Source organism: Salmo salar, chromosome ssa15 (genome assembly GCF_905237065.1).
Source record: "Salmo salar chromosome ssa15, Ssal_v3.1, whole genome shotgun sequence".
In the NCBI taxonomy this organism is placed as follows: domain Eukaryota; kingdom Metazoa; phylum Chordata; class Actinopteri; order Salmoniformes; family Salmonidae; genus Salmo; species Salmo salar.
Genome location: NC_059456.1, coordinates 93043846 through 93188024, shown reverse-complemented (window position 1 = coordinate 93188024; position 144179 = coordinate 93043846). Strand labels below are relative to the sequence as shown.

Here is a 144179-nt window from a genome sequence, read left to right as displayed (position 1 = left end):
GGCATACCTGCATAATTACGCAATGATATGTCCACTGTCGAAAAAAGTATTGTTGATATATTGATATATTTATATCAAAACCATAAACATTGTGAGTATTATATGAACATCGTTAAGTATTTGGGGGTAACATTGTGTACATCAGCAAGGCAAAACATGTTTTTCTCATAAAAATCTGATAAAATACTATACTTACATCCTCTTTTCGATGTATATAAGGAGGTATAAACAATGTATCGACCGCCAAGGCCCATCTCTGTGTCGTTCATATCTTTATTACGGATCAAGATTCTTATATTTTGAAGAAATACAATTTGTCATGCGTACTGAGTGCCTGTAACTCAAAGAAAATATGTTCTAATACCTCATACACCTCGTGCCTAATACCTCATACACCTCGTGCCTAATACCTCATACACCTCGTGCCTAATACCTCATACACCTCGTGCCTAATACCTCATACACCTCGTGCCTAGCTAAATATATATAACAATGTGCTTGATATATGCTTGTATTTGAACATCAAGGAGGAAAGCTTATAGATCAAAACGTATACCACTAAAAAAGTAAATACCAATTGTGCGTCCAAAAATATCGCGCGTAATGTTTAAATTTCGCCCATAGATAATTTATTAGTCTGAATCTAACGTCTATGAGGTATTTTTGACATAAAAGGCATTTCCATAACAATCATATTGATACATGAAATACATTTGAAATAATCAGATTAGTGAATAGTGGTGGGAAATGTGTTTGCGTAATACATATCTCCTTTTCTCTCCAGACGTAGTCCCTTTGCAGCCTGAGGTCAGTAACTACCGTCGTGGACGTAAGAAGCGGGTTCCCTACACCAAGCTCCAGCTGAAGGAGCTGGAGAAAGAGTACGCTGGCAGCAAGTTCATCACCAAAGACAAGAGAAGACGCATCTCCGCAGGGACCAACCTCTCAGAGCGCCAAGTCACAATTTGGTTCCAGAACCGACGGGTGAAAGAGAAGAAATTTGTCAGTAAATCCAAGACTAGTAATCATATGCATACTACTTGATAGATTCCCGGGCCATTCTACACTGCAGCTGATATCCATCCCACCATCTTCCAGTCCATGATTTACCTCTTAGCAACAACCAAGCCAGAAGAACACTTCGGCAGTGTATTTTAATTCAATTCCAATGGTCCACGCTACAAACCCCTTTTTTTCGATTTAGAGAAAGAAATGCTCTAAAAACTGTGAAAATATTGAGAAATCAGTTCAACGTTGTTTTATATGAATGTACATATATAAATATATAATATTTAAAACGATATTTGTATTTCAAAAAGACACAAGGATTGCGTGTTTTTTTTCTCTCAAACCAATCTCACGAGGAATATTGACTTTTCCAAGACTTTTCATCAAAACAAGATATTTTCATCATGTCATCAACAGAAAGTTAACTGAAATATGGACATAAACTTGTCAGGGAGAACGATAACTTCAATTAACTCGAAATTCTACACAAAAAAACAATGAGATGTATTTTCTTCACAGACTGGGTTTTTGCTGGGGCGACGGATGATACAATGGTTCTCTAAAATTGCTCCCGTTCCGGATTTCAGAAGCTATATATGTTGTCTTCCTGTCTTTTCTGTCTTTCTTGTTAATAGGGTAAAAGCAAGGCTGCTATTGTTATACATGTACAGTGCAATGCCTTCATTATTTAATGCAAATTCTCTCGTATGACAGGGCTGTAAATTGGAATGTCTCAAACTCTTTATGTGTTTATCAGTGAAGGGTAATGTCTGTCATGCAACTTGAATGATTGTAAGCAATTAAAGTCAGTGAATATTACACATAAATGCACATTCGTTTTCTTTTGATTCCTGTTTATAGTGGGCTATATATAGTACATTAGAAGCTGTTCAGTCGCTTTGGAAACAGACAGTCTTGTATGTCCTGCAGTAGGCTATGTACACTGTTTTATGGTGTTTTAAACAAACTGGTGACATGTTTCATAAAGACATGTATTTTCACCCCGGTCAAGAAGGTTATTTGTTGAAATATCATGAATGAAATGTTGTGCTTGTTTCCTGTAGTAAGTAATCATATCACTTAGTGGAACTTAGTTTGCAGTGCATTCTGTCTGACATCCTCGTGGCCGGTCCAACAAGTAGGACCGACATTGAACAGCACTGGTATTGACGAACCGTTTGTATAGAAGAGGATAGAAGTGTATACGTGCTTTGGATAGACATGTATGATATTGACATGTACACCTAGGAGATCCATAGGACACAAATGATTCACATTCAACTGTGTATCCTTTGACGCGTTTACTGAGGATAGGTTGTACGGGTAGGAGTAAGTAATAGGCCCACCTAATACAGGCCTGTATAATAAGCCTATATTGCACTGTTGTTTAAGTAGAGAATGAACATTTCCACAAAGTTCAATGTGGAGTCTTGCAATGTGAGATTACGACGTCTTCTTGGATCATTCCGATTCTTCCAATTACTTCCTTCTAACTCAGCTGAATATAATAGAAATGGCTGCTTACCAGATGTATCAGGACACAGCAACAGTATTCGCTAGCCTCGTGTTCGGTATTGAGCAGCAAACGAATAAACGATCAGTGATAGGCTATATTTGGTTTTTCATGCGTAATAGGCCTACATTTATATCAAAGCAATGTAGGCATACAATGTCTTAATGTCTTCTTACCTTCCTAAAGAAACACAATACCCTGAATAACTAAAACATTTCATACACACACACACACACACACACACACACACAATGTTCTTTAAATCCAAGTTCATGCTAAAGTAACGTATTTCAGTTTCACTGAATCCATAGACTTACAGCAGCTTAATGCGTCCACATAAGTTTCCTTACCCTAGAAATAACGAAGCATTCCATAACAGAGGAGACCTTCTCCATGATTTGCCCGCAGTTACTCGTGACTCGTGATATTGACTTGCTTTTTCAGGTTGACTACAAGCCTCCGAAATACCTTTTCGTATACATGCGTAATAGCGTATGTGTCATATATATGTCATAAGTTAGCTATAATTTCTCAAGGAATGTAAAGTAAGTACTTTGTGCCTAAAACTGGATATAAACTTGCGTTTAAATTGATTTAGCGATTTCTACTTAAAGTTGGTTCACACGCTATAGAATTCCGTCCAAAGTCCATAACCTATACGTTCTGCAAATGTATTGAAGCTGGTATAGTATCATCGTCTCCGCCATTGTTAGGCCTATTTTATAGAACCAATATACTGTAGATATTCTTAGATTGTTACCATTCTTATTTCTAGTATTAAAGGACACACCACACACAGAGAGAGATGGGACCACTCACCAAACATCAAGCAAATAACACTATGCCTTTTTCTCCGTTTCTTGAAACCTTTCGCACCATTAGCCACGGGACTACTTGTGGCCATATGCTTCATTGGTCAACCTGATAATGCTTCTTTGAAACTGTAGTAAGCAAATGCAAAACGTATAAAAAGCGGTGTTTGACGTCAGGGGCACCTCTTTACCCTTGACCGTGACTATGCAGCCAGTCACTTTGACCTTGACATCAGAGCAGCGCGTGAATACTAAACAGGGGGCTGGGCGAGCGTAGCAGGGAAGGCCCACGGTTTGTTTACAGGCAAATAAGGTGTTTTGTCCCTGTCTAGACAGCTAGACTTAATAACATGCCATAAATACATAAAAAGGGGAAATGCACCGATATCCTACTGACCTGACCATCTCTGACTGGTGACCAACTCTGAGTGAGCCTTATCGTTAACATTTGGGTTTCTGTGTCATCGTTTGTGTTAAACAGAGCATACCTTACTCCCAAAGTGGGTTATTCTCTTCTCTCCTCTCTCTCTCTCTTCCCCGTGCTACTCAAAACCAACCAATGGTTTCATTCTCTCATCATGAAGTGTGCGTGTGTGTTATTGACCACAAAGGACAGGTAGAACTTTGACGTTTCCCAACGCCGACGCCTATCTGACTGCAGCGAGCAGCCATGACGGCTCGAGACACGGCTCACCTCACGCGCAGCTTCTGTCTGAGAATAAATGAAATATGCCGAAGTGGGACGTCGCCCATGGTATACCGATTTAAGGTAATGGCCATTTTTCTTATTTTATTTATGCATATTTGGTCAAATGACAGCACATTTTAGACAACTGATATTCCTTTTTGTGCTAGAAAGTAAAACTTTGCTTGGTTTAGCTGCTATAGGCATTGTTATTCATGTGCAATAACAATCTTTGAACAACTTTGGAAATGTAACTCTTAGTATGTCAAACTAGACCGACCGGTTTGCATTGTTGTGTTAGGAAATGTAGTTGTATTTGACAAGAGGGGTTTTTAACACATGAAGAATGAATTTGTTCTCTCTGGGAAATGTTTGGGCTATGTTCTATAATGTTTTGGGTAAGATAAATGATGAAAATAAATAAGATGTGATTGTGGTATCAGTTTGCAATTGTTCATCTCAAATTCAAAAAAGGTATAGTTAGAACCTCATGTAGACCTATGTTTTTTACTCTGCATCCATTCTTTGAATACGTGAGATATCGTCATGTACGGACAAGTAAATCACAGTGTTTTATTTAAGGATGTCAATATGCCGCCTTTCTATTCAAGTATTAAAAACACGATTTTATTTAAAACAATATTTTGCAATGAAGGAAAACCAAATGACAAATATCAACCCACCCACCCACACCACCCAACACACGAACTATTTGTTGTAAACTTACTTCATACTTCTACAGATCTTGTATTTCCACTAAATACACTGAAAGTGAATGGACAATTTGAATCATGACAAATCCAGAACAATTATTCAGACGTTTACTTTATGTAATCCAGGATTTCATATTGGCCTAGTTAATTTTCATACATCACGCTCAATCTACAATATCTGAGAACGTTTTACGTTGAGAATTATGAAAATTGGCTCATATCTATGACGTGACAAACTTAGATATTGCGTGTTGACTTAGACAATTTAGTGAAACAATTGCTAATTAAATCAGGCACTGAGGGTGTCGAAATTCTTGAATCATTCACGCAAAGGCTTAAATCTTTTGATTTAAATGTTTATTCACTCAATATTGTCAATCATTTTCGGCATTCTAACTGATCATTTCCGCAAAGAGTGTTTTGTCCAATCAAAAACACAAGACAACTTCACTCCAAATGGAATGGAATAATTTGTCCAGTGAAAATGGCATGTAGTCGTACACTTACTTCCTTTAGATTATAACAAGTAACCAAAAAGTACTTATTTGATACAAGTTTCAAAATGTAAATGAAAGCTTTGGCTAATGTGTAGGCCTAGCCTGGTTAAATGATTAAATAAGGCTATAGAGTGAATAGCTTGTGGTTGCTGCCAGGCCCGGTCCAACCAAATAGATGGCGCTGGTCCCAGCCAGCATGTTGCTGAGCAGGGTTCTAGAGGGCAAAAGCTGAGTTGAGAAGGGGGCTGATAACCTCTGGTGGTGGCAAGGTGAAATACCAGGGTGTAGAAATAAAACTAGAGTTTATTTTTGCATTCATTCAGTCAGTCACATGGACGGGTTGGTTGTTTAGGCTTGGCTTAGATTGTTGACAACATATAAACTATATTTCGTCTCCAATGTTTATTGAAAACATAAATACATTTGCACAATGAGCACTTGTCTCTCAAATACATCGTTACAGTTGTTGGTTATTAAGCTAGCGACTTTTAGCCATATTAGTATAGACATTAGTCAAAACACCTCAAAACAAGTCATGGTATCAAGAACAATATAAAACCAGCTGAAACGAGCCAACTACGATTCCCCACATGGTAGTTATTGTAATTGTTGCTAGCTATATGGCTATCCAGAATCACAACAACAGATTTCTGCCCTGTTGAAACGCACGCATTGTTTTCGTGACATTGTCGTCTAACCCATCTATACAACGAACGATGCTGCATCTTGTAATTATCATTCTTACTATTAGGCTATTACTTTTTAACATCAATAGGCCTATATAGGAGCCTAACACTAAATCCATATTCATATTTTAACATAGTATTGTTATTATTGTTGCTGTTATATTTATACCATGTCTTGTTTTGAGGTGTTTTGACTAATGTCCATGCTAATATGGCTAAAATCCGCTAGCTAGTTAACCGACACTATAACGATGTATTTGAGAGACAACAAGTGCTCATTGTGCAAATGTATTTACGTTTTCAGTAAACATTGGAGACGAAATATAGTTTACATGTTGTCAACAATCTAAGCCAAGCCTAAACAACCAACTCTATGTGACTGACTGAATTTGTTGATCTTATTATTGTTGTTAGTGAAGTTTTAGTTTTGTTGTTGTTATCATTATACAGTACGCTATATTCATTATGCATATTGTTGTTTTGTTGTGGTGATGTTATCCATTTCTTAAATCCCAACACAACGATTATGCTTCATAGCGTTTATACATTTCTTATATCCCAACATAACGACGTCCCATAGCGATTTTGAGTTTTAGCGACTCTTCCCTCTTAGACACGTGAGGAATATTTTCAAGATGATTCATATGAATGGTTTATGTTGTGTTGGTAATGCTATTTGCATCATTTTTTAGCTATAGCTACAGGCTCTTCCAACGCCAAATTATGTAGATGGTAGATTCGTTTGTAGGTATTTATTTAGGCCTACTGATTAGGAATAATAATGTTATGCATAATAGGGCTGTGCGTAAAATGCCTGAGTATATGTCAATTGATTGAAAATAGAGAGATTGTGATTGATTTGTAACTACTAAATATATTAATCAATTCCCTCAGCTGTTCTGAAAGAATTTGATAATTACTTGGCAGAACCACACACGCACGCACACACACACACACACACACACACACACACACACACACACACACACACACACACACACACACACACACACACACACACACACACACACACACACACACACACACACGCACAGGTTTACACTGGCCGAATAGTTATATAACTTTATCATTTATAACATTTTAATTCACAGGCAATTATATGATATTTCGCAATGATCTTCCAAAAACAAATGTTTTGAACAAATGTTTTTTGACGGTCAAGTTCAAAGGGTATGCACCCATAGACTGTTGTTAAAATATCGAATATTGTAACACGAGCAACTTCGTTATAGGTATGATATTAAATCATAATTATTAATAATTTAACGTTTAATATAAGCATATATAACTGTTTACCTTAAGCATTTTAAGTCAATGGTTATGATCTAGTTCACTATTCTTTTTTCTAAATGGAAACTTCTTCCTATATTAAAATAGACAGAATTAAATAGGCTAAAATCTTGCAGTTCTCCCCGCGTTGCTCACAATCAGGGAGGTCTTATCCTTGAGGGGAACTTTAAAAAAGATCCAAGGCCATAACCGTGGCAACCTGTCTGCACAAAATCAAAGTGGAGTAAAAAAGTCCTTTGTTTAGGCTATTTCCCTGTCTGGACAGGCCGAGAGATTCCAAGACAGAAATTCCAATCCCGAGCCTCCAGACAGCGCACGAGACAGTGACCTTGAACTGACAACCAGTATTTCCCAACTGTCGTTTTGTAAAAGAATATAGACTTATAAAAATACTTATTTTCTTAGAATATCTCAGAATATCAGTTGAGTGTTGCTCAATTCCCCTACGCTTCTAATGGTACCGTCTGTATCAAATGTGAATCCAGAAATCGTTGAGTGTGAATGTGAAGTGGGCTTGTTGGAGAGCTGGTCTGGATCGAAGGCGTGGTGGCATTGGGGGGTCTGGTCTGCTGCAGCACAACGACGCTGTTGCCTCTATTCTCTTTGAGGTAAAGTGGAACCATTATATATCATGCAGATTCACTTGTATATATATATATATATATATATATATATATATATATATATATATATATATATATATATATATATATATATATATCGATAATTAAAGCTCTACTTTGAAAATGGTCATGGACTTCTCATTACATGGTTACAGACATTTTCTCGTCTTGTAATTAAGGTTTTTGCATTGGCAACTTTTCCTAGAATGGAATACTATGTCGTAATTAAGAACATGAGAGGTTGTGAACTAAACCGACACCAAGTAATCTCCCATAGTGCTCAGACGGCTGTAGCTAGGCTCATAACATATAATAACATGTAATAACATTTATGTTGTTGTACTGCATTGCAATACTTACTAAGGGTCTGCAATGATTGGAGAAGAAATTCTGAAAGTGCACGAGGCCAAATTAAAACTCAAAGAATTCAAAGCAGCGTCTCCAATTTCAGATGTATATTTTTCGTTCTATTTCGAGGCTGAGGCACGCTGGGTCTCTGTGATATCTGTCACCGCTGTCGGTGGATCAAATAACGTGTGGCTTGCATCAAATCATGGCTGAGTTGAAAATTGTGCAGCGACCAATGTAGCCTATGTAAAACTAATTAGGCTCGTATTCTCAGATAAGGCTTTGCAATTCTTGTCTATGCAGGAATATTCAAATTGCAAGTATAAAATGCCACATTCTTAACATTTACATCTAAAATGTTATATAACTACTACAATTACGTTGTCAATAGGTCTAAGTTATTTTATTTACAGATATTTTATATTTTATATAGTTATGCTGTTATGACGAATAATATGAACATTTGGACAAAGAGTTATAAATCCACGTTATAGCAGACCATTAGTATTACTATACATCAAATAGGATGGCAAGGAGTTATATTCCTTTACCATACCCTCAACACACAGTTATATATGTTGTAATATCCTTATGACGTATAACGGCGCGTGAAAGTTCATTGATATTATGGTAACGCATGCTTCATGAAAATAATGTGAATGGTTAACATGTTTTAAGATCAATAAAGCGCAATTTTGTGCATGCACTTGAGTAGCACTGACATATTCAGAGCAATATGCATTCATTAATACATGTAAGTCTTTATTTAGTAGGCCTTATTTATGCCTATAAGAAGTTAGCCGTAATCGTCACCAGTTCTACAGACATCTGGGAACCTAGGCAATGAGCCTTAACCCATAAGTATACACACGTGCGCATAAGAGACGTTACATAATTACATTTAAAAGGGGTATGCATTTTTGATTACAAATGTGCAGATCTGAGGCGGCAGTTAGCCTAGCGGTTGAGAGTGTTGGCACAGCAATCAACAATTTGCTGGTTCCAATCCCAGAGTAGTCTAGGTGAAAAATCTATCAATGTTCCCTTGAGCAAGGCACTTAAGCCTAATCACTCCTGTAAATCGCTCTGGATAAGAGCGTCTGCTAAATTACGTGTAATGTATGTGTTGATCTATACATTTGTTTTTTGTCGGTCTTGCCCGGTGGCTAAACATTACGTAACTTCAGAAGAATTAATATGTGTCAGTACTAAGCTATATATTAGAAGGATTTATATCGAAGAATGCACTCTGAGTCTAAGCATTTCCAGATACCTTCAATGCAACTGATGAGAGGATCTGTGGACCAGATGGGAGGAGAAGAAAGAGAAAGAATATGGTACCATACCATCCACTGGCATATTATAAGGCTGTTTATGTTGAACAATTTGACAGGCTTAGACCACATTGGAATGTATTCGCTAACTGGAGAAAAATGTTTTTATGAAATGTATGCATTCACTACTGTAAGTCGCTCTGGATAAGAGCGTCTGCTAAATGACTAAAATGTAAATGTAAAATGTACGTGCCTGAATGATATGCATAGGAGTCGTATTTAAAAAAATATATGGTAAAGCGATGTAATTTTTTTGCTGAGACTAAGCATTCATTTTTGCTGTTGTACTATAGCCTATAAGAAAATATTTTTCCTCTAAAATTGTTCTCTAGCGGTGCTTTACTATTATAACAGCTACGCTGTGATGCGTAATAGCGATTCCTACAGAACATCTTCAGAATGATAATATCACAAATCAACTAATTAATGGAATATGGTTCAGTTCGTCTCCACCGATTGAATCAATTATGTTCCCTCTGCTAACTTGTAAAGTTTATATAAAATAATTGTGAGAGGTATAGGCCTATCACCCTCCCCATAGAGTTTGGCTGCTAACGTTTATAGGGGGTATCTGTTAAAGTTGTTCATGGGTGTATGAGAGAATACTATGTGAGATATACACTCTTAAAGTAACCTTACAGAATATCGTCTGACTTTAACAGAGCCGCTAGAGTAGAGAGCAGCAATGAGCAACAGTCTTTTCTTAAAACAAGCTTGTAAAAGACGGACATCACAGCTTTATATGACATTTAATTCAAACATAATTTGCTCGAAAAAAACGATGCACCTTCTCCTTCTAGGAAAATAAATAGTTTTCATAAGAAATAGTATTTTAAAACCTTTGCCAGCTAATAAAGACATTAAACGAGACTAGGGACTGTTACATATATTTGTACAGTAGAGGAGAAAAAATGAGAAGTAGGTTTAGAATCGACTGGGTTCCAGAGAAGAAAAACAACATTATACATATTTAATAAAACATTTATAGTATTTTTTTAAAGCACATAAACTCCGTAATACAGAAGGGAATGTTTTGTTTTGTCTGAGTGGACCAAGTGGGTGGTACCCTTGTGTAGCATAATTTAGTCCTTAGATCACATGACTTGAGGTTGACCAATCAGGTGCACCCCCAGGTTTAACTACGTTAAATGTCAGATTGCAATAAACTAGAAGCTGTTGGTCGGGCCCGCGGAAATGGGCGAGCATAATCTTCTTAATCCCGGGTTTGTGGGACCTTTGGTAAACATCCACACTGGAGACACTTTTTACTTTCCGAATTTCCGAGCCTCGGGGGGACAACTGGCGGGGCTACAGTCTCTCCCCTACCCGAGAAGGGACAATGTTTGCTCCCTCCCGTGGAACCCATCCGAGTCCTGCAATGGATACTCTCAATCCTATTTTAGCAGCCCCGTGCCTATTAACCCTTCTTTCAACCGGTCGTGTGAAATTACTCGGCCGGAGGAGAGTAAATGTTATTATAGCAACGACAGCGTGAGCAGCAGAGAGAGCTGTTCAGGTGGTGGCGGGAGCAGCCTAAAGCGAGAGGATAAAGCGAGGGACACATCATCATTCATAACATCTGAACACGGGATGCACTCTGGCAGGGGCAGCAATAACATTGGTGCATTTTCTAAGTATAATTATGGGACCGAGCAACTCATTCAAGACCCGCCGTCCTGCCAATCTCTGGAATCCGATTCCAGCTCCTCGCTTCTCAACGAGGGCAGCAAAACTTCCTCCAGCGACCCTCAGACCCTTCTGTCCCCAGGAAACCACACCGCCCACTCGGGCAACATAGCTGCATGCGGAGGTGGGTCCCATCCTCATTCATCCAAACACTGTTACATGATATTATAAATCCCCCAAATGCTCGTTTATTATCAAAGGAATTGTGTAGTTCAGCATCGCCAGAGGTTGGTTGTTGGCTCTAGCGATTTGTTATCATGATGCTCATGTTTAGTTTTTTTGCCTGTAGGCGACTTCACTTGCGTGGCAGACAGACGCCGCTAGGGGTTTCCCTAAAATGTTCCATCATGCTTCAAGCGTTTGTGTACAACCAGGAGACTTTAGGCTGCAGATCATTTTAGTCCACGGTCTTAGGTCTTACTGTCACTGCATGCGTCTCAGAGTCAGAGACAAATCATTATGAATACGTTTATCGATGTGAATGTATCAGTTTGGTTTATCTGTATCATTTAGCTTGTTATAACATGTATATTACTAAAATATTAGGCAGAACAAATTAGTGCAATGATTTGAAGAGGTGAGGCGCTGTGGATGACTGCATCAAATAGAGAGGGGTTTCGTTTTAATGACTCGTTAACATAATTAATTTCTGTCGCTGTGTACTTTAAAGGGGGGGAAATGTTGGGGTTTTTGCAAGGAAAGACTTAATTATCGCGTTAATGTAGCTTTAACTGCATCAGTAATAATTCATGTGACACAAACTACTGTAAATTAGTGGTCCCTTTGCCTTTACGTATCAACTCCGAAGAAGGAAACAGAATTTCAGCTGCAGCTTCTGAAAAAACATTCCCCATGTCATCGAATAAGATTCAGACTTAGAAAGGTCTAGATAGACTAGACCAAAACAAGTCAAGTGTAACACAACACATGTTTATGTGCGCAGCACAGGATGTCACATTGAAAGGAGAATAGTCTTGGAGGTGACTGTGAGCTTCATTTGTAGTGCTAACTGGTGTGACTTATCCATATCTTGTATGCCCCCTCCAGGTGCCCCGTGGTACCCGATGCACACCCGGACCCGAAAGAAACGCAAGCCCTACTCCAAGCTCCAACTGTCCGACCTGGAGGGCGAGTTCATGCTGAATGAGTTCATCACCAGACAGCGGCGGAGGGAGCTGTCTAACCGCCTCAACCTCAGCGATCAACAGGTTAAAATCTGGTTCCAGAACCGGCGTATGAAGAAGAAGAGACTGATGATGAGGGAGCAAGCTATGGCCTTCTTTTAGATTTAGTAGAGACGTGGCACCATAAGGATAATCGATTGACAGGCAGTGTTTCTCCTGTCTGCAATTGCTATAAATGCATGCATGCACCCACCTAGCCTACTCTCGCTCCATCTCCATCAGAAGGTGCAAAATGTTCAGGAAAATATTTTTGGTGTAGGCCCTAAGGAAAACGACCAAGTGATACTGCTGCGATAACTTCGAATATGTGCAGAGTTATGCAGGATAGTACTAGCATAGTGTTGTGGTAAAACACCTATAGCCTACAGAGGTTAATCAACTGTAAGATGATATTCTTGCGTCCCGGATAGGCCTAAAGGACGGAATTAGTGCATGATGTCCATGACTGATGTCATTTCCTAAGCCCTAGAAAATGAATCATTTATTTTGAAAAATGACTTGAAAACTAAATTAACTAAATTAAAAGCAATATAATAAACACGAGGGCAGAGTTTGCGATAAACCTATCAGGCGAATTCTTCACCAATGTACCTGAATCCCATTTACGTGCATTCATTGTCACTGGCAATGTAGATTGGTTAAGACGAACGACATTGGTTAAGACGAACCTAATGCCCTTATCTGCTTTCTCTAGTTCCCTGCCATGTGTTTTGGCACGTTCACGGTCACGAGCAAGGAGTCAGACGCCAAGCCGCAAATCAGAGGATCTTAAACCTCCATGCCAACCTCTCTATTGCTGCAGCGCTTTGAAATATTATTTGCCATGAATTCGTTCATGTGCTGACAACTTTCTCAAGATATTTGATATTACCATCCAACAGCCTCTGAATAACTTTGGGGGTTGGATCAGAACAGACCAGGTTGCTGTTTAAACACGGGTTCGTGCTGGCTGCTATCGAAGATCATAGTTCTCGTAGTTGTGCTGACAATTATTCTTCAATTGTTCTTCCACAATAGAGTTGTTGGAGATCCGTATTGCAATAACAAGCGAAGATAGATGTCTTCTTCCTAAATGCACATCCCATAGATAGACTCTCAATAAGCTTTTTCTACCTGATATAGGCCCACGAATAACGGTTACCGCTGGAAAAGTGCACATTTGAAATGGGCATAATTGGAAGTAGAACTTGACTGAAAAATAGGCTCAGTGGAAAGAAATATCGTATTATAAACATATATGACATACAAAAAAATCTAACCGCTGCTGTGTGAACTTTTAACATCTGGGCAGCACAATGTATTATAGTGTTGAATGTATATGGATTAAAACCCAGCAGTGAAAGATACAGTGAAGCATGTTAGTGATTATGTGAAAAATAAACTAATGGATGATAGATAATGATTGCTCGGTACCTTATGACTTTTAACTAGAAACAACTGAAAGATTGAAAGACATATCGTCGCATTTTAAAAACCTTTACGATGTATGCATATTAGAATTAGAATGATTATAATGCATTGGTCGGAGGTGCTGACTGTCGTTTGTAGGCTACTGTATTTGGTATTCGTTATATACTATATGGGGTCTCTTTTTACCTTATAACGTGTAGCAAATTGTAAAAGTATGGAAATAATATGATATTTGGGGATATCGTATCTCAATGTAATAGTGTTTTATGTTAATGTTCCAATATACAATCTCGCATTTCCATTATTTGTGGTTGTAAATGGTTATATGAAATGAAGATTTCATACAGCCATTATGACATGGTTATAAAAAATGATATGATAGCATACTATTTACATGATATTTCAGGATACCCTTTCTCAGTGTGATAGTGTTATGTTATTGTTCCTTATTTCTTTTACAATATTGCGTTCCCTTATTTGCTCTTGTGAGGGTTGCTTAAAACGTTGTATTGTACAAAAGTAAAAATGACATGAATGTATCTATGTATGAATAAGTTTCTAATAAACAGAATCTTTCAAAAATATAAAAGGTTATACCACTATCATTTTACTGTGGTTTCAAGTACTTTATTATGTGATAATGGTACAACAAATGAGTCCCATTCTAGCATTACACACGGTTATTGCGTTGGATTATTGTTTGGATATACATGACATATATCTAAGATAAGCTATACCTTTATTTTGTTTCCGTTTTTCTTCTAAAACAAACATTTTGAAGATCTGTAATAAATGCTACTCGGAGTGTGGCAACATATAAACTGTAAGTTGAGTAGCTTCCTCATCTAAATATTATAAACACGCCTTACAGTTCAAAGGTCAGGTAGTCAATGTCGCTGGAATGCAATAAAACAGTGACTTGAACAGACAATAGCAGTAATAGGACTACATTCCAGTTCTAATACCCTGAACCTCATAGTTGGCTGGATATTCTGATTATATTTAAATGCTGTTTCAATGAACTTTTACTGTGGTCCGTAGTTGTAGTGATGTGTACAAGAACCCAGCGCTCTCATTTGGAATGGTAAAACAATATGATGCACTTGTTATGTGGTAATGACAGGTAAACAGAAAATATGGAGTTTGCGTTACACATATCAGCCAAATAACTCTCAAACATAATTATCATTGAAAATAAAAAGTGTATTGGGTATTAAGGGCTTGTCACAATAAAGTGGCGGCTTGTGTTTTATTCTGAATTGAGATCAGTTATTGGCATTTCAGTGAACTGTGGATGGCCGGATCGGGCGACCGACTCCAGGCACCAGTCAAGTGGTCTGAATTAGTCCCTGTATATCAAAAAATACTTACGTATACATCATACACTGCTGCCACTTGTGCGTTTTGCCTATAGCTTACTAGCCTACCATACCGTGTTGAATATAGCTTACTAGCCTACCATACCGTGTTGAATATAGCTTACTAGCCTACCATACCATGTTGAATATAGCTTACTAGCCTAATACCGTTTAGTACATACCATGTTGAATATAGCTTACTAGCCTACCATACCGTGTTGAATATAGCTTACTAGCCTACCATACCGTGTTGAATATAGCTTACTAGCCTACCATACCATGTTGAATATAGCTTACTAGCCTACCATACCGTGTTGAATATAGCTTACTAGCCTACCATACCGTGTTGAATATAGCTTACTAGCCTACCATACCGTGTTGAATATAGCTTACTAGCCTACCATACCATGTTGAATATAGCTTACTAGCCTACCATACCGTGTTGAATATAGCTTACTAGCCTACCATACCATGTTGAATATAGCTTACTAGCCTACCATACCGTGTTGAATATAGCTTACTAGCCTACCATACCATGTTGAATATAGCTTACTAGCCTACCATACCGTGTTGAATATAGCTTACTAACCTTCTATACTGCACTCTACGAAAAAAAGGCTCTGGAAAGAACCAACAAACGTTCGATTGGTTGCTTCATATATGGCACCACTAAGGGGTTCTATATTGACCACTTTCGGTTCTAAATATAAACTTAAGGGGTGACATCTATGAAGAAAACACAAAACACTTTTTGGTCTATCCAGAAACTTTTTTTCTAAGAGTGTGTATTGAACTAAATACTCACTAGCCTACTATACAGTGTTGAACTATATCTTCCTATCCTACTATACAGTGATGAGCTATATCTTCCTATCCTACTATACAGTGTTGAACTATATCTTCCTATCCTACTATACAGTGTTGAACTATATCTTCCTATCCTACTATACAGTGTTGAACTATATCTTCCTATCCTACTATACAGTGTTGAACTATATCTTCCTATCCTACTATACAGTGTTGAACTATATCTTCCTATCCTACTATACAGTGTTGAGCTATATCTTCCTATCCTACTATACAGTGTTGAACTATATCTTCCTATCCTACTATACAGTGTTGAGCTATATCTTCCTATCCTACTACACAGTGTTGAACTATATCTTCCTATCCTACTATACAGTGTTGAACTATATCTTCCTATCCTACTATACAGTGTTGAACTATATCTTCCTATCCTACTATACAGTGTTGAACTATATCTTCCTATCCTACTATACAGTGTTGAACTATATCTTCCTATCCTACTATAAACTGGCTGACTATCCTGTGTTGAACTTAGTATATCTCACCAATATCTTCAAAATAGACATGAGTTTATTGATAATTTAGAAGGCTGCAAATTTTGATCCATCATCACATTGCGAACATTGAGGTGATACGTTGCCACAGTTACAAGTCCGTCCTTTCAGCTTCCTTTATTTCTTCTGCAATATTCTTATTGTGATTTTGCCATTTTAACTAACCTGTGTTCACAGTTTCTACAGTCAGGATATTGAGAGGTGCATTGAGTCATCAACGGAGAGATGCATTGCACCATAATGCTTTTACCATACGTTAGTTTCTAGCAGCAGCCTATGGATTTGCTTATAGATAAAGTCAACAAATGAGAAAAGAGAGAGAACGTGTTTTGGGTACTAGCCTACTATACACAACTAGCAATCATCTGAATAATAAGTATTTAGTTATGCATCCGTTTAATAATATTTAATCGAGAAAAATTGAAGTTCAGCTGTATTCTACCTGAGACATTAAGGAGAAGGCATGGTGGAAAATGTGTGAAATTTACGCACAAGGCAAAACAATATTGTGGTCCTGATTTTAGGTTGCACATAATAGTCTATAATAGTCTAACATGTTAGATTATGCCGTACTTAATAGAAGTGAATGCATGCAAATTTAAACTCTGAAACCTGGTATTAGAAGACGAAAATATTCGGGTTACATTCTGTGTGCGTCTTCATTGGAGTGGTTTTACGCAGAGATTACACAGAGAATATTCTCGCGGTTTCAATGTCTTTGATGTGCCTTTGATGTGTTAAATTAGAGAGTATATTGTACTTCGAATATTAGCCTAGTACCTCATACAATTTTTTTTAAATCATAATAATACAAGTATTTTGTATGTTATGCAATATATAGCCTACATATTGTCTGGATATGGGCTATATTTCAAAAAGCATTTGCATCTTAGAAATGAGTTCATATAAGAAATCAATCACATCAGGTTTTCATTTTCTCCCCGTGTTTTTTTCCCACTTCGAAAACACATTCGACTTGGAACAGGTTATAGGCCCAGTAAATTGCGTAATGCTACTTCTAGTGTTAAACGTGCTTTTACGCATCGGCCATTGTATCCAGCAATGAAAAAGAGCCACACTTGACCCAAATGTAGCCTACAAAATATGATGGTAATGTCATTGAAGAACCAATCTCTGAGACGATGTTCTTCGTTCTTCCGTAGAATGCAGATACGAGGTTATATGTGGTCTGCATGCACACCGATCGCACTTTTGACTTTGAGACTGGCTAAATCTGTTTATGGTGGCTTGTCTCCCTTCGCGTCCCGTCACAGAGGTCAGTAAGCGGTACGTGCATGCCCTTCACAGAGAACTTCACAGATAGCCACGTGGCCTAGCAGGCGCCCCAGCACGGCCGCTATCTCTCTTTCTCTCTCTCTCTCTCTCTCTCTCTCTCTCTCTCTCTCACTCTCTCTCTCTCACTCTCACTCTCACTCTCTCTCTCTCTCTCTCTCTCTCTCTCTCTCTCTCTCTCTCTCTCTCTCTCTCTCTCTCTCTCTCTCTCTCTCTCTCTCTCTCTCTCTCTCTCTCTCTCTCTCTCTCTCTCTCTCACAATTCAATTCATTCAATTTGAGGGCTTTATTGGCATGGGAAACATATGTTTACATTGCCAAAACCAGAGAAATAGATAATAAACAATAAAACATTTACTGTAAACACTACTCTTACAAAAGTTCGAAAATAATAAAGACATTTCAAATGTCATATTATGTGCATATATACAAATATTGCTGTTGTGATTGGTATGTCACCCAATAGATATGGGAGTTTATCAAAATTGTATTTGTTTTCGAATTATTTGTGTCTCTGTGTAATCTGAGGGAAATATGTGTCTGGTCATTGGGCAGGAGGTTAGGAAGTGCAGTTCAGTTTCCACCTCATTTTGTGGGCAGTGTGCACACAGCCTGTCTTCTCTTGAGAGCCAGGTCTTCCTACGGCGGCCTTTCCTTCTCTCTCGCTCTCTCTCTTCATCTCTCTCTCCATCTTTCTCTGTGTGTGTGTGTGTGTGTGTGTGTGTGTGTGTGTGTGTGTGTGTGTGTGTGTGTGTGTGTGTGTGTGTGTGTGTGTGTGTGTGTGTGTGTGTGTGTGTGTGTGTGTGTGTGTGTGTGTGTGTGTGTGTGTGTGTGTGTGTGTGTGTTGAAGAAAATCAGACAGCATCGTCCAGCATTATCTTTATAATTAGCCTAATAATAATGTCATAATAATAATTATAGCCTTATAATACCAATAATAATTATATAATAACAATAGTGGCATTAATATAAATACTTGTAACGAAACAATTTAGAGGAGGACCTTTGTACCAGAGTCCCCCCCCTCCCCATTCGTTTTTACAAGCATTTATTGGATACCTTTAATTCTTATCTAAATCCTTTAGTCCAGACAAACCGAACTAAACGTGAACTGTGTATTTGCAGTTAATTTCTGAATTTGTTAGCGGATTATTTTTGTCAGCTTCTGTGGCATGATAAGTATCATGGTTTTTCCAAGGGTTACCCTGTTCAATCAAAACTGGATTTTTATCTTCCAAAGCTCCTCAGCTTATATTTCCTATTTGTTTAACATTACGCCTGCGTGACAATCTATTTCTGGGCCTGTCCAAGGTTGTGGGGAGTGCTTTCTATAGGTTCTCCTCACAACCACTCCTTTAACTGATACGTGTGGGCGGGAACAGTGCACAAACTGAAGGTCAAGTTAGTACCTTATATGGATCCCTGGTGTACCAACACACTGACTGACTGACTGACTGACTGACTGACTGACTGACCGACCAACACACTGACTGACTGACTGACTGACTGACTGACTGACTGACTGACTGACTGACTGACTGACTGACTGACTGACCAACACACTGACTGACTGACTGACTGACTGACTGACTGACCAACACACTGACTGACTGACTGACTGACTGACTGACTGACTGACCAACACACTGACTGACTGACTGACTGACTGACTGACTGACTGACTGACTGACTGACTGACTGACCGTTGGACTGACTGACTGACTGACTGACTGACTGACCGACCGTTGGACTGACTGACTGACTGACTGACTGACTGAGTGACTGACCGACCGTTGGACGACTGACTGACTGACTGACTGACTGACTGAGTGCAATAGAAATCTGTGAATTGTCTCCACTGGGAGCACAACAAAAACAAACGTCTCAGTAGTTTCCTTTGTTTGTATTTTGTTTAACTTGCCATTGGTAAAATGCATTGAACACCATGGATAATTTGCTTACTTTGAACTGCGCTGTAAGCCTAATAGCTGTGCAACGGGAAAATTGACTCTGATTGAGTTCTGACTGGTAAATACAGACGATGCGTAAATACAGACTTCTATTTGAAACGTTGTGGTATTGAAATAGAACACTACTCTACTTTAGTGAAAATCCAGTGTAGACTTACTTTACGAAATAATCCTAATTTTAGCAATAGGCTACATTTTACCAGCTACGCCTCTTTAATATGCATGCACATTAGTCCTTCAAGCTTATATCAAGTAATGCATGTGCGTTATTCAGTGTACAACGTCAGTTGTTTCCTAGAATAAAGCGGGACTTGGATGAGGGTGTATAGACCTGCTAGGCTCACTGATCGACACAGCCGCGGCCTCGTTCATTCGTTCAATTCAATCATTTGTCATGCCTAATTGTACCGCAACATTAAGGCCTTTTGAAACGTATCTTTGCCATTGTATCTAATATCTCACTGCATGGGAAATGACGTGTTGACTTTTTTTTAGCTTTATTTAACTACGCAAGTCAGTTAAGAACAAATTCTTATTTACAACGACGGCCCACCGCAGTACAGAGGGTTAACTGCCTTGTTTCGGGTCAGCTCGGGGATTCGATCCAGCAACCTTTCGGTTACTGGCCCAACGCTCTAACAACTAGGCTACCTGCCACCCCGACTTCAAAGGTGAATTAAAAAACGCAGACAGGGAAACCCACACAGCAATTAGGTAGGAATCCATATTTATTGACACACAAAATAACAGGGGTATGCTTTGCTAACTCATCGTTTGAAACAATAGTAACAAATATCGCAGCAAATAAACAAAATAAAGTAGTAGGGCTACGTAAAATAGAATTATAGCAATAACTGAATTTGGGTCAGCAGGCTACATTGGCTACATGAAATAGTTACATTTGGATTGTTTTAGTATAGATTAGACCTGCAGAAATGAAGCTATTTACTTTTTTTTCTTCTCTAATGTATTCCATTTCACACTTAAATGTAACTTCATATAGACACGGTTATTTGGTGAACTGTGACGCACCTGTGCAATATATTTATCTTTACGATTTATGTAATAAGATATTATTCTTTTCGCAATGAAAGCATACTTGTAGTTGATAATATACCCTACAAAAAAAAGTCAAAATATGTATTTTAGTGCGATTTATGTATTTAGAACTTCTGAAAAGGATTGACTTTAAAAACAAGTAACTTTTTAACAGCCGACAAAACCCAGACTCATATGCAAAACAAATTGTGGTAAGGAAAGTAGTTTTTTTATGTAGGTGCAACATAATAGAGGGAGGTTCAATAACTGTTTAAAAAAGTGAAGTTATTCAGGCCTGCAATTATTGATAATTTTTTGTGTGCATTTTTATTAATGAAGTAGGCCAAACACTAGCTGGTTTTGTTTTTAGGATGCCCACTACACTTTGCCGCCATGCAATAAAAAGGATTTGACCAGTCAATAATATGTACCATAGCCTATGATAATACATTCCTCAGAGGAGCAGACGTTTGTTTCTACTTCAACACATCACTGGATAAATATGGATGAAGATAACCATCAAATAAATTGACAATATGTGTGAAATAATTTGACACTTTCACAGAATTGATGACAATATTTCATTGATCATTACTGTAAAAAAACTATTGTAAAACACACCAAATTATTGTCCGCAAAATAATACAAAGCTATTTAAATGTCCAAACACTGTAGTTCCTTTAACTTGAATGTATATCTATGTGATGAGAGGACTAATCAACGGCCTATAATGGTTTGTGAACCTTTGTGCTCCTATAGTCCACAAATAGACTCTGGAGAGCCCTTTTACCGCGTTTATATCATCTGATCTTGTAACCTACTGGTTCCCTGTGCAAATGCTTTCAAGCTAGGTGCATTCACTGAGACCTCAGTAAAAATAAGGGCCTTTCTTGTTGTGCTTGAAACTCTTCGCAGCTCATAGAACCACGTTTAACAGCCCGACGTACATCCAATTAAATGTATCTAGGCCATTGGGGGACAGTAACATGATTACACACGCTTCCCACATTTAGCCCTGGTTCAGACCGCTTTAATATGAGGCGCGCCGGACCGGCTGTGCGACTCTCAACAGGATAACTGTCTTTTCCTTCCATTTTGGTGCGTGGTGGTGACGAGACAAGGTCTGTGTCTGGAGGACAGAAGCAAAAATGTGGATGATTAAATTATTTACAGCATTATCTGTTCCCCAAAAGCTAAGGAATATGAATAGTCCATAATACGTTTAGACTATGAACCAGACCACACAATAGACATGCTATCGATCATAGGCTATACACAGAATAGCCTACGACTTGTGAGTACACATGCAACTTATCCCCATGTACTGTTTTAGTGTTGATTTTTGTCCAGATAGTTATTTGTGTTCTAAAAAACATTTAGGCTACCGTTGTAATAATGGTGCGAGGTAGAAATACATTGCATATATTCCTGACGCAGTCGTAAAAGCTTGTGCTCACGAACAGTGATGTTTAACCAGAGAATGGCAGATATTTACAACACCTTCTTTCCGGAAATTCTCAGGACTCCAAAAGCCATGTGTGGCTACTAAGTTGAAGCCTCTGCCTGTATTTTCGTACATTTTATGATCCAACTCGCTGCGTGTGGTAGACATATTCGTCAGGGACTTTAGTTAGTCAAAAATATTAGTGAAGGAAACCCTTCCCACTGGGCACACACTGGTTCAATCAACGTTGTTTCCACGTCATTTCATTGAAATTACGTTGACTCAACATGAAATAGAAGTTGAATTAACGTCTGTGCCCAGTGGGTTCTTATTTCGAGAAATGGCGCACCAGTCATCCACTTCCAGGGTCCTACTGTGGGTGGAATATTACAGACTAAAATCCATTACTTTAACTGAAATCCAAGAAGAATAAACACATGGTAAACCTTATCCCCCGAATGATGGCCTTAGAGCTTCAGTCCCGCAAGACATTCATCGTTTTAGGTATTCGAAGGAGGATTACGCACGGTGTTCATTTTCCTTACTAGCTTGTGTCCAGATTTTAAAACGGAAGTGTTGTGGGCATGCCATTTATGTAATACCACAGACAATGTGTTGGTATCTCTGTTTGAAATTGTACACGACTGGTACATAGGTAAATCCCTGTTTCAGCGATTGGGCCTTTCGGTTAAGGCCTAGCTTCATTATCCTTCTCAAAATCATTGTGCATATTAATTAGAGCGCATGCAGAAAACGATGTTGTTATAGTGTTCTCTGAGCTGGAGAATATCTGACAATGTTATGGACTACATGAAGGCTATTACATGAAGGCTACTATGCACTTTGTTGTTGTCTTGCTATTGACGATAATGAATTCCACAAAGGGACTAATAATGAATTATTCTGCGTGGAGGCTTCGTTTACAGTAAATGTTGTTATTGGCTTTGGAGAATTAGCGCCATTTTAGAACTCTTTATTGAAATGAAACAACAGCACAACGACACTACATTTTCTGCAACCTGTCAATATGAATGGTTTATTATTATGTTTTCGACTAGTTTACTTTTTGGAATGTATGAAGTTCCCAATTAAACGTATTCTATCAGTTCTTGAGGCGCGCTTCTCCTAAATAATGCAAAGTGCCTTGAGCAAAAATCGCTATTATAATCCAATCATGATTTGTGATATTAATTATCCAAGATATAGAATTCCTTGCAGAATATGAATACTAAGCCTTCCTAAAACTGGATGGTAGCTTTAGGCCTATGCATTTGAGAGTCGAGCTATCGCTTCTTTGTGTGCGTTTATGGATTGTCTAAACCTGAATAATTAAATAGGCCTATATAATGCAATATACTTCTGTCAGGGCCTGAATTATATCCATATAGTTTATGGTCATGCGTCATGATATTCCAATGGTTTCCCAATATGGTATGCAAAGTCTTTGAATGTCATTATAGGATCCAAACTTTCACCATGTTCTATTAGGCTACAATATTAGACGCTACAAGCCCGAACGAGAGGGAATTGACTCACTGCGCTCTAGGCTAAATAGCCAGACTAACTAATGGTAGCTAAGTAACATTTGTCCAACATAAGATATTTTCGAAAATGCTTTCAACTTCTTTTAGCCGTCCCTTGTGGTGTGACGTGGAATTGTCCATTTTGTGTTTTCATATAGAATCCAAAACGACAGTATGACTGCATGGTTAGACTACTTCATATGTGTAGGGTAGAACTTATTAGTGTTCACTCATTTTTAACTCCTTACTCTCCCTCTCACTTTATTGTGTTCTATAGAACAAAGGGATTTAGCTTTTTCTTACAGCCATTGGGCGTTTTATGGTTAGGCACGTAGAGGATTTTAGTGGTCAAATTCAAGTGCTGTGTCTAGGCAGCTGTCTGCTTTCTTTGTACTTGGATGCAGGCATCGTGTACTTCAACCTTTAATCTTCTGAAAGGGGTCTGTAAACAAATATATGTCAATGCCACTGCCACATACCTCTCTCCAAAATACCTGGGCCTATTTATTATAGTAGTATTCTTTCTGATGGTTTAAATGGAACAGCAGACGTGATGTGGGGTTTTCTATAATGTGCTTTAAGGCGACTACCAAAATGCACCTACATGATTACATACTCTCGTAATCTTAAACGTTGAAACTATTGAAACAATAGGGTTTGGGCTATGCAATTATATAATTTGCATACAGATTACCCTTCAGAAAACATATTTTGGAACAGAGGAAGTTAATGATATTTATCATAATCAATATAACGATCATAGTTTTTCTTTGTATTGATGATTGGCCAGTACGGATCACGTGATTCAACAACAGTGAAAGTTTCCACATAAGAGAAATCGCACACGGAGGTATTGTTTGAATAAATGCAATTGCAGGATTTAAATACCATACATCCCTTTACTTGATCACATGGCCTAGCCGAGTTTGTGATGGGGATTCCAGGCGTCATGTATATTTTGAAGGTAATAACCAATGTATGTCCTGTCTGGGAGCACTATTAAAACGAATCAATAACGAGATTTGTTTTCTCTCCGGAAAACAATGCATATTTTATCGGGCATCTATGTACAGAAGTTACACGATGTAGTCCTAAAGATATACATACAGTAAAGTATTTCTTATTTCTCAACAGCTGTCAGAGTGAAAGTATTCCATGACAAATCGATTCATTTGCCCAGTGAGACTGTAGGGCCTAAGCAGAAATAGGTCCTCAAGCCTTATTCAAAACAAAAGAAATGGCCTCCTGTAGACTTTTAGCTTAAATCTAGCTAGGTTACCTCTCGAGTAGACTATCATTTTCTAAAACACTGTTCATTTCTGCAATTCAAAGTTAAGATTATTTTATATTTTACACTCTGCGGTTGGTGGATTACAGCTGTTTTGACAGCCGTCGTCGACCAAGGTTAAATTTCACTTGTGCTCTTCTCTCCTCCACGTTCAGCCTGGAACCTTGGTCTTGAGTTTCTCGGCTATTCTCCTCCAGCTCTAACATGATCCAAGAGAAAGGAAATGAATGAAGAAAATGTGTGATTTTGTCGAACTAAGGTACCCTAAATGGTATGTTGTGTATCCTTGTTTTATTCCCGTTTAGTTCACATTTATTTTGAGACAACACCAAAGATATAGGCTTCCATCAAGGCCATGTCTTGATTAAATAAAATACCATCGGGGGAAAAACTTCAATAGAAAAATGTCCCTCAAACACGTGAATGTAGCCAAATGCGTATTCAAAATGTTTATTTTGAACAGTGAGTTTTAATGTTTTTTTCCTTATAGGGAAATGTTAGTCTGTTAGTGTCTGTTAAAAATGTAAATATAGGCTATAAAAGTGGTTTAGATGAAAAATACCCCACGTTTCAAAACTGCAATATCTTAAGCAAGACAACATCTATATCAATCAAAAACAGTCACAATCATTGCCTTGGTGAGGAGCAGTTTCAGAGAGGTTAGTCATAGATTCACGATAGATATTTACCTATAATCGCATAAAGCCTGCTAGGCTATGTGTGAAAACACACTTTTCAAAACAGGGGCGCTTCGAGTGTGGTGTTGGAATCTTGGTCTCATTGTAAAGCATGGATTTGTTTTAACTTCGCGGTGATCTCGGTACACTTTGTTGGTAGTGTTTAGTCATACATTACAATGTGTGAGAGTAAATGATGGTGTCTACCAGTAGGCTATATGCTATTGTACAATATACAACATGTAGTATACTATGCTATGGTACTAGTAGTAATAATAATCATAATAGTCATAATAATAGTAAGGTCTTACCTGTAGAATTCAAAATCAAATTTAATCTGCTATATCACATGCTAAACTATGCTACCCTAGCCCACTCATACATAAATAGCCTCATACTCAAGCTTATCTTTATAATTGCCATAGCCTAAACCAACAAACAGGATTATGTTACTGGTTTTCTTAGTGCTCCTGTGGTGTTTAAATGAATCGTTTGAACCTCCTAGATCTTAGCTAAGTGAACTACTACACATCCAAGTGGTCCAAATTGATATATGACAATATCTACTTTCGATCACGTGTCTTTGGCGACTTAGACGGATTGCGCGTCATCTTGCCTTCCTAAATTTTCCCCTTCTGCAGTTCGAATCCAAAACATTTATCTATAGTACGGAGTACGGGGGAAAGATGTTTAACTCGGTGAATCTGGGAAACTTCTGCTCCCAGACGCGCAAAGACCGGACATCCGAGTTTGGGGACAGAACGGGCTGCGCCTCAAACATCTACCTCCCGAACTGCACCTACTACGTCCCCGAATTTTCCGCCGTCTCTACGTTTCTTCCACAGGCCTCGTCGCGGCAGATAACCTACCCATATTCCTCAAATCTGCCTCAAGTGCAGCCGGTACGGGAAGTTTCCTATGGATTGGACCCTTCTAGTAAATGGCACAATAGAAGCAATTATGCATCATGCTACTCTGGAGAGGATCTGGTGCACAGGGACTGTCTTCCGTCATCCACCATGACAGAAATGCTTATGAAAACTAACGAGAGTGTGTACAGTCACCACCACCACCACCACCACCATCCCAGCTCCAACCATTCCTCCACAGGGTTCTACCCCGGCGTGGGGAAAAACAACGTCCTCCCTCAAGGTTTCGACCGCTTTTTCGAGACCGCATACTGCGGCGCGGACAATCAGTCAGCAGAGAATTGTTTACATAAGAGCGAGGCTAGTAAACTGGAAACAGAGTCCCAGCAGCCAGCGGCTCTACTGGGCGCCCCAGACCAGGACAAGGACCCAGAGGATGAGGAGGAACATACACATTCGGGCTCGTGTACTTCTTCAGCCACGAAGGACGGCAGTGCCAGCAAGAACAGCCACTCGAGTAGGTACCGAAGCTGTAAATGGGGAAAGGTTAAGGGACTAGCCGAGTGTTTTGTCGGTCAGATTTTATGTGGAGTTTAATAAGCATTCAAAGGATTTTATTATAACCTACAAAGCTCTTTCTTACAACGAGAATACTTTTTACGATGGGAAAGTGCTTTGAAAAAAAAGCATGTTATACACAGACGCTTCTATCTTAGAGTCCGTGAAATTTTAAGAGCGCGCTATTGTGACAAATGCTAACTTTGATCATGAACTTGCGTTGGGCTTTTTAAGGGATTTTCTCCTTGGTCTGTCGTGAGTAAAAACCAATTGGGCAGAACATTGCTTTTGGTATCTTGTTAATTTTCTTTTAGCAGCTTGCATGCAAACTAACCCTACTAAAAGATGCTGGGAGATTATTAGCCCTGTACACTTGGAGGCAAACTAGTATTGTTAATTCAGCTATTGACCATATGACAGGTTCCATAAGTATCCATCTAGGCTATTTATATGTATCTGGAGACAAATGAAATCAGTCGTAGAGACTCGGTTATGTGTTTGTGTCCATATCTGGACCATGCTTGTGTCTGCAGTTCGAGCTCTGTACGGCAGTATGAACAGTGTTGGGGAGTAGTGAACTACATGTAGGTTAGTTCAACTAGTCATTTCATTCAAATTTGCTGTAGCTTGGTCGTTGAAATAAATGAAAGTCTTGGTACTGTTTTCAGTAGTTTATTACTGTTTTACCATGTAGCGGTGTAGCTAACTACTGGAACTACTCACTACTGTTTTACCATGTAGCGGTGTAGCTAACTACTGGAACTACACACTACTGTTTTGGCTAAAATAAATGATGGGTGAAGTAGGCAAGAATTTTCTTTCTTTTTCGGCATCAGACCACCTACCGGATTTTCCCTTGAAACATAGTTTTGGGGTTAAATAAGCTAAATTACACATTATGTTAACATCTAACTTCAGAGTGACCTGTTCTTGTCATTTGTAGTCAGATTAAGGTATGACACTTTTTCACGAAGTAGTTTGCATGAAGTGAACTACTTTTTCAAAGTTACTTCAGTTAAGTTAACTATATGTATCTTAAGGGTAGTTTTAGTGTATCTTAAGTTCTTCCAGTGTGAAGTAGTTGATAGCTTGGTAAACTATATTAGCTTCCCCAACACTGAGTATGAAAACACATTCTGTCCAAATGCAGTCTATATAGCTACATTTGTGTTAGCATCAATGCTACATCTATGTGTATTGCATTTAGTTATGAATTAGGGTATGCGTACATTGTGGTCAGTATGAACTGAGAACCCCTTTCCATTCGGTTAGACCTGAGATATCTATGTCTGAATTTGCAGTGATTTACACGCGCACACACACACACACACACACACACACACACACACACACACACACATTGGCGTCTGTTTGTGTAGCCTAATGTTGCACAATCAGAGCATAACTGTAGAGATGTTTTATGTCGTTGTACTTCGTCTTTTTCATGAGATTTTAACCAGAACTATGATGTATTGCCATTTTCGCTTTACAAGAGGATTAATATCTAATATAAACATGTGCATTTCAAACAACCATGAAGGAGTGTGCAAATGTATAGTTGAATTCCATGGGAATGCCCCGCAAACTGCAGCCGTATACATTTTGTTATTGTATATTTGTAAGTTGATATTCTTTGCACTTTGAGTGCGTGGGATAATTTAACAGTCTTTATGGCTGATTGATTGGATCTATTACGTGCAGTGTTGGATGTTGACAGAATTGGTACCATTAAATGAATGCTTCTAGAAATACCTGAATAGTGTATTCACAGAAAGAGCCTACGTACTTTATGTTGATGTTAATACGTGTTAGCTAGGCTACTTTAACTTCATGTGAATATCCGTGCGTGAATGACAAACTATTCCTTGAAACTTTCGCTGATCATGTCCTTCCTGTTTGATTACCCCAGGTACTCCTCGCACGAGGAAGAAGAGATGTCCATACTCCAAATTTCAGATTCGAGAATTGGAGCGGGAGTTCTTCTTTAATGTTTACATCAATAAAGAGAAACGGCTGCAGCTTTCCCGGATGCTGAACCTCACCGACCGACAGGTTAAAATCTGGTTTCAGAATCGAAGAATGAAAGAAAAGAAATTAAGCAGAGATCGTTTGCAATATTTTTCTGGAAACCCTCTATTGTGAGCATGTGAGGAGTGTTAAAGCATAGGCCTAATGATTATAGTCAAAGGTCAATGACACTCTTTTCTCAGTGAATTCTTATCACCAGTAATAAACAAAGTTCAAGTTACAAAAAGGAGCCCAGATCAGCAGCCATGTTGAGCAACTAAATGTTATGATGAGGTTATTTCTATTTCCAACATATGGGGTTTCTCTATGTATGCGTAATAAGCCGCCATTTTCCTGTAGCCTTCGTGCACAGAATATTTTCTATTTCAGATATAGGCCTACAGGTGATATCATAATCATTGATATGCCGTAGTTCATATGAATTTCCATGTATTTACCACGAATTTTAATTCTGTGTATTTACTTGTGCATTTCACAAGTATATTATTTGTTGAATATTAAATGTTACAACACAATTTGGAAGCAATGATAGGCCTGTATTGGATATTTCAAAATGTCCCTTCCCTCTGGTCGTTGTATAGGTATATGTATTGCCTATGTGTAACCTACCATGAAACCACGATTCTCTTTTCGACTAGACTATTGAACACAAGAGTATTTACAGCCTTCTTTTTTGCCATTGAGAACTGTGACGTGTACAATTTGTGATAATGTTTTCCCTTGTACAGACTATGCAACTATGTGCATTCGTGATTGTAAATATGATTTCATTTTTCATTTCTCACCCCCTTTCCGTGCTGCTATTTTTCTTTACACCGCCCAAGCAAGCGGTGCACTTTAAAAGCTTTAACGTTAACGCTCCTTTAAATTATTTGCTTTATGCTCGGTGTTTGGCTATGGAAGAGGAGGAAAATATGGAGCTGTTCCTGTGTATCATTAATATAAAGATACCTATGAAATAAACAGACATATAGACAACAAACAGACTCTGGAGGATTTTGTCATAGATTTATTATTGACCATGGCTATCTGCTGGTCATTTTTAAAGGTCATTGATTAAGAGTGGTAGGCAATGGTTGAAAAAGTATTGCCAAAACATCTGCCTACCTTTGTGTCTTAGATTTTATTTTGAACCATTAAGTCTATCTGGTGGTATTTTTTAGGGATTTGAGTGGGGGTTTCTATCCTGAATGGTTATTTTGTTAGTGGGGTATTTATCGGGGTATTTATGTATATCAACTATTGTCATCTAGGAATAGGCCTTCCCTTTTTACGCAAACATTTTCTGACAAAAAAGTTGAGGGAGACTGTTGAGGGGTACGTTCATATCGGAGTGCATATTTGAGCTTTTGCAAGCATGCACAGGGTTAGACACAAACAACAACATGCAAGCTAGGCTACATTTCAGAAACGCAGAGAAAGAAAGAGGTACGGGATCCTTCTTTAGTGCCCACTAAATGGAATCGCCACTCTAGCAGTCTAGACACTGCCATAAAGACAAAGGCACTAAATTGACATTTTTTCTCTTAATTGCACCGTCTGTTCGGGGGGAATGATGCTCACTTCCGCAGTAAATAGTAAACAAGTAAGACTGGCTGTCGGAACAAAAATTCTTGACAACTACACTGTTCAACCTGACCTCGGGCCGGTGTTGTGCACATACGACTGCACATATGACACACACACACACACACACACACACACACACACACACACACACACACACACACACACACACACACACACACACACACACACACACACACACACACACTTTAGCCATTTGACAGACAGACATTTCTGATAAAACGGACCCTAAAGTTAGATCTTGGAATTCCAGGTCAATGGTGGTAGGTGTATGTGCACATCTATAAATATCGAGGACATTACTGGTGTGTGACTGATTTGATAGATTTTGTGTGTCTGGGTAGGCCTACGTGCCTGCGCCCGCGTGCTCACAGAGCATATGTCTATGGAAGATTGCACGTGTATGTATTAACTACAATTTATAATTAAAAGTAGTCTTTGAACTTCAATAATGTCAAGGCTTTCACCTCTAACCCGCTGCAATAAAGTGGAATCAAGGAGCCCCTTTTGCCCGGAAATCTGTGCAGGAGGGGTATCGACCAATGGGAGTGAGTGGGAACAGAAAAAGGAATGTGTAGAGAGTCCAACTTTGACCCCTCCCATTAAACTACAGCAGGTAACTTCGCCAGCTTTAGCACGCCCAGTAAATACACTTTATTGTCCCTGTAAAATGTATACGTTTTCACGCATGACAAGTTTTATAACATGTTGGCATGAGCTTTAATACCTATTTTATATTTCCATCGTTTCTTCTGGAAAATAATGTATAGATAATGCATTTGGGTTATGTTCTTCTTTGAGAAGGATGCAGAATTCCATTCAATTTTGTTATCTCTCTCTCTCTCGCTCTCTCTCTCTTTGTGTGTGTGTTTGTTCTATGTAACACACTACCCAGTCACCCTCCAGAATGAAGCCGAGGGCGGAAGAGGGGGAAGTTAGTTGTGACAGAGGATGAGGGGGGAGATGCTAGAAGGCAGAGATCAAGGCTAGAAGACTTGTCACACCCACCAACCTTGGCCCTGGGACGATGACGTCGGTAATTTGTTGGATTTCTTTGCCACACATATTCACCGTCCTCTAAGTGCAGAGGCTCGAGGCTCCTCAAACGGCTGCCTATCAACCACAGGGGGCCAGAATTCACCCCGGAATGTGTTGGTCGCACAATGGGAGAGCAATGTTTTGTTTCCTTTCCTTCAATAGGCTTTATAAAGTTATAGGACACTAGAAACACCGTGTTATTCTTTTGATGGATGCTTTAATTCATACGTCATTAAAATGGAGGCCTACATGGAATCTTCGATATTGAATTACATTTGATTTTGTTTTGGTTGTCTTCTAGTTTTAATGTGGTGATCGTGATTGATCCTGAGAGACGACGAGAGAGAGGATACTATTCATCCGGCGGTTGGTTCAGTTGAGCTGATCCCGTTGGGCGCTTGGCTATTAGGAAGGAAAATGGCGGGTCTGTCACAGACGAATGCAATGAGACGGCCTAAAGAATGACATTTCGTAAGAGCAAATGCATGGCAGGTGATTCAATAAGGTTGAAAATTAACTAACCTAACGAATAGCGAAATCTTTGATGACTCTTTTCGAAGTGATAGTAGCTAATGGTTATTTGAATGGATTGTATTGCATTTTAGGCACCGCTGAAATAATTAGAATGTATGTGTTATTGTTATGTGTTTTGTGAGAACTGAAGGCCTGTTTCATTTCTCTGATGTTTTTAACATTCCTTTATCTTATCCATACATGTTTTCAGTTGGGAAGGATAAATAAACTGTCTAAATTACGTGTCGTTGTAATTAAAGGTAGATTTCTTGAAATTGTGTTTGTGCTTAATCATTTTCTCCACATTTTAGTCAGGTGCTAGGTCAGGACTCTGTGTGTCAGATTAAAGGGGAATGTTCAAGAAATAATGTGTTACCATGATGGGCCTACCTCCACATTACACACGAACCTTTTCTCACACGCGATGCTTATCAAATGTATGATGCTATTGATTTCCACAGACGTTTTATGTAAAAGTCTGTATAATAATAACCGTTGTCTCCCAAATTAGTATTGCTACCATGTTGTTTTTCTACCATGTTGTTGTCCTGTTGTGTTGCTACCATGCTGTGTTGTCATGTGTTACTGCCTTGCTATGTTGTTGTCTTAGCTCTCTCTTTATATATATATATATAATTATTATTATTATTTATTTATTTATTTTTAAACCCAGCCCCCGTCCCATCAGGAGGTATTTTGCCTTTTGGTAGGCCGTCATTGTATTGTTATTAACTGACTTGCCTAGTTAGATAAAGGTTTTAAAAAATGTAATAAAAAACGAACGTGGTTTATAATAGGAGCGCAGTGTTTTGAAAGCACAAGCCCGCGCTATCCGGTTCCTCAGAGAGTAGCTTGTTATAGGCCTAGATTTTGAAAATAATTCTGCAATGACTTCTTACGTGAAGGGAGATAACGCACTCAACAAATATCCTCTTGCACAAACAAATGAACGGGTGCTTACAAACCAAAAAATGTATTACATCAAAAATGAAAAAGGGCCGTTTGGATACAAATTGCAATTTAATATTTGTTTTGCAATGAGTTCTGGCCATAGTGATTTCCAATGTACATGCGCCTATACGTACATAGGTGGCTTACCTTCCCTCTATGTGATGAAAGCACAATGCTGTAGATATACAGGAGCCTACGTCGAAGAAACTAACCTGTGGTCCCTTGTGTGGTCGTAACCATATTGGAATGTAATATAATATCAATGTGTGCTTTCCGATTACCACCTTTGATTTATAATTGTCTTTAAGAAGCTACATGCCTCAACCATTCATTCCCACATTCACAGGGTGTGGACGTCTGCTTGCAAGGAGCTCAACCTCGTTACATCACATTGGAAAGATATATCATGGCGGTCATGGCGGCCTGCAATGCAAACTAGTTTTGGCGTCTCTCCATATGCGCAACATGGCAAGGGGATGGGCGGCCTATGCGTAATCCTGAATGTGGGTAGCCTGTCTGTTTTATTTACTCGGCATGATGGTAAATATATTACTAGACTGAATAAAGTTTAAAGACGTAAAACATAAATGTGCCTGTGCTTATTTTATACTAAATACAAATCAACAGCTATTTAGTAATATAACGAATGGAAAGGACATACCTACGAGCAAATGAAACATTCCCTACGTCTGTGTGTGCGCGCACGCTTAAGTAGGCCTATACATATGTGCGTAAAGATCCATCTGTGCACAAAAGAACAAAACAAACCCACAAAGAAAACATTCACACCTATAGGCATTTCAATCGACACAATTCACCCCCTCAAACACACATAGTAAAAAACTGGGGCAAAGAGGCACACATTGCCTACAAAGCTATAGTGATTCACACGTAGTAACATACAGATCATGACGATACGTTTTATTATTGGGCTTCTAGCTGAATAAATACATTGTTTATTGATCAATTACTATTTTAGAGAAACTATTTATGAGAAATGTTATGATAAGTACAGTTCATACTTATATTATGGAATGACCCAGATTCTAGGTGGGGTTTTAACCTACCGGGAATAATGCAATTGGGTCTGAATCTTCAATGTAGGCCAATTACAGAATTCATCCTTCTCTTCATTTAGATAATATGACTGGTAAGCGGGCAGACACACACAGACACACACAGAGAGATAGCAGGGTAGCTACAAGCTCTCATATTCTCACGTCAGAATTAGACGTTCATCAATGTTCCTCAAACGCCAAATTTCGAAGTAGATAGAGAAAGGTACAACTCACACACACGCATTCTGCATTTTCACTCAAGGTTCTGACATCGGTATTACACACAAGAATGTCATGATTTCAGGATGCTGGTTTCAGTTTGCAAACTTAATAGCCTCCTAAAGGTGACATTAAAGCAGCATTTAACATTATCTCTCTATCACAAAACAATAAAAACCCATTTGAGAATACTTTTTCATTTTATAGAATATAATTTAAAGTCATACCCATAGAGAATGATCGAGGCCTCTAGTGGCCAAAAGGCCATACCAGCATGGGCTCCCTGTTGGAGTCATGTCCAACTGGGTCATCAGGAGGGATAAGAAATAGTAATGAAGAAAATTGACTACTTCTAAATGGAGATGGCACTCATGCTGTCACAGGTGCTTAATGGTACAGATTGAAAGATGAGTCCTCTAGGTCTCTATAGCCATACCCCAGGTTCCATGTATTCTAGGTCTCTATAGCCACACCCCAGGTTCCATGTATTCTAGGTCTCTATAGCCACACCCCAGGTTCCATGTATTCTAGGTCTCTATAGCCACACCCCAGGTTCCATGTATTCTAGGTCTCTATAGCCATACCCCAGGTTCCATGTATTCTAGGTCTCTATAGCCATACCCCAGGTTCCATGTATTCTAGATCTCTATAGCCATACCCCAGGTTCCATGTATTCTAGATCTCTATAGCCATACCCCAGGTTCCATGTATTCTAGATCTCTATAGCCATACCCCAGGTTCCATGTATTCTAGATCTCTATAGCCATACCCCAGGTTCCATGTATGTGAAAACAAGAAAAGTGCTTTTAATGGAAATTGTAAGATCATAAACATAATATCCCTTTTATTCCATACATGTGTAGAATTATACTATGTTGGTGCACTAAACTTACTCTAGAAATTAAACATTGTTTTACATGCAGTTGCTTGTGTGTGGGTAACTTTCAGAACGAAATCAAGACACACAAAAATAGCTTTCAGCCTACAGGCTACATGCCATTGAAGAGCATGCATGGACCAAAAACATAATTTTTATTGTCAATTTCATTGTTAGATATTGTTAACATATTTTGATACAAATTAATACAAAAGATCATATAGGTTTACAGAATGTGTCCTCAAATTGAATTCTAGCTTTAGAATGGAAGTCTGTGACGCCTAGATTCAATCAGATCAAGCGCTAACCAGTGATAGCAGACACCTGCATAGCAGATGTGCTGGTGGTTTTGGAGTGGAGCTGCGTTGGAGCTGTCTAAACAGTGGGCAGCTGCTCTTGTGATCATTGTATCGAAGCCACACCCACCTCACTCGCGTTAGAAGTTCAGAATGAGAAAGTGTAGGCGTTATAGAAATAATGACGCTCAAATTGAAATTCATTAAACGAAATAATGAAGGTTTCTATCATCCTAATGGAGTTGTAGATTACATCTCACATTCCAGGGTTCCAACTTGTAAACAAGGCCGCATGGATTTGCCAGGAGCCGCCTGTGGATGTGATCGCTCTAACGCAGTTCCACCTCGGACAACGCCAAAACAACCCCTATACAGATGTTGGCTAAAGCGGATCTGATTCAACGGAGCCCTGGATTCCATTTCTAACAAGACGATGAAATGATGGACAGGTGAGGAAACCAATCAAAACAGTCTGGTATTACTTGTAGCTTTCAGTGGTTGGTAGAGAAATATCAGCATTCTCCACAGCCTATATGTATTAGCCTAATCTTCCTGTTTGAAATAGGCCACAGCATTTAGCTAATATTATTTATTTTAGCTGAAAATCGCCTTGGCATCACACCATTCAATATACATAAACATGAATAATGTGATGAATTTCTGTTAGGCTATTAGCTAGACTATTTGTTATTTGCTTCGAAATTAAACAAAGCGTCTGTAATTGTCAATATGCTTAAACCTTTTTCATCCGGTTCGTTTGAACTTTTTGCTATGCAACTCAACTTGCTCTGGTGTTATCTGAATTTGCCTTAAGGAACAGAAGAAGTTGTGGGTCTATGGGCTAGACTTAAACAACCTCTAAATTCACGGAGACGTTTCCTTCTATGTTTCAATTCAAATGAGACGTAGGCCTAGTAACCATTCGTACATTTTTGCATCAGTTTAAAATACAAGACGTGCAAAGTCTGATAATCCCTATTTATCATTGCTCGTGATGAAATTAAATGAAAAAAAGAGGTTGGATTGCCCCTTTCATTATAAAGCGTCATAGCCAACACAAGAGCAATAACAACACTCGCCTTATGGGGCCCGGCATTGTTTGGCAGTAGTTGCTAAACCTGGTAGCCTACTGTTTGTCGATGTCACTGTATTACCTTAGTAATGGGAATATCAATCGTGTTGAGGATATATATTCGAGTATAAAACAACAAACACTAGACATACGCCTTATGGATAGCCATTTTCATAGGCCTCCGGTTGAAAAAAATATGCGCATCTTTTTGATTCTGGTGTTGACTCACACTGTGAAGGTGATTCAAAAATAAGGAAACACAATAATCTATTAACACGCTACACCGTCCAGCATATAGGATGTTTTTACTCTCCTCTTACATTTTAACTTCAAAACAATATGTGAATAGGAATACAAAAAACATGAATTCAAAAATAAAATGTTACTTTCGCCTTGGTTTATCAATATCAGAAAATATGAACTAGAGCCCTTACTGGAAAACAAGATTATCGGTATGCAACGTTTTAAATGATAGAACGTTATTTTCATGGGGAAACTATAGAATGTACTGTACACTCTGTGAAAAAAGGTTCTGGGTAGAAGCAAAAAGGTTATATTGCTTGCTTCATATATGGAACCCCTAAAGGTTCTATACAGAACCCTTTTGATATTTATCTTTTTTCTTTTAAAGAACCCCAGGGCTTCTTCTTCACTGAACCAAAACTGGTTCCACATAGAACCTTTGGGTTCCATATAGGGTTCTTTAATGGAATCAATCGATATAGAACCTTTGGGAACCCAATTTCGGTTATATACAGAACCTTAAGGGGTGCCATATATGAAGCAAGCATAGAACCGTTTTTGGTTCTGTCCAGATGTTTTTCTTTCTAAGAATGAATATAAACTATAGTATATATTATATATGTAACAACATATATATTTGCAATGGATTTAAGAATGTCTGAGTCGAAGCTTCAATTAGTACTAAATTAAAAACCTACACATAAATGTCTGCTTAATTGTCTACATGTCTACATGAAATTACACTTGATATTTGTCTAAAAAAGTTATGGTCCTTTGTCTTCAATAAACAATTTACACGTGGCATAAATGTACATTTTTTTCTCCCTCAGTTTGATATCACGCCTGTATTTATATGAATTAAATATTACACACGAATTACAAACGAGTTGAAGTGGAAAAGAAAGGACCAGGAGTATAATTATCCTTGATATCATTTTAAACGTAAAGAAAAAGATTTAGCCACCAACCATTCTTTATAGGCTCATGATGAATTGTAGAAAGATCATAGAGAACATATTTCATTGAATGTTCTAGCTTTTGGTGATAAGAAAAACACCTACACATGCTTCGGCGTTACTGGGACTACAAGGAGTATACATACATACATACATACATACATACATACATACATACATACATACATACATACATACATACATACATACATACATACATACATACATACATACATACATACATACATACATACATACATACATACATACATACATACACACACACACACACACACACACACACACACACACACACACACACACACACACACACACACACACACACACACACACACACACACACACACACACACACACACACACACACACACACACACACACACACACACACACACACACACACACACACACACACACACACACACACACACACACACACACACACACACACACACACACACACATACATACATACATACATACATACATACATACATACAAGGAATAGCACTACCGTAAAATGCTCTAGAAAAATAGGGCTGCTAAAGTAATTAGGCAAAAATACACTTTGGAATACTCACATTGGTTAACATTTTAAATAGATTTTAATCGAACAAACGTTCTTATGCAACTGCTGGTGCAACAACGACTAGCTACAGTTACTTGCAAAGTCCACCTCTTATGAAAATCAATTGGCCTAACAAGTCTAGGCCTACCCGAGAGTGGGGCTGATAATATGTACGTCCATTGGATTATCTCAATGTATTGACGAATACCAGAACGAAGTGACTTCCTATAGTGGCATTTGCAGCGACTTCCAAGAAATAATCATATTTATCGAATTATTTGCGCGGTCTTGTTTTTATGTTAGCCTATCTTAACGATTACTTATTGAACTATATTTCATTTCGGCTATACCCACGTAACAGATTGCAAAAAAAATTCTCCACTCCTTTGTTCCTTCCTCCCGTGGCTTTTCCCCCCTAAATCTCTCCGCTAGGTGGCGCCCTTTCACCGTGCAAAAATCCCTTTGCTTAACAACTTGACCGCGCTGACGTCACCTTAGTCTGGAGCGTCAATGCCACTTCCACGCCGCTATTGGTCTGAAAATCACATGACATGGCGCTCCAAGAATCCATAATTATGTTGCTGATATTTTTGGCTCCAAAAAGTTGTCAGTGTCCTACTGTCCTTATTCTCCTCGAGAAAAACCGTTACCACAGCAACACAAAAGACACCAACAACACCAACAATAAAAAAGAATGTCATGCCAGGATAACATTGCTGCCGGTCATTTCCTGATGGATTCTTTGATGGGAGGATCATCATCTTCCTATAGAGGCGAGGGCTACTCCAGCAGCAACCCAGGAATGTACATCCACTCGGCTGCATCTGAGTATGGATGCTCAATGATGAGACATTTTGGAGTAGTTGGATCGCCCCTTCCCAAAAAAGACGAGGTTCCTCTTGGTAGCCATCCTCTCGGCTCCTACCAAGATGCGCTTTACCTGTCATCCCAACTGGGCACTTGGACCTCAGCTTCTAAAACTGACAGTGACGAGCAACCTGTTGCCCAGTCCAGTTTACAACCGTGTTCGTTTCCAATCGACAACGTCAAAAAGGAGGCGTTCTGTTGTCTGTATCAGGGTGACAGTAGCAGCAGGGCTAATACGGACAATACAGAGTCGGCTTCTTACATTCGGCTTGGGAACAATAGCAGCAGCCAGACGGACCAAACCGCTGTCTCGGAGGTGTCCCAATGTTATGGAGGAGTAAGACGGGTATACACCGGAAAGAGCAGGGAACAGCGAGAGGAGCAGTTCGGGACAGGCTTTGCGTCTTTGTCCCCGGTGACGACATCTGTTGAATCACCAAGAGAATCAACGGTTAACAAATCTACGCAGGAGAAAGTTAGCGAGGAAACGGGCATCGAAGGGGAAGAACAGCGGAAGAAAGAAGAGAGCGCAAAGACTGACAGTTGTTCTGAAAACTCTGACGAATTGAAAGGTAATCCAGAAAGCTTCCCCCCACTCTCTCTCTCTCTCTCTCTCTCTCTCTCTCTCTCTCTCTCTCTCCCCACACACACACACACACACACACACACACACACACACACACACACACACACACACACACACACACACACACACACACACACACACACACACACACACACACACACACACACACACACAGTACAATGTACTTATAATCCTACAATAAAACCTCTGCTAGAGAGCATACTAAAATTTAATCTGCATGCATGAGCTAAGCATGTCATTCCGTGTTTGCGTTTTTATATTGTTGGTTTGCTACTGTATATCTACGCTCTGTATATATCGGAGACATTCTGAACGGGCATTTCACGGTCTAGCCTAGCAGGGGTTACTGTGGCGACGGCATTTATCACCTTTCTATTTAATGTGCGAAGGTGAGTTGAGCAGTTATCATTGAAATAAACAAGCTCACACACTCATAACGCGCGTGCACCGTAAAACAGATAGACCAGACAGACACACATACGCCTCAATTTCCATAATTACTGTTTTTGGTAAAATAGTGTAGCCCTGCGATTTACTTTTTAGACTGAAATAACATTCATAAAGATGGATAGGTAATACTACATGAGAATACTACATGAGATCTTACATGAGATCTTTGATTGAGAAAAAAGCTTAAACGACTTTTTAATTATTATGGTAGCGTATACAAGGAAACAAAAATGGTGAATATATATATATATATATTGTTAACGAATGTTCAATGTATTATTATTATAATGATAATTAATCAACTAAGATTCAACCAAACAACCATTAAGATACAAACATCATTATAGTCCACATAAAATTCCAGTTGAAAGTTGACTTTTAGTTCATTTATGCTGCTGCACTATTTTAAACATATCCATCGTTTGTTTTCTAAACAGTGTCGGCTACATATTTTCCGGTACCGCTATTTGTAGGCTAAATGCGCCACACATAGGTTTATTTTTAACCGCCACAATGTAGCCTTCCATGTGGTATTATCGAACCATTCATTAAGCCTATATTATTCCCTTTGCGTCGTCTTTTAGGAGCGAAATAAGCCCGTTGATAATCCAGAGATGCTCTTCTTATATTCTCCTCTTTTGTTTGAATTCATTTCATCAATCGTTTAAAAAGGTTGGGCATTTTTAAGGCAATCGAAGAGTAGGACTAACCAAACATTTTATCCATGTACCCTGAAATATGGAATTTGCGTAATTAATTATTAAACTATTTCCAATCTAATTTGAGTGTCCGTATAGCCTCAAACCACATAAAGGCTATATGGTGGCAGGGCTGGTATAGTACCCCTATAGCCTCAAACCACATAAAGGCTATATGGTGGCTGGGCTGGTATAGTACCCCTATAGCCTCAAACCACATAAAGGCTATATGGTGGCTGGGCTGGTATAGTACCCCTATAGCCTCAAACCACATAAAGGCTATATGGTGGCTGGGCTGGTATAGTACCCCTATAGCCTCAAACCACATAAAGGCTATATGGTGGCTGGGCTGGTATAGTACCCCTATAGCCTCAAACCACATAAAGGCTATATGGTGGCTGGGCTGGTATAGTACCCCTATAGCCTCAAACCACATAAAGGCTATATGGTGGCTGGGCTGGTATAGTACCCCTATAGCCTCAAACCACATAAAGGCTATATGGTGGCTGGGCTGGTATAGTACCCCTATAGCCTCAAACCACATGAAGACTATATGGTGGCTGGGCTGGTATAGTACCCCTGTAGCCTCAAACCACATAAAGACTATATGGTGGCTGGGCTGGTATAGTACCCCTATAGCCTCAAACCACATAAAGGCTATATGGTGGCTGGGCTGGTATAGTACCCCTATAGCCTCAAACCACATAAAGGCTATATGGTAGCTGGGCTGGTATAGTACCCCTATAGCCTCAAACCACATAAAGACTATATGGTGGCTGGGCTGGTATAGTACCCCTATAGCCTCAAACCACATAAAGATTATATGGTGGCTGGGCTGGTATAGTACCCCTATAGCCTCAAACCACATAAAGGCTATATGGTGGCTGGGCTGGTATAGTACCCCTATAGCCTCAAACCACATAAAGGCTATATGGTGGCTGGGCTGGTATAGTACCCCTATAGCCTCAAACCACATAAAGACTATATGGTGGCTGGGCTGGTATAGTACCCCTATAGCCTCAAACCACATAAAGATTATATGGTGGCTGGGCTGGTATAGTACCCCTATAGCCTCAAACCACATAAAGGCTATATGGTGGCTGGGCTGGTATAGTACCCCTATAGCCTCAAACCACATAAAGACTATATGGTGGCTGGGCTTGTATAGTGTCTGTAGGCCTATAGCACAGGGACAGACACTAGAATCCGGTCAAAAGGAATAGCCCTACATAATGTTTCAATTAAAAGTATTTGCATTTTCGTTCAAAGCGTTCCAAGAAAGTCCAAAAATAGATTATTTTTAAAGCCGTGTATTTAAAGAGCGTGGACATTTGATTCAAGCTCAACAACTTGAATGTGCATTTGCGATAAAGACTGGCAGAGACCGTCCAGACATTGCGGTGCGGCAGTGCAGACCTGACGCAGACCAATTGGAATGCAGTATTTCTGATATAGTCTGTCTTGAACATGGAAGTAGACCTTCAGTAGGCCTATGCTCACCTTTTCCATGTTTTTATGTCTACAGATGATTTTACATTGGAAAATGCTCCAGGAAACTGGTTAAAAGCCAAAAGTGGACGGAAGAAGAGATGCCCGTACACGAAGTATCAGACGCTCGAGCTGGAAAAGGAGTTCTTGTTTAACATGTATCTGTCTCGCGAGCGCCGCCTGGAGATCAGTAAGAGTATCGATCTGACCGATAGACAGGTCAAGATCTGGTTCCAGAACCGAAGGATGAAGCTCAAGAAACTCAATAGTGAAAGTCGGGGTCGGGATCATCTTATGGCGGCCTACAACTTCACCTGAAATTATATGATCTATAAAACCCTTCAATTTACACACACACACACACACACACACACACACACACACACACACACACACACACACACACACACACACACACACACACACACACACACACACACACACACACACACACACACACACACACACACACAATATCTCAACGATACCCAAGAGTACACGACTTTATGAAGGAAGGACTTCAGCACTTGAGTTTGCCTGAACATGAAATAGTGGTGCCGTTGTCCTTGTCATATAAAGCAAAAATAAAACTGAAGGCCTGTAATGAACACCAACACTCAAGCAGCTTAGAACTGCTGGAATGAAAAAATACGTTGTTTAGTTTGTTCTTGAGCAATGTCCTCTTACCGCCTAGCTTCATCGTGTTGTCTTTAGTTTTCTGCTGCTGTGTGTGAGAAGCTATTCGTGCACTGGACTTTTTGCATCCACATTGTTGCTCGCGTCATATTTGTTGATTATTCCTATAGAAAATATAGTTTGTCCTTCCCCTTATTATTCCATTTCCACTATGTTAAGAGAGAGAGAAAAAGAGGGAATGAGAGAGAGGCTGCGGATAAGAGACATTGGGAAGATCATGGCCGTTTTAATAGAAGAGGGAGACCATTACGTTGATTTAAATATTATCCAGGTGAGCACAGTAAGTCAAGGTCATAAAATGCTAACGTCAGGATCGTCTCGTGGTAGAAGCGCTCAGCTAGGGGTGGATTTTATGATCTGCAAATATAATGTGCTATCTGGCTGCTGCAGTTAAGATGCATCGTTTAAAGGTGTGTGGAGGAGAGGAGGGACACGCTACTCTACACAGAGGAGAGGGTCTGCTATGCCTACTGGATAGAACGAATACGCTCGACGGGAAACCTCTGCTATGGGAGGATACTGAGGATACTGCATCTCAGCAAGAAAGGAAACAGATGGATGATTATCAACAACAATAACAAGGACAGCATGGATACATGAGGACCACCACGACAGAGTGTGTGTGAGGAAATGCAAGGTAGGACACAAATAGATATTTATTCTGCTGTGATTTGGAGATGAGTAATCTGCTCTGCCATTGGCGCTTGGTTGACAGCTCTTGGTATTGCTGCTACTGGTCTTGTCTATTATGTCTACATGATTGCGATTTCTGGAGACGTTAGAACAGTTTATCACATATTCTGATGTTCTTCAGCATAATGTCTAACGATCTTTCCCGTTTATTGGTTGAGCTTTTTTATACACCATGTATTATTCTTATATTAATATTTTACACGATAAGCCTATTTAGGATAGCATGACAGAGACAAGAATATAATTCGGGTAAAGCTATACTAATAGTATAGTAATAGCTAGACAGACAATAAAATCCTTACTTGGCTTTGAATATTTTTCTGTTTGTTTTGTTTCCCTTCCGGTTGGAACACCACGTCTAGCGCAGCTGAAGCGTGGTTTAGGTAGTTTCATGTTGTTGGGATTCGCTTCCTGGCTCCGCAACAAGAAACTGCCTTGATTACGTCAGTTCGTCTTCATCAAGGGCGACACTATCCTTTAATTACACCCTAGACTCTGACTGAAGTCATCGCAAATGGCATTGTAAATGAACTGGAGCTTTAATAGCCGGGACGGACACTTTTTCTCCCCGGCTCTCATGTTTGTGGCGGGCTGTAAAAAGTACTTTAGCTTCTCAGATGGAGAATGGGTTGTAAACAACATGGGGTAGACGTTAGACCGCTATTGTTGCCTTATAATTTTGTTACTGGTTTTTGGTTAGGTTTCCCCTGATTTTGGTGTTGGTTACTGGACCATGAAATGATGGGAATGTCCTTTACAGGCTTAGCTTGTTCGGCCACCATCTCAAGATCACGTGGCTATCAGGCCAGCCAGCCAAATGTTAATTAACAGAATTTACTTTTCTTTTCTCTAAAATGTATTTTTTTTATTGATCTTAAAGTTGGAAACAATGTATGGGCTCTTTAATCTTCTTCTGAATATACGTTTTCTTTGGTACACATGGTCCAGTATTGTCCTGATTGTGGCACTGTGTGTGTGTTTGGGTTAACTGAATGGACCGTTGAATATCCCGTAGGTTTTGTTGACCTGTAACGCATTTGTCACCTGTTAAGGGGAAATGACTCCATCGTCATAATATATTTACCATGACATTTTTGTTTTATTTAACTTGGCAAGTCAGTTAAGAACAAATCCTTGTTTTCAATGACGGCCTAGGAGCAGTGGGTTTACTGCCTTGTTCTGGGGCAGCTCGCTGAATCGATCTAGCAACCTTTCGGTTACTAGTCCAACACTAACTACTAGCCTACCTGCCGCTACATGTCCTTTGATTGTTTCCCTTTCCTCAACTTTCTCAAATGACAAAACGTTTTCTGATTCAAGAAACTAATCTAGGTCATCGACTGGATTTAGACTATAATGCGTCCAGAGGACGTGAATTATAAACAATCCAATCATTTACAAAATGTTCATTCAATGGAAAGGAATTGGGTAGATTAGCCTATAGTTGAAATACGCTGGGTATATTACCTAATATTTCTTTATGTATTATGTCCTGTTCCTATTTCATTTGTGCATTTGTGGGCAAATTCTATTTCGCAATTGTTATGTTATTATTCTTTATGAATCATTCATGTAGCTAACTAGGTTATGTCAAGTTATCAGCATTGGAATGTTGGGCCATATAGGTTGATTTCATTTCATTTCATTTGAAATGTTTGTGGTAATAATTTAACTGATTTCATTCACATGACCGAAATGACAAGACGTGGCCGAGAAACATGTATTATCCATTTTAATTTGAATATCAACTGTGTGTCGTATTCATAATACACAACAAAATGATTTCATGTTTAGCCAATAACGTTTTTAAGATGGCACAGTCAAAGTCACCTCTCTGGGAGAGCATGTGTTTATATGTTCATCATCACAGCAGTAAGTGCATCTAGCAGAGACCGTCTGGAATCCAAAGTCAGTTTCATTCAGTTTAGTGAATAGGCGTCTCCCCCTGGAATGCATCACTGACAAAGAGTTTACACCACTCCAAATAGCACCCACAGGAAACACACATTGCTTACACACCGAGACGGTGCGTAATTCGCGCTAGTGTACAATTACGCACTAATGCACAATTACGCACAGCCATTACGCACGTAATGTAGCAACTTTTTTTTATAAAGGTTCTTGTTACATGGATAATACTTTTGCCTCTTCTGTCCACAAGTTATTCTTTCTCAAATTAATAGCAATTTCAATAGTAAATAGCATGCTGTCAGAAACTGCACAGCGGCATTTGAATAACCCATTTAAAATTCTGAAACAGGTGGAGCACGGAAGAAGAAAAAACGGGAATAGCTAGGCTATTGGAGGTATTTGTTATATAAGTCTTTACAGTCCACTAGGTATGTATCTCTGTCTGTGAGCGGCTAGGGAAGTACTCGTTGAGAACTATTAATAAAGGCTAACTCATTGTCACAACCATCCGGGTGTCTGGGTATGTGTAGGCCTAATGCTGGCTGATGTAAGACTGGATCATGCGAGAGCGGCAAGCACTGATTGTTGTGTGATGGCAAAACAAAATGTGTGCATGATTACTGCTATCTGAATAGGCATAATCAGAGGTATCTCGTACCGGATTCAAGCATTTGCGGTGGGCCTATATTCTGAAACGAAATGGTGCATCACAGTGGCAAGTAGCCTAGTGTAACCTTAGTGTGTGTGTGTGTGTGTGTGTGTGTGTATGTATCCATGCGTTGTTAATTTTATGAATTGTCGAATATTATCAGAGTTATGAGGAGATAATACACTATACAGGCACTATAGGCAATCATTTTCATAATTTCATAATTAATAAACATTCTTTTAAAAAGGCGCCAGAATTTTTTTAAAGCCGCCGAAAATCCGTTATTTCTATGTCATACGTTTGTGTTATCTTTAAGTCTTCTGTGATGTATTTAAAGTGTAATATTGGAATGCAAACTCAAAATGTAATACTATATCTGACATGGTACAGGTGTCTTATTTTGTTTAAGTCCATAACCATGTGTGTGATGTGTATACTTGTTTCAAAGTAGATTTGTTTAAGACTGCCAAGAAACACTCTGTGTGACCCTGATATAGCCCACTGCAGTAAAACGTTCAATTAGGCCTATGCCTATACCTGTGTAAAATGTTCAAATGCAACATGGATCAATCAAAACCCCTTCCTTGCTGTGCAAGCACATTGATTACATCAGGATTTGTTTAAATATTGTTAATATTGTTTAGCAGTTTGTAAATGATATAATTAATGAACATTGCAACAATACTTGCATTCAACCGTTTTTTTTTAAATTTAATTAAGGACACATTCTTATTTACAATGAGTTAACTGCCTTGTTCAGGGGCAGAATGACAGATGTTTACCTTGTCAGCTCAGGGATTCGATCCAGCTACCTTTCGGGCCCAACGCTCTAACCACTAGGCTACATGCCGCCCCACCTGCATAACTTTGGGCAGTAAACATAAGCTATCTACACCTCAGTAACCAGCTAAATCTCTCTTCAGAATGTGCTCGTTTGTTATCAAATCACATTTTATTGGTCCATACACATATTTAGCAGATGTTGTTGCGGGTGCAGGGAAATGCTTGTGTTTCTAGCTCCAACAGTGCAGTATATCTAACTATATGCTTGTGTTCCTAGCTCCAACAGTGCAGTAGGATCTAACTATATGCTTGTGTTTCTACCTCCAACAGGGCAGTATATCTAACTATATGCTTGTGTTTCTACCTCCAACAGTGCAGTATATCTAACTATATGCTTGTGTTTCTACCTCCAACAGTGCAGTATATCTAACTATATGCTTGTGTTTCTAGCTCCAACGGTGCAGTATATCTAACTATATGCTTGTGTTTCTACCTCCAACAGTGCAGTATATCTAACTATATGCTTGTGTTTCTACCTCCAACAGTGCAGTATATCTAACTATATGCTTGTGTTTCTACCTCCAACAGTGCAGTATATCTAACTATATGCTTGTGTTTCTACCTCCAACAGTGCAGTATATCTAACTATATGCTTGTGTTTCTACCTCCAACAGTGCAGTATATCTAACTATATGCTTGTGTTCCTAGCTCCAACAGTGCAGTATATCTAACTATATGCTTGTGTTTCTAGCTCCAACAGTGCAGTAGGATCTAACTATATGCTTGTGTTTCTACCTCCAACAGTGCAGTATATCTAACTATATGCTTGTGTTCCTAGCTCCAACAGTGCAGTATATCTAACTATATGCTTGTGTTTCTACCTCCAACAGTGCAGTATATCTAACTATATGCTTGTGTTTCTACCTCCAACAGTGCAGTATATCTAACTATGTGCTTGTGTTTCTACCTCCAACAGTGCAGTATATCTAACTATATGCTTGTGTTTCTACCTCCAACAGTGCAGTATATCTAACTATATGCTTGTGTTCCTAGCTCCAACAGTGCAGTAGGATCTAACTATATGCTTGTGTTCCTAGCTCCAACAGTGCAGTATATCTAACTATATGCTTGTGTTCCTAGCTCCAACAGTGCAGTATATCTAACTATATGCTTGTGTTTCTACCTCCAACAGTGCAGTATATCTAACTATATGCTTGTGTTTCTACCTCCAACAGTGCAGTAGGATCTAACTATATGCTTGTGTTTCTACCTCCAACAGTGCAGTATATCTAACTATATGCTTGTGTTTCTAGCTCCAACAGTGCAGTATATATAACAATTCACAACAATACACATAGATCTAAAAGTAAAATAAAGGCATTAAGAAATATATACATTTTAGGATGAGCAATGTCATTAGGGTATGGCGTAAAGGCCCTTAAAGTTCCAATGCAGACGTTTTTATCTCAATATACAATTATTTCTTTGTAGCAATTTAGTTCCTTACTGTGATTGTTTTCAATGAAAATGGTCAAAAAGAAACAAAAATAGCTTCTTAGCAAAGAGCAATTTCTAAAGCAAGAATCTTTCTAGGACTGTCTGGGAGTGGTCTTTAGTGGGGAGAGGCAAACTGAAAATGTGCTCTTATTGGAAGAGAGGTTTGGAACTATCTTTCTTATTGGTCTATTAACTCATTTACGCATGGTGATGTCACCATGGAAGGCCAAAACTCCATCCCACCAAAAAAAGACTGAAATTCCAGATTGTCTTTTCAAACAGCTCTTACACTAAACGGCCATGAGCATAATTTTCTACATTTCACAGTATTATTCCAACCTCATAGTGTGGAAATATATGTAAAATACATGGAAATCACGTTTTTGAGTGCACTGGATTTTAAACTTTCATTCTGTCTATCTTCTGTGATCTGACACGGAAAGAAGAACTTGGCTGTTCTACTAGTGGTCTGGGTTTATTATTAATTAACCAATTAAATGAAGTGCCGTGTAATAACGCTTTATAACCCTTTAGTCATGAAGGGCTTCATGAAAAGGAAAACCTCTTAAACTTATGACAGATCTTGATGCACTTAATGATTATCGTGCTATATGAAGTATTTGGGGGAACTCATAGACCTACCTCATCCTTCATTCACCTAAATTAGCTGTTGCCTTGAATGGAATTTATTTGGGTAAAAAACATATACAACAGAATGTGCAATGTGTACCCAGAGGATAGCTCATAAAGTATGAATTATAACACTTGTTTTCCAAGTGGCCTTAACCATATACTTACTGTGTTTTTTGACGGTATTACGTTTCTGTTATTTATCAGAATAATAATATGTTCGCTGAATAGTTTCCAAATAGACACATTGGTGATTCAACATAAATGTTTGAGGGTAAGAGTTCAACATGCCAATTCTGAACTGTATATGGCCTATTCATTTGACAATTCAAATGAGCTTTTGACAATACAACAATATGTCCCTTGTTCAAATATATGTATCATATAGGCTATGAAAACAAGTATTTACTTGAGCTTCCTTCACGTAAATACACTGATCACTGTTTGTAATGCGATATTTTCACAATTCATTCAGAATAATCTTAATCGGTTATGCGACATGGATGCAAGGTTCAGATCAAACCTAGAATTTACTAATGGTTAAATGTGGATTTAAATTCTAGTTAGCCAGTATACCATTCTCCTGATTTGTATATTATTTTAGCTCCACACATTTGCCATCATAGTTTCCAAAAATTACTTTGATCCATATAATGTTACATAAGACGTTTAAAACTTTCCAAATGATTTAGGAGTAGGTGTATATCTAATCACATTTCAAATTAAACATGGTTCTATGGATTCTGAGGATTTTTTATTTAAACATATTAGTGCGCAAAGTAGGCCTATTAACAAAGCGGAAGGGGACTTTTTTTACTGTTTCCCTTCATATTTATTGGAAAAGATATCACCAACTTAAGGTCGTTATTATGTAGGCTAGCTAGTAGGCCTATGTATCGTAAACAGTAGCCTTATGTTTTGGACATACTTATGTTTTGGACATGTTTTGGTTATTGATTGACTGAAACATGAATGCGCAAAAAATATGGATTTCTAATAAGCGTCTCTTGTAGCATTTCTGAATGAAGAGTTAGGAATCCGACTGCTAACAATATATTGCAGTCTGACCCCTGCACTGAGACGACAGCACCTTTGGACATTATTGTTGTCTACGGTGACACTCTGCACCCTTTCATCTCCTGCCGCCCTCGCCCTAACTAATTCGCCATATTTGGACAATGATTTCCAATGCCATTGCTCTAAACAGTTGACAGTCAGTGTAAATACATTATTTCAAAGCATTTCCTAATATTGAATGTGCAAGATACATGTACAACATTAGTGGAATTTGATAGAATAACATTGTTAGGGATGATAAAGTAGGCTATGGAGAAAATACAAAATATTTGGCTATTTAGTTCGACTCTTTTGATTTAACCAGAACAAATGATAAATAATAAGGATCATGGTGACGTGCGAAAGAGCGCATTTGGGTCGCAGAGATCTAGCGTATCATATTATGAAATGTACTTGAAGTGAATGAATGAACAGTAATTCTAAACTAGGCTTTCCAATCGGGGGTTGCATTATGGCGTAGTTTATTCTATCAGTAGGCCTACATATAGCATCATAACAACAGCTGTCATGACACAGGCAACACGCTAATAGGCTAGTAGCCTGAAGTTATCAGAGAATTCAAGGTATGGTCAATAACAGAAAGGGAAATAAGCCTAGTGTCCACAAAATATTATGAAAACCAGGATACATACATTGGATATTTTATTTTATTATCAATGATCATTAGGACAATAAATACATTCAAATATAAATAACAAGACAGCAAAGTAATGACAAAAATAATGGATTAACCATGCTCAAATTAGTATTTGTCTCCTGATATAATTACATTTGTCATGTGAATGTTCCATTCAATAGGCAATTCCAAGACTAATATTGGTAGATTCATTTTATATGTGTCTAACAATACTGAACAAGACTCAAACTGCTCTGTGTCTTAGATATAGTCTGTGGGTATCTACTAGCTCTATGGGTATCTACTAGCATGCTAGCAGATACCCATAGAATTCCAGTCATTGCGCTAACGCTAGTTAGCATTGGATTGTGAAACTACCTCTTAACTTCTTTCATACTGGACACAGAGACATAAAAGTGGTGTCCACGAGTTCATCTGACTCTGGGGAAGTAGATAAAGGACCTCATTGCCAAAATCCCGAAGTATCCCTTTAAATAAATTAATGTAATTTCTACCAATAAAATTCTAAATTAAATCACTAAACAATAGCCTACCTTTTTTTTAGGCTGTATGAAGAAGATCTGTTTAGTCAAAACGTGTTGCAAAATGCCGACCAGCTGTAATATAACTGATCTGATCCTAACCACATATATTTATATATATATATATATATATATATATATATATATATATAGTAAATATTATTGTGAATAGTTCATTAGTTTTATTAGAACCGGCTGCCTTTTATGCGTAAAATGATAGAGCGTGCATTACGCATTGGTTTGAAATCCAGTATGACAGAGAGATGTATTTTAGACCTTTAATGAAAGATTACCTTGGCTATAATAGATACGCTATATTTAGGATTTCATGGTTTTGATATCAAGGGAAACCCCTAGGGTTAAAATAGGATTGTGCTCTCATTGGGCCTGAATGTTAACTGTGTATGAGAAAATACTCAACGTTAGTGAGCTCAAGGTTTATGCTTTTTAATTTGAGAAAAATACTTTCTATTTGCCTGTCTTGATATTTAGTTGCATCGTATTGATAATAATATATGGATTACTCGTCACAATATTTAATACATAAGTTATAACACAACCTAAAAATGACATTGCCTAACATTGAGTCAAACAACGCCTTCTTCAGCACCATCCATAATTACCATACTGTACTACACAAACACCTGCTGCAGGTTACAGACTTATTGGGGGTTCATATTTCATGGTTGAATCTGAACCAAACAGCCATGACAGAGAAATACACTTCAAAATGTAAGGATGCTGTACAGCATATACATGTTTTCATTACAGGAAGTTCAAAATATGCAGTAGTTACTGAGATAATTAAATAATCACATTTTGAGATGTCTAAGTTTGCATACATTTATTCAGTTTAAAGCAAAAACGAATGACCTCCCTTGATCTTGTAGGTCACCAACGCAATGACTAGTTACATTTGAGATAATAGGCTATGTCTATTTTGTAATTTTGGACGGCAACATTGTGCATTATTGTCTGTTATTCGTCTAGACTGCAAAAGCTCAAAATGAATATTTTGATATTAAAGTATGTATCTTACCATAGCATGCATACAACGAACTGCATCTTGTATCACCAATGTCAACCCTTATCCACTATCCTTTAGAGTAAAGTCCGTCGTCGTTATCGCAGTTAATCTGAATCAACCTTATATAGTCCTCGTGTCACTATTTAAAAAAACAAATCTTTATCTTTAACTCTGCGTGGTTGGAAAAGGACCCTTAAGTAAGTATTTCACTGTTAGTCTACACCTGTTGTTTACGAAGCATGTGACAAATAACATAGGATTTTGCATTTCATTTTCTTTTTAGATAGGCCTATACATGACTGAGATGAGAAAATACACATTCGGAATACACAAATGCACATTTTGTTTTGTTAAGTATTACTGCACTGTTGGAGAAACAGAAATTTCGCTGCACCTGCTAAAAAAAATGTACTGGACAAATACAAGTTGATTTTATTTGATTAATATGTTCTCTAAGGCATATATGACAACACAAAGGCTTATTCTCGGATCATAGATCAGTGTATGCCATATTAGTCTCACAAAACAAGAAAGTGTATTCGTCTTGTTGCAAGCCTACATCGCTAGCCTGATTATTCCTTGAACCAAATACTCCTCTCCCCTGCAGCACAAAAGTCCCTCAGTCCCTGTCGTTGCTGTCTGTCCTCACTGTTCCAGTGTTGGTTTTATGTTAAGCTAGGAACTCGACTGTAGTTTTATTAACGACACGTTTATGAACAATCAAATGGTCCTCGTAAACATTTATCGAAGGACATAAAAACATGCACTGCCACTTGCCGAATATAGCCGCTGTAGTTGGCCAAGTTTCAAGCATCGTAGTAGTAACTCTTTCCTCTATCTCTCCAGACATCATTTGGGGGGGAAAATATCCCAATTCTGCTTCTTTGTTGTCTGTGCGAACTTTTTTCTTGTACATACATTTTGGTGCAATGGTCGTAGGATATAATGTACAATATTATCTATGCAGGCTGCTCATAAAATAAAATCAAGTAGACTAGATTTTCTCCATATGAAAAGATAAACACCGTTATACAATGAAAAACGCAGAATAATTCAAAGCCTAATGTGTTAGAGAGTGAGTTTAATGATCCATTTTACTACTGAACTATGTCTATACGCGCATAAAACTGGACTACGGAGACATTAGACAGAGATTGATTACATCAGAAAATAGTGCCTACGATTTCATACCTAGCCAACCCCAGCCTGTTTGACGACTAGTTTCACATATTCTACTAATTTTTGCTGCTATTTGATCAACGTCAGAACATAATACTGTGGAATTTACCTCTTATGCATCCAGGGAAAAATCATCTGAATATGATTCTAGAATCCATGTCTAGTGTGCAATGCTATGCCAGGATAACTCGCGCATTGATCCACAGTGCAATTTTTGTGGGGGTAAATATAATCACGTGTTGCTTCGGCAGCCAATAGCAGCCGGGGAAGCTTTGAGAAATAATTACCTGCCTTGATTGTTCTATGGGTAGATAAAAAAAGTACACATACACTCCAAATAATAATCGGATGCATGTAAAATAGACTGGCAGCATCGACATGTCGGCCACGGTTCCCTTAAGTAATTATTATGTAGATTCCTTGATAAACCACGAAAGCGAGGATGTTCTTGCGGCTCGATTCTCGGCTTCTGGTTCGCACCCTACCGGCCCTCGTCCGACGTCCCTCGTATCGGAGTGTGGTGACTATCCCTCCTGCAGCTTTGCCTCTAAACCATCCGTTTTTACTACATCCTGGACCCCTGTTCACTCCCAGTCCTCAGTGGTTTACCATCCATACAGCCATCAACCTCATCTAGGAACGGACTCAAGGTATGTGCGGTCATGGCTGGAGCCGATCTCGGGGGCAATGTCCTTTCCAGGCTACCCGGCTAACGCCAGACACTATGGGCTGAAGCCCGACGCCTTCCAGGAGCATCGACCCAGTGACTGCCTCGCCTCCAATGGACGCACCTACACGGATTATATATATTGCACCACCGCTGACATCCGAGAAAAGACCCAACCAAACATCCCTTCTCCCGAGACCGAGCCTTTGGCTTTCGGGAAGCATAAAGACGAGAAGACAGAATTAGACCCGAGTAAGTTCGAGCCCCTTGTTGAAAACCGGGAATGGGAATAGTTTGGAAGAGATTCTGTCTGTGTTCCTTTGATTTGGTTTAGAGCTAGGCCATAGCGTCTATCTGCCATAATTTCATCCCCCTTTCTTTCCTCGACTGAATCTACTCGGCTAGGGGGCTACCTCGAGGGACCGTAAAGAGACAAACGCTAGTTGGATTGGGCTATAAAACGACGAGCTGGTTATAAACTACTCGAAAAACCTATGGACGTTGTAAATTTGAGGGACTCTGCAACATGCCCGCATCTCAGCAAATCTGTTTTGGTGTTTTAGATGCCAAATACTTTTTACCCAAGATTTGGGACCGCCAATATTAATAATCATTATAAACCATGTTGTATGGCCACTATGGTTTATGCTACTATTTTACGATGCTAGTAGACTATGCCACTATATCCCCCATAGTCTACTAGTAAATAAACTACAATTATATTTTAAAGAGATATTATGTTGCTATGTCAGTAAAACTGGATCCTCCCTAGAAAAAGACCAAAGAGAAACCATGATAAGGAACTACAGTAGCATCGCGGCGTAGCGTACGTGTATGTTGTCTGTTGTCATCCTACATAATCTTTTTCCATTCCAAACCAATTGTCGATATAACCCCAACAGTTGAGGAATGTTTGCAACATATTCGAGGGACTTTCACTGACATGTAAAGGCTTGACATACAGGCCGTTTTTATGGGCCTATAAAGCGAATAGGCATTGAGTATTTTACGATGGCATTTCTCAGAAGTCCCAGAAAGGGAAAAGCTGGAAGAGCATCACTAAATGTTCTAACGTTAAAAGATACATTTGACGGTTGTTTCCTACAGCATTATATTTACTAATACATTTGAGGGACCACCACTACCTCTGAGATCTAGCGTAGCTTTTGGAGACCAAAAAGTACAAGGCCTTATCATGCGTCATAGCTTCACGTTTGATATTATTGCTGACTGATAATGTGTTATCTGTTTTTATGTGTTGATTTTCAGATAACCCAGTTGCAAACTGGATTCACGCGCGTTCAACAAGGAAGAAGCGGTGCCCTTATTCAAAATACCAGACTCTCGAACTTGAAAAGGAGTTTTTGTTCAATATGTATCTAACCAGAGACCGTCGATACGAGGTGGCAAGAGTCCTCAACCTCACGGAGAGGCAGGTCAAAATCTGGTTCCAGAACCGGCGGATGAAGATGAAGAAAATGAACAAGGAAAAAACCGACCGCAACAAAGAACAATAATAAAGGAATGGTTACAATAACGACAAAGGACAAAAACAAGAATCAGACAACAGTAAAATAACCACTATTGCCATGGATAACAACAAAGATAAACCAAAATACATGACGCCCCCTTCTTAATGTTGGATGTTGTTTATTTTTATTTTTTATTAAGCCCACCTTCCATGTTTGATGCTAAATATTTTTTGTTTCACCACATGCACCTTTCCTTGTCCAGGTTTAAAATAACCTTCAAGGAAAGAAAACATTTGCACTTGTGAAGATACCTGTAGGCCTATATGTTTATTTACATAAGGGACATTTGAATTAAACATATTTTGAACAAATGTATAACTGTCCCGACGTATAAGGAATGGAACACTGGGATTATTTTAATTTCTACCCTCCATAATTTATGATGTCCGTGCGAATATTCCTTCCATGTTTGTTTCTTGTGAATGTTATGCAGGTGTTGTAGCATATTTTGTACAGAAAGATAACATCTGCCCTCTTAACAACTGTATGTCTGTCTTGTGTATATGTGGTAACGTATCCGTTCGGTGTACCTGTTTGTGCGTTTCGTATTATTTTGATTGTATAGACACGTGCCATTCATTATAGAACGTGTAGATATAGACCTACTCAAATATAAAAATTATCATGAGGCTCTTGTGTTTTCTGTATTTATTTTCAAGCAATGTCTCTTAACAAAACAGACGTAGATATGCATAAAATCTTACTACCCATGCAAACCAATGTAAAACAGAATATTGCGACATACGTTTGAGGCGCTTCAAATAGACCAAGCCAGTATATTAATGATGTCAACACAAATGCACACAAACCAGATTTCTGTTAATCTGGAGAGAAACAGCTTTAATACCTTAAATATCCCCATTTCCCCGCAAGTGGAATATTGGAAGCAGATGGAACGTTTCCCAGTCTTCTGTTAGCATTTCCAGGCTCTGCAGACTCTTAGGGCCACGACGTGCGCCCGTAAATGGGGGATTATTTCGAGTAGGCCAACACCATAATGACGTAACTAAATATGATTTAACGAAACTTTTGTGTACTCCTTTTATATGGTGTTGTGACACAAATTATATTTGAATGCATTAATATATGTTTACAAATCCACTATGTATGCACAGGCCACCACAAGTATCCACAAACACCCACATTTAAACCACATCTAGGTCTAATTGTAAACATCCAAGACATATAAATCAACATTTAGTAGTCAAATGTTTTATAGAACAAATTAGAAACCGTCATTACTCATAACTTGGAAAAATATATCAATTTATTTCGTGATAAAAATGGCAGACAAACAACGGAAATGTCGTTGTCAACTTCATGTGCAAATTTGACAAATAAACCTGTGTCGTCACAGACCTATCATATCTGTGTCACTCGCAATTCTTTTTCAAAACAGGAACACTAACAGCTGCTGGTTAAGATATTCTTATATCTTTAACCTTTAACAATTTGGCACATTTTCTAAATTGAATAAGGCCCTGTAACGTTACGTGTGTGACAAGCTAAGGGAAAAGTTTAGGGCCTGTAAGAATCGTGCGACTGAGATCCCGGATTAAAGCTATAACCGAAATCTTCTTTCCAGTCAACTTGCTTATAAGAAAAGGAAAAAAGAAATATTTTTACCTCAACTAAATTACAGTTAGAAACACATTTCGAGCCATTGCACCTATTTGAAAGGTAACGAAATTAAAATGTTCTAACGTGAAATAAATTCCCATGTCTGGCATTTGTTTACTGGGTCTTGGCCTAAATTGCCTTTTTGTGGTGTCGAACAATACGGACAGGATGCTGTAATTTCAAAGCCCAATCCAGTGCATTTCCGCACAGGACAAAAATGCTGCGTTTACAGCCCTGCTAGAACTCAGTTGATTGTCTCAAATGCAGACGAACAAAGCAAACCCGACTAACTGGCTAGACGTCTGGGCTAAATTACTTTATGGTTTTAATGGTGGGATGGTGGGTGATGTTGGACTCGTTCAAAGGGGGCTTGCTGCAGCTAGTTTGTCTGTTGGGCCCACCGCAAACATGCCGCTGCCTTTAAAAAAAATGTTTTATTGAACCTTTATTTAACTAGGCAAGTCAGTTAATAAAGAACAAATTATTATTTACAATAACGGCCTATTGGGGAACAGTGGGTTAACTGCCTTGTTCAGGAGCAGAACGACCGTTTTTTACCTTGTCAGCTCGGGAATTCGAGCCAGCAGCCTTTAAGTTACTGGCCCAGCGCGCCCCTAGGCTACATTTGCCAACCTCTAAGGGCAGCCCCCTCTCTGAGCGGGTCAGAGTAGACCTAGGCTATCTGACCGCAAGAAGAAACCAACGTCAAAAGCAGCATATTCGCATTGGACAATGTACATGTAACTATACTGGTTAGAAGACAACCCATAGGACAGTATCATGAAAACCAACATCCTGAGTCTACTGAAATAAAAGCAGACGCTAAACGTAGGAAGACTACTAATATAGTTTATTTGACGGATCGTGAAATACATATTCAACACATTTGTTATGTCGTCCACTGCATTTTCCCCTCGTGTAATATATGTGGGTTTGATAAAACCATGCATGGTGCGGTTGAATGTTGGTGATCGACCGTAACACTAGATGGCGCTGTTGACCGATTGTTTGGGCCTGTGCCGCAAGTGCCTCCGTGCTGTGGATTTGCGTGGTGCATAAACAGGGAGTGGGCTAGGCGTATGCCTGTAGGTTTACTGATGAAACAAATGCTGCTTCGGTCATTCATCACATTTTTATGAAAAAATGTTGTGATATAATTGACACCTGTAGGACTGGGTACAGGAGACATAGATTATGCCTGTTGATCCTTCCATGCGCGTTGTGTGTATAGCATCATAATTCTAGGATAGGTCTATTTTGTATTTGTACATTCCTTTACCTAAATGTCCCATTTCCACATTTTATGACCTTTACATTAGTAGAACATTAGCCTAATATTTGTTAACACACTAAAGCTGATTTGTATACATGTTATGGATTCATTATACATGATTGTAAACTGTTAACAACTGCTAGCAAATCGATTAGGTTGATTCTGCATATGTGCACCAACATTGATGCTCCATTAACATTTGGACTAACATTTGAAAACATCACACTTTTCAAGTTAAGCCAATTTAAATCACTCCTTTGCCACTGTTTTTACGCCAGTGGTGTGGCCTAGTTTTCCCGTGGAGAGCCGTGGACCGTGCACCATACACTTGTATTAGCCACCATATATATACTTAATAGAATATGACACATTTCCGTATCAAACCACTTTAAGAAGAAAACATCTTCAAACAAGTAAAATGAACAAATAAAGAAAGTATTTATTTCAATTTATTGACAAATACCACTAAAGGCTTCAATAATCAATTACCCTAATACAAATTCTAACATTAATACTAGATCCTAATAATAATATGATAATACTAGAAGAATAGTTATTGTAATAATAATGTTATTATTAGAAATGATAGGCCTACATCAGAAGCAGTATTATAACGGTGAGGGTTTTATAGTTATTTCCTGTGTTTTTGTTGTTGATATATGTCTGTAATCGCAGCTTAAATTTCCACGACGGTAAATTGCAACAAAGACCATTAATCAGCATATTTATAGACTGTACGACAAGTCTATACATTTATAGTCTATACACTGTGTGCCTTTCCTATTTTACGATCATGTGTAAAAATCGTCAGTAACACCACAAAACCCACATGAGCGCATTCAGGGAGAGACTTTGCTGCAACTACACTAGACACAACTGAAATAAATATTGTACCAGCAATATGTACGCAGAAATAACGAGACATCTAATGCAAGCGGCATATTTACTACGTCTACTCATAGGTTTAACAGGGTCAGTACCGTGAGTCGGGTATTCACAACAGGTCGTGTTTATATTTGAGCGTTACGGTGTTTCACGGCCTTCTGTAGTTTAAGTGCGCGAGGGACTTGGGAAATCGCTTAGACCTATATATATCTCAAGTATGAGCACGTAGCACGGGCTAATGTTGAGCAACACGGGTTAGACATTTTTATATTTTTGTGATTTTGTTACAGATGTCATTATAGCCTTATTATTGTATGCCATTATCAATAGACTTACCCATATTGTATATGCTAGTCCTGGCCTACTTGTTTTTAAAGTTATATAGGACTATATGTTTTGTTTCACTGTCATAATAGCAGGCAGTATAGCGGGCCCGCAAGCAGTGCTATTGTGTAGGCCAAGTATTTATGATAGGCAAGGCTAACAGCATCCAATTTAAACCATTAGTTGGTATAAGGAATGGCTCAGAAACTGTATAACACGAGGGTACACATGAGGACTTTATGAACAAAGCCTTTTTATTCTATTCGTTAGGCTATATGTGTGTACTTCTATGTATCATGTAAGCACCGTGTAAGAGTAATATGACCACAACGATATTTTGATTTGATAATTTTCACATCTTATGCATCAATTTGAACTCCTTTATCTAATAGAATGGTTAGTGCATGTTGCCTCTTAAGGGGTATGTAGCCTACCCGCTGACAGCTTGTGGAAAAATTAAGGGGGGCTATTGGTGTTGGGAGGGGGAATTGTGGTGGGGGTGGTTGGGTGGGAAGCAAAAGAAAAGAACAAACGCTTGTGACTGTGTCGGCGGAGCAAGCCAGCGTGAACCTCAATGCATCCAAAGCACACACCATGAGCCGGATTTGAGGCTGAAAAAGAGAAGATACTGGAGATAGTGCGAGAGACTCGATGAGAAGAGTGTTGGAGCGCGAGAGAGCTGCCTGAGACTGTCCAAAGGGGCAGCGTTTCTCCATCTAGTTCCGGTTTGTCAGTCTGCGCTGTGTGCGACTGGGAACCTAAACAAAAGGCTGCCACAATCCAAAAGGGGATATTCTACAACGAAGAAACCTCGTCTGTTGTTTAATGCAAACTAAACAATGAGCTCATATTTTGTTAACCCTCTTTTCTCCAAATACAAAGGCTGTGAATCACTGGAGCCAACTTACTACGACTGCAGGTTCCCACAAAGCGTTGCCCGTAGCCACACGCTGGTCTACGGACCCGGGGCAGCTGCATCGGGCTTTCAACAGCCGTCCCATCATGTCCAGGATTTTTTCCACCATGGGACCACGGGGATCTCCAACCCTGCATACCAACAGAACCCCTGCGCACTGGCTTGCCATGGAGACGCAACGAAATTTTATGGATATGAAGCTCTTCCGAGACAACCGCTTTATGGTACCCAGCAAGAGCCAAGCCTCGCGCAATACCCAGACTGTAAATCGTCTAACGGCTCTAACCCCGGAGAAGGACAAGGCCATTTAAATCAGAACTCGTCTCCCACACTTATGTTTCCTTGGATGAGACCCCACGGTTAGAATTATTTTGTGTTCTTTTTTTATATAGCTATAAATGTGTGTATTATGTGTGTGTGTGTGTGTGTGTGTGTGTGTGTGTGTGTGTGTGTGTGTGTGTGTGTGTGTGTGTGTGTGTGTGTGTGTGTGTGTGTGTGTGTGTGTGTGTGTGTGTGTGTGTGTGTGTGTGTGTGTGTGTGTGTGTGTGTGTGTGTGTGTGTGTGTGTGTGTGTGTGTGTGTGTGTGTGTGTGTGTGTGTGTGTGTGTGTGTGTGTAACCTACGTGCGTAAAAGCAAAATATGTCATAAGGAATGGAGGCTGTATCTGTTTATTTATTACATTTTTGTGCAGCAAATATACATTTCACCCAAAGTAAATGGATTAGGCCTATCTATAGCTCTCGCAAGTATACACAACATTCGCACTGTAATATGTAAGGTATAACATAAACATATAACCTTCTTACAACCAACCAAGTTCTCATGTAATAATTCCCAAATCATTAAAAACCAATGCTGGCTAACTTGACGAAGGTTTTGGTGATAAAGATTGTGTTTTGTTGAGAAAATCTGAAATGATAAAAAAAAAATCTGAAATCCAGTTTAAACAATGGTTATTTAAAGTACCTGAAGTATAACTAAGTGCATCCTAAATAAAATAGTAACCTACTAACCAGAATGCAGTAAAAATGTTATGACCAATATGACCAAATTATTACAGTAACAATAAATAACTTTTAAAACAAATATGAGGTACTTTGTAATGCTTCTAACATTACTATTCTACGTGATATTCATTTCGTTTACATTTCCTTACCCTAAACCAAGCTAGTAGGCTAGTGGATGTTAACTAGTTAGAATGAAACCTTATGGACTAGATCGTTTAGATTGTTTTTAACGGGATACCAGATAGATGTTTTTTAGGCCTAAAGATACTTTCCTCCACAATCTGCAGAAGAACGTGTATCCGTTGTGTGTGTGAGGTGTGTGTGTTTTTGTGTGTGGTGTGCGTGCGTGCGTACACAGTTACCTGTTACATCATTGAAAAAGTAAATGTTAGCTTGTACTTTCTAGCTCATGTACCTTTCAATGGAATGTAGCTATAAGCTAAACCGACTCCAAATACAAACCATCATAGCTATTACTGTATGTCCTATTATCTTATTGCACAAAGATGATCTCATTTATTTAAGTAATCGCACTTTGGGCCTATACACTATTTGATTGAGAGTTGTTTTTTCTTTCATCCTGAAATTTTAATGCCACCATCAAATTCATTCTTATTTACTAATCTTATTTACTATTTAATTTAAGCACCAGGGAGGCGAAATGGAAGACAAACCTACAGTCGTTACCAAACTCTGGAACTGGAAAAGGAGTTTCTCTTCAATCCGTACCTGACCCGCAAGCGGCGGATCGAGGTGTCCCATGCCCTGAGTCTCACAGAGAGGCAGGTCAAGATATGGTTTCAAAATCGACGAATGAAGTGGAAAAAAGAAAACAACAAAGACACATTTCCGGGCCAGAGAGGAGAGGCCGAGCCCGAGCCCGAGCCCGAGCCCGAGGAGGGCAACGAGGACGGTGACGGGGAAGAGGGGGAAGAGAAAGAAGTGGAAGAGAAAAAGAAAGTTGATCCCAAGGAGTGATTTTATGGTCATTTATGGTTTAATGGCAGAAAACGAGAAAAAAAGAGGTCCCATATAGTAGATGGGGAGAGGAGAGAAGAAGGCAGAGAGCGTCAACTTTATGACCACGGTTTTATTAGTCAACAAGGGAAAGGGAAAAAACATCTTACAGATATTGCTGGCATAATCATTTATCTATTTCTCCCTCCTAACGATGCTTTAGGGATCCAAATGAGTTATTTTGTAGTTTTGGACGTTTCCTTCCAATATGCATTTGCCAATATTACATCTGGGAAAGGTAATGGTAGCACATAGGTGATCTTTGTATGGGTTAACTTTAAACGCATGTTTAGTTAACAGAGCAGGCTAGGCTACTTTTAGAATATGCTTTGTTTGGTTTATCTGACAACAGCATAACCAAACAAATGCATATAGGAAGACAGCGCAAGGTCCAACTAAACTTGACCAATGCCAATCTAATCTTGTAAATACACAACAAATTCACAATAGACATCATTGCGAAATATGTGATTTAAAATCGTAAGCAAAACGTAACTAAAAACAATGTTCAACGTCGTGACAGCAGTGTGACTTCTGAGGGAAATAACGTTGATTAGCAACAGGCCCATATGTAAAACACATGTTTTAATTGTTTTTATTATACTTCATTGTCATTTGTGGTGAATGGCCAAGACAAGAATATGTGGTTCTTACTTCATATATAGTTTTGTTAAAATTACCAGGGACATGCAATCGTTTAAAATCCTTAAGACGCTACCTAAAACAGGGAAAATTGCAATAGAGATTTCTAAATAGAGATTTCAAATGATATTGTTTTTATAGTGTTATATCAACGTTATATGATTCAATTATATATCATTTGCCCAATATATACCTATGCTTGTTTAAGACAATTTGTGAGTCTTAGGAAGACACAGTTAGCTCAAAGCCAAGTAAACGATTTGTCGTTCGAGATTGTACCACGGCACTACCTACTAAAACAGAGATTTGCCTTTTACTTAATTTGTATTTAATAATAATGGCACTGCTATGTTTAGATGAAAACCTATATTTTCCCCAACAACTAAAACTGCCTATAGAAAACGCACTTGACTGTGTGTGATAATAATACCTGCTACAATTGCAAGGGTTTTAAGAAGTAAGGAGTGTTCTTTTAATGTGCTGGTGATAATAGAGTAGTTTTTTTGCACTGAATATAATCTTTATGTACGTATTGTTATATTCTTGATGTTAATATGCTCGTTTGCTGGTGTTTCCCATGTGAACGACGGAATTGTGTGTCCCCGCCATTGTTGTTGACATAAAAAGATGAATAAACAAGATGGCTCACAATCGTTCCTGTTCTTGGCTGTGAGAACTTGTTGACTGAATGACTAAATGACTGAGCGTGCATGGGCTAGACTACTGCTCCTACTGTCTGTCCTCTACACAACACCGAGCAACCCCTCACTGCAACGGAAAACTCAATGACATGATACTTGTTTTAAATTATGAACAGTAAAATACTCTGAAATGTTTTACTGCTGCAAACTGTAAATTATGGTGCATTGTGGGGAAATGTTGTGTTCAGGAAATAATGGCTGTATTTTGAACTTAAAATGTATAGGGGAAAGATGGGAGCGCAGGAAGTCTTGAACCTTAACATATGCCCTGTAGTCGCTGCCGGTTTATAAGCCTTTGTTAAGGTCTATAAAAGTGCATGTGATATAAAAACCAAATATACATTTTTATAAACTGGGTGGTTCAAGCCCTGAATGCTGATTGGCTGACAGCCGTGGTATATCAGACTATCTACCATAGGCATGACAAAACATTTATTTTTACTGCTCTAAATGCACTGGTAACCAGTTTGTAATAGCAATAAGGCACCTTGGGGGTTTGTGGTATATGGCCAATATACCACAAAGCACAAATAGGGCTGTATCCAGGCACTCCGTGTTGGGTCTTGCATAAGAGCAGCCCTTGGCCGTGGTATATATGGCATATACCACACCACCTCTGGCCCTATTGCTTAAATATGCTGCGATGTTTGTAAACACTTTACTTAGCAGCCAACCTGCTTGCACCAATCCCTTGCAATTACAGTAAAATAATGTGAAATACAAACTCCTCCCCTCAATTTCATTCATTCCGATTATGGTAGGCTTTACTTTTTTACAGTATAATGCAGTCAATTGTATTGTATTGTAGTGTGTGTCGTTACACAGTACTTGCTTTGATACCATATTTATATTACAATAAGTGTAATATGAAATGCAGAATTGTTCTTGCCACCGAGGTGCCTGTAAGCTACTGTCAAAATCACAATAACCCTATTTACAGTGTAGACTACACACAAGACCAGGGCTGCCCAATCCTCTTCCTGGAGATCTACCATCCTGTGGGTTTTCAGTCCAATCCTCTTCCTGGAGATCTACCGTCCTGTATGTTTTCAGTCCAACCCTCTTCCTGGAGATCTACAGTCCTGTGGGTTTTCAGCCCAACCCTCTTCCTGGAGATCTACAGTCCTGTGGGTTTTCAGCCCAACCCTCTTCCTGGAGATCTACCGTCCTGTGGGTTTTCAGTCCAATCCTCTTCCTGGAGATCTACAGTCCTGTGTGTTTTCAGTCCAATCCTCTTCCTGGAGATCTACCGTCCTGTGGGTTTTCAGTCCAACCCTCTTCCTGGAGATCTACTGTCCTGTGGGTTTTCAGTCCAACCCTAATTTAACACACCTGATTCTACTAATTAGCTGCTCAACAAGACCTTAACTACCTGAATCGGATACGCCAAATTAGGGTTGGATTGAAAATCTATAGAACAGTAGATCTCCAGGAAGAGGATTGGACAGCCCTGGACTAGACTATAGCCTCAAAACATTTTAGAGGAAAGGCTCACTGTTTATTATTATTGTGCCAATACCCATTAGACTACACTATAAAAAGTAACTGTCTAACTCATTAAAGAAATTGAGTAGTGGCTACTCAAACATCTCCAACAGTCAGTAGAACTCAAATCATAAAAGTCGTACTAACTCAGATGTCAATAAGATTTCTTATCACTTAATGGGTTTGAGTACAGTTAACAAATATTCGGTTATTGAGTAAGTATAACTTCATTTATTTGTGTTCTGCTAATCTAAAGTGATTGAGATTTTACAAGTTATAATTATTTCATATTTTAAAGTAAATGTAATGTTTATTAAATAAGTTGTTCTTGCTTGATTCTATTATGTTTTGTGTCTTTACTTAAATGAATAAAGTACGAGTCAGACACATTGATATTTCAGTAAAAAACACTTCTGTGTTGTGCTGATATAGAATTATTACGTTTTTGCAAGTTATGAATATACTAGTGCCACGTGGGTAATATATATATATTTTTTACTTTATGATATTTTTACACAATGTTGTATGCATGTTTAAAGAATGAAATGTATATTTCCAAAATAGTATTAGCATATGGTATGCTACAAGTTGTAATTGATCATGATGAATAGATATCAAAACCGTCAGGCAAATTGATGTTGAATAATGAGACAAGTCATTCCCACCATCAACAAGGTGTGTCCCACTCTTAATGATAGAGGCTAATGCAGCTTCCTGTAATGATTACCGTCCTATCTCGTTACTGCTAGAGGAATGAGCACCGTGCTCAACAACGCCTGCTATAAAGTGGGTTAAAATGACAAGTTGTGAAATACATAAAACAATGTTAAACATTAAGACACGACCACTGAAAATTACTAATCAGAATTTAAAAAGATAACCAAAACACTTTATTACTTAAGTATTGAACACTGAAATACTTTCAGTTCAGTGGAGGCTGCTGAGGGGACGACAGCTCATAATAATGGCTGGAATGGAGTAAATGGAATGGTACCAACCACACGGAAACCATGTTTCATGCATTTAATACCTTTCCACTGATTCCGTTCCAGCCATTACTATGAGCCCGTTCTCCCCAATTAAGGTGCCACCACACTCCTGTGTTTGAGTTGGGACGGAAAATTGTTAGCAGAACAAATTACTTTTTACAGTGTAGCTCTGATGCAACTATTGCCACTTAACTTGAAGTTGTACTCGTAGCCTGCATATTTCTCCATAGTCCACTTTGACGACCAGAAGCTTCTCATTGTCACAGGACGTCTGTATTTACAGTGCATTCAGAAAGTAGTCATAGCCCCTTGACTTATTTCACATTTTGTTGTGTTAAATCCGGAATTCAAAATAGATTTTTTTTTTCTCACCCATAACCCCATAATGGAAGTGGAAACCTGTTTTGAGAAATTTTTGCAAATTTATTGAATTTACTGTACCTCCGCCCCTCAGGAACATTCACTGTCTTCTTGGTAAACAACTCCAGTGTAGATTTGGATTTGTGTTTTGGGTTATTGTCCTGCTGGTGGAAAGCAGACTGGTGGAAAGCTCCTTTCCATTTCTTTTTATCCTGAAAAACTCCCCTGTCCTTAACAATTACAAGCATACCCATAACATGTTGCAGCCACCACCATGCTTGAAAATATGGAAGTGGCACTCAGTCATTTGTTGTATTGGATTTGCACAAACATAACACTTTGTATTCAGGACGAAAAGTTAATTGCTTTGTCACATTTTTTTTTACAGTTTTACTTTAGTGGCTTGTTGCAAACCGGATGTGACAAAAAAATATATTTAATCAATTTTAAATTCAGGCTGTAACACAACAAAATGTGGAAAAAATAAATGCGTGTGAGAGAATACTTTCTGAAGGCACTGTACATAGATAGGCCTACACTTGACTTGTTCCAATCTGTAATGTATTAGTTATATCTGCACCATATTAGTTATTTATATAATGACTATGCAGTTACATCTAGTAACACTTTTATCACCATATACATTGAAATGACCAGTAAGTGTAATAAATCATTTCATACAGAGTTAGAAATCCATCCCTCATATTACCAACAGACAAACACTGTGGCTCGACATGTTTTGAGCGATAGTTTTCCAGTACCATGTACAATGACAATTGTTATATCGGTCTATTGGAGACACAGTCAACAATATACCTAGTATCTCAACATAATTGGCCCAATGTATTGATATCAGTTGAAGCTGCAGTAGTTCCTGGTTTCGGGTTTTCATCATTTGGACGAATCAGGATTGGGCGAATGCAGTGCTTAAACTGGATCAGTGATTTTCAAGCCCGTGTGAGGAGGATAAACTGTTTCCACAGCCGCAAAGTCAAAATGGGCTATATTGTAAAAATGAATGAAAACTAAAATGTCCCTTTTGGCCATGATAAACACTGGTGATATTAGGGGAAGAGAGGGGTTTTGAGTTTTTGTTTGCGAGGGAGGAGACTTCGCTTCCTCCGTTTGCACAAAGGTAATACGAATTGTTAACGGCATTACCCCAAGAAGTCAAATAGGAAATGACTAACTTTGGCAAGAGAAGTTTACTTCGGGGTAACCAAGATTACAATTTATTATATTGAGATTGTGTGTCACTGGCCTACACACAATACCCGATAATGTCTAAGTGGAATTATGTTTTAAGACATTTTTACAAATCAATTAAAAATGAAAAGCTGAAATGTCTTGAGTCAATAAGTATTCAACCCCTTTGTTATGGTAAACCTAAGTAAGTTCAGGAGTAAAACTGCTCCTTTGTTATGGTAAACCTAAGTAAGTTCAGGAGTAAAACTGCTCCTTTGTTATGGTAAACCTAAGTAAGTTCAGGAGTAAAACTGCTCCTTTGTTATGGTAAACCTAAATAAGTTCAGGAGTAAAACTGCTCCTTTGTTATGATGGTAAACCTAAATAAGTTCAGGAGTAAAACTGCTCCTTTGTTATGGTAAACCTAAATAAGTTCAGGAGTAAAACTGCTCCTTTGTTATGGTAAACCTAAGTAAGTTCAGGAGTAAAACTGCTCCTTTGTTATGGTAAACCTAAATAAGTTCAGGAGTAAAACTGCTCCTTTGTTATGGTAAACCTAAATAAGTTCAGGAGTAAAACTGCTCCTTTGTTATGGTAAACCTAAATAAGTTCAGGAGTAAAACTGCTCCTTTGTTATGGTAAACCTAAATAAGTTCAGGAGTAAAACTGCTCCTTTGTTATGGTAAACCTAAATAAGTTCAGGAGTAAAACTGCTCCTTTGTTATGGTAAACCTAAATAAGTTCAGGAGTAAAACTGCTCCTTTGTTATGGTAAACCTAAATAAGTTCAGGAGTAAAACTGCTCCTTTGTTATGGTAAACCTAAATAAGTTCAGGAGTAAAACTGTGCTTAACAAGTAACATAAGTTGGATGGGCTCACTCTGTGTGCAATAATAGTGTTTAACATGATTTAGAATGACTACCTTGTCTCTGTAACCCACACACACAATTATCTGTAAGGTCCCTCAGTCGAGCAGTGAGTTGCAAACATAGGTTCAACCACAAAAACCATGGATGTTATCCAATGCCTTGCAAAGAAGAGCACCCATTGGTAGATGGGTAAAAAAAAAAATACATACATGTATATGCCTTTGAGCATGGTGATGTTATTAAATAAATGTTGGATGGTGTATCAATACATCCAGTCACTACAAAGATACAGGCGTCCTTCCTGACTCAGTTGCTTAAGAGGAAGGAAACCTCTCAGTGATTTCACCATGAGGCCAATGGTGACTAAAACAATTACAGTTTAATGGCTGTGATAGGAGAAAACTGAGGATGGATCAACAACATTGTACTTACTCCATGATGGAGCTCCCGGGTGGCGCAGCGGTCTAAGGCACTGCATCTTAGTGCTAGAGGCGTTACACCAGACCCTGGTTCAATTCCAGGCTGTGATTGGGAGTCCCATAGGGTGGTGTGCAATTAGCCCAGCATTGTCTGGGTTAGGGTTTGGCCGGGGTAGGCTGTCATTGTAAATACGCATTTGTTCTTAACTGGCTTGCCTAGTTAAATAAAGGTTAAAACAACAAACACAAATAACAGAGTGAAAAGAAGGAAGCCTGTACAGAACAAATATATTTGAAAACATGCATCCTGTTTGCAATAAGGCACTAAAATAAAACTGCCAAAAATGTGTGAAAGAAATTAACTCTATGTCCTGAATACAAACAACACACATCACTGAGTACCACTCTTCATATTTTCAATCGTGGTGGCTGCATCATGTTATGGGTATGCTTGTCGTCAGCAAGGACTACAGAGTTTTATTTAGGATAGAAATAAATGGAATAGAGCTAAGCAGAGGAGGAAAACCTAGTTCAGTCTGGTTTCCAACAGACACTGGGAGACAAATTCACCTTTCAGCAGGACAATAACCGAAAACACAAGGTCAAATAGACACCGGAGTTGCTTACCAAAACGACATTGAATGTTCTTGAGTGGCTTACTTACAGTTTTGACTTAAATCGGTTTGAAAATCTATGGCAAGGCTTGAAAATATCTGTCTAGCAACGATCAACAAACAACTTGACAGAGGTTGAAAATCTAAAAAAAGAATGTGCTAATGTTGCACAATCCAGGTGTGCAAAGCTCTTAGAGACTTACCCAGAAAGACTCACAGCTGTAATCACTGACCAAAGCGATTTTAACATGTAGTGACTCAAGATATATTAGTGTTTATTTTTCATTATTATTATGTTTTTTTTTTTACAAATGATACAATTTTTCTTCCACTTTCAAATGATTTAGTATTCTGTGTACATCCTTGACAAAAAAAAGACAAATCAATTTAATCCCACCTTGTAACACAACAAAATATGGAAAAGTCAAGGGGTGTGAATACTTTCTGAATGCATCAAAAAAGGATTCCACTATGTTGACAACCCTTTTGTGGCTATATAGAAGCCTTTTTATTGTTCTTTATGGAACCTTTATGGATAATGCTTTGTCAATCTCAACGTTTTTTGTAGAATCATGCTGAATCTGGTTTAATAGCTATATTATATTGTTCAAATTCCATAGGTTCATTATTGTGTTGATTAACAAGTTGAATCAGGTGTGCTGGCTCTGGAACAGCTGGGGGTCCTTGAGGAGAGAGCTAGGAATTACTGACTAGTCAACAAGACCACACATTAGTCTTTCACAACACACCGTCAACAGCGCAACACAACACATTAGATTAACTGCAATGACACTCTCACTCACGGTTACACAAAAATATCTGTTAGTTAACCACGCCCCAAAATATTCGAATGAGCCATCGCCCCCACATTTTAATTATCACTTAAAGAGGAGAAAAACACTTTTTTGAAATGCAAAGAACCATTGAAGGGCTCTAAGTGTTCTTTGGGTCAGTATGGTTCCACATAGAACCATCACCCTTCCTAAAGAACCCTTGAGGAATCCTCATTTTTTTGTGTGTAAGGTAACCAATGTATTTGTATACATTCATACATAACTTAAAATAAAATAAAAACACTTAATGCACTCTGACTTGACAGTATCACTGATTTATTGAGGTTAAATATTGGCCATGCCTTATTCAGAGCAGCCATATACATAAACATTAAATACATTTATACATACATACCTCCATATACATAAACATTCATTGAAGTTGCAGGAAATGTATCACCTCTCATCACCCTCAGAAGAGGTAAGGTTTACAGACTGCTCCTCACCATACTGTTAATCATAATGATGATGGCTGCAGGCTGATTTCCCAGAGACAGCAGTGACATACTTTAGATTTATGTGTGAACACGTGTGGAACATTGGAATTTAGATGTTATCAATCATAACTTTTAAATATGGAGTTAAGCCAAACCCTAGTCTTCTGCTTTTGGACCATTGAGTTATGGTTCTATGAATACATGGACTGAAGGTCCAACAGTGGAGAAGCAATGGTTCAGCCCATAGAATCAGAGAAAATAATAGTCCTTCTATATTGCTTCATCAGAGAAAGACATTCTTATTTTTTTCTGTTCTCATCCCTCCCAAAGACAAACACACCGCAGTTTGGGAGGAGCACAGGGTCAGCTGCAGTGTAGCATTCCAGGAGTTAGCTAGGGGTTAAGTGTCTTGCTCAAGGGCACAAAGGCAGCCAATTGTAGCTTGGTTCTGAAACTGGCAGCCCTCCAGTTGAGGGTTAGTCTCTCCTATTGCCTGGCCCGGGATTCGAACCTTTGGGATAACATCATTGTTTATGCATGGGTGAATGGGTCATATAAAACTGCAGTGTTGGAGACAACATCAGAAGAAGTCTGTTTATTCTTGAGAGATTAGAGCTCCCACATCTTGAAGAGAAATGTGTTTATGAACCAATCTGGTAATGTTATATTGTTATTTAGGAAACACGTGTGTCATACCTTTGCTCTCTACTGTTCGATCAAATGTTCTCAGAGAAAGATAAAATCCCCGTAACACAAGGCCTATCCACAGGGATTAGTTTTGAGCCCGGGGTTGAGGCCCATTGCTATTCTGTACTCCTTATTGTAGGACTTTAACTGTGTGCCACTGTACAGCTTTGGTAATGTATGGAGATGTATAGGAATCACCCTCATCAGAATGTGTTTGCCGTTTTCTTTTCATAACAGGGGTCCTGCTATAAGATGTGTTTGGCGCATCTCGAGCAACCTGGCTATCTCGAACCTTTTGTTTATGTAACCTTTATTTAACTAGGCAAGTCAGTTAAGAACAAATTCTTATTTACAATGACGGCCTAAATTGTATAACCAGTTACTACATGGAAATCAACCTCAATATACTCCATCATAACTAGTCACATACTTAAAATAAATATTGTTTAACTTAATTAATTGCAGCAATATGTATCACCTCAATAAAAATTGGATGTAAACATGCAAACGGCAGGAGTCCAAAAAACACCAATTATATTCAAAAATTATCACAAAATGTCATTCAAAATGCATCTTAAACATTCAAAACTGATACGTCACGATTTATTTTCTGTGTTGATATGTTTCTGTAAATCGAAAACAAAAGAAGAATGAGGGGGATAATATTTTAAAGGCCTATAGCCTATTTTCTAAAGCCTACTACTATAGGATACCTACTTAATAAGTTATTGCACGACTTGTTTTTCTCAAATATAATAATGCTCTCGAATGAAACGGCTATTCAATAAAAAATACAATTTTCGTACAAATCTTGTCGGTTGTCCAGTCCAAAAATAGCACAAAAAATATAGGCCTATCAGTGTTTTATTTGTTTCGTATCCTACTGCTAAATGACTTGGCATTAGGTAAGGCTATTCCTTTAAAACTATTCTTGCATGCTTGTAGCCTATTGAAAATACAGGAAGCTTCCGCACAATGAACAATTATCCGTAAGAATTGTCTGACCGTCGGGCTTTTGTGTGTATACTTTTAACAGATTCCCGTTTAGGTTTAGTCTACTTGCCATAAACTTTAATGGCGCTATAAATGGGGCTAGCTATATCCGGAAACACGGTGTTTTTCTTTTTACAGTGTGCAATGTTGACTCATCCTGCGACATGGCACATGGCCTGCACAGACAAGATGCAACTTGCCTCGGTGTATGTATATAATGTATTTATATCTTAATCATAGCTGTGGAATTTACAGTATGATCTATCTTTCTTTCTTATCTCACAGAGAGACTAATGATATAGCCTTTGTCTATGTTAAGCGACAAGATTATATCTATTTGGAATGCCAAGAGGATGGAAAATATTTTAGGCCTGAAAAAATGGAATCAAATATTGTAGGCGTATAGTATACCTACTGCGAAACAAATCAAACGTGTTTCTCTCCAATATCAAGGCCTGTTCTTTTGAATTATCCGAGTGATGTACTCTTCCAAATGGAAATGCCATAAGGCCTGGGCTATATCTTCACCTTACCTCATCTTTATTCGGAACCTTTCTATTTTACAGTATCCTAAAAGAGGTCTGACTACTGGCTTGTTTTGCTCAAATATGCCTGTATCCATAGTTCCGTCTGATTTTCAGTTTTACACTACACTGTAATGTTCTGTCTAACATTTTCAGCGAATAGGCCTAAATGTTTAAACTCACATGTGAAGCTTTGCCAATCTTCTATATGTTCTTGGACGGAAAGGCTAAATCAAGCTTTTGGTGAGGGAAATATCTAACACTTACCCTATATGAAGTATTCATGAGAATATGAAAAACGAAAGGTTTTCATTTTCACACGTTATAGGTCTGTGTCGTTTCTCTAAATTAGGAGTATTGTAGGCCTGTGCATATAGTAGCATATCTTGGAATCGAATGAAGATGGATGAATCGAATTAATTGAACCTGAGCATAAACCTATATTGAAGGTGTTGATTGAGCGACAAATGGCCTCAAACTATATCTACTTACCTAATAGTCTGTGTTTGTGTTTGTGTTTGTGAAGCTTCCAATAGTTTATTCATTGCCAATGTTCACATTGGTGGATACATTGAGATATTGATATAAAGTAGAATATTGGGGATACTCTCACATTACTGAGGTGGAACAGCATTGCTTCCGTTTTGTTCTTTATTAAACCAGAAATATTAAGAAAATATTTAGGTCGAGAGAACTTTATCCTCAAGAAGGAGAGAAATACTAGGATGTGCAACACATTCCTAGTTGTTTTGGGGATACATTTACATTTGAGTAATCAACGTTTACGACTGAATCCATTCTGGGATTGGTTGCAGCGAGCCACGTGGCACACCCGCTCTGTGAACATGAACTTTATGCTGTTGTCTATTCCTCGGACCTCACGTTATATCAGCAGCTCTCTCAGCAGGGTCTTAGACATTTTATCGCCAATACATTATTTTTCCTTCAGTATAGACTAAAAAGCAGTTTAGCTTTTGGATATGGAACGCATTTGGTCTAGGCTACATTCCCTTCCCGACTTGCTCCTGCCTCGCCGTCAGAAATGGCTTCACGACAGTCACAGCCTTTATCAGCCCCTGTCTACGGTAGCCTACCCTAGAGGAAAAATAACCCAACGGTTGCACAAAGAGAGAAAGAGAAAGCAGCGGACAGTAAATTACGCTGGTTACTAAATTGTTCAATTTAGTTTTTGCTTTTCGATCCGTCGGCAGATTTAGAGACATTTGCCATGCGCGGTGTAGCGGCGTAGAGGTCCATTTGCCAGGATCACCGCCATACCCTTCCACTGGACCAGTGATCCTGCGTCACGGTCACTACAAACAACTCGGAGAACGCAGATGCGGGTAAGAAAGCGATTCCGTGATCCTTCCTCACTGGCTTGAATCTGGATATGAACCGTATCTGTTAGAAGGGGGCATTTGAGACGTTATGCAATACAGGCTATATGGTATCAGATAAGTGAGGGGAAAGACATTGGATATGAATGCTATTGATGTATATTTTGCGTATTCGTGACCTGACCTGCAGGCTACTGTAACCTCAGTTGTTTCTCTATAGTAGGCAAGGCTGCGTCTGCTTGGAAATGGATTCTTCATTAGTGCACTGTTCAGAAAATCAATGACGCACCGTCTAGATGTAATCATATGTTACGCTAGAGTGTGGTTTGTTTTGTCGAAGATAGCTTGCCTTGGGTGGGTAAATATTGCGAGAGGATCCACTGGGGGACCATGTTGTTTTGTGGTAATGTTCATTTGGGGCTTGAATCTTTCTTTGCCATTCTTCCAGATTATAGAGATGACATTGAACTGTGTTTTGGACACACACACACACACACACACACACACACACACACACACACACACACACACACACACACACACACACACACACACACACACACACACACACACACACACACACAACTGTTGTTCACTGCTCTTAACAGTGCCCGCTTGTGCCTACCGCTTCCACGGCGGGGGTGAGGGGTAGTGTAGGGGGAGTAGTGGGGTATTTGGTATTTTATTAGGATCCCCATTAGCTGTTGCGAAAGAAGCAGCTACTCTTTCTGGGGTCCACATGAAACATGAAACATGACATAATACAGAACATTAATAGACATGAACAGCTGGAGGACAGAACTACGTCTGTTAGTCAGTCTGCAGGCTGGCTGTAGTGTGGATATAATACACATATACAGAGCTGAAATATGTGCATTACAAAATGACTGAACCTGTCACCAGCATGCACGCAGCTTGGAATATCGTACGAAATATTTCAACCGTCCCCATTTTGAATTGATGTCTGTATTGGTGGGTTGTGAGACGGCCTATGAGTAGAAAATAAAGTTGTTATTTTCTGATACAATAATGAAGCTGTACACAACAACAAGGATTCAATATTTAATTATATTAATTGAATGAACACCAGCAACAGCAAACATGGTCAAAATCATAATAACAAAAATAACAATAAATCATTATCAAAATAATCGTCATGATCACATTCCCTGTCAACAATCATATGCGTACACAAAGGGCAGAATCCTTACTTAACATATCCACGCCTAACTAGCCTACAACTTGCGCGTAAATCAGATTGCTAAGGTTTACGCACGAGCTTTGTTAAACTTCCGCAGGAGATTTTACTCACGAGCGTCATCATTTTTGGATCCCCAATAGTCTATACTGAGCTCCATAGGATATAAGCCTTTCACTGTGCAAAATTGGTTAAATATGGCAAACACTTGTACATTCAGGGGGGGGGTTACATATTGTGTATTTTCTATTTATTTCTATAGCCTAAAGTAAAACCATTATTGGGCAAAGAGGAATATTTGATCCCTTCATATATTTTATTAGGCTAATTGAAACTAGAGCATGTCAATAGACATTCTCGCAGGTGTGTTTAATTCATACGGTCACCTATCAAATGTCAGGTCATTGTGCGCGAACCTTTTTTCCCCATTGTTTCCTATTGTGCTTGTCATGGGGGGTACATCTTTAGCTCTTCAGTGGATTATCCTTGAGAGAGAGAGACAGAGAGAGAGAAATATCCTTCAAATTACAAATTCATAATACAGAAGCCATATATTACTAACATGCGAACTCGCTTCCCCAATCCCTTGTAGCTAAAGTTACACTTCAAAACCTTACATCAACGATTGACCCAAATCACTTGTAAAAATGAAAGGAGTGTAGAATTTTCCAGATGTCAGTTTGCAGATATACAATGGCTTTATTAATGCAGAAAATAGTGATTTATTGTTTGTCTGCATTTGTCTGCTTTTTTTAAAGGTTTATAAAAAACAAATGGGTATCATACATTTTATATTTAGAAAATATAGCAAACGCCTATGGGTTATTTTTTATTGGGGATTTGAAACTTGTAATAGGGCCACGCGCTGTACAGTCAAACGCTTTAACGTCTATTACACATTGTTATTGAATCATCAATCAAAATAGAAGATATTTGCTAATTAACATGATTTACGATGTGTTTTAGTCACCTTAAACAGCCTCATCTCTCATTAGCCTAGTGCATAACAGGCATAAATCCTATACCCCACTGGGCAAGAACTGGTTAAATCAATGTTGTTTCCACGTCATTTCAACCCCTCAAAAATCTGTGATGACGTTGCTTCAACGTAGGAAACTAATTGGATTTGCAAAAAGTCATCAAGGTAAGGGTATTTCGTATTTTTTGTCACCCAACTTTTAACCTAAATCCAATGAAATGGTGATTTCTTGTTGTTGTTGAATTCACGTTAGTTGACAACTCAACCAAATGTAAATCAAAACTAGACGTTGAACTGACGTTAGTGCCCAGTGGGAAGCGAGTAGACATACTCTTCATACCCAATCCCCGCAATATGTTAACATTATCTCATTAAAGCTTGTTCAGAGCTAGCGCTGAGTATTAACTCCTCGTGTTACAGTAAGAGAAAGCGGATACTAAAGCAGTTCTTCAGGCCCACATGATCAACACATATGTTCCTTTGTGCTTCAAATTGTTGACCATGGAAAAGTGAACACTGTACTTGCCTTGTCTATAACTCAACATCATTTTGATATTTTCTATTTCATTATGTTAGCCTATTTTGTTACAGCTTAAGATCAAATGTTGCCACAGTAGGCTGTTACAACCAACAAGCTCTCACAGTCTCACTGCAGAAATATACGTTATTGCACTTATCTCCACATGTCAAATTCCGAAGTTACTCCAAAGTCACATTTGTAATTGTTTTTGACACCCTGGGTTGCTCCTCCTGATTACAACTACAAGTGTGTTAGACCATTATTAGGCCTAATTGGACTTTTCTGGCTTGTTTCCTCATTTACTACTAATAATAATAATGATCATTAAAATAATCCTATCGTTTTGAGTAAATGATTAGTATTATTATCGGCAGCAGTAGTAGGCCTAGTAGATAATAGGCTAGTAAGCTACACGCATATAGCCTATAAAGTGCAACAGTGCAGATGTTCGTCTTCAAAGAAATACGGGCCAAACGGGCTCTTTCCTCTCTGCTTCAAAAGCACGTAATTTGTGAGCTGCCATAAACCACTTAGACATAGGCATACAGCTCATTCTCCCAGCTCACATCACTATACTGCATACTAACAGCTGTTGTGAATTATGCAATGGAACTACCACAAACTCCAGGGTATGAAAACAAAAATCATCATACTGGTTTTATAAACAATTATGTCAAATACTTCGGTCATATTGGGGTAAAACGTATAGAGCCTATAAAGGGTATAAAAACTGAAATACCGAAGCAGTGAGTGCAGTCATATCATTGAGGTTCACACTCAGTCATCTCATCAATCACAGTTGACGTTGAAGTACGTGATGTTGATACATTGTGAGTATTGCTGATTTCGGTAGCGCGCTCGGCTGTATGGCTCTCATCAATTGCTAGACACCCAGACTTATGTAGCCCAAGCAGTAGGCCTATACAGTCTGCGACCATTTTGGCTTAGTTGAGTGTAGGAGGAGAATCGTAATTCTATTCGCAGAATGGGGACACTATTTATGTAGGCTAGTGAAATGCAAAATTGTGAGTATAATGAAAGCAACTTTAATAGAACATTTAATGGGAAGGATAGAGGCATATAGACCAAATTTCGGAGTTATGACGCACTTTCAACTGCCTTTCATTTCCTCAAGTAGTTAACACAACACACGTGTAATACTGTTTACAATTAGAGGTTTTTAAGATGAAATATTCCTTCTTGGTGTCCTATTTTTCTCCCTGTTTGTCAGTCTGCGGATGTCACATATGGCCACTAATCCAGTGGCAAACATTTATTGCACCACAGACTTCCTCGTCTTTGTTCTGTCCTCGCTTTTATGGCCTGTTTAGGACCCAGACCAGGAGCATAGACCTACATCTGCAAGTTAAAGATTCGTTTTGTTGTAGTCTGTATAGATATCCCCTTGTCAAATACATTTGTATACATTTGTAGTTTCAATACTGTGAATTTTCTATGTATTGATTATTGAGAACAATTTGGAGATATCAGCAATGTTTAGCTAATATCGTTCTCTAATCAACGTTGTTATCGAATAGCTTGAAAGTTGTTTGAACAGTCAAATTAATCAATCTGAATTGATTAGGTGCAGGTGTGTGTTGGAGCTGAAGATGGAAAAGGCTTTGCAGTAGTCGATTGTTGAATGAACTTTGCCACACACTGAGAACAAAAGGGTTCAGTGTGGAATATTGGTATCCTATCTGCAAGATCATAACAGTGGTGTCGAGTTTGTACCTCATTTTATCCGGGTATTCATTCAATGATTAATGACTCTTGTTAATGATAAATGACTCAATTTCCTCAGTTACGAACGAGCTCATGTCATAGGGCTACATAAAACACAATTACAAGTCTATTTTTTATTTGATTTGATTTATTAGGACCCCCATTAGCCGACGCCAATGGCAACATCTAGTAGTGCTGAGGTCCGACACATAACGAAAAAAACATTACAAACCTAATACTTTACAATTTACATACATATGGTCTAGAGCTAAAGTACTGGGCTATTTCAAAATATCCATCCTTGTTTAAGATATACCCTACATCATGTCACCGATACTAAAATCATATAAATGTAATATTTGTGTGAAGGCAACACACATAACATATATTTAAGCAATAACGCATGAGGGGTGTGGTATATGGACAATATACCACGGCCAAGGGCTATACTTAATCACGACGCAACGCAGCCCTTAGCTATGGTATATTGGCCATATACTACAAACTCCCCAGGTGCCTTATTGTTATTATAAACTGGTTACCAACATAATTAGAACAGTAAATGGTCAGATATATCATGGCTTTCAGCCAATCAGCATTCAGGGCTCTAACCACCCTGTTTATAATATGCAATTTGAGACTGATATTACAGTATTTGGTGAGAGAGTATTGTGGTTAGGTAAATAAATACCTAGCTCTACATTTGTAAGATGTGATTGTATCCGTAAAAGTGCTCTGTGAATACATCCTCTGACATAGCCTGATCAATGCTCTACTCACGGCTGATTTCTGGATAACCAGGAGAGAAGGTGGAAACAGTTAATAGCGTAGTAACTTTAAATAAAAAATATTCTAGTATTTTTCCTTGCGATTATAATCCAACACATTCGATTCAGAGGCTCGAGACTTATACATAGAGTTATTTATTGGTGAGCTGGGAAACGTCAGTTGGTTTTATTGCCCTTCACAGAAGAGACCCTAAACGCATTCTTAGCATCCCCGACCTTCCCCCTAACAATCGGATTGACAAGTTCCGAGCCGAGGCACGATAATTACCTACGTCATGTAATGCATTTCATACACGATGTAAATCATGGAAAGAATGTGAGAAATTCTTGCTTCAGCAAAAACACAAGAACCAACAAAGCACGCGAGTTTTATGAGAGTGCTACCGATACATAAACGTCTAAATGCACAACTCAGCCTGAAATGATGTACAGTGCTCAGGTCAAACAATTACATTATACAAATATATTTCTACATTGTACTTGTTAGTGGCATTTACAATATGCAAAATATGTGCTTGCAAACTACCTTCTCTCTCTCTCTCACACACACACACACACACACACACACACACACACACACACACACACACACACACACACACACACACACACACACACACACACACACACACACACACACACACACACACACACTATTCCCCATAAGCAGGTTAAACAGATGTAAAGATATCAATTGAGTTGTCCCATGTATAAAATTTCATAAACTGTATTCTGGTTTTGGACAGGCAGCAGTTTGATATTGCTGACAGATACACATGTCACTTATATGTTTCTATTGTCTTGTTTTCTAGCTCAGCAGCAAGACACTCTAACTTCATGCGTGTGTTTTGTGACTGTGTTGTTAGAGCTAAAGCTGGTTACCTAAAAGCTACAGTTTCCTTTTAACTCCTTGCTCTCTATTGGTGGAGAAGGGTCAGCTGACATGGTCATATTTTCCCTTTCGGAGCCTCAGCTATAACACTCGGGTTAGTGCGTCTTACTGGAAATTAATAATATTGAAATCTCAAGGAACCGTCCATTTTACAGAAGCAGATAACGTATAAAAGGAAGGTTTTGCAAAGGTGTGTGAGATAGACAGAGTATAAATAGAGACGGGAGGGGGGAGCTACTGAGAGAGGGAAGTGGAGAAAAAAAGACCGATAAAGTGGGGAGAGTTAAAGGAGAGGGTTACAGGCAAGGTATGAATTCGTATTTCGCAAACCCGTCGCTCTCCTGCCATTTATCCGCTGGTCAAGATGTTTTGCCAAGCGTGTCCCTAAATTCCACAGCTTATGACACAGTGAGACATTTTTCCTCGTATGGGGCTGCTGTCAACCAGAATCGGATATACTCAAATCCTTTCTATTCTCCCCAAGACAATGTTGTTTTTGGGCCGAGCCGGGCATCCTATGAGTATGGATCTAATGTGTTTCTTCAAGACAAGGATGGGGGTCTTGCCAGTTGCAGACAAACAAGCAGAGGGCTGAATGCACAAAGCCCCAGTGCTCAGGAGTACAGCTTGGATCACGCCAGAGGAGGATCGCAGGAGCAGAAAGCTAACGTCCAGATTTACCCGTGGATGCAGCGAATGAACTCTCACAGCGGTGAGTTTTACTACAACAAATAAATTAAGTAAATGGGTCAGTTTTACGATATGTCTTAGCAACAGAGCAACTTCGTTTTTATGGCCCCATAAAACATTGTATCGTCTCGCCCTGGAGAAAGGCCTCCTTTCTGAGTGTGCGTAACTATTCTAAGAGTTGCCCCAAATTGTATGTTTTGTTTAACCTGAATGTTATATATTTAATTTAAACAATTTGCATAAACTATGTATATTTTACAAACAGACGTTGGACATTCAGATGATGTATCATGGTTTGAACCGCTTGTTTATTTCACTGCATGCCAGATGCGTTCCTACCCGGAGCAGAAATAGGCTATTTTGGACATGAATCGCTGCCATCACATTGTCAGTACCTTTGTAATTATGTCTACTCTAGATTATGGTGATTAAATCATCTGATGTCAGAAAAATGTACAGATTGGTTATATATATATGTATGTATGTGTGTGTGTGTGTGTGTGTGTGTGTGTGTGTGTGTGTGTGTGTGTGTGTTTGTGTAATCCAATACTTTGTTTTATTTTATTTTCACTGCACAGGAGTTGGATTTGGGTCAGACAGACGCAGAGGCCGCCAGATATACTCCCGTTACCAAACACTGGAACTGGAGAAGGAATTCCATTTCAACCGCTATCTAACCAGACGTAGACGTATCGAAATAGCAAACGCTCTCTGTTTGACGGAGCGTCAGATCAAAATCTGGTTCCAGAACCGTCGTATGAAATGGAAGAAAGAGAGCATTCTAACGTCTACGGTGACAGGGAGTGAATCAACAGGGGCCTCCGTGGAGGAAGGAGACGGCGTGGAAGAGGAAAATAAATAAAAAATAAATGAATGAAAGAAAGACATTTAAAACGAAATCATGAAACTCCAACTAAACTACCTAGCCATTCAAGGACCAGAAACTCTAATGCATGATATTATTCTGCTATTGCCCCCCCCCCATCTATGTATCTGTTTGGATCACTTCAACCAATTCACATAAGTCATTGATAGGCATGGTTTACAAACACAATATGCATTAGCATTCCAAATGTGAAGAAAATGCGAAGGCACACTTATTTTGTTTTTGTTAATTAATATAGGTATTTGAAGGTTTACTTTCACATGAATCCCATCGTAATTTTGTGTTTTGCAATATGCATCTTGCAAATATCCTGAAAGCTCTCATGGGGTGACAAACACTACCTAAATTGTAGATATGCCTGTATATATTCTATGTACGCTTATGTATACCCTGTGTAGCTTAAATGGACGTTCTCTTAAAGTGGCACTTACCACTGTTTAACCTAATAACCGTTTTGGGTTACCCAAGAATACCTAATAAAGAGGACAAATAATACACGAGCAATCAATCACGTTGTTTAGGGTTGTGAATTTATGTTTGATCATAATTGTGTATCATTGAATAAAATGTTTTCAAAACATGTCCGTCCCTGTCTTTTGTACAATTCTGAGCGATGGGTCATCACAATACAGATCACTACCTTCACTTCAATCCAGAGAAGACAGTGATGTCTTTTTTGCACAATTTGTGTGTTTAGTCTGGCAAAGTATTTAATGTATTACAGGTAGCCTACAAAGTATTACGTGAATGGCTCTTGCCATGTATGAAAATAACTTGACATATTACTGTTTAAGAAAGCATCCGTATTGTTTCTATAGTCATAATAGCCAATCCACATTTCCAAATGAAGTAGCAACGGAAACAAGTTTGGGATACCAAAATAAACTCAAACATAAGCCATTAAGCCATATTGTACTATAAAGCTGATAGCCAGTCCAACCTGTAGGCTATCGGCCTATATGCAATGGCTTAGTGATTGTTTATGCTGCTCAATAAACGTTGATATGGGCAGTTTGGGCACATGGACCTATTTCTTCCGCACTTCCGGGATGACTATCAACCCAATTTAAACCAAATGAAGATAAACCTACATAGCATAATGGTGTCTCAAATAGCACAGCATTTTAATATAATAATAATAATACGAAGAATTATTATTATTATTATTATGATAGCCGACTATGGAGCATTTGTCGTTTTGTATTGCTCCATCAGTGTTACTGTTGCTGTTCATAGTGCCTCTATGGCACTACGCCCCACCCCAACTAGAGGCTGGTACGCTATGTAATGCAGCAGGGCAAGGGAAGTGGGCCTATAGAGGGGCATAGATGAGATGACCGCCCTGGGCTGCCCTACACCAGGCACCAGATGACGCTATTGTCTTACAGTCTCGCCCTTTTCCTCACCCAGACCCCACCATGGTCCCCAACAGCCCACAGCACAAAGTTTACCGGGCACCTTCCCCCTATTCATCAATATACCCCCGGGAATATCAAGCCAATGCATGACTGGCCAACATCAGCACGTGATCCTATTCAGATTCCCCATATTTGGGCATTGCACGTCGAATCAAGAAAAAAACATATATGAATGCCACCACCTATAAACCGTGGTATTAAAAAAAAAAGATATCCCTTGAACTTCCAAAGAGCTTCATAGGAATAGCAATAACTAATATAAAATAACAATACAACAGCAACATATTTAGCCCAGGCTACTCTCTGATATAATATGTATTGTTAGTCTAGTTCAGTTTTTACTTCATGAATCCCTTGCGCACCGTTTTTGAGTGTTTCGTGTAAGATGAGCTCGTACGTAGCTAACAACATTTTTAAGGAGCAAACGCACGAGGCATCCTCCTTTAACACCATGAATAGTTTTGGCAGGTATGGCTCTCTCTCTTCCCTCCATCAAGACAATTATGCCTATAACGGAGGTCTTCATTTGAACGGAACATTCACCTCGTCTGATTCCACTGCGAACTCTCTGAAACGAGAAGAGATGGAAACTAGCCTGCGAGGCAACACGGACGCTCAACCTCCACCACGACTACAGTCTTGCTCAGCTGCGAGCTCCCGGAACTCCGTGCAAAACTGCCTTCGTGATGGGATACTGAGCAAAGGGACTGGAAGGCCAATGGAAGTGGTCGAAAACCCTGCGACTGAAGAAAACGCAATCAAAGTCGAAACTATGCAGCCTGTGAAATGTCAAAACCATTCGAAGAAACACCAAGACAGTCAACAGCAGCCGCGGATTTTCCCCTGGATGACAAAACTACACATGAGCCACGGTAAACTGAAAACAAGTCTATAGCCAACTTAAAGCCTACTACTTCCCTCTCACTCACTCTCTCTCGCCTGCGATCCAGCTTTTGTCCATTCACAGTTTTTCGTCTTGAGTTTTATAGGCCAAACGCAGGAAATAATAAAACTGGCAGTCATAAATTTTATGACAAAGGCGTCTATTGCTCGTAAACCTGTTCTGTTACTGTGAATAGGTGATCTGCCACGGTTAGATTTATGGCTGCATAATTGGATAAGAGAAACAAAAATATACGAAAACGATAAACGAGTGTTCTTTTTTACGTTCATGTATTAGTGCTTTTCAGCTCCTAACAGGTTATTATACTCTAAGATGAGTATAGGCTATAGCCTAGTGGAACTCGGAGGAAAACTATGTGCCCTGACCTCCGTGTGAACTTTTCACCTTGGAAAGCTCCAGATATAATTGCAAGATGGTATTCATGTCCAAAATCCACTATTGTCCATTAGGCTATAGCCTACTGCTGGAGTTACCACTAAATATTACCACTGCATTTGGTGCTTTATTAAAGACTTAGCCAAAATGATAGTTCTGCGACTGTTCTTCCTTATGTTTTTTTGTTTGTCAAGATTTATGTGAAATGAACAAGCGCCAGAATAAATAATATTTTCTATTCAATGAAATAGAATTAGAAGAACATTCATTTCACTGTTAGTTTACACCTTTTACACCTGCATGTGACGGATACAATTTCATTTCATTCATCCAGAGTTTTTGTCCCTTGATTTCAATTTCATTATTTCGTTCAAGCAGTTCATTTGAATTGAAATAGTTTCACTTCTTTGGGGCTTAGTCACATGAACGTTTCATCATTTTTAATCATTTTAGATGCTGCAACTCAAAATAGAGAGGCAGTATCTTCATCTCACGTCATTCGACATTAACCTTGACCTCAGGTTATTTTTATATGAATTAAGATTTTATAATATTCGATAACTCTTGGATATTCTTAAAATGTAGGCTAACGCATATGTTTTCTAATACCACTTCAGAATCATCTGACGGTAAACGCTCTCGAACCAGTTACACCCGCTACCAGACTCTGGAGTTGGAGAAAGACTTCCATTTCAACCACTACCTCACACGTCGCAGGCGCATTGAGCTCGCCAATTCCCTCTGTCTGAACGAGAGGCAAATCAAAATTTGGTTCCAGAATCGACGTATGAAGTGGAAGAAGGATTCGAAACTGAAATCAAAGGACTCAATATAAACATGGAGTTGATGACTGATCTGGAGACGAACTGCTAAAAGAAGTATCCAGAGGGAGACCATTATTCGAAACGTGAAGACCGTTTTCATAAATCAGCACTTGTGTTACGGACTATTACATTATTAGCATATTACGTGTTTGTAACTTTACATGTGGACTTTTATTCTTTGCTTGATGGATGTAAAAATGGAAGGAAAATATTGAACAAAAATATAGTAATGTGTTGTCTAAATGTAAAGGCCTCTGGAAGTCCTAGGGAGGAGGAGCTGTGGACTATAAGGCCACTCCCTCGTTCATGTTTCAATGCAAATACATGAACATTCTGCCTATTCTTTTATCCTTGAGATAATAATGAAGAACATGTTCGTGAGTGATACTCAGTGGTAATACAATCATAACGAGGAGACCTAACTGTTCATGTCTCTTATAATGACGAACATTTTTTATTTTATTAAATATCTTAAAATTCATATTTGGGCGCTGAGTGACTTTGTTGTATTCGGGTTTACAGCAAACAGACGGTTGACTTTTTCAACTATGGATTATGAGGATTATGGTATTTGAGGACAGCACCCATACCCATAGGCCTACCATTCCATGTCTTATATATATATATGTTCGCAGTTGTCTGATCCAATCGAAACAGTGTACATATTGAATAATCTGCCACCCCCTTAGATGCACAATAATTGCATATGTACAGAAGGCCTATTATACAATTGTCTGAATAAGCTTGTGATTCAATCAAAACGCTTACAGGTGTTGAGAAAACGTTTGAATAAACCTCCCATACCGAATTACCAGCACATTCGTGTCGCACTTTTATATCATTACACATGTATAGGCACTTATTATTAAGAAATAGATTCGAGGTCCCACACGTCTATTTAAATCATTTACAGTAGGCCCATCTACCCCTGACAGACAAACGCATGCACATACACGTTTAAGCCCCCAGTAAAACTGTATTACTGTGTTTCCACCTCTCCACCACAGATATAACATGGTTCCAGTTTTAACAGGATAGAGCCAGAGAGCATAGCTAGCTGCTTCTAACTTCATATGGGTTGAGATGTGCAGGCTAACCTTCTCCATAGGCCTAGCCACTCACAGACTTTGATGTTTCTGTGGCCTTACTCACGGACCAAATGTAAAGCTATGGTTATGAAATATGTTACGGTATGCTATATGTTTATATTCAGTCTATATCAAAACGTTTTTTTTTAAAGCTAACAAAAAACGGTTTACTAATATAGCTTTAAGTAGAGATTTGATCATGTGAGTCAATATTGTAAGCTAGTGTAGTAGACAAAACCATAAGTTGAAACACAGCTATGCATTGACCTGTATTTGGCACACTGCTGGCCTAACCATTGACACTTATTGTAACAAGACGTCTTAACAAAACAAAACAAAAAATCTAGTTTCAGGGAAAATGATTAATCAGATGCCTTTTCCTGTAGGAAATGTTGCCCCATATAGAAAATAAATATATTTTCACTCACCTTGCAGACTTGTAGCCTAGTTTCATTGCTATATAAATACAACAGAGCATGGACTGCTTTCTCAATTGCACTGTCGGGCCTAACCGTGCTACATTGTTATATAGGGCTATCACATTCCCCTTTTAGTGTCTCTTCCTTTTAGTATTTTAAAGTTTGTAATGTTATTTATGCCAATTGCCTCGAGCAGGGCCTGTGAATGGTGCACAGGGAGCACGTGGTGCCATTAAAGTGGGGTTTATGGCCTGGAAAAACTGACAAACCTTCGATATATACACATCATATATAATCTTGTCCTGAATCGCAGCTGCTTGCTTCTATTACCTGAGTAAATAAGGGCTTTGTCTCAGTTAGTGTGGATTACCTTGGCCCGGACTAGTCCGTCTGTGGTGGTGGTGGTGATCTCTCGGTCACAAATGGATCCTTAAACGCTCCAGTAAGTTTATAATATATTTACTAACATGCATGTTGCGTCAACCTATAGCGTTTCTTTTGTATTTGATGTTGTGGTTCGGTTGGCTTGATGTTTTCGATAAAACAGGATTTGTTAAATAGTTTTTGTGGTACACATTCCTTATAATTATTATAACCAATCGTTATGTTATATCTGGCTCTGCTTGCTGTTTGTTTGTCCTTAGAGGAGATATGTCTTCCAATAGATTACAAACGTGTCTATGTATGGATCATGCATGGTCCCTAACCCCCTAGTAAAATAGAGTTACTTCTGAAAGACAGTTCTGTTCTAGCTTTCCTGACTGGTTCTATTTACTCTCCTCTCATTCATTAGGCATATGATGCATCTTTAAACAGAACACAATTTATTAATTTAGATAATGGTCTGCACATTGTCAAATGCTTCATGTTACTGTAACACAGTTGTCAGAGAACCAAAATAAGAGTTTGTGTGTGTGTGTGTGTGTGTTGATGTCCTATCATACAGTACTAACTGAAGCTACTATGCACAGCCATGCTCCCACAAAAATGCAGTCAGGTTTCAGAGCTGGGATGTGTGTATAAATTACAAGTTCATACTTGTGCTTGAATAAACATAGCAACCCACGTTTCAGGATTCTCTTGGTAAGATATTGCTAAATCACTCTGTTGACACAGAGACTGATGAGTGTATCATGTTCACTGCTCAATGGTTCGACTCTCTTCAACTTTGTAGGCCAGTCCAATTGATACCTGTCATGGTATAGCAGTCCATTGGATAAATGTCATCCATCCCCTGCCATCCCATAATCAACACACAGACGTGATACTGTTTATTTTTGTAGTTGAGGAATGGAATGCTAACATAGAAAATGTTCTGGAAGGTTCTGGAAGCCAACATTTGTTTAAAAGCAGCGTGACAAGTTAAATCCCAATTGTTACGTTGTATCTCACCTCACCTAATAGGGAACTGGCAGGATTTTCCATACACCGTCAGGACAGAGAAGCTGTGTCTGGTAAGACGAGGGGTGGGGATGTCTAATATTAAAGATGTCTCGAGGTATTGCTCGCCGTGATGGCGCCGACAGAGATGGTCGCTTCGCTCGCGTTCTTAGGAAACTATGCAGTATTTCATTTTTTTGTCTATTATTTCTTACACTGTTACCCCAGGAAATCTTAAGTATTATTACATAGAGCCGGGAGGAACTATTGGATATAAGAGCAACGTCAACTCACCAACATTACGACCAGGAATACGTGCTTCCCAAAGCGAATCCTCTGCTTGGACCACCACCCAGGACAATGGATCGGATCCCAGTAGGCGACCCAAAACAACGGTGCCTTATGATTAACCAGTCATGGTGTGATCATAACAACATACAGGAACTCAAGTCCTTTTGTTCACCTGACCTAGAATTCCTTACAATCAAATGCGGACCGCATTATTTACCAAGAGAATTATCTTCGATTATAATCACAGCCGCGTATATCCCCCCCAAGACACCTCGATGGCCCTGAAAGAACTTCATTGGACTCTATGTAAATTGTAAACCACATATCCTGAGGCTGCATTTATTGTAGCTGGGGATTTTAACAAGGCTAAACTGAAAACAAGGCTCACTAAATTTTATCAGCATATTTCGAATGCGTGACCCGGGGTGGCAAAATAGAGTTGCAATTCAATGGCTCAGACACGAGACGTATGTGGCAGGGTCTACAGTCAATCACGGATTACAAAAAGAAAACCAGCCCCATCGCGGACACCGATGTCTAGCTCCCAGACAAACTAAACAACTTCTTTGCTCGCTTTGAGGACAATACAGTGCCACTGACAGGGCCTGCTACCAAAACCTGCGGGCTCTCCTTTAAATGTGTTAATCCTCGCAAGGCTGCCGGCCCAGATGGCATTCCTAGCCGCATCCTCAGAGCATGCGCAGACCAGCTGGCTGGTGTGTTTACGAACATATTCAATCAATCTCTATCCCAGTCTGCTGTTCCCACATGCTTCAAGAGGGCCACCATTGTTCCTATTCCCAAGAAAGCTAAGGTAACTGAGCTAAATGACTATCGCCCTGTAGCACTCACTTCCGTCATCATGAAGTGCTTTGAGAGACGAGTCAAGGATCATATCACCTCTACCCTACCTGACACCCTAGACCCACTCTGATTTGCTTACCGCCCCAATAGGTCCACAGAAGACACAATCGCAATCACACTGCACACTGCCCTAACCTATCTGGACAAGATGAATACCTATGTAAGAAGGCTGTTCATCAATTACAGCTCAGCATTTAACACCATAGTACCCTCCAAACTCATTATTAAGCTCAAGACCCTGGGTCTCGACCCCGCCCTGTGCAACTGGGACCTGGACTTCCTGACGGGCCGCCCCCATGTGGTGAGGGTAGGAAACAACATCTCCACCCTGCTGATCCTCAACACTGGGGCCCCACAAGGGTGCGTTCTCAGCCGTCTCCTGTACTCCCTGTTCACCCATGACTGCGTGGCCATGCACGCCTCCAACTCAATCGTCAAGTTTGCAGACGACACTACAGTGGTAGGCTTGATTACCAACAAGACGGCCTACAGGGAGGAGGTGAGGGCCCTCGGAGTGTTGATGGGACAGTAGTGGAGAAGGAGGAAAGTTTTAAGTTCCTCGGCATACAATTCACGGACAAACTGAAATGGTCAACCCAGACCGACAGTATGGTGAAGAAGGCGCAACAGCGTCTCTTCAACCTCAGGAGGCTGAAGAAATTTGGCTTGACACCTAAAACCCTCACAAACTTCTACAGATGCACAATCGAGAGCATCCTGTCGAGCTGTATCACCGCCTGGTATGGCAACTGCTCCGCCCACAACCATAAGGCTCTCCAGAGGGTAGTGAGTTCTGCACAACGCATCACCGGGGGCAAACTACCTACCCTCCAAGACACCTACACCACCTGATGTCACAGGAAGGCCAAAAATATCATCAAGGACAACAACCAGGCGAGCCACTGCCTGTTCACTCCGCTATCATCCAGAAGGCGAGGTCAGTACAGGTGCATCAAAGCGGGGACCGAGAGACTGAAAAACAGCTTCTATCTCAAGGCCATCAGACTGTTAAACAGCCATCACTAACATTGAGTGGCTGCTGCCAACATACTGACTCAACTCTAGCCACTTTAATAATAAATGTATCACTAGTCACTTTAAACAATGCCAATTTATATAATGTTTACATACCCTACATTACTTATCTCATATGTATATACTGTACTCTATACCATCTACTGCATCTTACCTATGCAGTTCAGCCATCGCTCATCCATATATTTATATGTACATATTCTTATTCATTCCTTTACACTTGTGTGTATAAGGTAGTTGTTGTGAAATTGTTAGATTACTTGTTAGATTTTACTGCACGGTCAGAACTAGAAGCACAAGCATTTCGCTACACTCACATTAACATCTGCTAACCATGTGTATGTGACCAATAAAATTTGATTTGATTTTGAGGTAGAGTACCTTATGATAAGCTGTAGACCACACTATCTTCCAAGAGAGTTCTCATCTATATTATTCGTAGCCATCTATTTACCACCACAAACCGTTGCTGGCACTAAGACCGCACTCAACCAGCTGTATAAGACCATAACATTTTACATTTACATTTTAGTCATTTAGCAGACGTTCTTATCCAGAGCGACTTACAGCAGTGAATGCATACATTTCATAGATTTTTTTTTCTGTGCTGGCCCCCCGTGGGAATCGAACCCACAACCCTGGTGTTGCAAACACCATGCTCTACCAACTGAGCTACAGGGAAGGCAAACAAGAATATGTTCATCCAGAAGCGGTGCTCCTAGTGACCGGGAACTTTAATGCAGGCAAACTTAAATCCATTTTACCTCATTTCTACCAGCATGTCACATGTGCAACCAGAGGGAAAAAAACTCTAGACCACTTTTACTCCACACACAGAGATGCATACAAATCTCTCCCCAGCCCTCCATTGGGCAAATCTGACGATAATTATGTCCTCCCGATTCCTGCTTACAAGCAAAAACTAAAGCAGGAAGTACCAGTGACTCGCTCAATACGGAAGTGGTCAGATGACATGGATGCTACGTTACTGGACTGTTTGCTAGCACAGACTGGAATATGTTCTGGGATTCATCAAATGGCATTGAGGAGTACACCACCTCAGTCATTGGCTTCATCAATAAGTGCGTTGGCAACGTCGTCCCCGCAGTGACCGTACGTACATATCCCAACCAGAAGCCATGGATTACAGGCAACATCCGCATCGAGCTAAAGGCTGGAGCTGCCGCTTTCAAGGTGTGGGACACTAAACCTACTACACCGGCTCTGATGCTCGTCGGATATGGCAGGGCTTGAAAACTATTACGGACTACAAAGGGAAACACAGCCGCGAGCTGCCCAGTGACACGAGCCTACCAGATGAGCTAAATGCCTTTTATGCTCGCTTTGAGGCAAGCAACATTGAAGCATGCATGAGAGCACCAGCTGTTCTGGACGATTGTGTGATAACACTCTAGGTAGCCAATGTGAGCGAGACCTTTCAACAGGTCAACATTCACAAAGCCGCGGGGCCAGACGGATTACCAGGATGTGTACTCAAAGAATGCGCAGACCAACTGGCGAGTGTCTTCACTGTAATTTTCAACCTCTCCCTGACCGAGTCTGTAATACATACATGTTTCAAGTAGACCACCATAGTCCCTGTGCCCAAGGAAGTGAAGGTAACCTGCCTAAATGATTACCGCCCCGTAGCACTCACGTCGGTAGCCATGAAGTGCTTTGAAAGGCTGGTCATGGCTCACATCAACAGCATCATCCCAGATACTCTAGACCCACTCCAATTTGCATAACGCCCCAATAGATCCACAGATGACGCAATCTCAATTGCACTCCACACTGCCCTTTCCCACCTGGACAAAAGGAACACTTATGTGAGAATGCTGTTCATTGACTACAGCTCAGCATTCAACACCATAGTGCCTGTGAAGCTCATCACTAAGCTAAGGACCCTGGGACTAAACACATCCCTCTGCAACTGGATCCTGGACTTCCTGACGGGGCCGCCCCCAGGTAGTGAGGGTAGACAACAACACATCTGCCACACTGATCCTCAACACAGGGGCCCCTCAGGGGTGTGTGCTTAGTTCCTCCTGTACTCCCTGTTCACCCACGACTGCGTGGCCAAACACGACTCCAACACCATCATTAAGTTCGTTGACGACACAACAGTGTTAGGCCTGATCATCGACAACAATTTTTTTTAAAACTTTTTTTATTTCACCTTTATTTAACCATGTAAGCTAGTTGAGAACAAGTTCTCATTTACAACTGCGACCTGGCCAAGATAAAGCAAAGCAGTGCCACACAAACAACAACACAGAGTTACACATGGAATAAACAAGCGTACAGTCAATAACACAATAGAAAAAAAGAAAGTCTATATACAGTGTGTGCAACTGGCGTGAGGAGGTAAGGCAATAAATAGGCCATAGTAGCGTAATTCCAGTGTAGCAAATTAACACTGGACTGATAGATGAGCAGATGATGATGAGCAAGTAGAAATACTTGTGTGCAAAAGAGCAGAAAAGTAAATAAAAACAATATGAGGATGAGGTAGGTAGATTTGGTAGGCTATTTACCGATGGGCTATGTACAGCTGCAGCGATCAGTTAGCTGCTCAGATAGCTGATGTTTAAAGTTAGTGAGGGAAATATAAGTCTCCAGCTTCAGCGATTTTTGCAATTCGTTCCAGTCATTGGCAGCAGAGAACTGGAAGGAAAGACGGCCAAAGGAGGTGTTGGCTTTGGGGATGACCAGTGAGATATACCTGCTGGAACGCGTGCTATGGGTGGGTGTTGTTATCGTGACCAGTGAGCTGAGATAAGGCGGGGCTTTACCTAGCATAGACTTATAGATGATCTGGAGCCAGTGGGTCTGGCGACGAATATGTAGCGAAGGCCAGACGACTAGAGCATACAGGTCTCAGTGGTGGGTGGTATAAGGGGCTTTGGTGACAAAACGGATGGCACTGCGATAGACTACATCCAGTTTGCTGAGTAGAGTATTGGAAGCTATTTTGTAAATGACATCGCCGAAGTCGAGGATCGATGAGACAGCTTATAGGGAGGAGGTCAGAGACCTGGCAGTGTGGTGCCAGGACATCAACCTCTCCCTCAATATGAGCAAGACAAAGGAGCTAATTGTGGTCTACAGGAAAAGGCGGGCCGAACAGGCCCCCATTAACATCGACGGGGCTGTAGTCGAGTGGGCCGAGAGTTTCAAGTTCCTTGTGTCCACATCACCAACGAACTATCATGGTCCAAACACACCAAGACAGTCATGAAGAGGGCACGACAACACATTTTCCCCCTCAGGAGACTGAAAAGATTTGGCATGGGTCCCCAGATCCTCAAAAAGTTCTACAGTTGCACCATCGATTGCATCCCCGCCTGGTATGGTAACTTCTCGGCATCTGACCGTAAGGCACTACAGAGGGTAGTGCGTACGGCCCAGTACATCACTGGGGCCAAGCTTCCTGCCATCCAGGACCTATATACTAGACAGGGGAAAGCCCCAAAAATTGTCAAAAACTCCAGTTACCCAAGTCATAGACTGTTTTCTCTGCTACCGCATGGCAAGTGGTACCGGAGCGCCAAGTCTATGACCAAAAGACTCCTTAACAGCTTCTACCCCCAAGCCATAAGTCTGCTGAACAATTAATCAAATGGCCACCGGATTATTTACATTGACACCCCGCCCCCTCCATTCATTTTTTTACTCTGCTGCTACTCGCTGTTTATAATCTATGTATAGTCACTTCACCCCTACCTACATGTACAAATTACCTCGACTAACCTGTTCCCCCGCACATTGACTCGGTACCGGTACCCCCTGTATATAGCCTTGTTATTGTTATTTTATTGTATTACTTTTTATAATTTTTTACTTTAGTTTATTTGGTAAATATTTTCTTAACTCTTTCTTGAACTGTGCTGTTGGTTAAGGGCTTGTAAGTAAGCATTTCACGGTAAGGTCTACTCATGTTGTATTCGGCGCAGGTGACAAATAAAGTTTGATTTGATTTGTTCTTCCTCTGTTAATGTGGGAAAGTTATGTGGTTGATTTTGTTAAGTTCCTTTGTCAGTAAGATCCTGTGTTGACCTGAGTGTTATTTTCGTGTGACCTGCCCATGAACTCTGGGCCCCTTGTAGTACCTTGTAATTATGGCCCAGAGGTTTTCCTGGTCAGTTCACAGAAGGGCCAGGGAGGAACTCAGTGGCCTGATTATGTAGTGAGTTGATGGGTTCATGTTCCTGAACAGTTAATCAAAGGGCTACCCAGACTCCTCTTTTACGCTGCTGCTATTCTCTGTTTATAATCTATGCATAGTCACTTTAACTCTACCTACATGTACATATTACCTCAATTACCCACCCCCTGTATATAGCCTCGCTTGTTATTTTATTGCTGCTGTTTAATTATTTGTTACTTTTATCTATTTTTTTACTTAACACTTTTTTAAATTTTATTAACTTCTTAAAGTATTGATGGTTAAAGGCTTGTAAGTAAGCATTTCACTGTAAGGTCTACACCGGTTGTATCGGTACACGTGACAAATAACATTTTATTTGATGTTGAGTATAAACCCCTTACTTCCTGTTAGATGAAGAGAGTGGGAACCAATGATACACAGTCAATAAGGGGTGCTATTAAACATGCTCCCCCTCCAAATAGAGAATAATAATGCTATAGAGCAGGGTATCCCAAACTCGGTCCTGGTGCCCCTCCTGGGTGCATGTTTTGGTTTTTGCCCAAGCACTACACAGTTGATTCAAATAATCAAAGCTTGATGATGAGTTGGTTATTTGAATCAGCTGTGTAGTCCTAAGGCAAAAACCAAAACGTGCACCCAGGGGGGGCCTCAGGACCAAGTTTGGGAAACGCTGTTATAGAGGGGATTCGCCTGCATTATAGCGCATTGGGGTGGCTAAGTTCTCCACTGTTCTTAAGCTCGGTATGTCTTACTCTTTACTTTTTCTATTCTTGTTGACTGTAATCGAGCCATGGTATTGCCATGGTTGTGTCAGCGTGTGTAAAAGAGGCGAAGTCAGGTGCAGGAGAGTAGGGTGACGTACATAAATCAAATGCGCTCAAAACCACGGAACATAACAAAAGTAAAGCGTGTAAAAAGACACCACAGCAACATGAAACAATTACACACAAAACATGATGGGTAATAGAGGGTTAAATACAAGTAGCTTAATTGGGGAAATGAAAACCAGGTGTGTATGGAAACAAGACAAGACAAATGGATATATGAAAAATGGAGCGCGATGGCTAGAAAGCCGGTGACGTCGATCGCCGAACGCCGCCCGAACAAGGAGAGGAGCCGACTTCAGTGGAAGTCGTGACAGTACCCCCCCTTGACGCGCGGCTCCAGCGGCGCACCGACACCGGCCTCGAGGACGACCCGGAGGACGAGGCGCAGGGCGATCCGGCCGGCGACGGTGAAACTCCCGCAGCAGTTCAGGATCCAAAACATCTGCAACCGGAACCCAGCACCTCTCCTCCGGCCCGTACCCCTCCCACACCACGAGGTACTGAAGGCCCCGAATCCAGGATGGAACGAACGATATACGCCGGGGACCCCTCGATGTCCAAAGGGGGCGGAGGGACCTCCCGCACCTCAGATTCCTGGAGCGGACCAGCCACCACCGGCCTGAGGAGAGACACATGGAACGAGAGGTTAATACGATAATCAGAGGGAAGCTGTAATCTATAACATACCTTGTTCACCCTCCTCAGGACTTTAAATGACCCCACAAACCGCGGACCCAGCTTCCAGCAGGGCAGGCGGAGGGGCAGGTTACGGGTCGAGAGCCAGACCCGGTCCCCTGGTGCGAACACCAGGGTCTCACTGCGGTGACGGTCCGCGCTGGCTTTCTGGCGACGCACGGCTCACTGGAGATGGACACGGACAGCCTCCCATGTCTCCTCAATGCGCCTAAACCAGTTGTCCACCGCAGGAGTCTCGGTCTGAACCTGATGCCATGGTGCCAGAACTGGCTGGTACCCCAATACTCACTGAAAGGGGGAGAGGTTAGTGGAGGAGTGGCGAAGCGAGTTCTGTGCCATCTCGGCCCAGGGCACAAACGCTGCCCACTCCCCAGACTGGTCCTGGCAATAGGACCGCAGAAACCTGCCCACATCCTGGTTGACTTTCTCTACCTGCCCGTTACTCTCGGGGTGAAAACCTGAGGTAAGGCTAATCGAGACCCCCAGACGTTCCATGAACGCCTTCCAAACTCTCGACGTGAACTGGGGACCCCGATCAGACACTATATCCTCAGGCACCCTGTAGTGCCGGAAGACGTGTGTAAACAGAGCCTCCGCAGTCTGTAGGGCCGTAGGGAGACCAGGCAGAGGGAGGAGACGACAGGACTTAGAAAAGCGATCCACAACAACCAGGATAGTGGTATTTCCCTGTGAGGGAGGAAAATCCGTTAGGAAATCCACTGACTGATGTGACCAAGGTTGTTGTGGAACGGGTAAGGGATGTAACTTACCTCTGGGCAGGTGTCTCGGAGCCTTACACTGGGCACACACCGAGCAGGAGGAGACATAAACCCTCACGTCCTTAGCCAAAGTGGGCCACCAGTACTTCCCAGTCAGACAGCACACCGTCCAACCGATCCCTGGATGACCAGAGGAGGGAGATGTGTGGGCCCAAGAGATCAACTGGTCACGGACAGCAGACAGAACGTACTTACGCCCAACGGGACACTGGAGGGGAGCGGGCTCTGTACGCAACGCCTGCTCAATGTCCGCGTCCAGATCCCACACGACCGGCGCTACCAGGCAGGAGGCCGGGAGAATGGGAGTCTGATCCATGGGCCGCTCCTCTGTGTCATACAGCCGGGACAGTGCGTCTGCCTTCTTATTCTGGGAACCTGGTCTGTAGGATAGGGTAAACACAAAACGGGTAAAGAACATGGCCCACCTTGCCTGACGTGGATTCAGTCTCCTCGCTGCCCGGATGTACTCCAGGTTGCGGTGGTCAGTCCAGATGAGAAAAGGGTGTTTAGCCCCCTCAAGCCAATGTCTCCACGCTTTCAACGCTTTAAGCACAGCCAACAACTCCCGGTCCCCCACATCATAGTTACGCTCCGCTGGGCTGAGCTTCTTCGAGAAGAAAGCACAGGGGCAGAGTTTCGGTGGCGTGCCCGAGCGCTGTGAGACCATGGCTCCTATCCCAGCCTCGGACGCGTCCACCTCCACTATGAATGCCAAAGAGGGATCCGGATGGGCCAGCACTGGTGCCGAAGTAAACAGAGCTCTTAGTTGCCCAAAAGCCCTGTCCGCCTCAGCCGACCACCGCAACCTTACAGGACCCCCCCTTCAGCAGTGAGGTAATGGGTGCAGCAACCTGGCCAAAACCCCGGATAAATCTCCGGTAGTAATTGGCGAACCCTAAAAATCGCTGCACCTCCTTTACCGTGGTGGGAGTCGGCCAATTACGCACGGCTGCAATGCGGTCACTCTCCATCTCCACCCCTGATGTGGAAATGCGATACCGTAGGAAGGAGACGGCCTGCTGAAAGAACAGGCATTTCTCAGCCTTGACGTACAGGTCATGCTCCAACAGTCGTCCAAGTACCTTGTGCACCAAGGACACATGCTCGGAGCGTGTAGCGGAGTAAATCAGAATGTCATTGATATACACCACTACACCCTGCCCGTGCAGGTCCCTGAAAATCTTGTCTACAAAGGATTGGAAAACTGATGGAGCATTCATCAACCCGTACGGCATGACCAGGTACTCAGAATGCCCTGTGGTGGTAGTGAACGCTGTCTTCCACTCGTCTCCCTCCCGGATACGCACCAGGTTATACGCACTCCTGAGATCCAGTTTGGTGAAGAAGCGCGCCCCATGCATTGACTCAATCGCTGTGGCGATAAGAGGTAGCGGGTAACTGTACGTCACCGTGATTTGATTGAGACCTCTATAGTCAATGCACGGGCGTAAACCTCCATCCTTCTTCACAAAAAAGAAACTCTTTCCAATAAGAAAGCCACTGTCTAGTCTAGAATAGATCATGTGAGAGTTACCTGGCAATGAGAACATTGCCTAATTGTTGGTAGAGGGACCAACCTCCAGAAGCCCAAACATATGTTTTAGATGAACAGAAAACTCTATTATGCATTTTATGTTTATGCATTTGTTTGTAGACTGAATGGTTTATTTTATTGTAATATATTCAGATGATATTAATTTCCCTTTATGAAATTCAATTTATTTATGAGATGAGATTGCAAAAAACAATAGGGAAGGAAAGGGATACCTAGTCAGTTGTACAACTGAATGCATTCAACTGAAATGTGTCTTCTGCATTTAACCCCACCCTCTGAGTCAGAGAGGTGTGGGGGGCTGACTTAATCGACATCTATGACATCAGCACCCGGGGAGCAGTTGTTGCTGGGGGTTAACCTCTTTAATGTTGTTTCCCGCCTAAATAGACATACCCAAAAGTAACTGCTATTCATGTGTAATTACATGATTCTGACATGCAAAAACTGAAGAAGACATCTGGGAGATAGGTAGGAGTTACGTAGTTCAGAATACACAAGATCAAACACACACAAAATAACCGTTGTTTATTTATTTTTTAAGTATTCTATGAGTAGCTCTGACGAAGGCCGTTAGGCCGATACGTAAGCTTATTAAATATCAGTGATACTATCAAGAACAGTGTGCGGTTTCCTTTTTTCATTCATCAAGTATTCTATGAGTGAATTATTGATGCCCAGAGCTGGAAACACATCAGATGGCTTCCACAACATGTGAACAATATCAGGAAACTAAATGGGCTTGATAGACCTAACAACTAGAAAAGGGATTGATAGACCTAACAACTAGAAAAGGGATTGATAGACCTAACAACTAGAAAAGGGATTGATAGACCTAACAACTAGAAAAGGGATTGATAGACCTAACAACTAGAAAAGGGATTGATAGACCTAACAACTAGAAAAGGGATTGATAGACCTAACAACTAGAAAAGGGATTGATAGACCTAACAACTAGAAATGGGCAGATGTTTTAGTAAGTGGTGTCAGGTGTGGTCACGGGACATTTACAAGTGTCCCTAACCCTCTCCAAAGTGGCATGTCTGTAAATTAGATCATTTCAGTGCTATTACATATTTGCAATCTCTAAATGCTATTTGTTCAGTATAAAAAATATAATTTCTACCATATCAACCCTACTCAAACATTGTGGTGGTGTTACGGGGTATCCAGGGTACATTCAAGCATGTCCTTTCAACCTCTCCAAAGTGTCCGAATGTGGTAATTGCACACTGGATGAACCTAAAAGTTATTGTTCACTATAAAAACTAGATTTCTACAACACCAACCTCTCTCAAACAATGTGGTGGTGTCTGGGGACATACAGGGGATATCCAAGTGTTTTTTAAACCTCTCCAAAGTGCAGGAACGTTTAACCTAGGCATAAATAAAAAAAAAGTAAATATAAAAAATAATAATCCAATGTATTGGTCCCACATAGAAATAACCTGTTTACAAAACCAATAGAAAAGCAACAGATGTACAGTACCAGTCAAAAGTTTGGACACACCTACTCATTCAAGGGTTTTTCTTTATTTTTACTATTTTCTACATTGTAGAATAATAGTGAAGACATCACAACTATGAACTAACACATATGGAATCATGTAGTAACATGATAAAAACATAAAGCACTATAATGAAACTGGCTCTCATGAGGACCACCATAGGAAAGGAAGACCCAGAGTTACCTCTGCTGCAGAGGATTAGTTCATTAGTTAATCGCACCTCAGATTGCAGCCCAAATAAATGCTTTACTGAGTTCAAGTAACAGACACACCGGGTGCTCTCTCTGATTCTGAGGGCTTGGGTTAAATGCGGAAGACACATTTCAGTTGAATGCATTGTTGTACAACTGACTAGGTATCCCCCTTATTTTTTTATTTTAACATCAACTGTTCAGAGGAGACAGCGTGAATCAGGCCTTCGTGGTCAAATTGCTGCAAAGAAATCACTACTAAAAGCACACCAATAAGAAGAAGAAACTTTCTTGGGCCAAGAAACACAAGCAATGGACATTAGACCAGTGGAAATCTGTCCTTTGGTCTGATGAGTCCACATTTGAGATTTTTGTTCCAACCGCTGTGTCTTTGTGAGATGCAGTATAGGTAAACGGATGATCTCCACATGTGTTGTTCCCACCGTGAAGCATGGAGGAGGAGGTGTGATGGTGTGGGGGTGCTTTGCTGGTGACACTGTCAGTGATTTATTTAGAATTCAAGGCACACTTAACCAGCATGGTTACCACAGCATTCTGCAGTGCTAGCCAGCCCATCTGGTTTGGGCTTAGTGGGACTATAATTTGTTTTTCAACAGGACAATGACCCAAAACACACCTCCAGGGTATGTAAGGGCTATTTGACCAAGGAGAGAGATGGAGTGCTGCATCAGATGACCTGGCCTCCACAATCACCTGACCTCAACCCAATTGAGATGGTTTGGGATGAGTTGGACTGCAGAGTGAAGGAAAAGCAGCCAACAAGTGCTCAGCATATGGGGGAACTCCTTCAAGACTGTTACACTTTTTTTGGTTAGTACATGATTCCATATGTGCTATTTCAATGTGTTGATGTCTTCACTATTATTCTACAATGTAGAAAATAGTAAAAATAAATAAAAACCCTGGAATTAGTAGGTGTGTCCAAACTTGACTGGTACTGTATGTCAAAAATTATAAAATGTCTTATCAAACACAAACTTGGTAACACACGTGTCCTTCACTAAAAAAGGTGCAAAACTAGAAATAAGCTTAACTATTTACAAATGGAATTTGTGTTCGTTTTACATCCCATGTGTAGATGATTAGGTTTCACTTTCACCGTAGCTTGTGCATGTCATCATAGTCTTTGAAGCAGTCCCTCTTTGCCAGGAAAAAAAGCGAACTGGCATTTCGGACAGAAGATCTGGCATTTCCCCCCTGTGTTTTGCGCAATGCTTGCAGTTCTTCATTTTGTCTTTTGGCATGTTTTTGGATAGCTACGCTACGCTCACCTTGAGTGGGGTGTCTTGTGATGGTTGTGAGGTTGCTTTGGTCCCCCAATTCAGCCATTTCCAACACCAGCTGCTCTCGGAAGGCAACTGGGAGAGAGGGGCTTGACCTTCTGCTTTGGCCATCTGCTTGAACAAAATGACATAATTTACTGTAGCAAGGCCCACAAAATGGTAAAAAAAGTCTAATACCTCTTCCTGGTCTTGTGGAGGACCTGGTAGTAGCCTAGCAGAGCATCAGATAGGTCGACACCCCCAATGCTGACCTTGTAGTCCTTCACAGAAACAGGAATTGAGACGTTTTTCTTTTTTCACCCTCCTTGAGACATGGTTGTTATTGCATGCCTTATGCTGTGTGGTGAGCATGGTTACTTCCCTAGTGTCCTTCCATTTTACAAAAAGATACTTGTTAGTCCTGATCCAACGTATGGTCCCCCTCTCCACTGTCTTTGTCATGTCATTTACCTTGGTCTTGGGAAAACCAATTCTGTTAGTACGAATGGTGCCACAAGCCACTATTTTCTTTTTCAAGAAGTCTATGAAAAGTGGATGTAGAACCATCAGATGGGTGATAGACGTAGCAGTGGGGGATGAAGACCTTGACCGGGAGGGGTGGCTTCCAAACGGCATCATCCAAATCATCTGCATCCTCCACTCTGTGGTGAATAAAATAAAGAGATATACTGTTGTAAGACACACAGAATTACAGTTGACTAAATTTACAAAACAACATTACTGTAAAGTAAAAACACCAAGCGTAAACTTTATCTGTACAGTGACTCACATAGAAGGTGTGAAGCGCACACACACACAAAGGCAAAGGTGAGAACCACAAATAAACAGTGGCCATGAGAGTTTAGTGGCCTCTCCAAAGTTACAAGGAACAGCAAACAGTGAACTAATATGAAAAATAGACAATAACTACTTTGGAATTATATAACATTGAAATGACTTGTTACATAGGCCTATGTAAACACAAAAAGCAGACAACTTATAAAAAACGAAATACATATAGTAAATTAGCTATACAAATTCATGAAAAGAATGTACTAACAGATCTAAAAGTGGATCCAATCCTTCTAGAAGGTAGACCTCATCGGCCGAGTCGAAATCCTCTTTATCCAAATCGCTTCCCTTATCCGAGTCTGACCAGTATTTTATTCAAAGCTTCTATGTCGGTATACTTATTCATAGCTGCCTTCTTTTTAGCTTCCTGTTCGATACTCTTCGTTTTTACCTTTTTCCCCCTTTGAGAAAGCCATCTTTCATCTTAAAGCGATGAAATCTGTTTACAATGTATTGTAACGTGCTCGATGCTTCTCGTTTCTGACCCAGATAGCGATAGTTCGCATTACGCATAAAAGGTTCTAGGCCTTGCTTTGTCCCACCCAGGTCACCTGCATATCCCATTGGTTACAAGACTGTCAACGTGCCATAGTAGCCAATCCCATGAGTAATGGATGGCTACCGCACGTAAGCAGGCAACGTCATATTTTTCATGCGCAAAGATATAGTCACTCTGTGGACATTCAATGTTTCCATTAAGTCATACATCATCAGATAACATTGGCAATAGGCTAGATTTGTTCCTACCAACCTAAGGATTAATTTCATACCTCCCCATGTATCTATAGCTCAAACACAGACCAAATCAAAGCTTACCTTGTAAGATGTTTGGTGAAAACGTTGTGTTAAATAACATTTTGACTCTCGGGGTTGGTGATCAATAACGGTAGGTCACAGGCAGACAAATAAGACATCCTCATGATCTGTGGAGTCCTGGCTTCCGGTGTGTATCGACGTGTTTCGTGTTTATTTTGTTTACGCTTCACAACGTTAATAGGAATGTAGGTAGCAGCCATCTTGAAATTAGGTAATCGGCTCGGCCTGCCCTTATACATTCATATGCCCATATATGGCAGTAAATCACACCAAAGATTTTAAGGCACCGATCAATTGCCAAGACACGAAGCTTTCCGCAGACACCCTGCTTTTGCAGATAGGGGCTACCGTTCTCATTTTTATTCATTTATTTTTATTTCACCTTTATTTAACCAGGTAGGCTAGTTGAGAACAAGTTCTCATTTGCAACTGCGACCTGGCCAAGATAAAGCAAAGCAGTTCGACACATACAACAACAGAGTTACACATGGAATAAACAAAACATACAATCAATAATACAGTAGAAAAGTCTATATACAGCATGTGCAAATGAGGTAGGATAAGGAAGGTAAATAGGCCATAGTGGCGAAGTAATTACAATATAGCAATTAAACACTGGAATGGTAAAATGTGCAGAAGATGAATGTGCAAGTAGAGATACTGGGGTGCAAAGGAGCAAGATAAATAAATGAATACAGTATGGGGATGAGGTAGATTGGATGGGCTATTTACAGATGGATTATCTACAGGTGCAGTGATCTGTGAGCGTACAGAGCGTACAGGTCGCAGTGGTGGGTAGTATATGGGGCTTTGGTGACAAAATGGATGGCACTGTGATAGACTGCATCCAATTTGTTGAGTAGAGTGTTGGAGGCTATTTTGTAAATGACATCGCCAATGTCGAGGATCGGTAGGATGGTCAGATTTACGAGGGTATGTTTGGCAGCATGAGTGAAGGATGCTTTGTTGCGAAATAGGAAGCCGATTCTAGATTTAATTTTGGATTGGAGATGTTTAATGTGAGTCTGGAAGGAGAGTTTACAGTCTAACCAGACACCTAAGTATTTGTAGTTGTCCACATATTCTAAGTCAGAGCCGTCCAGAGTAGTGATGCTGGACGGGCGAGCAGGTGCGGGCAGTGATCGGTTGAAAAGCATGCATTTAGTTTTACTTGTATTTAGGAGCAGTTGGAGGCCACGGAAGGAGAGTTGTATGGCATTGAAGCTCGTCTGGAGGGTTGTTAACACAGTGTCCAAAGAAGGGCCAGAAGTATACAGAATGGTGTCGACTGCGTAGAGGTGGATCAAAGAATCACCAGCAGCAAGAGCGACATCATTGATGTAGACAGAGAAGAGAGTTGGCCCGAGAATTGAACCCTGTGGCACCCCCATAGAGACTGCCAGAGGTCCGGACAACAGACCCTCCAATTTGACACACTGAACTCTATCAGAGAAGTACTTGGTGAACCAGGCGAGGCAATCATTTGAGAAACAAAGGCTGTTGAGTCTGCCAATAAGAATGTTGTGATTGACAGAGTCGAAAGCCTTAGCCAGGTCGATGAATACGGCTGCACAGTAATGTCTCTTATCGATGGCGGTTATGATATCGTTTAGGACCTTGAGCGGGGTTGAGGTGCACGCATGACCAGCTCTGAAACCAGATTGCATAGCGGAGAAGGTACGATGGGATTCGAAATGGTCAGTAATCTGTCTGTTAATGTGGCTTTCGAAGACCTTAGAAAGGCAGGGTAGAATAGATATAGGTCTGTAGCAGTTTGGGTCTAGAGTGTCTCCCCCTTTGAAGAGGGGGATGACCTCGGCAGCTTTCCAATCTATGGGAATCTCAGACGATACGAAAGAGAGGTTGAACAGGCTAGTAATAGGGGTTGCAACAATTTCGGCTGATCATTTTAGAAAGAGAAGGTCCAGATTGTCTAGCCCGGCTGATTTGTAGGGGTCCAGATTTTGCAGCACTTTCAGAACATCAGCTATCTGGATTTGGGTGAAGGAGAAGTGGGGGAGGCTTGGGCGAGTTGCTGTGGGGGGTGGAGGGCTGTTGACCGGGGTAGGGGTAGCCAGGTGGAAAGCATGGCCAGCCGTAGAAAAATGCTTATTGAAATTCTCAATTATAGTGGATTTATCGGTTGTGACAGTGTTTCCTAGCCTCAGTGCAGTGGGCAGATGGGAGGAGGTGCTCTTATTTTCCATGGACTTTACAGTGTCCCAGAAACTTTTTGAGTTCTTGCTACAGGATGCAAATTTCTGTTTGAAAAAGCTAGCCTTAGGTTTCCTAACTGCCTGTGTATATTTGTTCCTAACTTCCCTGAAAAGTTGCATATCGCGGGGGCTGTTCCATGCTAATGCAGAACGCCACAGGATGTTTTTTGTGCTGGTCAAGGGCAGTCAGGTCTGGAGAGAACCAAGGGCTATATCTGTTCCTGGTTCTACATTTTTAGAATGGGGCATGCTTATTTAAGATGTTGAGGAAGGCACTTTTAAAGAATAACCAGGCATCCTCTACTGACGGGATGAGATCAATATCTTTCCAGGATACCCGGGCCAGGTCGATTAGAAAAGCCTGCTCGCTGAAGTGTTTTAGGGAGCGTTTGACAGTGATGAGGGGTGGTCGTTTGACCGTAGACCCATTACGGATGCAGGCAATGAGGCAGTGATCGCTGAGATCTTGGTTGAAAACAGCAGAGGTGTATTTGGAGGGCAAGTTGGTTAGGATGATATCTATGAGGGTGCCCGTGTTTACGGATTTGGGGTTGTACCTGGTGGGTTCATTGGTAATTTGTGTGAGATTGACGGCATCAAGTTTAGATTGTAGGATGGCCGGGGTGTTAAGCATGTCACAGTTTAGGTCACCTAGCAGCACGAGCTCTGAAGATAGATGGGGGGCAATCAATTCACATATGGTGTCCAGGGCACAGCTGGGGGCAGAGGGTGGTCTATAGCAAATGGCAACGGTGAGAGACTTGTTGCTGGAAAGATGGATTTTTAAAAGTAGAAGTTCGAATTGTTTGGGTACAGACCTGGATAGTAAGACAGAACTCTGCAGGCTATCTATGCAGTAGATTGCAACATCGCCCCCTTTGGCAGTTCTGTCTTGTCGGAAAATGTTATAGTTAGGGATGGAAATGTCAGGGTTTTGGGTGGACTTCCTAAGCCAGGATTCAGACACGGCTAGGACATCCGGGTTGGCAGAGTGTGCTAAAGCAGTGAATAAAACAAACTTAGGTAGGAGGCTTCTAATGTTAACATGCATGAAACCAAGGCTTTTATGGTTACAGAAGTCAACAAATGAGAGCACCTGGGGAGTAGGAGTGGAGCTAGGCACTGCAGGGCCTGAATTAACCTCTACATCACCAGAGGAACAGAGGAGGAGTAGGATGAGGGTACGGCTAAAGGATATCAGGACTGGTCGTCTAGTGCGTTCAGAACAGAGAGGTAAAGGAGCAGGTTTCTGGGCACGATAGCATAGATTCAAGGCATAATGTACAGACAGAGGTATGGTAGGATGTGAGAACATTGGAGGTAGATCTAGGCATTGAGTAATGATGAGAGAGACATTGTCTCTAGAGACGTTTAAACCTGGTGATGTCACCGCACATGTGGGAGGTGGAACTAAATGGTAGGTTAAGGCATATTGAGCAGGGCTAGAGGCTCTACAGTGAAATAAGACAATATTCACTAACCAGGACAGTAATGGACAAGGCATATTGATATTAGGGAGAGGCATGCGTAGCCGGGAGATCAATAGGGATCCAGTGAGTGGTTGGGCTGGCTGGAGATTCAGACAGCTAGCAGGCCGGGGCTAGCAAGCTAGCAGAAGGGTCTTAGAGGGACGTCTTGACGGAGGAAAGTCTGTTTTAGCCTCCACGTGCGGTGACGTCGATAGACCAGTCGTGATGGATTAGTAGGGTTCCGAGTAGCAGAAGGGTCCAAGTCCAATTGGAAAAATAGGTATAGTGGCCCAAGAAATTGGCCGATGGATCTATACAGCTAACAGTCCAATATGCTCTAGACAGCTAGTGGGCCGCAGCTAGCAGCTAGCAGGCCGTGGCTAGCGGATGGGCATTCAGGGGACGTCGCGATGTAGAGGCCAGTTGAGTACCCCCTCGAGCAGATTACTTCGTAGTGTAGTCATGCAGGATCGGCGGGGTTCCGTGCCCCGTACTGGCAGTAGAATTGGTCCGGGTATTGTAGCCCAGGAGTGGCTGATGGGCCTCTTTAGCTAGCCGGGAGAAAGGGCCTAGCATGGGCTAGCTCCAGGCTAATTGGAGCTTGCTCCGGGACCGACGTTAGCCAGTAGACACTCGGATAGCAGCTAGCTAGCTGCGATGATCCAGGTGAAAATGTCCAGAGCTTGCGGTATGAATCCGGGGATATGGAGAGAAAATAGGTCCAGTATACTCTGGTTTGAGTCGCATTGTACAAACCTGTGAGAGCTTTCTGAGCTAAAGGTTAGATGATGACCGCTAGCAGTGGTTAGCTGACTACTAGCTAGTAGCTGGTGAGCTGGCTAGCTTCTGTTGGGGGATTCCGGATTCGAGGTGAATAGAAATACTTTAGAAAAAACAGATCCACACCACATTGGGTGAGGTGGGATGAAGGAGAGTGTTTTGAAGTTGAGGTTTAGAAAAAATATAAAAAAGATATGCGAAGAAAAATATATAAAAAGATATATACAGGGACACGACAAGACGAGGACAAAAGACGTCTGACTGCTACGCCATCTTGGATTGTACCAGACTGAATTGAATAAAAAAATCTAATAGGGTCCCCAAATTCAAGGGCATGAACATTGTTCCTTAATGGGGAAAGTTAAATGTGGTTTGTATTTTCAAAATACATTTGGAATTTCAGGGAAAAGAGTGATGTCGTTAGAAATGGGGGATTTGTGTCGTATGACTTGATGTTTGTCAATTGATTTTCGATGACAAATTAACAAGTATTTAGCTAATTTATCAGATAATTCTCTAATAACGATCATTTTGTGGTTTATGAAATTCGAAAATACTGCAGGCTATCCTGGCCCTCCATTACCAATACCGTATGTGGTTTTTCATGGCATCATAGGCTATTCTATTTTAGAGCTTTTATTAAAACCATTCCGAATAATTTGGGGTGGGAATAATATATACTTTTAAGCATTTTAACTTTATTGGTTTTCCCACTGATCATCTAATTTGATATATTTTTTACATTTTGCAGACAACAATCGAGGACCGAGGCGGAATGAAGGGGAGCATTTATGTATCAGTAAGTTGTTTATTATTTTGTACACAAATAGGCTACTTGCCCTGTCCTTTCCCGTGCGCACAGCCAACACAGAGGGCAGTGTTCCCTGATAATGGCTATGAAGCTATTTGCTCTCATAATAAGAAGTTGGTTTCACCGAAGCCTAGACCTGTGCACACAAATTCCATTGTGCAATGAGTTTATTATTAAACATTGCATTTTACTCAGTTTGGCCTCACCATGCACACTGTGGTTAATTTATTCTAATATTCTGAAAGATATCTATTCAAAAACTCTATTGGGCTCCCGAGTGGCGCAGCGAGTGGCGCAACTGGTTCGCACAATTGGCCCAGCGTCATCCGGGTTTGGACAGGGTAGGCCGTCATTGTAAATAATAGTTTGTTCTTAATTAACTGACTTGTCTGGTTAAATAAATAAAAATAAAAACCACCATTCAGTGAAAGAACAACGAATCTTTTCTCATCCTAACATCAATATTGTAGCCTACAGATATGTGTTGCATTCATATCGTGTGTTACAGATATGCATAGCCTATGCGTGTGAAAGAGAACATGCTGAAAGGTTTTCATGTAACAGAAAAGCAAATGTTAACCATTTTTTTCCATGAACAAATGGAACATCAAATGAGTTCGCCTAAGGCCCTCGTTTTTCTGTAGTTCTACATTATAACTAGATATTGAACGAGGTGAGAGATCTGAAAGCCATTTGTGGGGAGAAATTATTTATTTATTTTCGCCCATCAATAATCCTTGGCAGTGAACTATTGGAAGTAGTCAAACGCGAGGGTTGAAACGCAGGTCAGGCTGTCTAAGGAATATTAAAATGCGTCCACAACACTGGAGATGGGGTGAGAGGGGAGCTGGGGGCGTGCACGGGGCCTGTGAAGGCTTGGGCGGGTGGGAGGGTGTGTGCAAAAATTATAATAATATGCGGAGATTTGCAGATGCTAACGTAAGATGAGAACGAAAGTGTCCTTTACATTTTGAGTATGTTTTCTTCTTCTCTGGTCTCATGGTTACAAGGTAGCTGACGTCTTGTGTAGGCCTACCTACACCTTTTCGATTATTTTCTATTCTATTCTAGGTATACCATTTTATCAAGTTACGTAAACATGTTATTGTTTTGATTACTTAAAAATAAAACATTGTATTGGATTCTATTTCAAGACTCTATATATTAAATATATTCACGATTTCAGTAACCTATGTTTGCCCCTCTGGATTATTGAAACATGTCACACTCCCACCATGCAAGATATAACATTTTTCATCTCAGTCTTCTCATTAACTTCTAGAGTGGCAGGAAGAGAGGTTACGGAGCGGTCAGTATGGTAATGGCGAGGCAGGCGAGCACAAGAAATCGTTGGGGACAAAATAAACGTATATTTCATCTGTGCTGTCACGCGGTCGCTCGCTTTTTACCCGAAGTGCACGTGTTTTGCCTGAATAATCATAGTTTAGAGAAGTTACCTCAAAGGCAGGGTTTTGATTGAATCTGATAGAGAAAAACATATTAGGCAGGAGACTCTATTCGTGTGTGTGTGCTTGTACGTGTACGTGTGTGAGAGCGATAGAGGGAGAGAGAGAGAGGTTTTCACCTAACCGAATTCTTCCAGTTGGAGCTCTTCTTCTCAGGCTGCAATGGAAAAGACTCATTAGTTGTCTATATGTACCCTGTAGAACCGAATTTGTGTTAATAGATAACAATCGCAAGTACGTCTCTACAGGAATACATGGGCTACTGAAATCCCACGTATGTCAAGATAATCGCCTGGTCAACCCTCGCCTCTATCCAGTAGGTTATAGCTGCATGCAGTGTTAGCTGGAATAATAGGGCACGAATAGCAGACATCTCAGAAGAAGTCTGTGTGCAGCATACACAGTATCTGTTCAACCTCCACATAAGTAGCCTAGGCATTGTCAGGACGTCCATAGGTCTATATTGGGTACAGTAGGCTATCTGGAAGCAAAGGGCTACTACGAGTAGTCGGCCCGTACCAGTAAACATGTTAAAAACCAGCCATCGTTTAAAGCGGACTGATTTACTGCGTTTTATAGCCCTATAAAACGCCTCAAACATCGCTGCCAAAAGTAATTGAAATGGCGGGCGCGGTCTACACATAAACAAACCATAAACATCTTCCCTGTTATGTCATTTTCACCTGCTCATATAAGACGTATTATAACCCGTGTTAATATAATCGTATTATAATCCATCCCTAGTATGTACTAGGCCCTGCATGTATAATATATTTATTTTATTTCAATATTGAATATGATCATTATTAACTCCATTGACTCACAAAGGTCCCATTGATTATGTAGGTCTACTGTCCTGTGGTTTGTGGTGTCGTGCATAATTGAAGGCATGGAATGACAGCCACTGACAAACTTAGCCAGCAGTTAATGACAGTATAATAGTACCTGTAACGCGTCTGTGGCAACGGATAGTTTACCAGACATCATTGACAGCTTATCTGCAATGATTTACTGTGCTGAACACAACAGTGGATAGAGTTTGTAATGGACTTACTCCCCCATCTAGGTCTAACATCAAATGAATAACCGTACACGTGCACTTAGACAACCACTAGTTTTGATGGAGATAAACTTACGATTGGACAAAACGGCCCTACGAGTCCTTTCATGGCACGTAAAGCTGTTTTCATCAACATTGCAGCCTTATAAAGATTTGTATTCAAATGCATACGTCTCTAAACATGAAGAGAGAGACAGAGACCTCAATGCAATATCCAATAATGACAGTGATATAAACATTAGAGATATACCATCGTTAAAGAATATTTGCCTTCCCTTGTGTCCATTGCACAAGATAGCAAAGTAGGCCTATTTGACAACTATGAATGCATTTGAAAAGTATTAGTTCATTTGAAAAGTATTAATGCATTTGACAAGTATTAATGCATTTGAAAAGTATTTGGAATGCTATGTTTGAAAAGTCTTTCAGAATATTTACGAAGTAAAGTATTGCCACAGTTTTGAAAGTTCTCAAATGCAAAGCAAAATACTTATTGTGTGGTTACTTCACTGATACGGTGCCCATTTGGTGTCCACATTCTTCTCATATGAGCCAAGCTCAATATGAGCCAAGCTAGTTTAAAAAAAAATGCATAATTCGAACTGCTATGTGAAAGCGAATTTTACGCTTGTTTTTAAAAAAAAATCGATTTAGGATTTGGCCAACATTTCGTGTTGGATTATTTTATATTTGAGAAGGCAGCATCAGAATATTCTTAGAGTGGGCCACAGGCCAACTTTCTGTGATTTAGGCAGGCCTAGTCATTCTACTGTCTTATTGGTTATTATTATTACTATTAACAGGCTATTTCTACCTCTGAAAAAATGATTATAATAATAGAACAATAACGACACTGTGTAATTCACATAAGAAGTGTTTGTGTTGCAATTTTTGCTGCAATATCAATGGCCTTGGTAACACAACAAGGGAGTGGGAGAGAGAGAGAGAAATTAAAATTGAATTGAAGGAGAGAGAAATTGAATTGAATTTAGAGAGAGAGAGAGAGAGAGAGAGAGAGAGAGAGAGATTACGCACACAATGGCGACCGAAGGTATGTTTCAAAACCTTTGGTTCCTTATCCGGGGACTAGCTCTGACTCTGCCATTGGGCCGTGGGGTCACGTGGTAAAACTAACTTTACAGGGCTGCTCGCAAGTAGGAGGGCTATATGGAGCAGAAAAACGACAAAGCTAGAAAAATAAATTTCCACTGCAGAAATTAATGATCATGAGCTCGTATTTGATGGACTCTACCTACATTGATCCGAAATTTCCTCCATGCGAGGAATATTCACAAAACAGCTACATCCCCGAGCACAGCCCCGAATATTACAGCCGCGCCAGGAACCCTGGCTCTGGCTACCAGCATCACCATCAGGAGTTATACCCTCCGCGGGCGAGCTACCAAGAGCGCCAATATAATTGTGCAAGCATCCCTGAACCTGACACGCAAAGGGGACATGGACTACCCCATTCTGCGCACCTGCTTGCAGGGAAAGGGCAGCCAGCCTCATGTGAGACCCCACAGTTACCCATGTCCCCCTCCACTCCACCAGCTGCATCCTCCGCCTGCAACCAAGCTACACCGGAGCACCCAAACAGCTCAGCCTCCTCCAAGCAGCCCGTGGTATACCCATGGATGAAGAAAATTCACGTCAGCACCGGTAGGCAACTTGTCTGTGATGGTCTGTTCTCTCTCTCTGCACTCTCCTACTCCTTTCTCTTCCTTTCCCTCCCTTTATCAGTGCCTCTTGACTCCCATCTCCATCCCAGCCCCTGCTAAGATAGGGGAGAAGCCTTTGAAATGGCACAATTGAGTCGGATTTACGACTCGGCGTCGGTAATTACACCCGCCATAAATTTTATAGCAGAGGTATACTCTGGGCAGCCGTATCACCATGTGGCTTCTGCTGTTATGTATGTGCGGGATGGAGAGAAGATGGGGAGAGATGAACAGAAAAAAGACTGCGATTTGGAATCTTGCATTAATAATTTAGTGCATACTTGGATATGAGTGTCCCCTCATTATGGAGAAATAGACAAGTTCTTAACTTCCCATTTCTATGATTTCTAATACCATAACTAGCATATCTAGCCATTCCTTCTGCCCTGCCCATCATATGTCTCAGTTGAGGACACTATTGTTTACCCTTCCCTCTTTCCCTCCTTCCCTCCTTCCCTCCTTCCCTCCTTGTCTTTCTTTCTTTCTTTCTTTCTTTCTTTCTTTCTTTCTTTCTTTCTTTCTTTCTTTCTTTCTTTCTTTCTTTCTTTCTTTCTCTCTCTCTCTCTCTCTCTCTCTCTCTCTCTCTCTCTCTCTCTTTTCTTCTCCCCCTTTACAGCGAACCCGAATTACAATGGACCGGATTCCAAGCGGTCTAGGACAGCTTACACTCGACAGCAGGTCTTAGAATTGGAGAAGGAATTCCACTATAATCGCTATTTAACTCGGCGGAGGCGCATCGAGATAGCCCATACCTTGGTTCTCTCCGAACGACAAATCAAGATTTGGTTTCAGAACCGCAGGATGAAGTGGAAAAAAGACCATAGGCTTCCTAACACCAAAGTGAGATCCTCCACCACGGGCATATCCTCCGGGTCCAACACAACCTCATCAGCCGGCGTTGTCGCCACTTCCTCGGCCACTGGTAGCATTACTCCCGATGAACTGTCCGGAGTAGAGGATGGCGAGGATATTACAAGGTTATAAGGCGAAGAGAAAACCACTTCAAGAAGGGGGATAGAGAATGACTAATTATTTATAGTATATTATATATTTTGTTTTCGTAGGTATTTGTGCGGTTTCATTTAAATCCAAAGTTATATAAAATGCATGTTATATAGCATGGATTTATACGAATACTGATGGGTTATTTTTACGTGACACAGGGTTTAAGTTATTTAATGCTGGATCAAGATGATGCTTTTTTATCAGAAAAATGTTTTGAATGAAGGAAAATAATGTACATTTTATCTAAATGTTATTGTGAGCCATTTGTTTGCCCTACGGCCCAAGTTGAAATGCACAATCTATTTATTTCAAGCTCAACACTGGAAGAATATCATTATTAGGCAATCATAGTTATTTTTGGTAAAAATGCTGGAACGTACCGATGGAACATTGATCTTGAACGCATATGTTTAGGATTATAACAAGGTGAATTAGCTCCTTGCTTTCAAAGACAGGATTTTTAATTACAATCTAGTTTGTGGTGTGTTTAGCAGATTATTGTGAAATGCAATACACAGAGTTTAGTGTATTTGTGATAATCATATTGGTCAATAAAACAGTGAGTGTACTAGTTTTATGCACGTATGGGTCGATTCATTCATGGCCAACAGAGTGCCTATTGTTTTGGTGACTGTGGCTATTGATGTGGTGGCCGTTATATAAAAATAGTATAGTCACAATTTACCAAGTTCTTTATTGATGGTTCAGCCTAACAATGCATTATTTGTTTGGCAATGTTTAGTTTTAAATTGTTTAGCCTATGCAAAACATGATACTGACGATTTCAAATGTTCCTTTAGAATCGTTCTCGAGGTAGGCACGCGTATACAGATCCACCGTTCATATTCCCCCCTAATCCAATAATAATCCATAATTCTACTCCAAATAAAGGGTTATAGCCTGGCTGCATGCATCATATTATCCTCCATGTAGCTCATTAGTCTCAAGGACATTCAATTAACTTGGCAAGCCATTCAACCAGGCCCTCAACCATGCCACCTCAGATTATAGTGACTGGCTGGAGCCCTGCTTCCTGCTCATTACTGAACATATAGCTCTGCACATACCTTTCGGAAATCAATTTCATATTGCCAAAATATGACAGATAATCAGTTGTGTTGATGGTATATGGGTTCCTATTTATTTATTGTTTTGCCCCAATTGCAGGTTGATTCTGGAAGGTCTAAGGCCTTGAAGGACTATATCGTGGACTATACATGAGAATATAGCCTCCAAAATATTGTATTCGGATTATATCTACCAGCAAGACCTGTTGGCTCTTAAAAATATGCATCCAGATGATGAAGATGACCTTGTATAAAACAATAGTTTGGATAATAGTGTTTTATATGCATGCACGTAGGCCTTCTCAATATGCAATCATTTGGACCCTATATACAATGGAATGTTAGTTGTAAGTTTGAGATGTTTACCAAATTGTCATTCGTATAATAGTCTATGTTTGTTGCGCCCTGATACCTCCCCCGTCAAAGTGAAGAATATGCTTTTAAAAAGTGGCGCTTGAGGCAACGTCATCGTCACCTCTGCTCTTGGTAAGTATAGCCTATACTGCTCAAGCATCGTGGGGGGGGGTTCTATAGGCCTATGGCAATGTTGTGGACGTGTTGTCACCATGCAACTGTAATAATACATAGCATAGTCATATTGCGCCTTTGATCTTATGTAGGCCCTAGCCACGAAACAGGACGTCCAATTAACAGTTCTCCTAAACGAATTTCATTGTTTTTCTTATTCTGCTCAAAATGTTGTGCAAAAACATGCAATGTTTGAAAAGAGCGCAATAGTTTGATAGATTATTTAAACTGTGTGACTTGAATAGAAATGTTAAAACGGCTTGCTAGGTGGGGGGGCAAAGAGCACAAAGGGGAGAGGTATTCTAAACCATCAATCTTAGCGCCGCAGAGTAAAGAATTATTTGGGCCTGAATATATTAATTTGGCAACAGCCTCTCTCAGAAATAAACCCAAATCGCTAACTAGTAATTTTACGAAATAAAACTATCAGGGCCAAAAAGGAAACTTAACACCGTGACTTAGACATGACTTTGGAATGGCAGTTTGAACGCCTGTAAATCCCTAAAACATGCAGAATTCCGGTAGCCTTTATATAGCTGCCTGGACAATTGATATAAATGAATGTGTAGCTTCACCAAAGTCTCACCATCCCTCCAATCTCTTTCTAGATCCTGTCGCCTCCATGTAGCGAGGCTGAAAAGGTACTTTACTGAAGTTTGGGATCAACCGCGAGAAGGCCGAGTTCAGTCGGAGGGCACATTTTCTGTCCCATTAGGTCCGTTTCAGCCGGGATGGCCGACCTTTGCAACCCCCGGTGATCTGACTGGGTCTCTATACTTGTACCTTCTGTGTGTGCCCTGGTAGGTCGTCCCCGGTCCTTGCGTGGCCTCGTCAGGGCTCTGGACTTTCTTTGTGTGTTTTTCTACTTGAGGGGCCGGTAGAAAGGCACCTCTGAATGTGTTGCTCTTTTGTTGCTCTCAGTGGTGACCCGAGAGTGCGGTGAACTGTCGGTCACTTCTCTTCCATTGTGCGCCCTGTAGGACCTAGACCCTTTGTAGGACATCCTACAAATTTGAGGGACTTCCAAGCGGTTACTTCGGAGCTTATGATCCGTCTGCATGTGAGTGTTACTCATGTCGAATGCATTATTACCTTTTTATATCAGAATTATGTACATAACAAAAATAGTTTTGATGTCCATAGCTTCAATGTAATCTCGCGAGTACATGTTCGAGGATAGTAATTGAATTTCAATAGGATTAAATGATGGATTAGTAAACCTACACCTATGTATATATGCACTTTCCGGCGTAGTATAGGCTTAAACCTACCTACATTTACCATTTCAAATGCAATTCTGTTCCTGGACATGCCTTTGATTCTTACAATAACATAACCAGTTCTTAAATAAATAAAAACACATTTTTTAACATATATATATTTTTTATCCATATGCGGTTGCTATCATTTGTAGGCATATTGTGTATTTTATTACAAACTTTTGTACCTCATGTAGCAAAAACCTATCTTTGCAGTTGATTGAAGGTGAGTTTCTGATCCATGGTCAAAGTGGGCCTACGAATATCTTGACTTAATTCTCTCTCACCATATGTCAGCATCAGAGATGCTCATTGGACATGCTGCCGGGAGTCTCCATGCAATATATTACATGGCAGGTGTGTTTCATAGAACTGTATTAGGAAGTCTTCCCCTCTTACAGTTTGAACATTTGACTTTCTCTCAGATTCATCTCCATATAGACATTTATGACTATGATATGTTACAGTATGTATTTGTGTAGGTAACAGACTACATAGTGACTCGTAATCACTATATTAGTGAGGCGGCAGGTAGCCTAGTGGTTAGAGCGTTGGACTAGTAACCGAAAGGTTGCAAGATCGAATCCCCGAGCTGACAAGTTAAACATCTGTGTTCTGTCCCTGAACAAGGCAGGTAACCACTGGCCGTCATTGAAAATACGAATTTGTTCTTAACTGACTTGCCTAGTTAAATAAAGGTAAAATATATATTATGAACTGTATTTAGAGGATTGACATTCAAATGGACTTTTTAGAATTATGAAACACAAAATAGTGTTTTTTCCCGAATAGAATGAACCATATTTAGATAATGCTTTGAATTGCTCCCAACGAGATATTAAACCTACTGCAGTCTATATGGCACAAATAATGTGTTTAGCATATGGGCCTACAAAATGTTTCTGTAAGCAATTAACACAAAATATCACGCGATATTTTATAGGATGCATACCACATTTTATAGGATTTTATATAATTTGGCTTTCGGTGCACTTTTATGAAACCCTGTAGAAGCTGTAGAACCCCTGTAGAAGCTGTAGAACCGCTGTAGAAGCTGTAGAACCCCTGTAGAACCTGTAGAACCCCTGTAGAACCTGTAGAAACTCATTTCCAGTTAACTTACTTTTCAATGGCCTGTAGTATTCGTACAACCCTTTCAAGCTAACATTCAACTATTTTTCTTTATCTGTGTATCGCATATTGGAGTTCTTACACGTATAGGCCTATTCGTTATTAAAAAAAATGAATAGTGTAGCCTAAACTTGGACCTCTGTAGATTGTGTATAGCTCACGAATTTAAAGCTAAACCTAGCTACATCTTGCATCCGGAATTTGACATTAAGGGCAGGGATATACGGTTACAAGTTCCTCTGAGGGGCTTCTTCTGAGCATGCAGTCAACGGCATTTATTTAGCCACCTCGCCACTGACCTCATGGCCTGAAGATGCCTGGAAGTTACAGTAGGTGACGACGTTTATTTTCACGATGTCCAATATTATTTTAGTAAACACAATCAGCATAAAACACGTTATTGTTTAACTTCTGACTATAATTGAATTGAGTCATTGTACTTTGTGACACAATGCGAAAAGACACGGTCAATTGAAAGAAAATATTATTGATACTGCACAGCAATGATGGAGAAAGTGTTTTTAACAGACATTCTCTCGGGACTTAGAAATGCAAGCTGTCCCATCATACACCAGCTGCAACCTAATGTCTACTCAACTTGATTTGAAAACTTGATAACGAGTTTCAGCTTTCTATCAAATCTACATTTGAATGTGATTACTAAGAAAACTAATTTGAACGTAGAAAATGTAAATAATTATGTGGGTTTACATTTAAAGGAATTACGCACTAGCTCAAATGAAATGTTTTATTTACTTTGTAACTAGCTCCAGGCTAAGATCCGTCTTTTCAGAAATTGTTTACGTTCGTTTATTATTTATTTGTTTAATTGTCTAACTTCATGTCATGTATTTCAATTGGTGTGATTAATTCCCCAAAAGTAAATAAAGAATACGTTACATTTATACAAATGTAGCCTATAGTGATATTGATTTCTTAAATATAATGATTTGATAACATTACTGCAAAAGATAAGCCATTGTGAATCTTGTCTCTTCAAAGTATTTAGAGAATATTTAGAATTTTTCTCTCCATGTGATTCCAGGAAATACAGGCGAACATTCCACTCTAGAAGGTTGATTTATGGCAGGCCTTTGGCAAGGCATTCTCTCTCTCTCTCTCTCTCTCTCTCTCTCTCGGCTGACAGAAAAACGAAAACAAACTTGTATTAAATAGTTAAAAGAAGTAGAAAGCATGTAACGAAGTCACATTCATCCATAAATCCCCCAAATAAATCAACAGTTGTAATGATCATTGTGGTGATAACTCATCTGTGCCTATTTTGAGATTTATGTTAGTAATGGATTATGGTTATAGCAACATTTCCTCGTCTTAGATGAGTGTCTTGTAAGACAAAAGGGCCATGTCCAGAGTATTGTGATAGGGGTGAGCTAGTCTGTTTAAATGGCAGCCATGGCAGCTGCATAAAGGCGCTGAGTTGAAACAGGGTTCACGTCACCATGTTCCAGGGATAGGGGGAGTAGGGCTGCTCACTCTCACGTTGACCAGAGGAGAGGAGGACGCGTCATAAATCCGTAAATCTACTCTCGCGTCTGTCGGTTCTCCACCACAGGAGCAGATGTGTCTGTCCTGTGTGCTTCTGCAATATTATAAACATTATAAGCACTTGAAGCTGACAATAGGTTGCCAAAATGTTATTTATTTTCCATCATGGGATTATTCATAATTTAGGTAATTATAGGCCTACTGCAATTACTTATAAAGCATTGATAAACATTAGTGTAGCATAATATAACATTTACCTACGTTTCAGCCCCTGGTAACAGGCAAGTGTCAGAGTATTGAGCTATATGAAGAACCCTTTTTGGTTTCCATGTAGAACCCTTTCCATAGATGGTTCTACATGGAACCCAAATGGGTTCTTTCTACCTGGAACCAAAAGAAGTTATCCCATGGAGACAGCCGAAGAACCCTTTGGGAACTATTTTTTCTAGAGTGTAGGACATTAAAGTCAGTGGATGGACTGAATAAACTGGGCTTTCTGAATTATAAAGGGAGAGTGATTAGTTACAATAGCAAGAGAGCTACTGGTAACTTCGTGTCCTCACTAGTAAGCCCAACAGAGATTTAATTAATATGATTTGATTAAATAGATATCTCTGGACAATGTAACAGATTTGGCACGGGTCCTCAGATCCTCAAAAGGTTCTACAGCTGCACCATCGAGAGCATCCTGACTGGTTGCATCACTGCCTGGTATGGCAACTGCTTGGCCTCCGACCGCAAGGCACTACAGGCGGTGTCAGAGGAAGGCCCTAAAAATGGTCAAAGACTCCAGCCACCCTAGTCATAGTCTGTTCTCTCTGCTATTGCTTGGCAAGCGGTACCGGAGCGCCAAGTCTAGGTCCAAGAGACTTCTAAACAGCTTCTACCCCCTAGCCATAAGACTCCTGAACATCTAGTCAAATGGCTACCCAGACTATTTGCATTGCCCCCCCCCCCTTTACACCACTGCTACTCTCTGTTGCCATCTATGCATAGTCACTTTAATAACTCTACCTACATGAACATATTACCTCAACTAACCGGTGCCCCCGGTGCTCCCTGGTGCCCCGCACATTGACTCTGTATCTGTAAACCACTATCAGGGGCGAAAATCTGATATCAACTTTGGAGGGGACAATTTCATGAAATTTTCTCAAGAGCAATTCCTGAGAGGGACACCAAAAGTAGTGCTGTAACACATAGCCTACATTGTAATATGGTAAATGTATATTGAGGAACCAAAGAAATAAGGTGTTTGCCGTACTCCTAACTACCGGTACCCAAAACTACACAACTAATCACAACAGCAATACCATTGCCTTTAACAAATCTTAGTTCAGTCACCAGTTTAAGTTGAGAGTGGGGGTATCCATGGCATTTTCCAATTATGTTCCTATTTTACAAGTCAAAAAAATTGAGAACCTTTCATAATGTTGCCAAACAAAGACTCAACAAACTTACCTGAGACTCCCTGTCTCTGCCAGTCTGTCCCTGCATATCTGTCCCCAACTCTGCTGTCTGTGTGCCATCTGTTGCCTGCTCTGCCTAATGACATCATTGTGAAACATTTCCATTAGAATTTAATTTCTTTCTTATGAACATTTTATCAACTAGTCTTTGAGATATTAGGCTACTAGGGTTCTTACTTTGCGTTTTGGTGTACTGAAAAATACTCTGATGTCCGTCTTTTATTTTTCTGCCATTTTTCTACCTGGCTGGCTGGCTGGCTGGCTACACACACAGTGTGTAGGTTATTTACAGTAGGAGATGGGCTTCTATCATCTTCAATCATTCTATTTGGGCTTAGATCTAAAAGGTAGCTAGCAAATGTGAAATGGATTAAAATGACAAGAGTTGACAGCTGTATGAGTTCACCATTTACACAACATATGCTGCAACCTTTTGTAATTTTAATAGTTTGTTTCATATTGGCTGGCTTCCAACAATAGCTGAATTTGCAAAGCTAGCGAGCACCAATTCAGTTTCAGTGGTGTTTGCTATAATCTTTGCTACCCGGGTTAAATAAAGGTGAAATTAAATAAATAAATAAAAGTTCACTTGCGACAATTTAGCTTTTGCAACGAGACCATTAAATATATTTAAGACAATGGTAGAAGAGAGTGTAGTTCTATTCAGTTTGGATTTCAGTTTATCGCTAACCTTATCACAGGGACTTTGAAGCACTAACTTACATCATCTGCATGCTGATTCCATCTTTGACGACGCCACATAAATGGAATAGGTACTAGCTAGCTTAATAGTTAATATTTGCGCGCTAGCTCTGCATATTCAGCTAGTGTGTGTGCGCGATTGACTGGATGAACCTCCCGTCAGTTACGTGCATTGAGTGCCTTTCAGACAATAGATACGACCTCTCTGTTACCTAGCAAGCTAAGGAACTGGCAGTGGATCAAACCATTGTGAGGCAAAGGGTGGGGGGGGTTGCAATCTTTTGAAACTTAAAAACGCGCTATTAAGTGTCTATAATCAGCACAATTGCTTTCATTGCGTATTATTAATATTATTTAAATTACATAGTTATGTTTCAGTGATATATTGGGGGGGACAAATCATATTTTTCCCAGGATGGGGGGGTCGTGTCCCCCCCGTCCCCCCCCCCGGGATTTCCGCCCCTGCCCACTGTATATAGTCTCGCTATTGTTATTTCACTGCTCCTCTTTAAATATATGTTACTTTTATCTCTTATTCTTATCAGCATTTTTTTTTAACTGCATTGTTGGTTAAGGGTTTGTAATTAAGCATTTCACTGTAAGGTTGTATTCGGCACGTGTGACTAATACAATTTTATTTGATTTTGATTTGATCTGATACATTTCCAAGGTGTTGTATCATTCTCAGCAGCCATCAGTTCTTGTCATCTCTCCAAGTCTATGCCCTAGGGCTCATCGAATCAGGTGGGAGGAGTGGTGGACTACCAGTTGCATTCACTGAGCGTTCTGTAGGCTATGCAGAACTCAATGGTTCCAATTGCATTGCATTGTAGCAGATACATGAATCATGAAAATACTCCATAAAAAATGTATTCAGTGTTGATGCCCAGTATATTGCCCCACCACCTGGAAATGTTAGGGAATAATGGGACTGGGATTATGCTCAAAGAGCTTGGGCCGGTGGCCGAAAGGTTGCTGGTTTGGGCTCCTGTTTTGACTTGTGTGGGAGATCTGTTGACGGGCGACAGTTAGATTACTCAGTATAATGTAAATGTTGAGCGGCTTCACTGCATGTAGTTTGTATGTTTTAATATTATATATATATATATATATATACATATCTCTATATATTTTTTTGAAAGAAGGCTGTCAGGATTTGACATAAGCAGCATGAGAACACTCCCATCCTGCCTGGGGTCAGCGGTACAGACTGGTTGCGGTGGATTAATGATGTGGGGAATGTTTTCCTGACCCATGCTAGGTCCCTTGATACCAACTGAGAAACGTTTCAATTCCCCGAAGAAAGGCTGTTTTGGAGGCGAAGGGGTCCTACCCGGTACTAGATGGGTGTACCTAATAAATTGGCCAGTGAGTGTAAATTAAACAGTATAACAGTACTACAAGAAACAGAGCCCTGCCTAACATAAGGGGTCCCTAATGTAAACTGGATCTCGTTCCTCCATTGGAAAAGCCTATAAGACTGTCCCACTTTACCAACTCCATGCTGCCCTTCTTTAGCTATCTATGGTTGGTAAAAAAAATCTTATCAAATCAAATATTGGTCACTACACAGATTTGCAGATGTTATCGCAGGTGCAGCGAAATGCTTGTGTTTCAAGCTCCAACAGTGCAGTAATCAGGCATGTCACAAGAAAGAGCCATCGTACCTAAACTTAACCCTTTGAGTTGTTTTTGTATTAACCCTGTAACCATGCAGAATTACTGGGTCGAAGATTCATGAGTTAAATCCCGAAGTGAAACTGAATAACAATACACACATAATCCAAAAAGTAAAAAACTATAAATTAAGAAATATCAGAATGAGCAATGTCAGAGTCCGGAATGTAAATATTTATATATACAGTATATACAGTATATATATATATATATATATATATATATATATAGTGTGTTTAGACAGTATGGACAGTATAGGAATAGAAAAGGTTTGTACAGCAGCAGTTATATAGGATGAGCCATGACCACAGTGCATACATATAAAGTGGGTAAAACACTGTAAACATTGTTAAAGTGACCAGTGTTCAAGGTCTCTATATACATTCAGCAGCAGTCTCTAAGGTGCAGGGCAGAGTACCTGGCAGTGGTTAGCTAGTGATGGCTGTTCAGCAGTCTGATGACCTGGAAATGAAAGCTATTTTTCAGTCTCTCTGTCCCGGCTTTGATGCACGTGTACTATCGCCGTCTGCTAGATGGTAAAAGGGAGAACAGGCTGTGGCTGGAGTGGCTGAGGTCCTTGATGATCTTGTTGGCTTTCCTATGACACCAGGTGCTGTAGATGTCCTGGAGGGCAGGCAGTGTGCCCCCGGTGATGCATTGGGTTGACCACACCACACTCTGGAGAGCCATGCAGTTGCCGTACCAGGCGGTGACAGAATGTTCTCGATGGTGCATCTGTAGAAGCTTGTGAGGGTCTTAAAATGACTGAATTACAAATGTAAACATAATATTGGCAGCTTTTTTATTTATTTTGATGCACTAGTACATAGTATGCACATTTACATCACAATTTGGCACATTGCATTATTTATGACAGTTTTATAATCTTAACAACAAAACAGAAAAAAAAATCTGTCACTGATCTTACCGTGTCCTTTGCGGGTGAGATTCCCGTTTGACTCTTGCTCTGCCTCCCTCTATTATGTCACACCAATGAAGTGATGTGATGTTGATCAGGTGGTGTCTCTGCAAGGGCTTAGTAACAATAGTTTTGATTTTCACTTTTCAGACCAAGAAATAAACGTGTCAGGATTAAGCAGTTCCAGTTTATATATGTCCCACTTTTTGCATTTCCGTCTTCTGTAATCTCTTTTATCCCAACGCATGATACATTTCTGAAATCCTCAGGATAATAATATAACAACAAAGTGTGAATTGAATTGTAATTGTGGTACAATTGGGACTGTAATAATGGTGTCCCAGTTTATCTAACCTGCTGTCCCAGTTGACCAAATGCGGAAGAAAAATGTGGTTTTGGCTCAGTCTACACAAATGGGTGTGTCATGCCTCATGTGAATGTGATACCAACATTTGTCCTTTTTGTGGGATTAGGAAACATCTTGAGGATTTCAGAAATAAATAATTTGTTGGGCTAATACTGTATGTTGGATAGATGTTGAAAGAGGTTACAGAAGCGTGAAATGCAGAAAGTGTCCCACTTTTTCAGAATTCACCCTGTAATTGTGTTTTTACCATGTGTTTGAGAATTTGGACATAACCATTTAGAAGTTATATACAATAGAAACCTGTTATAAGAGCAGAGAATCAATCCCAAAATAAGCGTGTGTAAAATAGATCTTCCGTCCGTGCTACATTTTGGGGCGAACATGTAGCACTCCCAGCACTCCTCTGAATGGACTGGATGTTCAATTTATGGTATAGGCTCAAGAGAGAGATATACAAATGAAAGGTAATGTCTATTGGACACAAATCAACATGCTAATTTCCCCAAATTTCACATTGACCAAGAAATGCAAAATAGCCAGTTTTAATCTGTTGCTTTAATGGGTTATTTAAGAGTTGCAGCCAATGTAGCTATGGTGCAGGGGTGGAATGGGACCAGAAATTGGCCCTGGCATTTGTAACACACCAGCCCATTTTGTTCCTGGAGGTACCCACACCGGCCCATTTTTTTCCTTGCGGCCCGATTCAGTCAGATAATGAGAAAAAACCCAAGCTTGACAAGCCCACTAAGCTAAAAATGGACCAGCCTAGGGTTGAATGGTGGGAACCCGGTTACAGAGATTTACCACCCAAAACCACTCCCATTTCCTGGGATAAATAACAGTGAGAAATTGGTAAATGACGTGAAATGGAACTGTTAAATGATATGCAGTGTCTAAATCTGGATTCTCTATAGCCTCTGCTCACTGCATGGTGATTCATCAAAGCTCAGGGTGGTGACTGACAGCCCATCTCAGTATGTAGACCTATCATCTCATCATGGTAACCTTTTTTATTGTTGCTGCAGAAGCTTATACTACATAGCCTTACTCCACCTCAAAAATTGCATTTGGCGAAAGGCTCGGCACACGCATACTCAGGCTGACTGGCTATCGTTCAGGCAAATGAGAAATAATTGCACTCACGCTATCCGGAAGGCCAAAGTTAGTTACTCTAAGGAGCAGTTCTCTCTCTGTGGGTCTAACCCCAAGAAGTTCTGGAAAACGGTTAAAGACCTGGAGAATAAACCCTCCTCCTCACAGCTGCCGATGTCCATTAAAGTTGAGGATGTGGTTGTTACTGACAAGAAGCACATGGCTGAGCTCTTTAATCACCACTTCATTAGGTCAGGATTCCTATTTGACTCAGCCATGCCTCCTTGCCCGTCCAACATTTACTCATCTCCCACCCCTTCTAATGCGACTATCCCCAATGCTTCTCCCTCTTTTTCCCCTGCCCCGCTACAAAGTTTCTCCCTGCAGGCAGTCGCTGAGTCCGAGGTGCTAAAGGAGCTCCTTAAATAAACTTGACCCCAAAAAAACATCTGGGTCAGATGGTTTAGACCCTTTCTTCTTTGTTGCTGCCCCTATCATCTTATGAAGCCTATCTCCAACCTTTTTAACCTGTCTCTCCTTTCTGGGGAGGTTCCCATTGCTTGGAAGGCAGCCACAGTTCGTCCTATATTTAAAGGGGTAGATCAAGCTGATCCTAACTGTTATAGGCCTATTTCTATTTTGCCCTGTTTATCAAAAGTGTTGGAAAAACGTGTCAATAATCAACTGACTGGTTTTCTTGATGTCTATTGTATTCTCTCGGGTATGCAATCTGGTTTCCACTCAGGTTATTGATGTGTCACTGCAACCTTAAAGGTCCTCAATGATGTCACCATTGCCCTTGATTCTAAGCAATATTGTGCTGCTATTTTTATTGACTTGGCCAAAGATTTTGATACGGTAGACCAATCCATTCTTGTGGGCCGGCTAAAGAGTATTGGTGTCTCTGAGGGGTCTTTGGCCTGGTTTGCTAACTACCTCTCTCAAAGAGTGCAGTGTATAAAGTCCGAAAATCTGCTGTCTCAGCCACTGCCTGTCACCAAGGGAGTACCCCAAGGCTCAATCCTAGGCCCACACTCTTCTCAATTTACATCAACAACATAGCTCAGGCAGTAGGAAGCTCTCTCATCCATTTATATGCAGATGATACTCAGCTGGCCCCTCCCCGGATTTTGTGTTAAATGCTCTACAACAAAGCTTTCTTAGTGTCCAACAAGCTTTCTCTACCCTTAACCTTGTTCTGAACACCTCCAAAACAAAGGTCATGTGGTTTGGTAAGAAGAATGCCCCTCTTCCCACAGGTGTTATTACTACCTCTGAGGGTTTAGAGCTTGAGGTTGTGGCTAGACGGTGCACTGTCCTTCTCTCAGCACATATCAAAGCTGCAGGCTAAAGTTAAATCTAGATTTGGCTTCCTCTATCGTAATCGCTCCTCTTTCACCCCAGCTGCCAAACTAACCCTGAGGATACAGAAGGGAATAGACCTCACGGGTAGTTTGAAACCAGAGTGAACACGCGATGGCGGTAGGCTGTAACAGTTATTGAGTCAGACCCATAACCATTCAATCCTCATGAAGAGAAGTGAAAGCCTTCTGTATCTCAATCTAGTCCGATATTATTCAAGGATGTCATTAGAATTTTTATTTAATTTATTTTTATTTCACCATTATTAAACCAGGTAGGCTAGTTGAGAACAAGTTCTCATTTGCAACTGCAACCTGGCCAAGATAAAGCGTAGCAATTCGACACATACAACAACACAGAGTTACACATGGAATAAACAAAACATACAGTCAATACAGTAGAACAAAAGAAAACAAAAAGTCTATATACAGTGAGTGCAAATGAGGTAAGTTAAGGCAGTAAATAGGCCATGGTGGCGAAGTAATTACAATATAGCAATTAAACACTGGAATGGTAGATGTGCAGAAGAATGTGCAAGTAGAGATACTGGGGTGCAAAGGAGCAAGATAAATAAATAAATACAGTATGGGGATGAGGTAGGTAGATAGATGGGCTGTTTACAGATGGGCTATGTACAGGTGCAGTGATCTGTGAGGTGCTCTGACAGCTGGTGCTTAAAGCTAGTGAGTGAGATATGAGTCTCCAGCTTCAGAGATTTTTGCAGTTCGTTCCAATCATTGGCAGCAGAGAACTGGAAGGAAAGGCGGCCAAAGGAAGAATTGGCTTTGGGGGTGACCAGTGGGATATACCTGCTGGAGCGCATGCTATGCTATGAGTGGGTGCTGCTATGGTGACCAGTGAGCAGAGATAAGGCGGGGCTTTACCTAGCAGAGACTTGTAGATAACCTGTAGCCAGTGTGTTTGGCAACGAGTATGAAGCGAGGGCCAACCAACGAGAGCATACAGGTCGCAATGGTGGGAAGTGTATGGGGCTTTGGTGACTAAACGGATGGTACTGTGATAGACTGCATCCAGTTTGTTGAGTTGAGTGTTGGAGGCTATTTTATAGATGACATCACCGAAGTCGAGGATCGGTAGGATGGTCAGTTTTACGAGGGTGTGTTTGGCAGCATGAGTGAAGGATGCTTTGTTGCGATATAGGAAGCCAATTCTAGATTTAATTTTGGATTGGAGATGCTTAATGTGAGTCTGGAAGGAGAGTTTACAGTCTAACCAGACACCCAGGTATTTGTAGTTGTCCACGTATTCTAAGTCAGAGCCGTCCAGAGTAGTGATGCTGGACGGGCGAGCAGGTGCGGGCAGTGATCGATTGAATAGCATGCATTTAGTTTTACCTGCGTTTAAGAGCAGTTGGAGGCCATGGAAGGAGAGTTGTATGGCATTGAAGCTCGTCTGGAGGTTAGTTAACAGTGTCCAAAGAGGGGCCAGAAGTATACAGAATGGTGTCGTCTGCGTAGTGGTGGATCAGAGAATCACCAGCAGCAAGAGCGACATCATTGATGTATACAGAGAAGAGAGTCGGCCCGAGAATTGAACCCTGTGGCATACCCATAGAGCCTGCCAGAGGTCCGGACAACAGGCCCTCCGATTTGACACACTGAACTCTATCAGAGAGGTAGTTGGTAAACCAGGCGAGGCAATCATTTGAGAAACCAAGGCTGTCGAGTCTGCCAATAAGAATGTGGTGATTGACAGAGTTGAAAGCCTTGGCCAGGTCGATGAATATGGCTGCACAGTAATGTCTCTTATCGATGGCGGTTATGATGTCGTTTAGGACCTTGAGCGTGGCTGAGGTGCCCCCATGACCAGCTCTGAAACCAGATTACATAGCGGAGAAGGTACGGTGGGATTCGAAATGGTCGGTAATCTGTTTGTTAACTTGGCTTTCGAAGACCTTAGAAAGACAGGATAGGATAGATATAGCTCTGTAGCAGTTTGGGTCTAGAGTGTCACCCCCTTTGAAGAGGGGGATGACTGTGGCAGCTTTCCAATCTTTGGGAATCTCAGACGATATGAAAGAGAGGTTGAACAGGCTAGTAATTTCGGCAGATCATTTTAGAAAGAGAGGGTCCAGATTGTCTAGCCCAGCTGATTTGTAGGGGTCCAGATTTTGCAGCTCTTTCAGAACATCAGCTATCTGGATTTGGGTGAAGGAGAAATGGTGGGGGCTTTGGCGGGTTGCTGTGGAGGGTGCCGGGCAGTTGACCGGGGTAGGGGTAGCCAGGTGGAAAGCATGGCCAGCCGTAGAGAAATGCTTATTGAAATTCTCAATTATAATGGATTTATCGGTGGTAACAGTGTTTCCTAGCCTCAGAGCAGTGGGCAGCTGGGAGGAGGTGCTCTTATTCTCCATTGACTTTACAGTGTCCCAGAACTTTTTTGAGTTAGTACTACAGGATGCAAATTTCTGTTTGAAAAAGCTAGCCTTAGCTTTTCTAACTGCCTGTGTATATTTGTTCCTAACTTCCCTGAAAAGTTGCATATCATGGGGGCTATTCGATGCTAATGCAGAACGCCACAGGATGTTTTTGTGCTGGTCAAGGGCAGACAGGTCTAGAGTGAACCAAGGACTATATCTATTCCTAGTTCAAAATTTTTTGAGTGGGGCATGCTTATTTAAGATGACGAGGAGGACACTTTTAAAGAATAGCCAGGCATCATCTACTGACGGGATGAGGTCAATGTCATTCCAGGATACCCCGGCCAGGTCGATTAGAAAGGCCTGCTCGCAGAAGTGTTTTAGGGAGCGTTTGACAGTGATGAGGGGTGGTCGTTTGGTCGAAGACCCATTACGGATGCATGCAATGAGGCAGTGATCACTGAGATCTTGATTGAAAACAGCAGAGGTGTATTTGGAGGGCGAGTTAGTTAGGATGACATCTATGAGGGTGCCCGTGTTTACGGATTTGGGGTTGTACCTGGTAGGTTCATTGATAATTTGTGTGAGATTGAGGGCATCAAGCTTAGATTGTAGGATGGTCGGGGTGTTAAGCATGTCCCCGTTTAGGTCATCTAGCAGCACGAGCTCAGAAGATAGATGGGGGGAAATCAATTCACATATGGTATCGAGGGCACAGCTGGGGGCAGAGGGAGGTCTATAGCAAGCGGCAACAGTGAGAGACTTGTTTCTGGAAAGGTGAATTTTTTTAAGTAGAAGCTCGAATTGTTTGGGTACAGACTTGGATAGTAATACAGAACTCTGCAGGCTATCTTTGCAGTAGATTGCAACACCGCCCCCTTTGGCAATTCTATCTTTGCGGAAAATGTTATAGTTAGCGATGGGGATTTCAGGGTTTTTGGTGGTTTTCCTAAGCCAGGATTCAGACACGGCTAAGACATCTGGATTGGCAGAGTGTGCTAAAGCAGTGAGTAAAACAAACTTAGGGAGTAGGCTTCTAATGTTAACATGCATGAAACCAAGGCTTTTACGGTTACAGAAGTCAACAAATGAGAGCACCTGGGGAGTGGGAGTGGAGCTAGGCACTTCAGGACCTGGATTAACCTCCACATCACCAGAGGAACAGAGGAGAAGTAGGATAAGGGTACGGCTAAAGGCTATACGAACTGGCTGTCTAGCACATTTGGAACAGAGAGTTAAAGGAGCAGGTTTCTGGGCACGATAGCATAGATTCAAGGCATAGTGTACAGACAAAGGTAAGGTAGGATGTGAGTACATTGGAGGGCGACCTAGGCATTGAGTAATGATGAGAGAGATACAGTCTCTAGAGACGTTTAAACCAGGTTATGTCATCGCATATGTAGGAGGTGGAACAACATGGTTGGTTAAGGCATATTGAGCAGGGCTAGAGGCTCTACAGTGAAATAAGACAGTAATCACTAACCAGGACAGTAATGGACGTGGCATATTGATATTAGAGAGAGGCATGCGTAGCCAAGTGAACATATGGGTCCAGTGATTGGTTGGGCTGACTGGGGACACGGCGATTTAGACAGGTAGCAGGCCGATGCTAACAAGCTAACAGTTAGTAGGCCGGGGCTAAACAAGCTAGCAATTAGCAGACCGGGGCTGGCAAGCTAACTGTTAGCAGACCGGGTTAGCAAGCAAGTAGTTGGCAGACCGGGGCAGGCAAGCTAGCAGTTAGCAGACCGGGGCAGGCAAGCTAGCAGTTAGCAGACCGGGGCTAGCAAGTTAGCCTTTGGGGGACGTCGTGATGGGGGTAAGTCTTTTTTTGCCTCTTCGTGCGGTGACGTCGATAGACCAGTCGTGGAATTAGTAGTAGAATGATGAAGATGAGGACAACAAAACGTATTTCATTTAACTGTTGAAAGCGAGAAGGGAATGAAGAAACACTAGAGAGAGAAAGAGGAAGTAGGCTAATAACATTAAGGGAAATATTATGGAGAATTGTAGGCCTCATGTGATGCACTGGAATCACATGTTCTCTCCCTGCTTTATCATGGTTTGAACGATGTGACTAATTCCAGTCCATATAATACAGTATAATACAATACAGTACAGTAATACAGTTCACACTCAAAAAGATTAGCCTACTGAAGCTTGTTTCATTTATTTACCCAAGAGAGCATAGCTAGGCCTATATCTATGGGCTTTTATGTTTTTATGTCATGTGTAATGTGCAGTAGCCTATATACACTACATGACCAAAAGTATGTGGACACCTGCTCATTGAACATCTCATTCCAAAATCGTGGTCATTAATATGGAGTTTGTCCCCCCCTTTGCTGCTATAACAGCCTCCGCTCTTCTGGGAAGGCTTTCCACTAGATGTTGAAACATTGCCGCGGGGGGCTTGCTTCCATTCAGCCACAACTGTATTAGTGAGGTTGGGCACTGATGTTGGGCGATTAGTCCTGGCTCGCGGTCTGCGTTCCAATTCATCCCAAAGGTGTTCGATGGGGTTGAGGTCAGGGCTCTGTGCAGGCCAGTCAAGTTTTTCCACACTGATCTCGACAAACCATTTCTGTATGGACTTCGCTTTGTGCACAGGGGGCATTGTCATGCTGAAACAGGAAAGGGCCTTCCCCAAACGGTTGCCACAAAGTTGGAAGCACAGAATCGTCAGGAATGTCATTGTATGCTGTAGCGTTAAGATTTTCCTTCACTGGAACTAAGGGGCCTAGCCCGAACCATGAAAAACAGCCCCAAACCATTATTCATCCTCCACCAAACTTTACAGTTGGCACTATGCATTCATCAGTCCAGAGAACCAATGGCGGCGAGTTTTACACCTCTCCAGCCGACGCTTGCCATTGCGCATGGTGATCTTAGGCTTGTATGTGGCTGCTCAGCCATGGAAACCCATTTCATGAATCTCCCGACGAACAGTTATTGTGCTGACGTTGCTTCCAGAGGCATTTTGGAACTCGGTATTGAGTGTTGCAACCGAGGACAGACAATTTTTACATGCTAATTCTCTTCAGCACACTGCAGTCCCTTTCTGAGCCGTTGTTGCTCCTAGATAACAGCATTTACAGTTGACTGGGGCAGCTCTAGCAGGGCAGAATTTGACAAACTGACTTTTTGGAAAGGTAGCATCCTATGACAGTGCCATGTTGAAAGTCACTGATCTCTTCAATAAGGCCATTCTACTGCCAATGTTTGTCTATGAAGATTGCATGGTTTGTGCTCGATTGTATACGTCAGCAGCGGGTGTGGCTGAAGTAGCCGAATCCACTAATTTGAAGGGGTGTCCACATACTTTTGTATATTTTTTTATTTAACCTTTATTTAATAGGCAAGTCAGGTAAGAACAAATTCTTATTTACAATGACAGCCTACACCGTCAAAACCCGGACGACGCTGGGCCAATTGTACCGCCCTATGGGACTCCCAATCTCAGCCGGGTTGTGATACAGCCTAGATTCGAACCAGGGTGTCTGTAGTGACGCCTCTAGTACTGAGATGCAGTGCCCTAGACCGCTGTGCAATGATATATATGATTTTTTTTTCATTTGCCCGAAATGCCAGATGGCCAGTCTGCCTCTGCAATGGTGTATTGCAGAAGGAAGCCGCTTATGTGCATATAGTTCAAGACAAGAACGCATGTTAGGAGAAAGTAAATTGACAGTGTCTTTTCCTTTTCCTCTCTTATGAAGTGTTCTTATGAAGTGCTGAGTGCAGCAGCTAAGTCTCTGGTCCTTTCATTTCACTCTGCATTGTTTACAGCAATATGGGGCACCGGGCCATAAATCTCCCGCCTGAGCCGCCGAGACAGGGCCATTTGTATGCACCGTTTTAACCGACAACATCCTCTGCCCATTAACGTCCTTCCGCACACTCTCAGTCTCCTCTTATCTGCCCGAATCGAGCTCAATCCGCCGAAAACAAATTCGCAGATCCATGGCATGGTAGCTTTTTCTTGAAAAGAGCAGTGTAGAAAACAGTGCGTTTTGGAACAAAGGGGTTAGGAATATTATTTTTGCTGCAAGTCCAACATGGTATACATGGATAAACCAAAAATCTCTTTGAGTGGAAATGCTAGTGTTGTGCGTTTGGTATATATTTTCTGTAAATATCGCCCATGTTTATAAAAGTCTCCATATTCTGCCTGTTTTCATATAGGCTATGGGATAAATATTTTATAGAAGTATTTTTTATCGATGTTTTCCTGTTTTTGTCAGCCACCAAACCAAGTGACTGCAGAAGGCAATATGTTATAAACCAACCCAAGAGCAGGCTAAGAGAGTGCAGAAGGTAAGGGGGGTTGTAAAAGGGGTTGACACCCAGAAAGACTGGCGCCCGCTTTTGTGCAGAGGGGAAAAAATGATTTATTGCCACGCGAGCGGTTCAACCAGAGTTCACTGAGAATTGTGATGTAGACGCGCGGAGGAGATAAATTATTGTCTTGCTGAGCTAGTATATCACAGATTCTATATCCAATAGGCTACAGGCGAGTGAGTGTGCTCAACGATTTGAGGAAAAGAAAACAAACGGAATGTAATTACTTTAGGCCTGATTTCTCCTCTCCAGATAAAAGGACTGCCTGATGGTACAGGTATACAAGATGATCATGATGATAATGATTTAATAATAATAGCGTTACGCTCATAATTATCATACCAATCATAATACCAATAGTGTACATCTAAATTGATCATTTGTGAAGGAAATTAAAAAGTGCATTAAATGCACATGAACCTTAAATAAACCTATCGAGTTCGGTTATTAGCATAATTGACCCATGTTTTAATGTATCCCAGGTTATGGAATGAATCTTCTCTCATTCAATGCACAGTCCAACCAAGTCATATGTCATGTAAACTGCACCAATGTCCGACCTGTTGTGCATAATGACAGGCTCGATCTGACAAGTACTGACAGCAATTCACGGAACTCTAAATAACAACAGCTCTTAAAACAAGATTGATTTTGGAAGAACAGTTTGAAAGGGTACGAAAACAACGGGCGTCTTCTTGATAACCCTCTAATAAACGCGGTGTAACTTCCCTGTTTCATTGTGCACAGTATGGCATACCAATTCTAAATCAAATGTTATAAGGGTATTTTAATGTAATATGTTAAAGAAATGCATATATATATGACTTTGTATGTTTACACCGACTTATTATAGACGTTAGTGAGATGGACTTATTTGTCCCAATCTCATACGATCTGAAAGAAATGTAGGCACAATTCTCTCTCGTCGAGCATGCATTCTTAGGCTCTGAACATGACGTGAACACTCTTCTACGACCCATAAATCAATTTTGCCCGAAATTCAAGTGGAGTAATTTGTTTATCCTGCTTATCACTTCATGCTCTCAATGAACAATTGGTGTTGCCAGTGTTAACAAGTGTTGTGCGGAAAATCTCCCCCCTGACAGAATTCCCCCCCCTTCGTGTTCTTCATTGCTGCGACTTGCTTGCTAGTTGAGATTTCTGTTCTTCACTCCGTTGTCAGTTTAGCCTACATTTCACTGATCTTAGTAGCAGAAGGCATTTTTGTCTACAGTTTTCGGTTTGGCTATTTGTTTCAAGTGTATGTGGCGGTTATAGCTTGTATAGCGCCTGCGCCCGCCCGCATCCGCGCCCGTGCGCCCGTACCTAAATCCGCTACTGATTTGTATTAGTCTATGAATAAATGTCTTTGCCAATATTCGTCATCTCTCCCATGTCTTATTCGACTAGTAGTTGTTCTGAAATGTTTATTGCTTGCCTACATTTTACTCCCTCCTCTATGTTTAATATAACACACATATATTAATTATTATTTTCGGTTGCCTATCCTGACGTAAAGTTTCTTCTATAGAAAGTATTTGACTTTGATGTGTGCCACAGAAAGTATTTGACTCTAGCCACAAAATTAAGGACATTAGAGGATTCTGGCAGGGGGGAGATTTTCGGCACAACACCGGAAATTCCATCTCTGCCCCTCATGCTATTCGTGTTGTTCTATTGCATTCTAAATTATGTCATGTATTTCCTCTGATCATTTGTGCTTACAATAATGATAAACATGAGATGATCATGTTTATGTTAAAATAAGTTATTGGAGTGAGTGTGTGAAGTGTGAATGCAGGTTCAGGGTGTGAGGCTGCCCTTGTGGCGGGGCTAGGAGGAGGGTGAACGGAAGAGGGATTATATCAGAGTGGTGCTGGAAAGGCTGAGTCGTCCCTGTGCTGCTAAGACATCTACTGGAGGGTTCTCCTCAACAGCGTATTATATTAGATAAATAGGGGTACTGTAGGCTATACTTCTAGGAAAAGGCCTATAGAATTGAATCAGCTTTTCGAAATAAATGCAGTAGCCTAATGACGTCATTGGCCCACTGTATACGAGAGTCTATGGCACTGCCATGTTCATTTGAGTTTGATATGTACACATATATTTGGTGTAAATTAAGCTAATAAGATTGTACATGATTATAATATATTTTGTAATAGCCTACAAGTTCAAAAAATTTACCCTAACAAATTTCGTTAGTAGCCTACACTGTATTGCTTTAGTGTTAGCTTTGGGTTGATAGGGTGACAGTATGGCGTTATTCTGCCTCTCTGTTCGGATATATATTCTGCCTCTCGTCCATATATTCTGCCTCTCTGTTCGGCCATATACCACACGGGTTTTATCAACGAAAACTACTCTGTAATATGAACGTTGTTTGACAGAGCGAACACATCCATGTTGCAATTGATTAGTGAAAGCAGATAAGCAGACATTTGAGGTAAAACGACTATTATTTACCATATTCTTTTCATTATCTTTGTGTGGCAATGCTTTTCAAAACCCTTTGTTTCACCACTCCCATTGAATCTATTATAGGTAAGTCATTACGCTAATAACTCGGACAGTTCACTCATTTAGTGTATTTTCATACAACCAGCATACATTGTATGCATAATCACGTGCAAATAGAATAAATAAATATACAAAAAGTGAGTGGAAGATGTAAAAACACAATTCACAATGGTTTATCATCATTTTTAATATAGTAATGCTATATTTCAACAAACAGCACACTCATATTATAATTACACATTCAGTCAAAAATAATTGTTGAAATATTTTGTGATAGTATTGATATGATTCCTTCAAATCGGCTACTCAATCAATAGTTTCCAATAAGGAGCATTGCTATAACGTACCAGGAAAGTTCAAGAAACGAAGTAACTTTAATTAATTGCACTGGGTTTTCATTTGAATATCTTCCCACTTGTGGTAGGCCTACTCTGTAAATAACAAATAAATATATATTTAGGTCCAAATGATCCGTTCAGTGTGTGCCTCTCTGTCTCTGTCCTGTCTCTGTCCTGTCTCTGCCCTGTCTCTGTCCTGTCTCTGTCCTGTCTCTGTCCTGTCTCTGTCTCTGTCCTGTCTCTGTCCTGTCTCTGTCTCTGTCCTGTCTCTGTCCTGTCTCTGTCCCTGTCTCTGTCCCTGTCCCTGTCTCTGTCCTGTCTCTGTCCCTGTCTCTGTCCTGTCCCTGTCTCTGTCTCTGTCCTGTCTCTGTCCCTGTCTCTGTCCTGTCTCCGTCCTGTCACTGTCTCTGTCCTGTCTCTGTCCCTGTCTCTGTCTCTGTCCTGTCTCCGTCCTGTCTCTGTCCCTGTCTGTGTCTCTGTCTCTGTCCTGTCTCTGTCCCTGTCTCTGTCTCTGTCCTGTCTCTGTCCCTGTCTCTGTCTCTGTCCTGTCTCTGTCCTGTCCCTGTCTCTGTCTCTGTCCTGTCTCTGTCCTGTCTCTGTCCTGTCTCTGTCCCTGTCTCTGTCCTGTCTCTGTCCTGTCTCTGTCTCTGTCCTGTCTATGTCTCTGTCCTGTCTCTGTCTCTGTCCTGTCTCTGTCTCTGTCCTGTCTCTGTCCTGTCCCTGTCTCTGTCTCTGTCCTGTCTCTGTCCTGTCTCTGTCCTGTCTCTGTCTCTGTCCTGTCTCTGTCCCTGTCTCTGTCCTGTCTCTGTCCTGTCTCTGTCTCTGTCTCTGTCCTGTCTATGTCTCTGTCCTGTCTCTGTCTCTGTCCTGTCTCTGTCCTGTCTCTGTCCTGTCCCTGTCTCTGTCCTGTCTCTGTCCTGTCTCTGTCTCTGTCTCTGTCCTGTCTATGTCTCTGTCCTGTCTCTGTCCTGTCTCTGTCCTGTCCCTGTCTGTGTCCTGTCTCTGTCCTGTCTCTGTCTCTGTCCTGTCTCTGTCCTGTCTCTGTCTCTGTCTCTGTCCTGTCTATGTCTCTGTCCTGTCTCTGTCCCTGTCTGTGTCCTGTCCTGTCTCTGTCTCTGTCCTGTCTCTGTCCTGTCTCTGTGTCTGTCCTGTCTCTGTGTCTGTCCTGTCTCTGTCCTGTCCTGTCTCTGTCTCTGTCCTGTCTCTGTCCTGTCTCTGTCTCAGTTTCTGTTCTGTCTCTGTCTCTGTTCTGTCTCTGTCCTGTCTCTGTCCTGTCTCTGTCTCTGTCCTGTCTCTGTCCTGTCTCTGTTTCTGTCTCTGTCCTGTCTCTGTCTCTGTCCTGTCTCTGTCTCTGTTTCTGTCTCTGTCCTGTCTCTGTCCTGTCTCTGTCTCCGTCCTGTCTCTGCCCTGTCTCTGTCTCTGTCCTGTCTCTGTCCTGTCTCTGTCTCTGTCCTGTCTCTGTCCTGTCTCTGTCCTGTCTCTGTCTCTGCCCTGTCTCTGTCCTGTCTCTGTCCTGTCTCTGTCCTGTCTCTGTCCTGTCTCTGTCTCTGCCCTGTCTCTGTCCTGTCTCTGCCCTGTCTCTGTCTCTGTCCTGTCTCTGTCTCTGTCCTGTCTCTGTCCTGTCTCTGTCGCTGTCCTGTCTCTGTCCTGTCTCTGTCCTGTCTCTGTCCTGTCTCTGTCCTGTCTCTGTCTCTGTCCTGTCTCTGTCCTGTCTCTGTCCTGTCTCCGTCCTGTCTCTGTCTCTGACCTGTCTCTGTCCTGTCTCCGTCCTGTCTCTGTCTCTGTCTCTGTCCTGTCTCTGTCCTGTCTCTGTCCTGTCTCTGTCCTGTCTCCCTGTCTCTGTCCTGTCTCTGTCCTGTCTCTGTCCTGTCTCTGTCTCTGTCCTGTCTCTGTCCTGTCTCCGTCCTGTCTCTGTCTCTGACCTGTCTCTGTCCTGTCTCCGTCCTGTCTCTGTCTCTGTCCTGTCTCTGTCCTGTCTCTGTCTCTGTCTCTGTCCTGTCTCTGTCCTGTCTCTGTCTCTGCCCTGTCTCTGTCTCTGTCTTGTCTCTGTCCTGTCTCTGTCTCTGTCCTGTCTCTGTCCTGTCTCTGTCCTGTCTCTGTCCTGTCTCTGTCTCTGTCTCTGTCCTGTCCTGTCTCTGTCTCTGTCCTGTCTCTGTCTCTGTCCTGTCTCTGTCCTGTCTCTCTAAAACGGCATACTGATCATGCACTGCTATTGTTCTCTTATTATTCATATATTTTAATTGGTTGTTTTCATCCGTAGGTTAAGAAGAAATAAACGCGTATTGCTATGCTGCCTGAAGAATCGGAGCGGGTTCCTCGGGCGCCATTAAGTTCCTTTCAGACTATTGGAGGCGACTACTGGAGGATAGCTGCACGTGACTTCACGGTTTATCCATCTGGTTATATTCAATACAGTCTTACATCTTATTCAAAGTCATTTCAGTTTGGTGTAAAGCTATATATTTATCATGCGAAAGTGCATTCCCTCCCAACTTTCAGGTCATATCCATAGTTTTATTTATCAGAGTAAATTTGAAGTGCATCCTGCTATATCTGTGGACCACCACCAATCCCCCATATGTCATCTACAGAGCTACTACAACACTGCAGCCGAACCGGATGGATATGGCACTGGACACAGCAGAGGCCACGCACCACAATTCAGAGAGAACCCACTCCCTCGTCCTACTGTCACCTCTTCTGCTTGTGTCAGCTGCACTCTGTACCCGTCTGACCCGTTCTGAGGCACCCATGACCCGGTGGATACCCGCCATGGTAAGGCAAAGCTCTCTTCAGAGGAAAGAGGTGCATTCCATCGACCCCTTTGCCTCTCACCAAGACATCTCTTCCCCTGGATGACAGAAACTCTGCAAAAATGCATTTTCAGAATGTGGAGGGGAGTTAGGCCCCTGGTTTGATCAACTCTTTATCATTTATGTTAGTTCACAACTGTATTACATACAATACTTTCCTCCTAGGTAGGTCGGATATCCAGGGGTAAACTGGGACTAAAACCCTGCACACAATAATAACAGGACTGTTGTAGCACGTGACACCGAAGGTGGGTGTTTCCAGCGGTGGTCTCAGTCTTTAAGTGATGAGTTGAGTTGGCACGGCCATGTGTAGATTCTATTCATGCACGTGTCAGATATTTCCCCTCCTAGACTTTGTCTTTAGAAGGGGGGAAGATGTAACACAACATGTAACTATCCCTTGTTATGTCTCAGACACTTGCAGTACAGCATTACTATGAAATGTTCATTTTGTCATTTCCCCACGGGATTCAGTGTGCTGTCATAACGAGGCTGGTGGTCTCCTAAGTAGAGGAAGAGATGGAAAAAGATACAGAGATGGAGGGAGAGAGGGAGGGAGGCGAGAGCAAGAGCAAGAGCGTTCACCAGCACCCAGCTAGTGTTGCTAGAGAAGTAGTTCCACTTCAGGCCTTACCTGTGTCCACCCTGCAGGCTGGAGATGGCTGCAGGCCTGAGGCTCACCGATCGGCAGGATCTGGTTCCAGAACCGACGCATGAAACACAAGAAGGACCATAAGGAGGACAGTGTCATAGAGACTGAGACGCCAAACCATCCTTCTCTACCACCACACACGTCGTCCTCCCTCAGCCCAAGGCTCTCTATTGGTGTTGGGTACTCAGTTCTTGTCTGGTGAGAGCGCCTAGATCTCCAACCCTCCTCTTCATAGATTATGATCGGACCCCTGCTCTGGTTGGTTTTAACAGTAGAAATGACAGTGAATGTCTTTGTGTTTCCTCCACGGACCTTCCCCATCTCACCACCATACCTGCACCTGTCTCTTACTGTTGTAGACAGCAGTTGTTTGTCCACAGGTCTCTCAGAACCTTCCTCAGGGCACAATGATGCACACCTATCCTCTTATGACATCAGTGCACACTTCCAACGTCACGGCTGCCCCCTAGAAGCTCCTACTCACCTGTGAGACTAGACCGCAACCCTAACACTTAGATTGTGAGTCGAAGGGCTCAAGTCAATCAAACCAGCATTGTAGACGTTACCTTTCATTCAACGTTTTGATAGCGGCTTCCTGAACAAGGCATAATTATTACCTGTAGGGTATCCTGAGTATCCCTGGGACTAGGTTTCTATTCCAAAGGAACAACTACTGCCCCCTCTGTTGCTATTCCATTATACCTTGTGGCAGATGTAACGCATGATGTACTGTACATAGCATACCAGTCATCTTTTGGTTCTGCTGGTATTACTGTACTGTTTTGCATGATGAATGCATGTTTTGAACACATTATTCATTTAGTATTTTCATGTGTCAGATAATTGACTTGTGGTTGTCATCTCTGTAAATCGTAGAGAAAATCATATGACTTTGCTATAGTTGTAAGACGTTATGTTCTGATCGTGTAAGTAACATCATTTACTAGTCATCAGTTTAGTATTTTCCAGACCTCCTGTGTGAAATACGTGTGGTTGTTGTATCTGTAGATCAGAGGGACAGGAATTTGACTTTGGCTGTAGGTGTCATGTGTTAGGTCTTGTTTCATGTGTTCTTATCATGTTCATAGCTGTTCATATGTGTAAGTTGTTTAGGCTAAGTGTGAAAACAGAAGCAAACATATGTTCATACTGAATGAAGTTCTATTTTTGTTATGTATGTATTTGCGTAAACTAAAATATGTTTTTGATACTGTTCTTGATTATTTGAGATGTTTAATAAATGCATTTGTGTAAAATCAATATCAGTGGAATCCTTATCTTCATTAATTTCTTATCAGAATGACTTCATTCTCCAACAGCATTTTATTGAGATTAAAGAGCGTATGCTACTTCTGGAAAACAGGGTTTGTAATGAAATTAAGCCATTCTGTAGAATAGATTCAATAACAACTCTGTGATATTATGGTTTCATGTTACACAATCTCTGGAAACAGCTTCTCCCTGGCGCCTGCTTCCTAGCTACCGTACATTAATCATGGAGACAAGGTAGTGTTACCAGCCATCCAATCACAGGCTCTCAACTCAACCCTCTCCTTTTCAATTGGCTATTCGAAGCAGTGCAAGCTGGGACTAACAGGCTTAGAGTATTGGTTGCTTGGCCCAGCACACTATGGGCTACAGCACCCTATAGGCTACAGCACAGTATAGGCTACAGCACACTATAGGCTACAGCACCCTATGGGCTACAGCACACTATAGGCTACAGCACCCTATAGGCTACAGCACCCTATAGGCTACAGCACACTATAGGCTACAGCACCCTATGGGCTACAGCACACTATGGGCTACAGCACCCTATAGGCTACAGCACCCTATAGGCTACAGCACACTATAGGCTACAGCACCCTATAGGCTACAGCACACTATAGGCTACAGCACCCTATGGGCTACAGCACACTATAGGCTACAGCACCCTATGGGCTACAGCACACTATAGGCTACAGCACCCTATAGGCTGCAGCACACTATAGGCTACAGCACACTATAGGCTACAGCACCCTATGGGCTACATCACCCTATAGGCTACAGCACACTATAGGCTACAGCACACTATAGGCTACAGCACCCTATGGGCTACAGCACCCTATAGGCTACAGCACCCTATGGGCTACAGCACCCTATAGGCTACAGCACCCTATGGGCTACAGCACCCTATGGGCTACAGCACACTATAGGCTACAGCACCCTATAGGCTACAGCACACTATAGGCTACAGCACCCTATGGGCTACAGCAACCCTATGGGCTACAGCACACTATAGGCTACAGCACCCTATAGGCTACAGCACACTATAGGCTACAGCACCCTATAGGCTACAGCACCTGTAGTAGGCTTTCAGGCAAAACAGTTTCTACTTGTAATTACACATAGAGAGAGAGTGTGTGAGAGAGAGTGTGTGAGAGAGAGCGTGTGAGAGAGAGGGAGAGAGTGTGTGTGAGAGAGACAGAGAGAGAGAGGGAGAGAGAGGGGGAGAGAGAGAGAGAGAGTGTGAGCGAGAGTGAGAGAGAGAGGGGGAGAGAGAGAGACAGAGAGAGAGAGAGTATGTGAGAGAGTGTGTGTGAGAGAGAGAGAGAGAGAGAGAGAGAGAGAGAGAGAGAGAGAGAGAGAGAAAGAGAGAAAGTATACAGTAAATGCCAGCAGTGTTATCAAATCAAATCAAACTTTAATTTGTCACATGAGCCGAATACAACAAGTGCAGACCTTACCGTGAAATGCTTACTTACAAGCCCTTAACCAACAGTGTAGTTCAAGAAGAGTTAAGAAAATATTTACCAAATAAACTGAAATAAAAAATTATAAAAAGTAACACAATAAAATAACAATAACGAGGCTATGTACAGGGGGTAGTGGTAATGTGCGGGGGTACAGGTTAGTCAAGGTAATTTGTAGATGTAGGTAGGGGTGATTATGCATAGATAATACACAGCGAGAAGCAGCAGAGTACAAAACAAATGGAGGGGGGAAGGTGTCATTGTAAATAGTCTGGTGGCCATTTGATTAATTGTTCAGCAGTCTTATGGCTTGGGGGCAGAAGCTGTTAAGGAGCCTTTTGGTCCTAGACTTGGCGCTTCGGTACCGCTTGTTGTGTGGTAGCAGAGAAAACAGTCTTTGACTTGGGTGACTGGAGTCTCCAACAATTTTTGGGGCTTTCCTCTGACACGCCTATTATATAGGTCCTGGATGGCAGGAAGCTTGGCCCCAGTGATGTACTGGGC

At 40.7% G+C, this 144179-nt stretch overlaps 10 protein-coding genes and 1 long non-coding RNA gene across 25 annotated transcripts in view; 10 read left to right on the top strand and 1 right to left on the bottom strand.

Moving 5' to 3' along the window:
- Nucleotides 1-1191, top strand: part of hoxc13ab (homeobox protein HoxC13ab) — a 3553-nt gene extending 2362 nt beyond the window's left edge. Inside the window, 1 exon segment of the mRNA NM_001139531.1 lies at nucleotides 785-1191. Within this exon segment, the coding sequence (NP_001133003.1) occupies nucleotides 785-1044 (260 nt within the window). The 3' untranslated portion in view covers nucleotides 1045-1191.
- Nucleotides 1192-10652: 9461 nt separating this feature from the next.
- On the top strand, nucleotides 10653-12640 carry hoxc12ab (homeobox protein HoxC12ab). Its single transcript, NM_001141619.1, is given in 2 exon segments — nucleotides 10653-11340; nucleotides 12264-12640. Coding segments are annotated over 2 exon segments (855 nt in total). The 5' UTR covers nucleotides 10653-10724; the 3' UTR covers nucleotides 12503-12640.
- A 13707-nt stretch (nucleotides 12641-26347) lies between these two features.
- On the top strand, nucleotides 26348-30197 carry hoxc11ab (homeobox protein HoxC11ab). 2 transcript variants are annotated; one of them, NM_001141665.1, is given in 2 exon segments: nucleotides 26348-27151; nucleotides 29114-29355. In NM_001141665.1, coding segments are annotated over 2 exon segments (921 nt in total). In that variant the 5' UTR covers nucleotides 26348-26447; the 3' UTR covers nucleotides 29331-29355.
- A 1164-nt stretch (nucleotides 30198-31361) lies between these two features.
- Nucleotides 31362-32629, top strand: LOC106572583 (uncharacterized). The gene is made up of 2 exons (XR_001321154.2): nucleotides 31362-31839; nucleotides 32143-32629. It is a non-coding gene; the product is annotated as an uncharacterized lncRNA (long non-coding RNA).
- Nucleotides 32630-39146: 6517 nt separating this feature from the next.
- On the top strand, nucleotides 39147-43272 carry hoxc10ab (homeobox protein HoxC10ab). Its single transcript, NM_001139532.1, has 2 exons — nucleotides 39147-40054; nucleotides 42763-43272. The coding sequence occupies exons 1-2, from the start codon at nucleotides 39310-39312 to the stop codon at nucleotides 43041-43043; spliced, it is 1026 nt and encodes a 341-aa protein (NP_001133004.1). The 5' UTR covers nucleotides 39147-39309; the 3' UTR covers nucleotides 43044-43272.
- hoxc4ab (homeobox protein HoxC4ab) lies at nucleotides 39147-142203 on the top strand. 12 transcript variants are annotated; one of them, XM_045695197.1, is made up of 6 exons: nucleotides 39207-40054; nucleotides 42763-44058; nucleotides 109509-109556; nucleotides 139739-139864; nucleotides 140070-140253; nucleotides 140943-142203. In XM_045695197.1, the coding sequence occupies exons 1-2, from the start codon at nucleotides 39310-39312 to the stop codon at nucleotides 43041-43043; spliced, it is 1026 nt and encodes a 341-aa protein (XP_045551153.1). In that variant the 5' UTR covers nucleotides 39207-39309; the 3' UTR covers nucleotides 43044-44058; nucleotides 109509-109556; nucleotides 139739-139864; nucleotides 140070-140253; nucleotides 140943-142203.
- On the top strand, nucleotides 54208-56336 carry hoxc9ab (homeobox protein HoxC9ab). The gene is made up of 2 exons (NM_001139533.1): nucleotides 54208-54944; nucleotides 55962-56336. Exons 1-2 carry the CDS (start codon nucleotides 54404-54406, stop codon nucleotides 56207-56209), a joined length of 789 nt encoding a protein of 262 aa, NP_001133005.1. The 5' UTR covers nucleotides 54208-54403; the 3' UTR covers nucleotides 56210-56336.
- On the top strand, nucleotides 60845-64559 carry hoxc8ab (homeobox protein HoxC8an). 2 transcript variants are annotated; one of them, XM_014146887.2, is made up of 2 exons: nucleotides 60845-61601; nucleotides 62902-64559. In XM_014146887.2, exons 1-2 carry the CDS (start codon nucleotides 61166-61168, stop codon nucleotides 63225-63227), a joined length of 762 nt encoding a protein of 253 aa, XP_014002362.1. In that variant the 5' UTR covers nucleotides 60845-61165; the 3' UTR covers nucleotides 63228-64559. The 2 variants fall into 2 exon arrangements, with proteins under 2 accessions (XP_014002362.1, NP_001133006.1); NM_001139534.1 differs by having other exon boundaries at nucleotides 60860-61601; nucleotides 62896-63517.
- On the top strand, nucleotides 81753-82996 carry hoxc6ab (homeobox protein HoxC6ab). Its single transcript, NM_001139535.1, has 2 exons — nucleotides 81753-82155; nucleotides 82712-82996. Exons 1-2 carry the CDS (start codon nucleotides 81753-81755, stop codon nucleotides 82993-82995), a joined length of 687 nt encoding a protein of 228 aa, NP_001133007.1. The 3' UTR covers nucleotide 82996.
- Nucleotides 84799-86575, top strand: hoxc5ab (homeobox protein HoxC5ab). Its single transcript, NM_001139536.1, is given in 3 exon segments — nucleotides 84799-85309; nucleotides 86334-86551; nucleotides 86554-86575. Coding segments are annotated over 2 exon segments (705 nt in total). The 5' UTR covers nucleotides 84799-84822; the 3' UTR covers nucleotides 86554-86575.
- LOC106572581 (uncharacterized) lies at nucleotides 102200-104451 on the bottom strand. Of its 2 annotated transcripts, XM_014146891.2 has the most exons (3): nucleotides 104293-104451; nucleotides 102897-103286; nucleotides 102200-102756 (listed from the first exon to the last, which is right to left on the bottom strand). In XM_014146891.2, exons 1-3 carry the CDS (start codon nucleotides 104330-104332, stop codon nucleotides 102458-102460), a joined length of 729 nt encoding a protein of 242 aa, XP_014002366.1. In that variant the 5' UTR covers nucleotides 104333-104451; the 3' UTR covers nucleotides 102200-102457. The 2 variants fall into 2 exon arrangements, 1 of the variants encoding a protein (XP_014002366.1); XR_001321151.2 differs by lacking the exon at nucleotides 104293-104451 and adding an exon at nucleotides 103685-104022 and having other exon boundaries at nucleotides 102200-103286.
- Nucleotides 142204-144179: the final 1976 nt, after the last annotated feature.

What these genes read in the sequence shown, in the direction of transcription:
- hoxc6ab (NM_001139535.1), top strand. Translation starts at nt 81,753, where the DNA reads ATGAATTCGTATTTCGCAAACCCGTCGCTCTCCTGCCATTTATCCGCT. An exon ending in GCGAATGAACTCTCACAGCG is followed by an intron (nt 82,156 to 82,711) that starts GTGAGTTTTACT and finishes TTCACTGCACAG; the next exon opens with GAGTTGGATTTGGGTCAGAC.
- hoxc10ab (NM_001139532.1), top strand. Translation starts at nt 39,310, where the DNA reads ATGTCATGCCAGGATAACATTGCTGCCGGTCATTTCCTGATGGATTCT. An exon ending in AAACTCTGACGAATTGAAAG is followed by an intron (nt 40,055 to 42,762) that starts GTAATCCAGAAA and finishes TTATGTCTACAG; the next exon opens with ATGATTTTACATTGGAAAAT.
- hoxc9ab (NM_001139533.1), top strand. Translation starts at nt 54,404, where the DNA reads ATGTCGGCCACGGTTCCCTTAAGTAATTATTATGTAGATTCCTTGATA. An exon ending in GAAGACAGAATTAGACCCGA is followed by an intron (nt 54,945 to 55,961) that starts GTAAGTTCGAGC and finishes GTTGATTTTCAG; the next exon opens with ATAACCCAGTTGCAAACTGG.
- hoxc4ab (XM_045695192.1), top strand. Translation starts at nt 39,310, where the DNA reads ATGTCATGCCAGGATAACATTGCTGCCGGTCATTTCCTGATGGATTCT. An exon ending in AAACTCTGACGAATTGAAAG is followed by an intron (nt 40,055 to 42,762) that starts GTAATCCAGAAA and finishes TTATGTCTACAG; the next exon opens with ATGATTTTACATTGGAAAAT.
- hoxc11ab (XM_014146890.2), top strand. Translation starts at nt 26,448, where the DNA reads ATGTTTAACTCGGTGAATCTGGGAAACTTCTGCTCCCAGACGCGCAAA. An exon ending in CAGCAAGAACAGCCACTCGA is followed by an intron (nt 27,148 to 29,097) that starts GTAGGTACCGAA and finishes TGATTACCCCAG; the next exon opens with GTACTCCTCGCACGAGGAAG.
- hoxc8ab (NM_001139534.1), top strand. Translation starts at nt 61,166, where the DNA reads ATGAGCTCATATTTTGTTAACCCTCTTTTCTCCAAATACAAAGGCTGT. An exon ending in TCCTTGGATGAGACCCCACG is followed by an intron (nt 61,602 to 62,895) that starts GTTAGAATTATT and finishes ATTTAATTTAAG; the next exon opens with CACCAGGGAGGCGAAATGGA.
- LOC106572581 (XM_014146891.2), bottom strand. Translation starts at nt 104,332, where the DNA reads ATGTTATTTAACACAACGTTTTCACCAAACATCTTACAAG. An exon ending in TTCACCAAACATCTTACAAG is followed by an intron (nt 103,287 to 104,292) that starts GTAAGCTTTGAT and finishes TATTCACCACAG; the next exon opens with AGTGGAGGATGCAGATGATT. An exon ending in TTTCTGTGAAGGACTACAAG is followed by an intron (nt 102,757 to 102,896) that starts GTCAGCATTGGG and finishes TTGTTCAAGCAG; the next exon opens with ATGGCCAAAGCAGAAGGTCA.